The sequence below is a fragment of the Mastacembelus armatus genome, chromosome 10 (genome assembly GCF_900324485.2).
Source record: "Mastacembelus armatus chromosome 10, fMasArm1.2, whole genome shotgun sequence".
NCBI lineage: Eukaryota > Metazoa > Chordata > Actinopteri > Synbranchiformes > Mastacembelidae > Mastacembelus > Mastacembelus armatus.
The window spans coordinates 3,446,128-3,586,054 of NC_046642.1; the positions used below are offsets into that span (position 1 = coordinate 3,446,128).

A 139,927-nucleotide genomic window follows, 5' to 3' on the forward strand; every position below is an offset into this window, starting at 1 on the left:
CTCAGTTCAGCCACAAACCCCACGATGTTGGAGTAAAACCACAAAGTTTTACAGTTGCATGGGAAGAAAGGCACTTTTGCAGAATGGAACAGTCACCATCTTCCTCACACACACACACACACACACACACAGACATTTATCTTTCTCTTTCATTTCCCAAAAGCTGCAGCTCCTCGCTGAAGCTTTTCATGTACGTTGAAAGGCATCGGCTGGCTGCAGTACACACAGCATTAAAGAACATTTATGGAAGAGGACCCTCGCAGCTTTGATGCAGATGTGAGACTGAGAAACCGAGATCGGGCGATAATTTGTGGAACGTTAATGTTATAAGCTTTCAGAGGATGAGGTGGTGATTTGTCCATCAAAGCTGCAGAGCCTTAGGACGACTGCTTTTGAGGGGAGACATCCGGAGGAGCTGAGTACTGTCCAGGGGCAGGAGGTGTATAAAAGAAATTTGGTTCTTTATGTTTGATATGCTGGAAGGAATTAGCATCACTGGGATGTTGATTTAGACCTTGATTAAGGCTTTGTTGTAAACATAATTCCAATATAACATTAGTAATAACATTTGGAAGTGGGATGCTTACTTTTTAGATTATTTTAGAAGATCAGTTTACTCATCATGGATTTCTGGAGTGGATGAAAATACCCCTGATCATGTCATCAGGAGACCAGAACACCAGGCAAAGACGCTTGAGTAAAATTTGCTATTGAGTTTCATTGTGGGAAACACGAGAGCCAACAGTTTTTAGCTGGACTCATACATAGCCTCTGCTGCCCTCATTTTGATCCTTATTAACTTGGTCTCATAAGTCCTGCAACATCATGTAAGAGTAACACTAAAGCTGGGGCACCTGTCGAAGATGCAGTGCAAGAGATCAGACTGTAAAATATACGTGGGTGAGTTCCAGACGTGCTCAGGATCAGTCCTGTGACAACTAACAAACTCTAGCTGATGAAGAAGACTTTGTAATGTGGCAGTTGAGATGATCAATAATGAAATGAATCATTACTTATTACAAATGAACGGAGCCCTCTAATAAGCCTATGAACTGATCATCTTTGTTGGTTCACCAGAATTTCTGGTGCACGTATGTCTTGATGTTGACTGTAGAGAGAGAAAAACAGGGGGAGAATATTTAGGAATTATTAGAATGACTAAATTTAATCTTATGTTAGAAAGACAGGACACCCAGTAAGTCAGGACGTCCAACAACTTAACGACAGCCCCGTTATTGTATCAGATATTTTTCACATCAGGATCATATTCGCTCTTGTCTGTTTCTCACATGCACATTTACAGCCATAACAAATGTTCATTAGCACCAACCAGTTAGACTGAAAACAATGAAATGTGTCCTTTGTTCCAGCAAAATAGATGTGCTTTTAATTATGAGCCATTTAAGTCCAAATCAGAGAGGCACTGTAACTGTATGAGGACACTGAGGCTTCATAAACAAAATCTGGGGAGGATTTTTGTAGAGGAAGACTGTTTCAAAAAAATGTCAATGGCAGCTCAGTGCCACATGCTTTTCTGAACGCTGGGGAAATCTTAAGTCAACATGGAAATCGCCTTAATGGGGATAATGTTTTGATGACATTTGTGGATTCAGGGGAAAAACGAGAGTCAGCACTCCAGTGGAGAACTATGGGAAATCAAATGATGCCTCTTTTGCACCTTCACTCGAGATGAACCAGTTTAGCGTGCAGAGCTGCAAAACACATTAAGGCCGACTTGTTGGCATGACATTTTTGGAAACCACTTAGTTCCAGTCTGAACTTTCGATCTGCATGATTTTATTCATGTGCTTTCATGTGATTACTGTGCAGCATGGCTCTCCAAAATGAGAACCATAATCATGGCAGCGTGGTCCATGTTGTATTATCGTGTCATTAGCAGCACAAATACCTCATTGCTTACTGAAATAACAGGCATTTGAATCGACAGGAATAGCATGTGCTGTTTTTTTGCGAGGGGCCATGTCCTGTAATGTAACATGCAATGTTCGCACTTAGGATATACAGTATGTTGCAATTAATCCTTAAACACATCATAAACTCTTCTGCTGTTCTGCAAAGTCCAGCAGCCGTCTGGACATTATCCAAAAACAGCACTTGTGGAAAAATAGGGAACACTCCCCGACCAATACCCTGCCCCCAAGACAATCAGGAAGACAGATTCATGTCAGTCCTCATGAGTGTTTTACATCTTACTATAGCGTAGAACAACGTGCCCTTTGTGTATACAAGTGTCTCCTGCTCACCAACAGGGGGGAGGTGGGAGGTTTGCTCCTAAAGTTCTCATTTATTTTGAGACCCTACCATGTCCCCCCCAATGAGACGCTGTGAGCTTTATCTGAATTCATCTTCTATTTACTCACCCCTCCACCCACCCACGCTCTCATTATCAATGTGAGTGTTATCATTATTTCAGCATCAGCATGGTACGGCCTTCCCAAAGAGGCTTCGGTCAACAGAGCTCCCTGCAGGACCGAGCTGCTCCGCGAGCTCGTGGTAATTTACCCAGATTTGGGCTGTCACTCTTCGCCGGGTTCACGGCTCCCTGCGTTTTCTCTCGTGGCCTCTTTTGCCTTGATGACGGAGAAGATAAGCATGTTGCATACCGAATCACTGAGCTATGACAAAAAGGGGTTCTGCTCAATAAGCCAGATGTAAATAATTGTTGAAAGCAATATAGGGCCCTGCGTTGTGGAGTCCGCTTGATGTTTTGCTTGGCTGTGACTGAGGTGGCTCAGTTTCATTTGGGTCCTGAAATGCCTTTTTAAATGTTTTGTTCAGACTCCGTATTATTTAAAGACTGCTCAGCTTGGGACATGAATATAGAATATATTACCACCACATTGATCTGGGATGGGAGGTAATCTGAACTTGAAGTTGGCTATTTTTAAAAATTAGCTGCATATGAATGAGTTCTTACCACTACAGGAACGAAAACCTTTTCTAAAGCAACTTTTAAATAAATACTTTTTTTATTCTGTTATTGGCTTTTTACAGGTACAAAGCATACAGCATGTTATAGTTTTATCAAAAGTGGAAAATACTGATGTTACATATGTAACAAATGTAAAAAATAAGTCTTCAATCTTACTTTCCCCGAAAGTAAGAACATACATTTCAGCATATGAAAATATCCATAAAAACACAGCTTAAGTAATTTAAGTTAATAAACAGTACAAAAATGTAGAAACCATACATGCCAAAATAATGGACAAGGACACCAACAACAAATGAGTCCACGAGTTCTCATGAATTAAAAAAATGTACACAAGTTCATAGTGTTTAGTTGGGGTTGTGTTTACAGGATCCATAAATCATTATCATCATTGCCCAAAAAACACTTGGCTGGTCACAAATTTTCTGACAACACTATTTCCCCCAAAATCTTCTCTCCTACTCAACTTAGGCCAGAAAACTAGAAGAGGAAAAGTCCTCTCCCGCACTATAATCCTCAAATGTCTGTAAGGCAGGGGACTTGATTAATCCTCACTCTTGGAGCGTTTAGCCAGTCTTCTGTGAGAAAACACACCAGGGCAGAGACAGTCAGGCTGAAAGGGGATCAGATCATTGGTGGGGTCTACGATACCGTGCAAGCAAAGCCGTGCACTTACTTTCACACCGAGGGCTCAGTCCTCTCAGCTACAGGTGCAGGCAGATCAAACACACGTGCTTCCTTTTAAGTAAATAAAAAATTGACTCCTAAAAAGACAGACCGGGAGTTTTCTTTTGCTCTATGGCCCATTGGAATTCTCTTCCTGTGAGTGTTAATATTATCAACCCTCTTATCTCTCAGCTGTGAATGTGGCAGAACTTTTTGGACAGGAGAGGCAATACTGGTAATAAAAAACAGAACTGTTTTATCAAGATAATGTGAACGGAGCGTTGCAGTAACTAAATTCATTTCAGACATGGATTTCTTTTTTCTTTTCTGAGCCGTTCGCTGTCGCTGTAATGACGCCTCAGTGAGAGGAGCGCTCGGTTGTACAGTTGAGTAAGGGCCTAGAAAAGACTGGTAAACTATTCCAAGGTGGCTAATGACAAAATCTGTCATGTCACAGGAGCCACTTTTCTGCCTTACTCCATTGAAAGTCGTCTTATTGATTTGAATAATGTAAAAAATGCGGAGTCCAATATTGTCTCGAAATATACAAACTTCCTCTTTTTAAAAATGGAGAACATCACCATATTCTACAACAGCATAATAAATAGTCTCATACATATTGCTCAGCTTCTCCTTCATGTAGAATAGTCACTGAGCCATCCCCACTGTTCATTTCAATGTCTTTCGCTGCCGCATTCTCAGGAAGTGAGGCTAAATCCTTGAACACGTCTACATAATGTCCAAACCCGGGGCCCCAGTTCAACAGATTGTCCCAGTTGAAGCCCCCGGCTTGGTGGCCCAGTTTGTGAGGCAGGGTGTAGTGCTGCTCAGTTGGAGGCATCTGGGCAACACCAGGCCCTCCTTCTGCCCTCCGACTTGAGTACCGCCTCTGCTTGAGCCTCCCACCATAGTCCTCATCATCAGCATCTGACTCATTGACTTGAGAGAGCTTAGGTACTCGGGAGCTGTAAGACACTGGCTTGTCCCGGTCGTACTCCATCTCCGAGCAGGTGAAAGAGTCATGTGAGTCACTTTCTGAAGAGGACTCTGGTGCCGGGATGCCATCGGCGGGGTTGCGGACCCTTGAGAGTGGCCTGCGGCAGTCCTCCTCTGAGCTGGATCGCCCATGGTCAGCACTGCAGATGCTGGGGTTACGTGGACGTGGAGTGTTTAGCCGCTCCACTTCCTCAATGGACAGCCCTACAGGAGGACCAGTCTCTAGAGGGATCTGCTCAATTGGCTGCTTCAACCGACTGCCGGGCCTGGAGGTGTGGCCGTGGCTGGCCATAGTCTGCGGACTCTTGCTGCGCCTCCCCAGTCGTGTGGCATAGTTGAACATGGGTGGAGGCTGACACATTTCATTGTGCAGGTCCAGCGGGCTGCCCTCACGGCGAGCCAGGTTGAGTTCTCTGGTTGGAGTGTTTCGGTAAAAGGAGGAGGGCTTGGTGAAGGGGGCTGGGGAGTGTCTGGAGAGAGGGTTTGGTGTGGGGCAGGCTGAGTGGGAGTGGCTAAGTGGGGTGGACCTCAGTGCTTGGGTGTACTGAGGCTGGTAGGTGTAACTTGTTGCTCCGAGGGGTAAGGGAGACTGTCTGGCGAAGCCCAGTGGGCTGTGTCTCTGGATGGAGAACTTGGGCGTGTGGCTGCGGAACTGCTTGTAGTGCTGGATGATATCTGCATCTGAAGGAGCAATACTGCTGGCGTTGTCTATGTCATAGTGTTCAATGTCTGCCTCTGGGCCATTGCAGGGGGCACAGGGAGCACTGGGCACAGTCTCGTTGTTGTGGGGAATGTCTGTTTCATCATAAATCAGATAAGGGTTCTCCCTTTCAATGATGTCTGGTTTGGGGTTCCCTTCTGGTTGTTTCCGTACCGTCATGTCATCTCCATATGGCGGGATGTTATCTGGGTCATCAAATGCAACATTCTCACTACCCTTCTTCTTTTTCTTCTTCTTCTTTTCCTTGGGTTTCTTCTCCTTGGGTTCCTTTGGCACCTTGGTCTTGTTGCGGTCCTTGCAGTGGTTGCACAGGATCAGGCTGAGGACCACCAAGGCAAGGACAGTGGCACAACTGCCGACAATAGCAGGCACTGCCCAGATGGGGAGGACCATGGTTTCTGTTGTGGGGCTGGGGCTGCAGACAAACCCACCATTGTTGGCTGTTTTGCACACAGTACCCTGAGGGCATTGGACGCCCAGACAGGCCACCAAGGTCTCACAAGTCTTTCCTGTGTAGGACTCAGAGCAGACACAGGTAAAACCTGAGTGGGGGTCCGGCACACAGCTGCCGTGGTTCTGGCAGGGATTAGAAGCACAGTCGCCCGGCGGGACACATTGGTATGTGTACCACTGGTTGACGCACATGAGTCCATCCCAGCATGGGTTGCTCTCACACAGGTTGGGACCTCTGCAGCCAATCTGGACAGATGAACTGGTTTTGGTCAGGGTGACGAGGCTGTGTTCGCCAGTAAATGGCAAGTTCTCTCCGTTGTACTTCACATAGGCCAAGCAGCCATCGAAACCTGCAAATGCATGAGAGGGAAAATTGGTTCAGATAATAAGAAACAGTCATCAGCAGCTAACAAGGACATAACAGTGGCCTGGAGAGGAATCCTTTCCGATTGCCACCAGACTGATGGGTTTTCAAAATGTCTGCCGGATTGCTTCCCCAGAAATAACAGGAACTAGGAGCTATAATCAGAGCTAAAGGAATTTTCTTTCAATGGGTAATTGGTTCAAGCTTAGGACGAAAAAGTAAAATCTCTTTATGAAAGCACCTCTATAAAAACATCATATGTTAAAAATGGGTCCAGTCAATCACTGGCCAAACTGAAAGAAGAAATATGAAATATTTTCGAACAGAGAATCTATCGTCAGGACCATTATAGCTTCAAGACATACATCTGGGTTGGGTGAATGTCTCTGTGTCTAATTCAATCTCTTGCTTTGTGTGTTGCCTAACAGCACTGCCTCACCGATGTAAATAGATTTTTATTGAATTTATCCCAGTGCAGATTAAATCCATTTGTGTCTTTTTCATTAGCTTTTGAAAAGTGAGTACACAACACACTGTTCAGACACACACTGAACTAAGGGCTGGTTAACAGGCAGTCTGCCACAGATATGCGTGCTCAGAATATGTTTGTTTTGAAATATGCCCCGGTTCTTGTGTAAAGGAGTTCAACAAATCATTCAAATGGCTCATTTTTACCATATTAGTCCATAGTATTAGGTTAGCTTTTCCCCTCCCCTTAAAATTCTGAAATTTACTGTGTTACCTCCCCCTGGAAAGCCTCTCTTTCACCTTTTCCAAACTATTCTCAACTCATGCTCGAGGACATCTGATCTGTGATTTAAGCCTAAACTAAGAGGAGAGTCCATGGAAATAAGACAAAAACATTAAAAGTCCTCTAAGGCAGATGCTCCAAGATGAAGTCAAATTAAATTAATATTGGTTATTTCATCCATAAATGATACTCTGATAAAGAAACATTTATTTAACCACTATAAATTCATAGCAGGTAAATCTCATCAATGTCAAATAGAAACAGTCTTTTTGGACGGCCACCAAATATGGTCAGCACTTTGAGCAGCAGACTGTTAATTCATTTAGGAAAAAAAAAAAAAAAAAGTTTGCACAAGATTTATAAGGGCTCACGAGCTTGTGACTATTGTTGCACTCTATGTGCACGTGCACACGGTGCATGTAAAGGCGGTTTTTATAATGTTAAATTGGGACTTTACATTAGGTGAGGAGTGGGTGGGTGTTTTGGTTGAATGCCAGTTTTTGAGGGCTTCGACATGTGTTCGACACAGCACGTGAATACACATGCACATTCACACGTCCATGTAAACGCCATACGCGCGGCAGCATGACTGACTGTTCTTGCTTAGCTTAGGAATGAGCTAAATGTAATAAAGCTAATATCAAAGCTATCTAAATATTTTCGATTTAAATTTGACAAATTTTTGTTAAAACACTAGAGATATCCAGAGTAGAAGAGCCTGTGAGACAGCATTTAGATCATCGTGAGATACTAAAACTCATAATAATGCTGTTCTTCATGGCTGGCAGCTCCTTAAAAGGAACGTGACCTATTCCCAGCACATGCTTTAGGTACACTGGATTAAAAACACATTGAAAAATGACATTATGTGCACAAAATACATGGTTTTTTTGTACACTACAAAAATCTCTTGTTAACTCTTCGTGTCTGGAGTAGCTGGGGGTCGACAGCTTTCCTCAGTTGTGGCAATGAAGAAAGGGGAAACGCTGCTCTTTGACTTTCCCTGCCCACTGCCCTCTCTCTTCTTCAGATCATATTACCTGCTGCTGTTTTCTGCTGGGCAGGTCCAGGAGGGATCCCTCCCAGGGAAAAGGTTAAAACATTGAGGCCCCCGAAGTCCTGTGTAGGGTGCTGGATGACCCTGGTGTGGCTGCTGTCCACCTGGAGCACAGTGGCCGAGCCGTTCTTGACCAGCTGCAGCGTGTGCCACTGGCCATCTGACAGCACTGCATCACCCACAGTCCGCTCCACCTTCCCGCTGACGCCCGCATCTGAGATGTAGTGGATGTTGCCGTTCCTCAGCTGAGTGAGGGGACAGAGACGGAGACTGAGTGCACTCAAGAGCAAAACAGACTGATCAGGTGCTTCTGTATTTTCCTGGGTGACGGACACATTTGCAGCTTTATTGTGATATTATTATAGCTATTTAAAAAACACATGAAGTACAATTCATCCTCTGGGAACCATGAAATCTCTCCAAAGTGGTGAACCGAGAAGAGCTCTGTGCACACCAAATGTGCCTTCAGTATTGTCCACTAAGTTACGTAAGCACAGCACATGCACAACAGCACATCAGCGATTCGACAGACTGGATAAGACGCTGGATAAACTGGTGACTTTGAATCAGCATAATTTTGATAAATGATGTTCTCTGAGGAAGGTCTACATAAACCTAGAGCTAAAAATGCTATGTTTCATATTAATGCACTGACTTACCATGTCAGCATTAGTAACCAACAATGACAGGAAGTCTTCTCTCCACAAAACTACCACCACACCACTATCAGAGCCTGCTGTTGAGGTCGGAGACCGAAAACGAAAATGCTGCCTGATCCTCATAAATCTCTCTCCCAGTGGGGACACGCTGCAGTTAATCATGTTCTCACAACATGTGTGTGCAGCTCATGTTGTTCAGCCACATGAAGATCAGAAGCTCGCTAGCTCTCAAGAATTTCCACAACACAACAAATTCAGAGAGAACATGCTCATTCAAATGCCCACTGGAGGAGCCTGTTACCAGAGTGTGTTTAAAAGAAATTAATCAAGCTCACTTTGGCATGGACAGCAAATGGACAACAAATGGTAAAGTCATATGTGCACTCCCCACTTTTATGGAAAAGTAATCCCCTTCTCCCTTTTTAAAGTCTTCAAAAATCCGTAATGATAAGTAGCTTCCGGAAAAATTGATTTGAAAAGGGAAAAATGGAAAGTCCCTTAGGTCAAAGAATACTGACTGCTCTGAACCTGGAAAACCAATTTTAAAGTTTATCTTTTAAACATCTTGTTTTTTTTTTTAATATCGCAGTATATGTACTTCTCTCTCTCAACATATGTAAATATGCAGCATGCATTCTACTGCTGCACTACTATTTTAGGTTTCATAGCACTTGTTATACTTTTCTAGACTGTGATGGTGATTTGATGAGCACCAGAAGCTCCTCAGAGGCAGAAAACAGAATCACAGGTGATACTAAAAAAAAAAGTAGGAAGGAGATGTAGATGGTGGTGAAGGGAAGGGTCTCAAACAGGATCAATAAGTCCTCAGGTCTCCTTGGGCAACTGCCAGGACCAGCCGGAGGGCGGAGAATAAGAATAAAAGGAGAAAAAGAGGAATGGGACTAAAAAGAGGAGGCTCAGAAAGATCCTGGCAGTTTGTTCATGCAGCAGGTTGTCTAAGCAATAAGCTCCAAACGTTCAGAGGACCTTTGGGTGTCAGTGTGCTGTATAGAAGCACAAACACATACGAACACATGATCATAACTGCTATTGGTGACTATTGGTGGTGCAACATGTCATCTGGAAGCAATACTGCATGACCTCAGCTCCGTCATCTCAAACAAATGGATGCACCGGAGCTGATTTCTGTGCTGACACTGACTAGGAACTAAACTTCACCAGGAAATAATTGTGTTTGTTAATTTTCCATTGTTGTTTTGTGCCTATAATGTAAATAATGTAAACTCCAGACTTCCTCCTGTGAACACTTGTAGCAGTTCAGGGGCAGAGGCCAAGGCTTTTATTGTAAAGCCCCACCCTGAGGTGCTGAGCTTCGTTATTAAGCGGTAGTGTGAGATTAGTAACATTACTGGAGTGGAGCAGTGTTTTGGTTAACAAGACAAAGTCTATGACTGTGATTATGTCGCTGGTCTGATGGATGAAATATGTTGAAATGTGCATTATGATGACTTTACCATGTGAGCCATTATAGCACTACACAGTCTGTACATTGTACATTGCACAGAAACACATTAAATCTTAGTCCTGGCTGTTATTTGAAAATGTGTGTTATGTTTTATGTGGGCTGCCACATGTCAGGTTACACTTCCTGTCTCTTACCTTCACAGTAGTGTAGTTGCTGCTCTCTTGCACGTGCAGCAGAGTGCCGCTCTTGCTGCGTGTCCTGAACTTCACCTCTAGTGTGCTGGGACTGGCGGGGTCAGAGGTCACGCCCTGCAGTAACTGTCTCACTAGGATGTCACGTTTAGGGCCCTGCTTTAGGGAGTAATCCAGACGTCCAGTGCCATCCAGGGACAGAGCAGTGTCTGCTGTCATGTCTGTGGGAGAAAGAGTGAACACCTTCAATCCACTCTGACTTCACAGAAGTCTCAAACTTTCACACTGCAGCTGCTCACAGCTGGACGGACGGATCCAAATGAGTTTTGAATCCCACATACTGGGCCTTACATTCTCATCGGTGGGTCCAAATATCTTTGCATAAGTGAAAGATATGAGCCAATCCCTAAGACAACTCGCGAGCCTTTACCTATAATATCTTAGACAAAGTTGATTTATGATACAAACTATTGCTTCCTTTTTTAAAAAAGGTGTTTTCATCATATTTATTTTCTCTTTTTCTTTCCTGAAGATGATAAATATGATACTGAAGAAGTTATACATGATACTGAAGAAGTTATACATGATACTGAAGAAGTTATACATGATACTGAAGAAGTACACTGTATTTGTAGTAGAAGAAAACTGCTCTCATCCTGTTTTGCTGTTTTGCAAATGCTGCACCTTACACATCATCTTTGAGTCAGTCTCAAAGTTTTCTTCCGTCTCTTTTAGTTTACTGGTGTGTCCTGATTTATATATCATTATATAATATATTATTATATTATTATTTTCTTTATAAAATAAAGCACCAAATGCTGTATTAACTGTGGCCTATATTAAGATGCATGGTGCAATTTAATGACTCATGAGGGAAGAATCATAAATAATCATGACAGAATATTCCTAACTCAGTGCAACCTCAGCACAAAATGACACTTCAAAGGCACAGACTTACATTTCTCACAGAATCTACCAGTGAAGCCGTCCACACACTGGCACTGCTGCCAAGACCAGTGGTCCAAACAGGTGCCCCCATGTCTGCAGGGGCTGGCAGTGCAGGCTCCTTCCAGTCTCGGACATCTACAGATACAACACACAAACTGACAGTCAGACAGTCAGTTTGACAAGTCAGCTGCACAGTCGGCAGCCGGGGGGTCCTCTGAAAAAGAAACTCCAAAAAAAAAAAAAAAAAAAAAAAAAGGGGGCAGATGAGCTGTGGATTCCTTCCATGTGCAGCGATACAAAAAAAAACACATAAAGAACCTCTGAGAATTAGCATATTAAAAGATCCGTCCTCGCCTCACTATTCACCAGCAGGACAGAAAAGACATTTTTTTCTGGAATTCTGCAATTGGTTTCCCCCTTCAGAAATCCATTTGGATTTAAAAACAACATATTTTTCAAAAATCTCCAGAGGGTTTGAGAGAGTGAACAGATGTCCCACAGCGAGAGTTGAGCAGGTTAGACAAGACAGACAGACGGGAAGAAGAAGGAGAAAAAGGTTGAGTGAGGGAGAAACTGAGAGTAAGGGGACAGTGAAGTTGGGGTGCAGACCTGTCAAGGATGCCACGCGATGCCAGGGCCTGACTGGGCTCCAGTGGGCGCCCATTGACAGCGAATTCCATGATGCAGCCGACAAAGTCGTGGGTGGCGACCTGACCGCGCCGATGAAGGATGGGTTCTATTGACCTGACGCCTCCCACCGAGAGCCTGTTGGGCTGCACGTCCAGGATCCTGCACACACACGAACAGCAGCACACAAAGACTGAAATGCACGGAGACACAAAAGAACATATGCACAGAAACTCCAAACGCTCATTAATACGTTCAAATATTCAGAGGTACGTGCACACTCACGCAGAAAGACACTGTGGGTCAGTGAGATTCACAACAACATGGTTCTGAGGTCCTTACAAAATAAACCTTCTGTACACCTTTGTGACCGTTCTTGATCTGCCAAATTGATCTCTCTCTGTCTCAAACACACACACACACACACACACACACACACACACACACATACACACACACAAAAGCACTCAAGTCCAAAAACAACATGTTTAAAGGCTTTTCACCCCACACGGCCTGGCTCAGAGCTGTCAGTCTGTTCATTTAATGAAGGTTTACATCATATATTACTTTTTTACAACAGATGACTTAATTGTGACTTTGAGTAATTTTTGTAAATTCACTGTAAAAACATGTATGAGGACATTTTAGCTTCCATCCAGATATTCTGCAAGTAAGGCAGTAACAGAATACACACACACACAAAAAATGTTTGTCTGTAGATCTGCATCAGTTTCTGTGGTCCTTTATTCTTTGTTCCACTTCATACTGTAGCAAAAAATAAAATGTCTCATGTTTCTTCAAATTCCTAAATAAAAAAATTAGTTTAAAGAGAGTAAATATAGATCAACATTTCAGAGCTAATATTCCTCTCACTGGGGGGAGCTTTCGCTAACTGCTGTAGTGAAAAGCTGGTAAGTGGACCTTCGACCTTGCACTATTTAGTTACAAGTGTTTGACATGTCGATCGTTATCATCTGACTTAAGCAGCCTGATGTCAGACTAAAGCCCAGTGTGGCTCTAAGGTGGTTTCTAACCTGCAGGTCGGGACCTCCTCGGTGGATCACAGGATGAAACTTCGTAGGTCAGGAAAGAACAAAAACCTTTCTGCTTACTCTTTTAGGTTTTAATATCTCAGAAGGGCAGGAGAAAATAAAACACTGTTTGGTTTGATGTGTCCGAGTCGTTAGACATTAAATGCCTTTGTTTGACAAGATCACAAGCTAAAAGGGGTTGGACGTCTCTGGGTTATATCCACTGATGGAAACACTGTAGAGTTAATTACAAAACCTACAGTCTGCTGGTCAGGTCGAGTTGATTCACTGTGCAAAAGGCTTGTTCAGTGTGACAGCTGTAAAATACCCACCAAAATATCAAACATTTTATCAGGTGTGTTTCATCACAGGAACTGTTCCCTTTTCAGGAACCTGCACTTCCATCTGGGGAACCAGGGTCTAAGGTGCTGAATGTCTCTGACAGGTCAAGTGTACTAGTGTTTTCTGCAACACTGTTAGCACAACCAGCATTTTAAAAAGTCTATAACTGCCAACACGTTGTTTATAGTTTGTGGCCAACAATAATCAGGACGGAGCAGCCCGAACAGTTTTACGACTGATGCACTGACGACAACGTCCAGGTTTTTTTGTCCGTTTTTGTTCAGAGGCTCGTGAAGGGTGACTGCTCTTGGCCCTGTTGTGGAAATGCAAATCGCAGTGTGCTGCAGGAAGTTTTACCCCTGAGAAAGAGCCTGGACATTAGTTCTTGGAAAAGTAATGTTTCTGGAACTTTTGGTGGAAAAGCACCTCATCTATACAGCTGGATCACAGAGACAGAACAGCTGTGCACTGTACACGTATATGTGTGATTCTCTTACCAGTCAGTGTGTACTGCCACGTTGCTCACGGCACAGTAGCCTGGTTCCTGGTCGTCGCCACACAGGTCTACAGTCAGGGATGCAGCCTACATGATGACACAAACACAAACATGCATGTCACATGACATTTTCTTTAAGAGTAATAATTGTACATCTTTTTTTTTTAACCAATTTCAGATTTGCTTATCTGTGTTTATGCACCATGTTGCTGCTAAAGCTTATTTTTGAAGGGTTCAAGGGGCAAAAGAGGAAATCCTCAAACGCATCTTGCTTGCAACACGATCCCCTGCCTGAGTAGAATTTTACTGTGTTATCATGAGCGCCTGTCAGACTAAATAACTTCTCATGTGCTGTAGCATTAACTTACAGTCCAGGGTTCGGGTTCCACCCATTTATTTCTTACTGATTATTTGTGTAACTAAGGCCCGTTCAATAGTTAGTGTGAGGTTTGTCCACCACAAGGCATGTTGGCCAATTATTTTTTTATCATTCCATTACAGTAGTGGATGGCAGAGTGGCATAAAAATGCCATACATTACAACAAACATTTCCTATTTCCCGTTAATGGCACTGAAGCTTTTTCCCAGATGTGGGTAATTCTCTCCTCTCTCCGTGCTCTGAGCAGGAACGACCGTACTAGGAAGAAAAGAAATGGGCTGGCGAGGAAACTGTCCGGAAAAGTGTGTGAAAGCGTTGAAAATCCAGGGCAATCATGCTCCACCTCTCCTGGATCTTAAGTAAACACAGACCACACCAGCCCAGACCTCTAACACAAATCATCTAGGAGCCCGACACCTCTACACACACTCTCAGAGCACAAATACACACACTTTCTCTTTAGTACACCTGAATCAGACACATGGACATGTACACAGAACACAAACACACCGACATGATGGCAACAGCGAAGCAGTGAAGAGCAGGACAAATGAGTTTTTTTTGCCTTCCTCTGAAACACCATAAAGACTGTCAGAACCACATGAAGATTTTATTAATGTCGTTTTCTGTGATCAAAGCTAGTTTTCCTTACTTACACAGCACTCACTGTCAAATGTCTCACACTGAGGTGGAGAAAATGATTCCTCCCTGGAAATGAATACCGAATGTAACCCAAAAAGATGAGGAGTTTGTTATTGTGTTTGGCTAGCACTGCAGGGGAAATGTGAAGAAAACACCACTGGAGACTTTCGCCGTCCCCATGACTAATACAATGGAGGGACCACGGCACTGCTCTCTGTTGAGTAGCTGCTGTTACACATTTGTTGTGTTGTCTGTTTCTAGGACAAACACTAATCCATGGCGTGATCATTAGCTGCTGGTGCTAATCAGCTGCAGTGATGTCTAATCTGTCAAACTGCATTTACAAAACTGATTCACACAAGATTTAGTTCTTCTTCCTGACTTAGAACCATGATTTAAACCAAACCAAATGAGCTGTGGTGTGGATGTTACCGTCCCAAGGCCACACTAAACATTATGAATGTGTCATGTGACCCAAATTACATTTACAGTATTACTCTCCTGCTTGTCCCTGTGGTAGCTGGTCATGCAAACGCTTTTGTTTGCACACATTTGATGATGAGCTCAGCAAAAACAGTATTTATATGATGCTCCTCAATATACGACTTATATTCTAAACCTAATAGAAAATGTGCATCATTATGAAATGGACCTTGGCAAGACACTGGATCAGATGCTAAAGCTATAGCTAACGCCTGTTATTCTTGTAGAAGGTCACACTTAATGGTGTCAGAAACACGATGCATCTTCTAAAGAAAAAAAGCAGCTCCCCATTGAAACCTGTGGCAATACCAACATTTATCTTATGTGCAGTCACAGCAGTGGTGTTTATGTCAGTCCTTACATCCACCCCTTGATCTGTTTGCTATATACTGGCAAACAGAAGCATTGGTGTGGCCCAGACATGAAGTCATGTGAGGCTCACTGGATTAAAACAATTTCTGTTACATTGATTGTATTTGACAATTAAACGGATTCAGACAGTGATGATAATAATTGCAATTGTAAGAGTATCTGTGAACTTTCTGCTCCCTCTGATTATTTGGATTCATCATGATGAAGCAGTGCATGACCGCATCCGAGGTTTCCATCTGCTTTTGACATCGTCTCAGAATTCAGGCACATGGGCTGAGAACAGACCTCAAGCCTGACCACTGAAATGACCCACAGCACCTTTTGCAAACATAGTGATCAGGTTCACTTTACACAGCCTGAGGGAGTTGGCACTTCAGGCATGACATGCACACATTCTTCTCTCATTCGTCAAGAGCCCTAGCACGGCCACCTCCGTATATTAGCAGGGCACTATACACAGACCAAATCACAGTTCTCAATGGGTGCTGTATTCCTTTCCATCCTGTCACGTCACTCTGCACCATCTCAGAACTGACAATTTAATGATTTTACCAGCTTCCTATGAAACTCCCAGTGCACGGTGGGAAATGACAGATTTGAAGTCCAGCAGGAGAGCTACATTATAGAAGGGTTTGACAGGGCCTGGTTGGATTTTTCCCTCTTTCCTTGCCACTGCATTGCTGGCAGGGAGAAGCCTCTCATTCAGAGCTCAATATACAGAATTTCAATCTTCAGGGCCATTTTGGATCCTTGTATTATAAATCTCAATGAGCAATAAAATATAATTACAAACCATGAAAACCATAAGCTGAGCTACCAGTGGTTTGGTGGAGTTTAATTATCATTTGATGGTGCAAAAAAGAATGTAATGCCAAATTTGGATACAACTTTCTGCTATAAAAGCCTACAATGAAAATGCTGCTTAATGTGCAGCACACGTTCATACTGTGCAGTGTTTTTTCAGCTTTTCATCAGGGTTTTTGCTGCTAGACCCATAAGAACTTGAGTCACCCAATGAAAAATCTTTCAAGAATGCATGATGAAAGATGTTCTTACCATCCCAGCTCTCCTGGCAATGACAGTGTGGAACTGCCCATCTGAAACTTTTATCATGGTCATCAATTTATAAGTTCCACTTCCCAAGTTGAAGGAGAAACGCATCCGTCCCTCGAAGACCTCCAGAGCCAAGAACTCCGCCTTGTCTCCGGTCTGGTTATCGTGGTTGTACATAAGCAGTGCGTTGCTCTTCAGGGTAGCAAACTTGATATATATGTAGTTATTGTTGGGATCCAGAGATGGAAATTCCATGTAGGAGAGCTCCTCAAAGCCATAGCTGTTGAGTTCACAGTGCTTGCCGAAAACCCCTTAGGACAAAAACAGACCAAATGAGGAATCATAGAAGAAGCCAATAAATGATTCACAGTGCTGCTGTGATAAAAATATCTACAGATATACTGAGTTCTGTATTTAGTAGGAACAAAGTAGATATCACTGCTGCAAGATCATAATCTTTCATTTTCAAACACTTTCAAACATCTTTTTGCCTAAATTGGAGGCTTATCAATAACAGCAGCAACACGAAGCAAGAAAGATGGAGCCACAACATCAAATGACAGTGTCCACATTTGTTTAAGAAATCATGGATTAAGAATTAAAAAAAATCTTTTCTTTAGGGAGACTGTGCATCTGAAATTGTCCATCCTGCTTTTCAATTTACCAGCGCTCCCTAATGCCCTAAAACTTTCCTACGATTACTTACCAAATGGACAATGACAGTAATATCCATCCACCCGATTCTGACAGGACCCGCCATTAAAACAAGGGTTACAATCACAGTGATTGATGATGGAATCGCACATTTTGCCTGGGTTCACAGAACAACACAAATTAAAACGGATGGAGTGAGAGACAACAAAGGCAAACTCTGGGGGGAACATAGTTCACTCTCCCCACAGGCCAAGTCATGCAGGCCTTTCATCACTTCACAGCTGAGAAATGCACTGCAAAAACTCTGAGCTCAGACAAATAACTCAACATTGCAGTGAGCCTAAAAATCTTATTTATGTTCAGACAACCATAAAATATATAATTGGAATTATTTTCAGTTGTTTTACTGCAGTTTTGGTTATTTTAAAAATAAGCAATACTATTTTGGAACAGTTCGGATCACTTGTCAAGAGATGACATCATTTGATCCAAAAAAACATCTTGAAACTTTCATAGGAAAAACGAAATGATCTCACTCAACTGGCAGATTCTTCTTACTAAGAACAATCAGGTTTTCAAACTCAGGGGAAGATCCAAAAATTTTTTGATAAGGCTTTGTTTTTGCAGTGCATAAAGACAAACAGATGCAGGCAAATATATTAAGATAAAAAAAATGGACATCATGATAAGGATTGTGATAGTGAATAAAAAGAATAAAGTGGAAAAAGACAATAAATGATTCATGTATGTTACAATACAAAAAGACTGACAATGAACTTCTGTAAATACATTTCAGGCTGTAAATCCAGAGACAAGTTGCTTAATGGAGATAGATTCTGCTGCCAAAACCAGACAGAGAAAACAGGAAGTTGAGAGTTCACAATAAGGGCATGCAAACTACTGTAAGTCAATAGGTGCATTACTTCAGGAGGGCCATTTGTCTTGATGAAACCTAAAGATTTGTGGTCATTTTTTATCGTCATAATAAAAAGGGACAGTAATGACTTGACTTGAGGCAAATTGCCTGCTACAATGTGCTTTGAAAATGTCTTTCAGATGCTGGACAGCATACGGGATTCAAATGACTGTTCTAAGTAATTCCACTTAAAATCCACTCCCCTTTTATCAAGGGTAATAATGCAGTGTATTCATTACATTTCCAAACTAAAAGGCCTGATTGGATCTTTTATAAAGCTGCTCATTTGTCATACAACTCAAAACAAACCCAAATGAGAAACCCTTGATTAAGAAATCCCTTCTGTGTACAGCTGGATTAGAAATGTGTGTATCTGTGTGTGGTCATAGCTGTATACACATGCAGGCACACAATGAAACGTGATACTGGTGAACCGTGTGGAGTCCACACTCGAGCCTGAGTGGGGTCAGCTTCGCATCATCTTTTATATTAAAGCAAACATGGCGGTCTGATATGCATCGAAGCTGCACGACTACATGACTACTGATCCGTAAACTGTTTCTGGCAGCAGTGCTTACATGTTATGGCTACAACACCTTTTAAAAACACTGAGAAGCAAATATTTTTTGTTGAACCCAAAGCTGTATATGTGTGTGTACATTAACGTGAGGGTCCCTGCATGTAGTCAATCTACCATGAGTGACTGTGTGGTCAGATATAACACGTGACCCCTTCATGTGTAGTACCTGCAAAGCCAGATTTGCAGAGGCAGTTGAAGCCTCCAGGAAAGTTCTGGCACAGTGCCCCATTCTTGCAGGGATTGGAAAGGCATTCGTTGATATCCCTCTCACAGGCCATCCCGGTAAAACCTTCAGGACAGGTGCAGGAGAAACCCCCCACTAGATTGTGGCAGGAGCCACCATTGTGACAGGGTGATGGCTGGCACTCGTCAATGTCTGTCTCACACAGAGCTCCAGTGTATCCTTGCCTACAGCTGCAGGCATAGGGCTGCAGGGGGTGGTTGGAAACAAGGATCACTGGGACACTTTCTTCTGTCTTCATATCAGGCCCGACACTGAGACGCCTCTTGCAGCTGCCTCCATTCTGGCATGGGTTATGTGTGCATGGATCATGGTCCACTGCATCTATTTGCACTCCACTCTGTCTATATAAAATGTCTTTGATACTCTGGAAGAATGTGGCCACGCCACTGGGGTTGACATATTGTCCATGGCCCCGTTTTACAGCTGCCATCAGGAAAGTCTGATTGTTGAGCTCAAATGCTCCATAAAGCAAAACCCCTGTGCCCAGTCCTGCTAGCTGAGAGTTGGCAATGCGTAAGAAACTGAGGTAGTGGTTGGTAAGGAAGTTTTTGACTCCTCGAGAGTTGAGACGGATAAGTATGCTGTTGTCCACTGTGGCATTTGTGAAACCTATGAAGAGAACTCTAGCTGTATTGCTGACTGAACCATGGACACCATCACTGCTACGGATGGTTAATTCAAAAGTTCCATCTGCTGAGCGGGCTTTGGAGTTGAGGTTGCATGTTCCAGCTGGGATACTAAACAGACCGGAGGAAGGAGGAATAAGGGAACAGTGGAACCTATCCTGGATGTCAGGGTCTTGGGGCTTGACATCTCCCAAAGAACCCCCAGGAAACATGTTCCCAAAATAGTGGACAAAGATTTCCATGGACCTCGGCTCTGAAGGGTTGTCATTCTGATCATTTATTTTGATGTGGATTGTTCCTGTGGAGGACATTTGAGGGACACCAGAGTCTTTGATCACAACAGAGAGGTAGAAGTCACTAATCTGTTCTCTGTCAATCTCACGACTGGTGGCTAGCATTCCAGATGGACTAAGACTGAAGTAGCTATTGGCAGAGCCAGAGCTGAGGAGGCTGTACAAGAAAGGCCCTTGGTTAGGTGGTAGATCTGGGTCAGAAGCTGTGAGTGTTGTAACAGCAGTGCCAGCTCTCTGGTTCTCCGTTACCTCAGCGTATGTGGTTGTCAACTTTGGACCATTATCGTTGATATCGTCCAGATTCACAATCACAGTTGCGCTTCCGGTTGCAGGAGGCGAGCCAGTATCTACAGCCAGAACAGTGAGATTATACACAGGCGTTGTTTCTCTGTCTAGCTCTGCTGCCACAGACACTTGGCCAGTTTTAGGGTTGATTGTGAAAACATTTTTATCAAACCCAGGAGCAATAGAGTAAGAAAATCTGCTCCAGCTTGGAACAGAGTCTGAGTCCTCAGCGCTGACAAAGGTAACAAGACCACCTGCTGCGAGACCTTCACTAACCTGCACATCATACAGTTCTTGAGTAAAAACAGGAGGATCATTAGCGTCAAGAATCGTAATGTTCACAAACACTTCGTCAATATCTGCCCCGCGGATGCTTCCTGCGTTTTTGGCCAGCACTTTTAGTGAAATCTTTTCCTCTTTCTCACGGTCTAGAGCACCTGTGACATAAATCTGACCTGTTTTCTTGTTAATGCCAAAGCCTTTGTTTCTGCTCTTCCCAAAAATGAGGTAGTAAACCACTCCATCATCTCCTTGGTCTCGATCGCTGGCGAACACTTCCCCGACCACTGTGCCTTTTGAAGCAGCTTCAGAGATTTCAAAGTAGTATTGTTTGGAGACAAAGCGGGGTACGTATTCATTGGCTCCCTTTAGCTGAATGTTGACATTGGCGAAGCTGCAGCGCTCCTCGTCTGGGACGTTGAAGGCCTTTACTGTTAAATGGTAGACCTGCTTGGCCTCATAATCCAAGAATCCTTGCGTTGTGATGATGCCTGTGTTTGGGTCAATAACAAACAGGTCACTGTCTGATGACTGTATCACATAAGCCATGACTGCGTTAGCTCCTGAATCGCGGTCTGTAGCATTCATTTTGACCACAGTGGTGCCGCTGGGAACGTTCTCCTGCACAACGGGGAAGTACTCGTCAGGATCAAACACAGGAGGGTTGTCGTTCACATCAGTCACATGCACTGTGACTGAGACATAACTTGTTTTTGAAATCCAACCACCATCGGTGGCTGAAACTTTAAGCTCATGCTGTTGTTTTTCTTCAAAGTCCAGAGGGTGAGCTAGGGATAACACACCAGTTTTACTATTAAGTGCAAACAGACCCTTGTCATTTCCTGAAGTAATATTATATGTGATAAGGCCATTCATTTCTTTGTCTTTGTCTCTGGCAGACAGGGTCCTTATTGCTGTTCCCACAGCAAGGCTTTCAGGTACAGTGGCAGAGATTTGGCTTTGTGAGAACTCAGGGGTGTGGTGGTTTTCCTCTGTGACTGCAATTCGCACAGATGTTCGCGCTGACAATGGAGGATTTCCTCTGTCGCTTGCTGCGATGTCAATAAGGAAAATTTTATTCATGTCAGATGCGAGGGAAGAGGCTACAGTGATCCAGCCACTTGTTCTGTCTAGTTTGAATTTATTGGAGCTGTTTCCTCCTGTTATTAGGTACTCAACCTCCGAATTAAGGCCAAAGTCCTTCTTGTCATGAGCTACAACCCTAATCAGTCTGGTGCCAACCTTGACACTTTTAGTGACGGGAGTGAAGTAGCTCGGTGAATCAAACTCTGGAGGATTATCGTTACTGTCCACAATGTTTACAATTACTGTTGTCTCACTCATCAGAGGCTTGACTGCTCGGTCTGAGGCTGTGACAATGAAGCTGTGGCGATTTATATTTATACTCCCAGCACCTGTTAAGTTCTGATATTTTAGCTGCTGCTTCACAAATATTTCTCCAGAGCTGGCGTTGATTCGGAAATACTCTGACTGAGACCGAATGAAATAAAAAATTTTACCATTAAAACCTTCGTCGGGATCTGTGGCAGACACTTGTGTGACCAGCGAACCCACTTCTGTGAGCTCAGGGTAGTCCAGATAGTAAGAGGGACGACTAAATCTGGGGGCGTTATCGTTAATATCGGTTACAAATATGGTAACATCTGTACTTACTGTCCAACCAGAGTCATGGGCAGATACTTTGACAATGTAATGGTCTGTGTCTTCTCTATTGAGTGGCCGACTTACTGTTATGTCTCCTGTGCTTGGATTAATACTGAATGGAAGACTGTTATCTGTAATTGAATAGCGGCTAATGGCATTTGAACCAGCATCCTCGTCTGTGGTGGTGACCCTGGTGACAGTGTAGCCCACCGGGGCATTTTCAGCCACTGTGGCACTAAAGATCTTGGAAAACCTGGGAGCATTATCGTTCACATCCAGTACATTGATTATCACCCTGACTGCTGTGTTTTTGGGCGGCAATCCCCTGTCAGTGGCTTTGACTTTTAAAGTGTACTGAGACACCTTCTCCCGATCCAGCGGCCTGGTGGTTCGTATTTCACCGGTTGCTCGATTAACACTGAAACTATTCTCCTTATTTCCATCGATGATGGCGTATTCCAGCTGTCCATTCGGCCCGCTGTCTAGATCGACAGCAGAGACCATCAGCACCCGCTGAGGTGCAAGACTCTCCAGTAGCTCAGCATGGAAGGGATCCTTCTCAAACACCGGGTGATTGTCGTTCACATCCAGCACAGTTATTTCCACTTTGTCATAAGAAGAATAAGGTGGGAAGCCCTGATCTCTGGCTTCAACCCAGAGAACATATTTCTGAATGTATTCATAATCCAGTGGGTGCCTGATTGACAGTTCGCCTGATAACTGATCAATATGAAAGGCATTATCAAGGTTGCCACTCGCGATGTAATATGACAGTGGTCCACCTCTCATAGAAGATCCAGTCACTGTTGTCACAACGTGGTTTGTTGGCTGGCTCTCGGGGAATGTGAACGTATGCTCCTTCAGCTTGATGACGGGGAAGTTCCCTCCAGTAACAAAGCGAACGGTCACAGTTGTCATATCTGTTTTGGGGTTCGCTCCACCGTCCTTTACTCGAACTGTAAGGGTAACTTCTGAGCTCCCACTTAGTTTCTCATTTGCAGTGATGGCACCTCTGACTGGATCAATCTTGAATTTCTCAGAGTTGCGCCCCATTAGGGAATAGTGAAGTTGGGCGTTAGAACCTGAGTCCTCATCAGTGACAGTAACAGCAAAGACCAGGGACCCTGAGGACACAAACAGGGAAAAAAGACTTTAATGCTGCATGTAAACACGCATCTGTGGAAAAACTGTAAGAACCAAATTACCAGTTAAATTTAAAATAAGACTCTAACAATAATTTCTTATTAATTCACGTTGTACCAAAGAGCTTTTGCAATACTTTCTTTTGCAAGGATAATAAAACTTAAAGTAAAAGTAAACCTCATTTTTGAAATACTATATAAATAAAACCAAACATCCACAAAGTCAAATCAAGCCAAACTTTAATGCAACGCTGACATTTTGATTAAATCAGTCTAAGGGCACATTCAAACCATGACACATTTCAGGACATACACTAACCTGCTCCAGTAGAGGCGGGAATGTGGGTGACGTAGGGGTGATGGTGGAAGTGTGGTGGGTTGTCGTTGATGTCGGTGACAGTCACGGACACAGTGGCAGAGCTGGACAAGCCCTCAGGCTGACCTCCGTCTGTTGCCACAACCAGCAGCTGGTAATTGGCCCTGTCTTCTCGGTCCAGCAGGGAGCTGGTGATAATCTGTCCTGTAGCTGGGTTGACAGAGAACTGACCGTGTCCTCCGCTCAGGCTGTAGCTGTAGGAAAGATAAACATAAAGAAGGACATGTGTCAGTAAAACCTTTGATTAACATGAGACTGTGGTTGGGTCAGATAATTGACTCAATTTGTGTTGGATTGCTTGATACCACAAAAATCAAATCAATATAATCAGTAACTTTTAATTTGGATTGTTGTTAACCCTAACTTCCAGTGGTATTATCTGACAGAATGCAAAGGCACTCATTTCCAATACTTACATCTACTACAAGTCAGTATTCTCTGCTCTACTTGCATCTTGAACAAATCACAGTTTTGTCATCATGTTTCCTGCACTGCCACTGACTGAAGGGTCTTATTCTGTACTGTCACAGTGTGACCCATAGAGGGCACTGTTTCAAACCTCAGGTCTGATGAAATGTGCTCAGTACTGGTCAATATATTGTACTGGCATTAGATTAAATCAGTGGGTTAAATGACTGAGGCGTCCAACTTCATATTCTCTGTGGTTTAAGCTGTTCTGACCACTGAAGTCAGAGAACTTGATTTATCTGATTACATTTAATTCAACGTTATTTTGGACAAAGAGACATGATTAGAAATGCAATACCTATTAAAATTTAACACATACAATACTGCAAACACAAGTACATACAGTACATACACACACAACCACATCACACACTCATCAGGACTCAGTGGCCACACCCTCTGGCTTTCAAAGAAAGATCATGTTTCATTCTGTATCTCCTGAGTCTCCAGCAGGACCCGGACATAAATGTAAACTGACACAAACATGCAGACACCGGTGCCTGAAAAGGGCCCTTGAAAAAACATTCCTTTCCAGAGATGGTATGACAAATTTCAGAACGACGTGGGAAAGCAGGGAGGATGCAAAGCTTCCCTGGTCATCAGTAACATAAACTGTTAAAGCAGGGCCAAAAGCATCTGTGCATCAGATTTACTTTTTAATCAGCTGTGAGAATCTAATAACTGAAGGTAACAAGTTCTGGGCTCCATTAAAGTCCTCGAGCCCCCTGAACCCCTGATGGGTACAACTCGTACTGTCACAGACAATTAACATCCTCATTACCATGTTTTGGGAAACTAGAGCTTGCTGTAGTACCCCCCAACGTGTACCCAGTGGGGTGACCGAGAAGAGAGGAGGATGCCGGGCTTGAGTCAGTGTCCGACTTGAAAGAGACTGGCCAGAAGCTCTTACAAGCTCCTCTATGGAGGGGGCTGGGAGTGTGAAAAGGCTGTTGTCCAGCTTGAGTATAGCAGCACAAACAATGATTTCGGGTGTTGATTAAAACTTTGCACTCGCTGCATAAACTCCTGTCATCAACTGCAACATCGGCCTGGAATTAGACACGGCCAGTGTTGACATAAATTGTTTCAGTGGAGGCGTAAGACAGGCCAAACCCTGGTCCTGCAAGGGTATTTTCACACCGGGGAATCAACGCAAATTACAAACTGACCTGATTACTCACAGCAGTTACTGGAACTGTACAGTGACATAGATCTCCTCTGGATTGTAATAGCTTCATTAGTCTTATGAACACAACAGCTTTTATTCCACTGGTAAAAAGTAAAATCTAAAATAAACTGTCAGTGCTAATTGTCTACAGTTCCCAACAAAGCTCCCTGGAAAACAATGAGTGATGTAAACTGTGAGGTAATTTCTGTAATTTGTTACTGGTGTATAATTTTATTCTTATTTTTATATCTGCTTCTTTTCTTTTAGTGGTAGAAATCTAAATACAACTTTAATAAAGGTTTTAATTCCAGAAATTAATAAGCTATTTTACATTTTTGGTGGTTAAGACAATTATTTCTGTAGACATTTTTCATTTCAGGATGAGGCTCCCATATAAAAACAGTGTTTGTCAACTGAAAGGGCTGGAATAACTGTTTCAGAGTCAGGCTTTTTTTATGACAGTTGATATATAAGTTGTATTAAAAGTGATTTGCAGAGTAGAGCTAACGTAAACAGGCTGAGGGGCCTTGGAGCCTTAGGGGATACCAAGTTTGAGTGTGACATTTGTTGCATGTCATTTCCACGTGGACACGCTCCCCCATAGAAAACACTAAAAATAATACACAAGCAACCAAGACAAAAAAAAACACACCAAATGAAAGAAAATCCTTCATAGTGAGAACGTTTTGACCAACAGTTCTGTTCTCACAATATAAGAACAAAGAGTAAAGTACTCTTCAGGATCAAACACAGTCTCAGTACCTTATAACACCGTTGACCCCCATGTCTGCATCTGAGCTGTTGACCAATAGCACATCTGTCCCCGTCGGGGCGTCCTCCCTGACAGTGGTGTGGAAGGTAGAGGAGGTGAAAACAGGGACATTATCATTGACGTCTTCCACCAGAACCGTTACTGTTCCAGTTCCACTCAGAGACGGAGAACCTGAAGATGGAGGGAGTAAAGAAAAAGAAAAAGAACTGTGAGAAACAACACAAACAAGTTTACTGTTCCTTCAGTGAGCACAGTAAATTGAAGTGAAGAAGAAAAAGTCTCGCTGGCCTGGACAGAAGCTACTAATTGCTTTTCCTTCACATGACATACCTGAACATAGTTAAAACTCCTTTTCATGCCCCAGCAAGCTGGTAAGAGGGTCACAGAAACATGTGAGCGCCATTAAAGCCATTTTGACTTTAGGCAACTTATTGTACATGACTTGTCATTTGCTGCAAGATCCACACTGAACCTATTCATACTTCTGCAAGGAATCAGCCACAGTACTCCTGCTGCATTTAATTCAAGCAAATGTCTCTGGCCACCGGTTTGGGTTTCAATCAGCCGTACTGCCACATCAACACACATCAGCCCACAACACATCAAAAGGGCTTAATGTCTCTGAAACCAAATCTTTCAGGCGTCCTTCCTGGGGTCCTGGACATTGGCAGATTTAATCTCTACAGAGAGGTATCTATTTTAAGGTGCACGGCACTGAGCGAGTTAGTCTGTGGAATCTGAGCAAGGAGAAGTGCTATTTTCAGCAAAAATCTAACCGTTTTTCTCCCGGAGTGGGTGACGAAACGGGGCATGCAGGCCCTAGGGGGATGGATTTAAATCAATAGCAGATGAAAATGAGCTGCAATGCAGAAAAACCTGAAGTGAAAAAAGAGATTCAGACATCTGCCTTGTATGAGTTGCCCTTTAGAATATCTTGTTACTTAAAGTCACAATACAGGATTTAGGGGCATCTTTAGAAGACTGGAGCTGTTTTAATCTCATAATTATTTGCATATGTTTACACTGTTTGCATATTGACACAAGGACAGAGAACACCTGAGGATTGAGAAAAGCTGAGATCTGCAAGTTGAATTAGTCTCCACCATGCAGTTGCTCCCTCCTGCAGGTCTCTGCAGGAATAAATGTGAATGTGTCAACTATAATATGCCCAAATAAAAACATACACGATCCTGAGCTTGTGTCTCCTGTGCCTGTGTACTCAGCTGTTGAAAACATCAGATGCTTGAACTTGTGTACCATAGAGTCCTGGATTAATAAGAGAAATAGAAAACATTTGGCCGCTGGCCACCAAATCCCCTCTTTATGCAGAGCTGTGCAGAATCCAAACATAATGAATCTATGAAAAGAAAGTGTTGAGGGTCAAAAATGAAAGCTTCAGGGACACTGTGGCTCTATTGTTTAGCCAGCACACTGTATCTGATAAACATGAGAAAATCGGGGCAACATTATATGCTCTCATTTGGAAGTCAGATTAATTATTTTTCCCTCAGTCGTCTCCTGAGATGATGGAATGACTCCTTTCTGTCATATTGCAGGTCACAAAAAACAAAAAAAGGTGAAATGGAAACATGAGCACAGCACAGAAATCTGTTTTGCTTTTAGACACGCTGAGACTTATTGCACCGGCACGAAGTTTATGTATTATTAAAATTGTTTTAGCCAGGCTAGTGGTATGTCTCTGTGCTGGGTGATGTGCCTCAGACTGAAATATCTTAAACACTAACAGATGGATGACTGTAAAATTTGCTCTATACTCCCAAGGTCCCTAGAGGACAAACTTTTTTCATCTAATGGCCTCATCAAGCCAAATTTTTAGATTCCCCAAAACATGCAAAATGTATGACTTTCCCATCAGCCTCAGCCGTTCTTTTTGTTAACATGCTAATAGGTGAAATATTGTCTTAACAGTTGACCTTTCCCAAAAAAGTACTGTATAAAGTTTGCAGAATTATAAGTGAGGAACTATCTGATCAAAAACTGAGTAGACAAGACTATAAATCTAACCAATCAAAACTCGGTTATGGACTCGAGTTCGAGTCTCAGATCCGGCAGGAATTGTAGGTGGGGCGGAGTGAAAAGCCAGCGCTCTCTCCACCTTCAATACCATGACTGAGGTGAGCCCTTGAGCAAGGCACCAAACCCCCAACTGCTCCCTGGGCGCCGCAGCAATGGGTGTGTGTGCACTTTGGGTGGTAATGCAATTTCCCCATTGTGGGATTAATAAGGGTAATAACTTAACTTAACTTACAGCCCATGCCGAAATGGCACTGAGGTATCGATGTAACATCCACACTTTACAAACAGAATATAAACCCCCTCAAACAGTGATGCACCAACTAAAGTGTCCTTGAGCAAGAAGGAAAATCCCCTACAAGCTCTGCAGCTGCCGGTGAGTTGCTGACACTAAACTGTGACCGCCTCGTGGGCAAAGATGAGAAAAAAAAAAAAAAAAGATCATCAAATGTGAACATTACTGTGGACTTTGAGACCACCACAGGAGGTCAAGGGATTCCTCAGAAAATGAGATTTGAAATAGTTTACTATAACATCACTTCACTCCCTGGCTTTAAGATAATAAACAGACATTCGACCCTAAGCTGGTCATATATCCAGGTTTTCTGGTCAGAACAGAAGTGGCTAACATGCACATTCAGGATAAACACAGCTGAATACCAGAAGCCAAATAAAGGACACAAACAGAGGTAAGCTAAACATTTTTTATCCCAGAAGAGACCCAGAAACCATACAACACTAATCTTCAGTGACTCATTACCAGTGAGTCATGTCCTCTGCAGTGCAAGCTAAGATTTTGCGGACATTTTAAGAATCCCGTGTTTATAACCAAATATAGGCAATGTTGCATTTTAACGTGATTATGCATTTCCACCTTTACAAATATTTGTGGATAAAGTAATATTGCTTATAAACATAATACTCTGAAATCCTTTAAACAGGAACACCTGACAACAAATTTGGTATCAAATGCAAAGAATTAACAGCGGTAGAAACATAATCCAAGAGGAAAATGTAAATTGTGGTTTGAAGTTCAGGCAGCATCCAGTCCCTAGTGGATCATCACAGGCCCGTTATGTAATCAAAAGGACCACAACATGTGTCAGCAGGATTACATAATCAGCATCATACATGACTGCAGCTTTCTAGCACACCTGTTAGACTCAATTGACATGAGTCGTCATTTAGGACGTTGCCATAGCAACAGATTAGAGTTCAACTGATCCGCTTAATTGAGGAGCGGTCCAAGTCAGCAAGGTGTCTGTATCCCTTCAAGTTGCTGAGCTGCTGCTGCTGCTGCCAGGCTAAGTGTGTTTGACAGTCAGCAACTCACTAAGACTGTTGTTGATCAAAGATGTTCTCTAAAGGCCAGAGCCGCTGAGAGCTAAGTGGCTTTGTCTACAAAAGCCATTAGCTCCTACCAAAACATTGAGTATATGAAGAAAATATTTGTGTTTGAGTCTCAAGCCAGCTGAACTCAAGCTGCCTCCTGTCAAACAGTGTGTGTAGTCGCTGCATTTCAATGGCATTGTTTCCTCCTGCGACGAGCGGAAGGAGGCCAGGCTACAAGGCTAGCCGAGTGTGTGTCAGTGGGTGTGTGTGTGTGTGTGTGTGTGTGTGTGTGTGTGTGTGTGAGTAAGTGTGTGTTTGTGTGTATGCATTGCTCCCCTTCCAGGCATTTTAGTTTTGGACAGGATGTGATATCACAACCTGTTTACAGAGCTGGAAGAAGCAACCCCTCCGCCCCCACCCAACCCAACCCATGGTCACTGAACACACCAGGGACTCTGGAGCACAGGACACTGTTACCCCAGTTAATTCTTAGTAACCACAGAGCAAATACACCCCAACCCCTTTGGAGAACACCTTCTATACTGAAATACTCCCAAAGCCCCTGACTCTCCTCTGTGTGACCCTGTGCTAACCCTGCCCTGGGTGACAGCCGTGGGTTCAAACGGAGCATTATTCATATTTTTTTGGTGTATCACTTCTCACATCATCGTGGGGCTCTATGCAGCCTCAGGACGTGCCTCTGTAGCCTCCTGGGTCTCACTAATATCACATAACCCCTGGCAGCTGTTTCCACCCAAACCTGCTGTTCGATGTGTAAATAGTTTAGATCTATCTAGTTACATCACGTGGGCTGACAGATTTAGTCGTCAAGGAACACTGTATCTTGGCAGGTATGCAAACATATGTAAATGGAAGTTATGGTTAAGGTCAACATTGCAGATCAGTATGTCGCCTGCTTCCTATTCTTACATTTCCTCTGAACACCATACCTGTAATAGTAAGTAAAACAATCCCAGAGCATGTTCTTTTTTTTTTTTTTGTGCCAAATGACCTCCATCTCTTTCTTCTTTTTTTGGGGTGAGTGACTCAACAGGAGAGAAATGTTCTCCAGGAGTGTTGAAAATCCCAGCATCTTCTCCAAACAGACTTTGCTGGAATCTGGCAAAGCCCAGGGAAGAGTGTCAGGGTCAATGATTTAGAGACGACTGCAGCCGAGGTGGGTGTCACCTTGTGCGCTGCGGCTCAAGGCAGGGAACGTGTTGGTGGGAGGATATGGCAAAGAAATATGCCTGAATCTGGCAGCACTCAACCTGGCCCCACCACCATACGACAAAATGACATCATTTTGTCCTGGAAAGTGCTGCTGGAAATTTGCAGCAGGAAGTCAGCTGCCTACCAGTGGCTGCCATGCACTGTGGTTAGAAAAATATTTTTTCCATTGGCAAATCATTACTCAGACCCTTTCTTTGCAGGAGCACTGTAGATTTTCCTTTTTTTTTTTATATGCCTCAGCCTGTTTCAGTCTATTTTTAGTGTTTTCATCCTGTATGTGACATTTGAAGATGCAGTGCTTGTGTTGTCAGTCACAATGAAATACAATCACGATGAACTACTACTGAATAAGATCCCAAAACACTCCTTTGTGCATATTTCACAGCAGACAATTAGTGTGAGAAACTAAAATGTTTGCATTCTTATTACCATTAGGCTTAAAGACCTGTAATTTGTAGATGACATGTTGGCCAAAACAGATAAGGTAATCAAGGCGCTACCTCAGTTCTGCCTGAAGTATAATCTTATTTCAGGGGTTAATCTCAGGTCAGTTAGGAAGGCAAACCTCCATGATCTGACACTGCTCTCGTGGTGATTACAGCTTCACATCATCAGTATTAACCACACACTGAGAACTTATCAACACCATCACCCAAAATGCAAGATAAACTGTGTTCATTTACAGAGCAATTTTACTGTGGCTAGAAAAGTGTTTTGGAAATAAATGCCACTCATCGCTTACATTCCAGCCAATTGTGTGTGTGTGTGTGTGTGTGTATATATATTTGATCCAGATTCATTTTGGTTATTATTGCACACAAGGAAATGGGATTTGAATCCAGAAAAGCATGCTCTTCAAATCAGTAAAGAAAATAGTGGACCTTGTGGTACCATGTTTCCATGAGGCGGTTTAGCCCAGAGAGCTCTGAAGTGGTATGGATACCATAAAGGATATGTCTGAACTAAACCCTGGTGATAACCCTGTCTCCAAGTCGGAGCGTTTTCTCCTCAGACATCAGACTCTGGGTATTCAAATTACTGTTTCTGCCCTGTGAGCAGCCATTACACTATGGGATAAAGCAGAAAGACCCTGGCGTCGGTGCACCTCGTGTCACACAAAGCGAGTCTATCTGTCAGGGAGCTCAAAGTGCTCAAGCCACATGAGGATTCCTCCCCTTTAGCTGAATCTAGAAACCATTATAATTTAATCAAACACAGCACATTCCCTTTAGATCTGGGGATGACACAGTTGGGACAGTGACAACCAAAACAGACATTTTCCTCTACCAACTCTAATATTTCATTGTTGCTTCTGAGCTCAGATCTAAGGAGAATCTTTCAGTGTAGATTCCATTTGGAGAAAATGGAAAAACCCATAATAACCCCAAAGAATCTGTGTCCAAAATAACAAGCTTTCAGGACCCTGACAGTAAACTAGACCAGCTGACCATCTGTCGCATCCACAGACAGTTTTCTTTGTAAGCCTCTCAACCCAGAAGCATTGTCTAGCATAAACATATGGCAGGGTTTAAGCACCTTATTAGTGTACATTACCACTGGACAAATCACATTAACCTCCAAGAAGGTGCCGTGGCCATACTTTCTGAACCAGAGGGGGTATAGATACATGTGTTAATGACAATTAAGCTATCTGTATTCTGACAGCTGCAGCTGCTATGAGGGTGCACACTGCTGTGAAAGCCTTGCAGGGGGTTGATCTGAAGGAAACAGCAGCACCCACCTCCTGGGAAAGCCTGAGTGCCTCGAGTTGCTCAGTCTAAGCCGTGCTAAGAAGCATGTTTGAGTGTCTCTGCTGGCACAACAGATAATCTCTTCCTTAAATATATGACTGACCAATGTTTTATCGAAAAACAGAATTGAGCTGAGCTGTACACAGGATGAAGCTGGGATGTCCAAACAACCAGGTTCATTAAACTGAGAAGTCCAGGACAGGTCGACTGAAGGAAGATGGATGATTGTGTAAATTTATAAGACAGCCCATCTGTAGCCTGAAGCTTAAGGCTAAACGGTTAATTACGGTTTATGGACTGCAGCTAGACTATGTTCTTAAGAGACAGCGTAAATAAAACACATCATTACTCAGGGAGAGAGAATTGGCTTCCATCAAAGTAAAACTGACATTTTTCTGCCTCTGAGAACCTGTTGCTTTGCGACAAAGCTTCTTTTAATGCGACCCCATCCAACACCCATGAATGGCCTTGGTGGAGCTGAGTGCAGGGTGCGAGCTGTCCCACTGAACAGTTTGCCAAACATAACAGAGTAAACAGAGGTTTTCTCACAGTTAACAAGCAAAAGAGTGAAAGGGATATCTCAGCAGAACGCTCAAAGCTGCTACCCGGTGTACGGGGGAAGGAATATTTCTAATAATGCGGCAGCCTCAGAGGCATTCGTCAAATTAAACCTAAAATATTATACAGCTTGCAAGTTATTTATGGAGTGCTGCGTCTGAATGCGTTTGCATAATTTCTTTCCCATATGTTATGGATATGGTTTGGTGGTTTGCAGGCGAACAAGGGAAGCCTGTCAATGGACAAAAAAAAAGAGCTGCCTTTCCTCATATTTTAGAGTCTGTGGTGAAACTTAATGAAGTGATTTGCCTTTTGTGTTTTTATTACAATGGCGCTTTTATTTGCTGCGTTGTTGAATATTTAGAAATCTCTATTTAGCAGTGCGTCTGTGGACCATTCAGCGAGTGTGACACCACGATGCCAGTACATCATAAACCAGTGTGAGAGGTGGAAAACAGATACTGGCAGTATAACTTGCTGATAATACTACAACTCTATAATGTGCATACATGGATCATATAAATTTGAAATATGACTTAGGAAAGGTGTTTTGGTGAAAACATTCATACTTACACATAAAGTTATTTAAAGAGAAAAGCAAGTTGTGCAATGCTACAACTAGTTATGGTAAAATTAGGTTTGTGAGAACCAGGGTCCTAAGAGAAACAGAGAAAATAAACATCATTAAAAAGTGCAAGGCCAATGCACTAATAATTTTAAACCCCCCATTACTTACCAAAGCTATTTACAAAAACATTCAGATCCAGCAGTTGTTAAAGGGTTTACCAGGGAGTGGAAAAGAGAAAACAGGCGATAGGAAAAAACTCTGCAAGACCACATTGTTACTGCAAAGTTTTTTAAGAGCTGATCCAGAATGTTACTGCTCTGTTAAAGTTCATTTGAAGAACCTGATATTTTATCTGGCTGAGTCTTGTGTTGCCACTAGATTGCAGACTGGCTGAAACCCTTAGAAATGGACCCCATTAAAGATTTATTGTGGTATGCACTGGACAGTGATCTAGCAATACACTAGCCACGTTTCAACACCGTGATACCAGTACTGACAGTTATTTAAGTCAATTTGCATAATATGGCAGAGAAGTATATGCTAAGGTTCAATTTTTGATGGCAGACTGGAGATTGACAGACCCTTATCCAGCTAATGATAATAAAAAACTCAGAAAGACTGAAGGGTTGACACACCAGAGTCATGGGAGCCATTTAAGAGAATAAAAGATCCTGCTTTTAAAGGGGGGTGGTCATTAAAATTCTTTATCTGCTAAATGGCCGTTTAGCCCCCCAAAAACTTCCCATCACCCGCAAGCCAAAAGGCCATATACAAACAGTGTGGCACTATGGAGCGATGTGCTGGAGGGATGTGAAAGACATGGGATTTCTTTGCGAGCGTATCCGCTATAATAGGCATGGGCCGAGGGATTTACTGTGCCTTCGCTTTAATAAATGTGACCAAATGCAGTGCATGTCAATGCACCCCAAGGACGCTATCACCACCACACGCAGACTCACACAAACTCACATAATACACAAACACAAATGGATAAACACACACACCGCTGAATGCATGCACCCACATTAATACACACACATCCATAAGTGCAGACACAGGTTGCAGCAAACATACAGACACGATACATCAACGAGCTCACAAACCAGTTTATCTGCTTAATTTAATCTCAGTTTTATCTTAACTTTTCTTCTCAATGACCAGACAGCTGGAACTCAATGTTCCACAGTTGGACACCATTAGGAAAAACAAGCTTCTAGCTACATTACACATAATCCACAGAAAAGAATCTAGTTTCTTCACATTATACAAAGTTGTATGGAGATTATAAAGACTAACGTGAACTGTTCGGAGAATGGAATAAATGAAGTTTTTGGTGCTAATTGGTGCTGCAAGAACCTGCAGAAATCCAGCTGCTAAATGCATAAAAACATTTTTCTTCATCTAATGCAGCAACACTGGCAAAAAACTTTTGAACTGACGCTGCACAACTCATACATTATACAAAGCAAGTATAACTTGTATCTTGCTAAGCAGTGGTTTAAACGACTGAGTTGCCTAGAGCTGATCCAGATGTTGGCCGAGCAGTAAGATCAGCCAAGGACCCTGTAGCTTACAAATATCCCCAGATATCTGCACAACTTGTTAACTCAGAAATGCTGCAAAAAAAAAACTTTCCATAAACAAGAAAGAGAGAAAAAAGAAACAACAACATCCCAGGTCTGAGCTTCGAGTTCTCTCTACAAGATGCCTTGTAAAACACCTTTATGTATGGATGCCTTTGTATGGATGCCATGTTGTAGGGGGCTGTGCTTAGTTTTTAAATAATGGCAGAAGTTTGCCAAATTCTGCTGATCTCCCGAGCCAGAACACATTATGAGAACCAGCATCTAGAGAGTCTTTTGTTTCCATCAGTTTCTGGACAGCAAAGAGGCTCCTGACGCCTCGCTCAGACCAAGATAAAAGACTTCACTTCGCTGAAGCCGGACCACTATATACCACAGTTATGGTTTTTCACAGAACATGAGAAAAAAAAGAGGTGGAGAAAGATTTGTCTGATCTAAAATTGCTGCTGTTAAATTTGAAAATGATCACTTTTGGTCATGATGAAGTGTTTTGAGGGCACTGTGCCTAAGCTTTTACATAAACACCAATCATGACATGACAACAGACTGTATTTTTGGACGGCTTCAGTCCTTGGCCTGTAGAATAAGACCTTTACAGACTGAGGACCCTGGATGATGAGTCCTCTTCAGCATTTTCTCTCTGTTACAAATACAGCAGTAGAAGATAAAGGCAGACTTTAACATGTTAAGATGACTGTCTGACTGCGGTTGAAAATGGGTCACGGTAGACAGAAGACTTGGAGACACGTCTGCACCATCCACCTTCAACATTTCCTGCCAGATAGCGCCTGGGAGAACCATTTTCCTTCACTGTCTCAGCTGAGGCCTCAAAAATGTGAGAAAATGCTTCTGGGTAATTTGGCCTGTACCATGATTATGGGGTTTTTGATATTTTGATATTCTACCCCAAATCCTTCTTTCTGTCTCCTACCAACAATGTACTGAAACATCCTGTCAAAATATTTTGGAATTGTTGTCAGGGCTCTAAATATGGACTCCTTGTGAAACATACAAAAAGGGATCGAATCCTAATTAGTATGTTCGCTTTTTGGGCAACCTTGTCCATGTGGCACAGACCTCTAAAAACACAGAAAGCAAGACAATCTTAACAAAACATGCAGAAAGTATATAACGAATTGCTGTTATTTAGACAGCCATCTAAAAATGTTGGGTTGATATACACATATAATGGAAATACTACTCAAAATGCAAACATCTTTCTCACTAATGCAAAATAATCAACAGTTTCTTTTTTATGGAAAAGCATCTTCCATTTTACAAAAACAAGACACTCCTTGCAACATTGTCCCAGTTCTCACCAAAGCCTTGCACAGTCAAAAATACACAGCGTTATGAACAGTCACATGGTCAGTGCAGGAATGAAACAGAACCACCCTCAGACCATGACGGCTGTGCCAGAGCAGCTCAGGGAAACATATATTTAACTGGGATACCGTGTGATTTGGCTGCGACGGGGATATGCATGTACTCCTTTAACTGCACATTAACTGGCCTCTATGCAATAACAAGTTAAGCTTTTATCTGGTTATAACAAGCTTTACCACCATATCCAAATAAACAGAGGATGCAATTCAATTGAGCCCACTGAGAGGACTTCTGGGGAATAGGTCAAAAAGGAGCCGCTATTTTGAAAGTTAAAAACTGCCAAATGTCTTGGTCATTGTGCCACAGAAGAAGAAAACTACATATAAATAAAAACGCTGATAGTTTATGAAAATCTTGTTTTTGAGTCAATTTCGTGGCCTGAAGTTGAACATGATACTAATTCAGACACATACAAACACTCAGTGAATCATAAAACTGCGAAGTCAGCATACAGTCATCTTCTACTGAACAACTATCAAACATGCCAATACAGCCCCACAGATCCAAACCTCCACTGTGGTTGTACCTGAGTCAGTGGCGGTGATCAGCAGGACGTATTTCCCATGAGCCTCACGGTCCAGGGTCTGGGTCAGGCTGAGCAGACCACTGGAAGACAGGCTGAACACGCCCTCATCGTTTCCACCAGTGAGCATGTAGCTCAGCTGACTGTTAGCACCTTGGTCGTCGTCTCTGGCAACAACCTGAGAAAAAAAAAACAAAAAAAAAAAACAGAAATGAGACTTTATGGAGGTTTTTGGAACTTTTTCTTTGGAAGAAGAAACATGTTTGACATTATCAGCGGCAGCTATAATGAGATGAGCTATAATTGTGTTTAATTAATGACATTGCAAAACAAAGTTACTAAAACTATCTGAGAAGTCTTAGAAACGTTTCCAACATTTCCTTCTGTGTAAGTCCACACTTTTCTACCTTAATAAGCAAAAGTTATATAGTCACTTAAAGTAAAATACCTTTGAAACTATTGATCTTGATCTCTCAATCATGAGATGGGCTTGGGCTTTTTTGGGCTGCACAGATAGTGACCAAATGAAGTAGCTGATATTAGATGAATTGCAGTCGTTTTAAATTCTAGGATGACTTTTTTTTATTGTAAAGAGCATCTCGCTCACATCACACTGGCTGGGAGAAACCCAGCAGCACCACAATCCTCCCTGAAGCAGCTGAGGGATAATTACTATCACTCAGCTCAGTGTGAAGCCAATTGTTGGGGGAAAGCAGATTATTACCAATTCACTTTGAATAATCATTTTCCTGAAAATACCAAAAAAAAAAAAGTCACAAATGCATCCTCTGCTCTTTTTCATACCCATTCGCTGTGGGGATTAAGGACAGACATTCATTCAGCAGTTTCTAGGCATGAAACTATTAGCCCGTCTGACTTTCCCCTCATCCTGCAGCACTAATCTACTCGCTGCTGTGCTGAAATGCATTGTGGGCTTCCCTGGCGTCCTTGCCAGGCGTACTGCAGACAGGGAAAGACATGTGCTTGTGTGGCAAAGCTCTTTCCCACCACATGACTGATTTTGCTCAGAAGGTATAAGAAAATAGAAGAATTACTCCGTCACTGGAAGTCAGTTCTCTCCCTCCATTTTTTATATATGGCTCATTTAGTCATCAGAGTAGTTACAACTTTAATTGCTTCTTCATGCAATTTGGTCCAGTTTCATATTTCGGTGAAACCTTATAAAACCCTAATTGTGCAGAGCAAATTGCAGTCGTATATCATTTCTTTATCATTTCAGTCATGGCATTTAGTAAAATAAGACCACCGTGCTTAGGGGTTAGTGCACTATTACTGCTCACATACCTACCCTTATTAAGTTAGTATTACTAGAAATGTGGTTAAAGCATTAGCTTGTTTAAGTCTTAGGACTGTTATTTAAAACACTGCCTTCTTTTCACTCTGTCTGTGAATGTTAATGACGTCCTGACTGCTTAAATTTCAATTCATGTCTTCGCAGAATAAAGTAAACAAACATACTGACCTGCAGGATGGTTTTGGGTAGGTTCTCCAGGTTCTCCTGCACATTGACACTGTAAGGAGAGAGCTCGAACACTGGTGAGCAGTCGTTGACATCCAGCAGCACAATGTTGACTGTTGCACGGTCCACCCTGGGGCTGCTGCCACGGTCGGCCGCTTGGACCACCAGTGAATAGGACGAACGTGCTTCACGGTCCAGCTGCTTGGCCACTGAAATCACCCCTGTGACAGAATCGATCCTGAAATCGGAGTTAGTGTTGCCTCCTGAGATAGAAAATCGAATCTGTCCATTGGTGCCCTCGTCAGCATCAGTGGCAAACACCTGGATGACATCAGTCCCTGTCAAGGTGTTCTCCTCGATCTCTATGTCGTAGATATTCTGCGAGAAGCTCGGTGTGTTGTCGTTGACGTCCAGTATCATCATAGTCACATCCATGGTTGAAGAGAGAGGAGGTTCTCCTTTATCTGTAGCTACGACTGTGAGGGTATAGTTGGAAAGCTCCTCTCGGTCAAGTTCCCCAACCAACCTCACCTCTCCATCAATTGTACCAATGCTGAACTTATTACCATAAGGTCCTCTGAGGGAGTACTCGACATAGCTGTTGGGCCCACTGTCAGCATCTGTGGCCTGGGCGGTAAACACCACCGTGTCCACTGGCGTGTTCTCCTGGATGTAGGTCATTTTCTGGGAGGTGAAGGTCGGTGAGCAGTCGTTGACATCCAGGAGAATGATGGACACCTGAGCAGTGCTGGTGAAGCGGGTCATGGGGGGTGGAGGAAGATCATTGACTGTGATCACCAGGTTGTAGAAGGACTGAGTTTCTCTGTCTAAGGTCTTCTTGGTTTGGAGTTCTCCATCTTTGCTGATGACAAAATGGCCCTGGGGATCACCTGATGCAATTTTGTAGAGGAGCTGGGCATTTGGGCCTGGAAAACACGGGAAACAGAAGAGAAGAATAATGACAACAAAATTATTTCAAAGCTATGTTTCAATTACTGGGTAAAGTTTTTTACATTAGTTTTTAAATTACCACGAATATGTAACAAATCTGTTGACTAATCTACTGCTGTTTTTGTTTCTAGTAAAATGGACATGGCGACTTCATTAATGCAGTTGAGCTAAACTGGGATGATGCTGTTTTGTACAAATAGGCTAAAAGTTTTGTCTTAGATTAAAAAAAAAAAAAAAGGGGAACCATCTAATGCAACCTTGAACAAAAACCTTGTTCTGTGCAGTAGGGGCTGATTTTTATATTTGTGACTGGCGCCCATTGTTCCAGCTGTGACCGTTCAGCTGTATGTGTCTGGAATAGGTACTTATATTCGTTATCAACGTCCATTTCCATAAATTGTTCATATGCAACAGCTGGAACTCCGGCAGCTACTCCTGTCCTCCATGTGGACAATCTATTCATTCTGTTTGACAAATTGCTATCAAAAGAAAAACACCAGAGTTAAACCACTTCCTAAACTGATAGTGCAGTTGTGCCATTTTGGAAAATCCCTCACAAATGAAACATTTATTTTGATGACACAACTACAGTGTGAGCAAACTATCTAACCTTGAGATTTAGCCTAATATGCAGCACTTTGCTGCAGTTGGGGGTTAAAATGAGCTTAAATTGAGCGTCTGTAATTCAACTCAAAGGGGTATTCATGTGGAAAGTGCTGGAAGCTTCCCACACTCCAGCGTATATTTACAGTACACAAGTAATCCCTTATCAAAAGTTTGAGTGCTACTTCCACCTAAGTTTAGGCTACACGCGTAGCGTAGGGACAAAGTCTGGGCTGGGGGTCAGGGCTTAGGAAGTGCTAACAATGGCAGTGTTTTATTTTGACAGTGGAAAAATGACATCTATATATCTGAGAAGACAGTGTGGTCAGATTATGCGGACAGTGCAGGGGGAAGCCAAACTGTTTGAGAACTAGGCAACGTATTTCCCAGGAATGTAGGTCACTATAACCACATTAGGCCTGGGTGAAGCAGTAATTACAGCAGAGGAGAGTAGCGGCGACTGTTCAAATACCACACGGTACTTCACAAACTCGAAACCCACCACCTGAAACGCAGAAATAACTCAAGCCACTTAATCATATGGGGAATATGTTGTATTTCATCAAACCATTCATGTGTGACGCAAAATAAAAATGAAAAACGGAATTTAGGTTTGAGAGCTGCTGTGTAACCAACTCTCATAACAAAATCACAGGGTGAGATCAAATGGATCTCTATGGCTCTCACATGTCAAACTCCATGAAAGTACATTACTGCTTAAAACACTGTCAGAGAACTGTTTTCTTTAAATATACTACTAGACATGTCTGGGATGCTTTAGAAGGATTTAACCTTAGAATATGTCTCCTGACATATTTGTCTCGCCTCATTTGGAAATACTGCTAAATGCATTAAAATTTAATAAGTTACCGTCACCTATAATTTACATTTGCATTAAATTTGACAACTACATATTCTGTGTAGTTTCCCATGAGTATGTACCATCATCAGCATCACTGGCTCCAACAGTGATGATGCTGGATCCAGGTGGCAGACTCTCAGAGACAGACGTGCTGTACACGGTGTTGTTGAAGATGGGCGGGTTGTCATTCACGTCCAGGACGTTAAAGTACACCCTGACTGTGCTGGCCTGTCCCCCACCATCCTGGGCTCTCACTGTCAGAATGTAATACTGCTGTGTTTCGTAGTCCAGCTGATGCGTCACGTTGAAAACTCCCGTCACAGGGTTCAAAAGGAACGTCCCATCCTTGCTGTCTTCCTCCAGCGAGTAGGTGACCTCACCATTCACCCCCGAGTCAGAGTCGCTGGCCAGGATCGCTGCCACGATGGAGCCTGTGAGAGTCGGACAAGAAACTTGATTTTACTGCCAAAACAAAAGAGCAAAATTGATTTAATATATCTGCAGGGGATCACAGGGCTATTTATTCATACCGATGACTCCAGTAATTGCTCCACCAGTTGCTAAAATATAGTGTTTTTAAAGTTGGCCTCAGTTGCTTTTGAACCACAATTCCTCCATTCATTGTTATTTAAGTAGGTATTCTAGGCATGAAGACATCGCTATAGCTGAGCAAACAGCTACAGATAACAAGCTTTTATTATGACTTTGTATGATCAGTAAATCTTCACTGGACATTCTTCTGTGGCTTCTTATATGATTACTAAACTTTTGTGCCTTGTATTTGTTTTTTTCTGGTAATTGAAGCAGTGTGAGGAATGAAGAAGCTCTGCCAAACAGTCGTCAGTATTGTTGTAAATCCTACTGGTTGCTGATTTCCATATAAATCAAATATCAGTTACTGTCCCTTTGTGTGATTAAACTCTTAATTTTCCCCCTGAGGAAAGTAGAGGATTTGGGAGGGCAGTTAAAAATGCAAAAAAGTACTTTTAGAAGCTGCTAATAATTTGAGGTTCTTAATGACCTTAGCAGAGCTGTCCAATCTAAGGGCTTCTGCAGGAGACAAAACATTGCCTGTCTGAGTTTACGACCTTCTTCTCTGTCTACATTCTGTGGATTTTTTACATTGCACAGTCACGACTGAATCCTTTACTGAGTGACACGAAGGCCTCACCTGGCGCCGTGTCTTCAGGGATATCAAACGAGTATGTTGAACGGGAGAACTTGGGCGTGTGGTCATTGACGTCCTTGACCGTGATGTTCAGCCTCATGTCAGATGACTGTTTCCCATCGTCTGCCCGCACCAGAAGGGAATATTTTGAACGCCGCTCCCGGTCCAGTTTCTTGGTGGCGATCAGATCACCAGATTCAGGGTCGATGCGAAAACTGTCTTCTGCCCCACTGATGATGGTGTATGTCACAAGAGCATTGGGACCCTGAAGTATATACACAAAAAAATTAGGTTTTATTGGTTAGGTTATATGATCTATCTTTTTTTTTTTTTTCTAGACTTTTCAGGCTTAGTAAGCTGAACTCAAATGATTGTGCACAATTAAATCTAAATATTTACAGCAGAAAACCATAAACTTAGGATAGAGCAGAACTGTGGAGTCAACATTTGTGATGTTTACACATTCATTCTTTTAAATTGACTGAGCTCATGTCGGGCAACGCACCAAATTTAAAGTCAATATTTGCCAGCTACACTAGGTTTTGAAGAAGATTGTTCCAGCTCTCTAGTCTGAGAGCAGAAAGAGGCTGGTTAGGTTTAAAGTGCTTTGTTTTATGGGCTTTGTGCTGAACTGTAATTTCTCAGGCCATGAAGAGAAGCAGCATCAGAATAAGAAGCATCAAAGCGACTCTATCTGGTAGGAAATCAGATTATTTAGCACACATGTTAAAGCGTCATGTCTGTAGATTAAACTACAGTACCTACTTGTCCAGCCTGAATCAAACCCTTCACTGTGACTCCATAAAGGAAGAACATGTGGTTTTGAAAAGACAGATCTGGACTGAGAAAAGAAAAATACCCAGTTGACCTGCACAAACTCCAAAATCTTTGCTCCAACATGTTACCTACAGAATGTCACTGGAACACAGAGCCCAAAGTGAAAACTAAGACAGAAAAGAAAGAAAACTTTATTTATGTCCCTCATTGGAGACACACTGCAAAATACCTCCATCCTATCAAGTAATTTATGTCTGTTATTAAGCTCTAAAAGCCTTGTTTTCTTTAAACAAGTGGAAAATATGTGAGCGACAGGATTATTTCAACCTGTATCCAATTAAAAATCCTGTTCTTTCCAGAATCTAAAGAAACGAGTCAGAGAATCCTGAGCAAAGACAAACTGACAAACCTTTTCAAGTTTTTATTTATAACTATTTCACAACAACACATTTCCTCACCTGTTTTAAATCAAATAAAACAATAAGGTCTCAATTTATGACTAATATGACATTTTAACATCCTTCAGTCGTGGAATTAATGTATATCAAAAACACAGACTAGTTTTATATACCATGAATAATGTTTTAAGCCTTAACAAAAAGAGGACTGATGAGGACTGATGAGGACTGATGAGGACTGATGAGGACTGACCCAGTGGAGAGAAAGAAAGAAAGACTGAATGCTGACGTTCTAGTGAAACTCTTCATCTTTAATCTTTTGGGGGCTACAATGTTCTATATCTATAATAGAGACCCTGTTACCTTGGACTAGTACAAGCACAATGACACATGTGATAGCTATAGCAGCAGACTTTGGAAGAGGAGAGGAGGACTGAAGGAGATCTGACAACTGAATGAGTCCGATGACAGGACTTGACGTTTATATTTGTGCCGGGGACAATAGAAGATCAGACAACTGTCTCACTCTGTGTCTTCTGCCAAAAGGAAAAAGCAACATCAAAAAGCTGCTGCTATTCAGTGAGATGAAGTGAGGGCTCTGGTTACAGCTGGTAAAGAGCTGGGCTAAAAGAGACTCTTTGAGGTATGTCTGATGTTTGTGTGATGCTGGTTGGGCCCGTCAGGACAGTGGGAAGGCTTAAGCATCTAAGCTGCTGTTGTTTCTGCATATTTAGACATTTACTGCCTTGATGGACAATGTTTCTGTCACGACTTAAATGAACTGGATGCAGAGAAACAATAGTTGTTGGAGAATGATATATGATATGTTGATATCTCTAACCTCTTAGTCAGTAGTTTTCAGTATTGTGTAAATACACTTTTGCCTTCTATCTTTAACAGACTTGTGCAGAAATGCTAATGCACCAAACAGTCTGAACAAGACAGTCGTTTGCCAAAAGCTTTAGATGGAGTCAATATTGTAGGGCCAAGTTCATGACTTGCTCTTATCTCTTTCCCTGGCCTGTTTTTATGATGGATGAAACCTCCAGTTTCTTGACCTTGTCTCTCATTGCATTAGCAGAGGCCTGGTCCAAGACCCAGGCCCAGTAAAAAAAAATGAGGAAATTGAGGAAGACGGTGTGAGGCTCAGCTCATCTAAGGACCACGCTGTCATCAATCAGTGGCTCCTGATCTGGCCAACCCATCAGCCACCTGGGTCTCAGTCCGGAAACCAACACCCGCCGGTTTGCCAATTAATTTTCTGATAGGGTTCAAAGACAGAGCGGGGAAGGTGCGAGAGGCTGAGCAGGGGGTCTATCTAGGCCACAGTCCAACACACAAACACCTATACACGTCATAAAAGTGGATAAGCAGTTCCACACATAAAGCTGCCACTACTCTTATTTCAATGCACTAATTTCTTTGACTAGTCGCATCTCTCCCTTTACTGAACCACAGTAATTAAGATCTTACGCACACACTCACCGGTCGCCCTCTTGACCTTCACCCACCTACTTTACAGATCTCCAAAGACACTGTGGGTTGTTGGGGGAGAAAAAAAGGAGGACCGACCAATTAAACAGCAGCGTTCCAGGGAGCTGAGCATACCAGACTGGAGCAGAAGAAAACTCATTTAGCAGATGAGTGGTTTTTGGGAGCAGGCAGTTCCTATGAGAAGTGAGAGGTGCAAAGCAGACTGGTGGTGCTGCTGGGGGACAGAGAGCTTCCTGTATACAACTGTACTGAGCAAGCAGGCCAATTATAACATAGACTCCTGAAAACCACGCGTAGAGTTGTCACTGAGAGCGTAAAGATAAAGCCTGCCTGCACTGCCGGTGCGTAAAAAAGTGGCTAGAAACATATCGCAGAGGTTTGTAGGTCTCTGGAACACATTACCATTCATTTGGAGGCTAGGACCTCTCCTAAAACACCCGTTGTTGCACTTTCTTCATTAAGAGGTTTTTACCTGGGACATATTTTCCAAATAAGGTCAGAATTCTAGTAAAACATTCACAGTCTTTCCAAAAGCACAAAAGGCAGCATATGTATTTTAAATGAAGTGAGGCCCAGCCTGCATTAGACAAAACAGCAAGGTTTTATATTAACAGCCCTCCATCCTCACGCACTCCCTTTTCTCTTTTCAGGGTGGAAATGGGCACGGAGAAGAACGGATGCATAGAAACAGCATTTTAATGCCCTCACACATGAATCCCACATGTAGAACTGTTAAAGTGGATGGGATCATTATGATGTCTGAATTCAGCCCGTCAGCTGGCCAACAGCTTGCACTCTTGGCTGCTCTGCACCGACTCACACATGTGGCCTTCTCAACGCGGGCTTCAATACGTCCTGTACGCTCAGTGCAACTTGAGTTTTCCGTGTAAGGATGTGGGCAAAACCTTGGCTGGTCTCATATCTGGCTCCAAGTGGGAGCTGGAATAAAATACAGGCCTCCATTTAGCAGCCTATTCATGGCAGTGTTGAAGTTTGGAGTAAACATCTCTAGAATCTGTACTTCCTAGAAAGGCTCCTCTACATTCTCAGACTCTACACTATACAGGTGCATGTAAAAATCCATGCCTGATTTTCTACACATGAATAATAGTTTCAGCTTTGAGACTCAGATTCAACTTCAAGTATGAGGAAAAAATGAACAAGGACACAGTTTGATTTCATGATCAAAGCTGTGAAAAAATGAAATAATCAAATAATGTCCTTACGATCCCCCTGATGAAAAGACTGACCGGCCTCCAGGTCTGAGATTTACAGTCAATACAGTATTCAGATAAAAGAAAAATGTCCAGACGTGGGACTTCGTATCACTCACATTAAGAGAAAAGAGCAGAGGGTGAGGCAACAGCTGTGCAATAAAAACAGTGGGGCCTCATAAGTTAACATTAAATTTGAGTCCATACTTCTTTCTAATCTTATTCCCCTCCATGGCCTGACTTTTTCCATTCACTTCAACTGTGTCCTTTGGCTTGGCTGAGGGACTGCAGACCTCGCAAGTGCTCACATCTCGCTCATTCCAGGATTTAACATCCATATCTGCCTTAAGCAGCGAGAGATGGAGCCTTTAACTAACTGAGAGTGAAGCTTGATATGTAATGTGGGGACAGTGGAGGAGCAGCAGGCTGGAAAACCTGTTGTTGGCTGCTCTCCTTTAGGTTCTGTGACACCAGTGGCCTCAACATGTCTCAGATAACGTCCAGACACAAGACAGAAAAGGACAATTCCGTATGTGTCTAAGGGAGAAAAGGTTTGCGAAGGCTGGATTGGAATAAAGGAATAAAGGAAACCTGTGCAATCACTGTATTTGTCCCTAAACCTGTGGAAAAGTTTATCTCTCTACTTCAGCAGACATTAAAACATCTCCAGAATCTATTATACTGCTTTGTGTTCCTTATGTGTGCTTGTTTTTGTCTGATCAGTTTGATATGTTTCTTATTGACTTTATCTGAATTATAATGAATGTGGAACCTTGATAATAAAATAGGTTTCCTCGTGAGGTTCCCCGGGGGACAGGCTCAGTTTCCAAATTTTCTTTTCTGCATGAATATTTGCAATTTTTTAATGCATGAAAACAGTCCAGTGTAAAGGTACTAAAAGTTTATTTAGCTCCATTTAAATACTGACAGCTGTGCTGGCCTCAAAAACACATTTGAGTCAGTGGTTCCTACACTGCAAGACTAAAAATTTAGATCATATTTTTAATTCAAATCACTCCCAGGGTATCTATTCTGAAAGCAGTGCAGAGGGAAACAGGTTCAGAAAATTACAAAAACACTGTCAGACAGAATAGAAACTTGGGGAGCCATTACCTCGTCTGCATCCGTGGCTGTTAGCTGCATTATCTTGAAGCCGTCTCCAACATTCTCCTCAATGGTCACATCAAGAATATCATTAGGGAAAACAGGCGGGTTGTCATTGACATCCTGCAGCGTGATCTCCACCTGCAGAGGAAGAACAAACATCACAGTTTCCGTTAAAGCTCTGCCAAACTCGGCGGCTACAGCTGTTTCTGCAAAGAAAGAAAAGAAGTGCTTCCATCTCTTGGACTTTCAGAACAGGGAAAGTTATCGTTCTCCACAGACGAGTGGACTCTGTAAGGACAAGTGCAAACTGCTTCAGATACAACAGCAACATGTTGAACTGACATAAACTAATATGACTAGAGAACCCTGGGCCTCATACACCCCACTATCACTGGGGCTCATGGAAAATGTGCAATTTACAAATTGACTTGAGGCTCTTTTCCAAAGAGACTTACAGTGAGTGTAACAGTAGAGCAAACTAACTTTCATGTCTTAGGAACCAAAATAAACACACATTACTGTGGACCGCAGACCCCCCATGTGGATAAACTTTGTCCCATGCAGCGTTCTGATAAGTCAAATGTAAGACAGATGCAACAGTGGGAAGAGTGAAGCCTATGATTAGATCAATTGTTGTGTGAATTATCCGATTTCAAGTCAATCAAATTTAACATTTAACTTTTCTTCGTTTTACAAACAACCATGTGGAGCCCACCACTTCTGGAAATCCCCTTGACAAGCTTGTTAATACAACTAAATGGCCAGAAGTATTTGGACTGGACATCTTTACTTGTGCTTTTGTTTTTCATGGTTTTGGACAGATCATTTAGTTTCATTACAATATTTTACACACTAGAGTGCTTCCAACTTTGCAGTGACAATTTGGGAAAAGCCCTTTCTTATCCTCCACAGAGTCCTGACCTCAACCCCCTATACTTGAACTAGAACATCGACAATGAGTCAGGCCTTTTCGCCCCACATCTGGGCCCAAAACCACAGATGACTGGCATGACACAGAGATAAAAGCACTACAGCAAGAGTTTGTAGATGTAAATAGGTTTACTGCTGTTGTTCCAATGGGAAAAAAATACCCATAACAGGACAATAAGAAGCAGTTGCACAAGCTCGGTTATGAAAAGTTCTGAAGGAAAGTGGAAACTCTGGAGGCAGTGAGAGTGAGACATTTATGGTTTCAGATGTTCTGCGTCTAGTGAGGCAATATTACATTTCCACTCATATCCCACAACTTAAACTGCAATTCCCCCCCCTTCTCATCCACTAACCCAAATATGCATTTCAAAGACAGTAAACATGGCTCGCTTTTGAATCATAACAGACAGTTTGCTGCACATTCTCTGTTTATTGCTTCAATAAATATGGAAAAGCCATGTTTAAATTCTCCAGTGATAGGATCTCTATTAATGTTGACAGTCATTATGGTAATTCCTGTGCCAGGAACCATGCCCCCCCCCCAAATCTCTGAAATGGGATAGAAAATAGGAAAAGAACAGATTTTAAAAGTCTACAATAGGTTCAGCTTGTAGAGGCAAGAAGAGTTTCCGGGCTGGTATGTACAGTCCAGGCAATGGGCCTCAATACTCCAGGTGCAAGGTCAGACAGCACTTTATTTATACCTGGTTACTGAAAACTTCACAGGTCCTAGAAATATGTTGCATGATCAGCAGAAGCAGCAGGACACAAGCAGAAAACTTAATAATATCTGTCACAGACTCATTTTGAATAAGTGTAGTCCATTAAAAATGACCCAGAACAAAAGGCCTGAGGGAGACATGGCTGAAGTGGTGTCAGAGTCTGTTTACTATTATGACACTGAGTCTGCATAAGGTCATAATTACAACAAGTCTGATGACTGAAGACTTATTCATCCGATCTGCTCGTGCACAAACGAGGATGTTGTCCACTTATTAAACCCACTCTCAGACGCTGTCGGTCTGTGTGTGAATGAGCAGAGATAATTACAGAGAAACAAGACAGATTATGTCCTGGGCACCAACGATGCAGAAGCTGCATAAACAAGTCACTGACGGCAGCCCTCAACTCAACTTGCGCCTGAGCCGAGGGACCTAGGCAAAGTCAACAAACAATGAATATTTATCTCCAGTCCTGTGTGTCCCCTTGATGTGTAAATAATGCAAGGCCCACTTCTGAGGAGTGAACTAATTAGGGTAGAAGTGCAATTTTGAGAAATAATTACGCCTTATGCTTCCAGTTTGCGTTACCCAGGCTCCCATGGGACAGAAACATATCAAAGAGCTCTGGTGAAAAATTCATTGGAGGAAGAGGAAGCAAGGTCAGGTGGGAGGGGGGTGGGGGTGGGGGTGGTAGGGGAGCAGGAAGAGAGGTTTTGTTTCCTCTATGTGCTGCGGCTGACCCAGGACACCCCGGCCGAGGCAGGTGAAACACATTAGTTTACAAGGTGAAAGATTGTGTTTCAAGAACTAATGTTTCAAGTTGCAGGTGCTGCTAACTGGCTGCCAGAGTTTTATTATTTATGGGGATGTATGAATGATTTACTGAGCGCTGTCGATTATGAGACCTTAAGTTATGCAAGTTATTTGTCCAAGAGGTGGGGACTGGCGCTCACACACACGAGTGATAAATTAATGTCATCACATAATTCCCACACCTCTATGATACACAAACGAATGGCAGGTGGGATAATTCAGATGTATGTGCTCAGTATTATGCAATCGAGTTGCCTTTCTCAGAATTGAAATGCAAAGGTTCTGACGTGTCCAATATGACAAGAACATATTTCTATTTTTACAAACCTCATCTAGCCCTACAGTTTGAGTTTTATATGCAGAGGATCTCCTCTGAGAGTTTCAGACATAACCTTTTCATTCTACCAGGAGAATAATTTCTATTAACCTATATCGAAAATAATGTGTCATTTTGTGTTGTAGTGATGTTGCTACATCATTCATCATCACCTTCAAATACCAAGACTCACATTTTGCCATCTTTAAAAACACTTGCTAGTCGAAGCAAAAGCAGACAGCAGATATCAAAGTACAGACATTTACTTCGGGAGTAACAGAATATACTGAAATAAGTCTCCCATCCCACCACAGTACAACGTCTAAAGTGAGAAAAAAAACAGACATCTGGTTAGAGCCGAAGGTAAAAGCATCACCTGGGTCCCTGAGAGCAAACAATTTTTGCCATTTTCCCCACATCTAAAAAGTGGAAGTAGCACTGGTTTTCATATGTTTCCCACTTAAAACATCCCATACTCGCAGTTCTGCCAAGTCCTCTGCAGACAGACAGGGAGGCGAGTCGCTGCAGGAGCTACAGATCTATTATTTGAGAACAATCCCACGCAGGTTGTGCACATATTTTGTCTGTTACCGACTCAGTTGTTTCTAATAACCAGTAGAGGGTCTGATTAATTAAGTGTGTGATGGTTTGCATTACAGACAAGTAACACAGTTCATGCTCTCTCCGCTGAGCACCGAGAGTGTCTGAGCGAAAGGAGTGAAGTTCACATCATTAGTGCAAACATTTTTTTCCAAAGCAGACCTTTCTGGAAAAAAACGTGACCTCTGAGTGCAACTGATGCAACAGTTGGCTTCGAAACGTTGAGCTCATCTGATTGTAAAAGCTGGAGCAGGCTGCACCTCCTGCAGGAAATAATCACTGAGAAATGATTAAATGTCTCGTTAGATGCTGTCGACGAGTCAAGGTCAAGGGTTGGGGGAAGCGCCGACTTCCAGCTCTCGTTATACTTGGCCTCTGAGATTGAGCGATTCCACTTTGCATCATCCATTTTTCGCTGATGTGCACATGAAGTTGGACCTTGTGTGTCACAAACTGGGATCAAAAAGAAATTCCAAAAATAACACTTCATCACAGAGCTGGAGCCAGAATCATAAAAGGAATTACTCAGGCTTTTGGCACAGTGTGAACAATATGAATGGCACAGAGGAATTTCTGCAATTAGAGAATCATCACTGAAAGTCTTACAGTGTTAATTAAGCAAAACTAATTGAATTTGTTTAAAATTACATAATTGAGTTTCCACTGGGGTGACACCTCGGCCTCGTGTAATGTGACAGCGCATTAAGACTAGTTAAAATAGTTAGAATAGTTAAAGGCTGGTACAGTTTGGGCTCGTTAGCAGAGTATTTCAACAGAAGCAGGAAAATACAACGGATCCAATTGCTGCATTTCCCAAAAGGAGCAGGAGAGTCACCACTAAGCCTTCGAATATTTAGTTGGAGAGATTCCAGCTCTACCATGTGCTGATGAACTGCACCCATGCAGGTCAATGAGGATATTCGAATTAACTCCTTTAATTGCTTCACAGGATCAAACTTCCAGGGGTTTCTAAGTCCCTGCATACTAGAATACTATACTTTCCCCAGAGTTCCTGCACCATTTATGAGCCACTGTATTGTATGAAGGAATCTGTCATCCTCTTAACTTCGGAAATGGATTACCGACCATCTAGAAAAAGCCCAGACCTGTGTCTGTATTTGCCGTGGTTAATCTGAAAACCGTATGGTATGATCCACGCACAGCAGATGAATTCCCAGCTATGTAAGAGAAACTTTAAAGTGGGTCTAGGGCGATATCACGCCACATTCACCATAATTTATTTCCTGCAGCTCTGGAGACAAGCAGACAGAGACCATTATCATTTCACTTCACCTCTTTTCATTTCCCTTTCTACCTCTTCTTGTGGTTCTTTCAATAGTTTAGATGGACTGTCATCGTCGACTTCTGGCTCCAGATTTATGGAGCTTAAGAAGTCATGGGTTCTGTGGGTCAAGGAAACTGGTAAAAGTTCCATCTTGGCTTTGTATATAACAACAGGAGGAAATACAACTAACTAATAAGGACCAGGCCAAACTAGTGTTTTCCGTATGGCTTCTTTAACACGTGAACAATCACAACTGGCTCGATCTGTCAAACAAATGCCTGCAGAGTAATTCATCTTCCAACCGCAGTGATCAGGCTGAGAAAAGTGCTAGTGCTCTCAGGAGACAAGAATTTGAGTGTGCCAGAGATGGGAAGGTGCCCGGGAAAAAAGCAGACAAAGCTGGATGTCGGCCAAACCTCAACACGCTGTGGAAGAGAGAAGTCAGGACACGAGCAGCCCCCTCAAGTTTCCCCCAAATCATCTGCAGTTCCATGGAAAGGCAAAAATGTGTAAGAGAAAGAGCCAAAACAAAACAGGGGAGCCTGCAAACAATCATAAAGCACCTTGGCCTTATGTAACCAAGAAGGGGAGAGAGAGGAGAGACAACGCTGGACAAGTGGTTTTAATAAAGAGGATCCCTGTCCTCTCAGTGGACCATTTCACCAACTGTTAAAAGATTGTTTGTCTACAGCAGCCCCCTGCAAACGCCCCTGCAAACCCCCTGCAAACCCCCCTGAAAACCCCCTACAAACCCCCCTGAAAACCCCCTGAAAACCCCCAGCAAACCCTTGCCAAGCGAGGTTCCCTCTGAGCGTTTCTGGTGAGATATATAATCCAACAGAACGAATAACCCACTAGGTCATCAGAGTATTGTTTCACCGAGGCTCAGGGCTCATAGACATCCCTGCAAAAAGGAGAGTGGAAACAAATTGTGATGGATTGCCATTTTTAATGGTACCATATCTGGCTGTGAGGTTTCCTCTTCATTATAAACAGACATAACTCTTTCCCTATTATTCCTACTTGGGAGAGTAGAAAGTTTAATTAGACCTTGTGCAAGATCAGAGTAGCACTAATGGAGGCGAGGCAAGTTTTAGCTTTCCTTGAAGCTGGAGTACAATTCAAAGCCATCATCAAAATTACCATAGCCTATTAAATGCAATGTGTTCTGTATCTCTGGATTAAAAGGTTAGAAGAACATCAAAACAAGCATTTTCTCCGTCTTGTGAGATGAAAGGCAAAAAACAAAATAATTAGCCTATTTGTGAAAAGTATGCTTTGAAGATGTAAAGAAAGAAATTTATCTTCTTTTTATCAGTTGTCTGTCTTTTTAAGGACTTTTTTAAAAAATGGAAGGAGACCAGAACTGGAGTCAGTCGCCTACTGGTCTCCACGTCGGTGCCACTGACTGCGTGAGTCTACGGCCTTATCACTCCGCTCTCTCGACAATTACCCCCAATTACAGCATTCAAACCACACAGACCATGGAAAACACAGAAACTGAGAAACACAGCACTTTCTAATTGCACGAAACACAAAGATTTTCTGATTATTAACCACTTCTGATACCTCAAACCTACATTTGATTAGAGCTGAAACAAAAATCCCCTCAACAATGCAAGTACAACATGGGCAGCACCACCTTCACACTGCTTCAGTATATTACACTGTTGTCCCTCTGATGACTGGAATATGTCTTACTTTGCTAAAAAAAAATAAAATGTTGCTTTCAACAAGATAAGCTCATTTGCACTTTTCAGATAACAATGTCAATTTTTCAGGTCCTGCCGTGTTTTTATCTTGATGGAAATATACAGTCTAGACAGCAAGTATTATTTCGATTTTTCAGGCTCTGTGCTTCAGGCCATTCACTATGAAATAATGGACACCACATTAAAGTGCCAGTGTAGCTTTAATTTGAGCAGGTTCACATGGTAAGAAATGAGACTGTGTGGGAGACACAGTCTGGACTGCACTTTTGACAGACTTTTACAAATGATAAGAGGATGGAGAATGTTTTCCAGCCTGTAGACAAGTGTGTAATCCTTCAGCTGATATGAAAGGAAAGAAAATCCCCAAAATTGGATATACAAGCTTCAACCTTCATCTGACAGCTGCAAAGTAACACGCTGCTGGAGCTTAAACTCTCCCAGAGTACTGGAGCCAGAGTCAGCATCAACGTGGACCACTTTAAATATTAAAAACACAGCTTACTGTTCAATGCATGAATAAATGAACACACTACTACACACAGTACTTTTGATACATAAGTGTATTGAACTGCTACTTGCATTGGTATTGCAGTATAGATGTGTTCAAGTAATATCACAGTCGTTGTTCTACTGATGCCAATGGGACTGAATTTGTCTGTATAAATAAATGTATCTGTGTGAATATGTGTATATATTTAGATATAGATATACCTAGACCCAGCACTGAGATCTGAATAGATCGATTCTAACGTTTTCGTTTCTAAGTAAGTGATATATATATATCAGATATCAGGCATCTGTTTTAAAGACAAGGCTTCATCAGTGTCAACCAGCGATAAACGCATGAGATTTACAGGAGCAATGAAAAATCCACTAGTGAGAAACCTCTGTCTGGTGTTGGCCTAATTATTAATCAGTCACATCTGTGACGACATCCTCCCCCACGCAGTAATTCTGTAAGCTAGAACTCTAGATTTAACAATTACCCTGCTGATCTGATTATCAATACAACCGATCTAATTATCACCATGGTTCCCATTACAGTGAGGAGACTAGTTAGCATTAAAGGGCATTTTTGGTGATGGCAGAGGTATAGTTTTGAAATTTGTCTCCTTTCAGTTCAGGGATCAGGAAAAAAACAAACAACTGGCTTCCACTGTCCATATAAATAAAACATTAGTAGACAAATAAACAACAACATCATCAAAAACGACACCATAAAGTCAGGTTCACGTTGAGCTATGGGTGACATGAACAAATCTCTGGCTAGCAGAGAAACGAGGCCACAGACACGATGCCTAACTCCTCTTTACTTCATTTAGACATGTACGAGTGGAGGAGTGGAGGACAGTGAGTCAGGAATGGAAAAGCATGTGTATCTGTGTGTGCCCGATTGTGTTTGTGTCTGCATGTGTGTATACCAGGGGTAGTGCTGAAACCAGCTTTAATCTGAAACAGACTCAGATTGTTGTGTGAAAAGCTTCCAGCACCCCCTGCAGCCACAGTTTATGTGAAAAAGCCCTGAAAATGTTAATGTTAGGGCGAGAAAAAGTGTGGGGGTGGGTTATCCGTGTGTGCGTGTGTGTGTGTGTGTGTGTGTGTGAGTGTGTGTGTGAGTGAGTGCAAGGGTGTAAATGTGTGTGAGTAGGGAGAGATGCAGCTGTAGTCACCCAAATCTTCTGCTGACCAAACTAAAAATAAGAGTAGCTTTTGAGATAACTTAGCATAAGCACATGTTAAGATTGGACAGCTGCAGTATGTTTGATATTTCAAATCAGTTCTTATGAAATGCTACAACTCTGTACAACTTTACTTCCCATAGCTGAGTCTGAACTCAATGCACCTAAAGCAATGATTAGACATCTTAGGAAATTTGCGAGTATGCCCCCCTGTGAAGCTTTTAGCTCCTTTTGTTTTTGACACATTAATCGTGTGGTTCAGTCTCACTGCACAGATGAACTGTAGGGCACCTGCAGCACTAAATCACCGACCTACAACTCAAATAAGTCAAGCAGCCAAAATGCTGGAGAGCTAAAGATCCAGATACTTTTCTCAGGAGTTGGAATATACTAACACAGACCAAAAAGAAGAATCATGTAGTGCACAGGAAAACAGAACTGCAGTGAATCCAAATGTTGATCTACGTATACAGGCTCGTTTGCCTAAATGTTCACCATAGCAATTTATTTAGGCAAAACTTCAAATCAGGACAAAGGGTGTTGTACGGATCATAAAGCCTCTCGAGGCCCTTGGGCTAAATAAATCAAATTTGACAACTTGATAACACAATGGCCGTCCCAATCAAACTCTTAAAAACAGCAGTTCAAACCACAGATTTTATCTCCGTTATTCCTCATCCAAGAAATAAATAAAAGAAATAATGTCTTTTTTTTTTTTTTTTTTGCTTCATCGTCATGAAAGCTATTGCTCTTTTTGGCACACCGTACATCTGCCGTGGCGATTTAGGGCTCAGCAGGAAACGGTTTGGCAAGAAAACCTGATCTGAAGACATTCTAAGGGGCAAAAAAAAAAAAAAAAAAAAAAAAAAAAATGATGAAGAAATGTTGATGAATTTAACATGAGGTGGCGTAAAAAAGGCTTCTGCCAAATAACTTGACAAAGAGGGACAGTTTCCCCCTGCTGAGGCCATTCATGGAAACAGGCTGGAGAGCCTTGAGATAGCTCTGCCTCTCTTTTCTCTTTCTCTCACACACTCGCACAAATGAAAATGCAGACTGTGCACCAATCACACGGTAGGCTATGACATGCTCATTCATACATGTGTCACCAGAAAGTCACCCCCCCCCCTTCCCCTTTATACCGCACACATACCTCCACAGGCACTTCTACACTACAAGGAGGTCTTACAAGGCTTCACATGTTTAACTCTCTCTTATTATCATGAAGATGGGCCTTTTAGAAGTACCATCCATCTTAATTAACAAGCCATTTGTATGCACTTCAGCCCCCAACACAAAATAGCATGGGAAGAAATCCTGTAGCCAACGACAGATTCTACGGCTCTAAGACATCATTAGCGGATTAAAAAACTTTAGTCGTCTTCCCATGTTTCCTGCAAAAATTCATTATCTCCCACTGTTCATGCCGATTCTCAGCTTCATCCGTTGCATTTAACAGATGTGATCCAAAACCTTCCTCATGCAGCAAAAGCCTCGCTTCCCCCTCGTTTTAGAGTTCCACATAATTTGAGGCGCACTCTTCATGATTTACGGCCCGGCTGTAACATCAATACCTCACTGTCTGTAAAGCAAAAGTGGCTGACGTATAAGCATGTCATTCTGCGGCTACTGAAACGGCTGAATATAATTTCTGCCTTCAGATGTCAAGCATGAACAAACAAACGTCAGCCTCAATATGATCTGTTTTCTCTCACCAGTCCCATGGCTAAATGGCTTGCAAAAAGAAGAGCTGTTGAAAGATCACTATTTTAAAGTGGCTCTGTTTTGGCAGATGTCTGGTTTTCAAAATGGTCACTGGTAGGCGCTGGGAGGCGAGTAAGTGTATGGGGGTCTTCCCATAGGACCTATGTCTGCAAAACCAAAAGGAAATCTTTCAAAAACAGCCTCATGGGCAATTCACCCTCACAGCCATTGCTTTTTCTTTTCTTTTTTCTTTTTTTGTCTGGTGGCACGCTTGAACGCAGCTGAATAGCCAAGAGACAATTCGTCTCAATTCCCCGTTCAGGAAACCTACAGAGACTATTAATTGTCAACTCATAAAGGCCTGTGACGCCCCGTGAGAGAGAGGAAGCAGCTCATACTAAGACTTCTTTTCTCACTCTCCTCCTTCCTCTCTGACTCTGCCATCATCAATAACACCTCCAGGTTTTCACCCAAAGTTTACAGGGTCAGAGCATGAGGTCAGTAGGTGATGATCAATTCCTCGCAACAGTTGCATTGTGGGAGCCTTTGGTTACTCTTTTAGTACAAAGGTGTCATTTGTTAGTTGACCTTTCCTGCAGCTCTGACATGTTTTTTCTGGCTCGGGACAAAAAAAGAGAAGAAAACAGTTGACGTGTGTTCTTCATTTCTAAAGTTTCTTGCTTTAAATAAATCCTCCAGACTTTTATCCCAAAAATGAGACCGACCGCACAGACAACAAGACTTTTGGGTATTTGGGAACTTGACAGACAGACATACTCAGACAACAAAAGAGCAATGCTGTCCTACTCCTCTTCTGACTTGGGAAGTGAAACAAAGGGCTTCTTTTAAACGGTGAACACCAAAGTCCAACAAAGATGGTGTTTACTAGTGAGCGAATTGTTTAGTCTAGCAGCAGCAGCAACAACAAATATCAGAAGTCATTATCAATATCTGGGGCAAACAATGTGGGCATGAAACTTAAGATATACAGTCCATCCCAAACTCACTCCACAACTAGACAAACACACAAACACAGCCCTGACAAGTGACATATTAATTCAACATTTACACAACACGTTAAACAATGGATCCAGGCAAAGGCGGATTGTGTTCACAAAATCTCTTGGAGGGGAAACATACAGAGGGTCAAGATCTTATCCTGAACATGCAGAGTACCGTAAAATCAGATCTGCCTGCCGTGATGCTCGGTTTTCACAGGATGTCGGAGATGTAGTCTCATAACAAAAACAGTATTTACCTACAAAGTGTCGGTGCCATTTTCATGACTCTACGTAGAGTCATGAAAAATATCCGTGTGACCACAAACCACACCAGTATCTCTACCATATGCCTTTTTGTGGACACTGGTTGAAAAACACTCAAAACCTTGGTTTGATGAATGTACGTCATCCAGGGCAGCAGAGGAAAGAAAAGATACTAACGTCTAAGCCGGAGGACATCTGGCCAATGTCAGTCAGTGCAGAGAAGAGGATTTAAGAAGGGCTGCGCCAGGGTAGAAGGGCTTACAGTGTCACATATGATCTAGTCAGCGACAGGAGCAGTCACCACCACCACCACCACCACCACCACCTCCTCCCGTTCACCACCACCACCACCACCACTAACACAGCCCAGCATGCAGGACCAAACCCACCATTTGTTGCCAGGATAGAGAGAGAAAGTGGAAAAGAGGAACGTGACCAGAAAAGGAAAAGTGAGGGCCTAAAGTGACTCAGGGCATCTTGTCTGTCCTTTTTAGCCCTTTAGTGTTATATCAGTGACCTAAAGCTGATACAATGCATGACAGATGGTATTTACTATGTTTTAAGATTTCCACTCAATCTCAGGTACAGTTTATCCAAGCTCTTTTTTGAACAGTCCCTTCTGCCTTCAATCAAACTGACTGGTTTATACTTAGGACTGTTCCCTTATTGTACAATGTCCTGTCTGCACATCCTGTTTCAACAGGAAGTAGATCACATGTAGGAAGTAATACTTCTTCTGGTGACATTTAAACAGACAGTCCATGAAACCAAAAAAACTTTACACGAGGTTATTCATTCTTTTACTACTCAACATGTGAAAATAGTGGTCTCAAATCTGAGAATATATTTCTGGTGATTTCAGCATATCTTTATTTAGGTTTGAGATCTATAGGAGGACCTATACTGACTTGTCAGGATTAGCCCTTTAACAGCCCCGTACTTGTCCAGACGCTGTTTAAATGCTTAAGACTTTAGGTCTAGAAAAATATCAAGCTTCAATATTCGCTGAGTGGATATCGTCTAAAGCGTTCACTACCCTCACATCCCTCACATGCTCGTCCTTTTAGGCCTCCCCTCTGCGAGTCTTAATTCTTGGTTCTATTTTTCCACTGCACACGAGAGCTCCTCTTTCATTTGTGATTCCTCTGACATCTAGCCCAGCTCAGGTTTCAAGTAATGTTCCTTCCTACCCGTTCAAATAATAGCAAAGGAGGAAGAAAAGATTATTTAAAAAATAAATCTAACTAAATCGCTGTACATCTCCACTCTGTGAAATTAAGCACACCAGACTGTCACACAGTGAGAAGTTTATTTTCCATTACAGTGATTTAATTTCCATCTGACATGAGGTTCGCTTCGTCAGTGGACCACTGAATTCTCATCTTTCTACCAGAGACAGGTTTTGCTGAGCAGACAGCCGAGTACGTCTGTCTCACATTCGTCCACTTACTGTAGATTCACACCTGGGAGCTGCTCGGTGCAGGCCCAGCCTTCTACTGCTGCCGACTAATAAGCTTCATCTGAGCAGTTAGAGCCTGAACAACTAGGTAAGTGTCTTTCTCAAGGGCACCAAAAAGTTATTTGCTGACAAGCTGAAATTCTTCTCCTCTACGTTTCCAGCTCGTCCCCACATTCAGAATTTGAACTTTGATAAACTTGGAGTTTATCTGTACAATCACTTCTTGCACACTGAGCTTTTTGGCTAATCAATAATATCCTATATGGATTGTTAACTTAGAAGTAATGAGTAAGCCCTGTTATCTCAGGAGCTGGAAATCTCACATATATGTTAAAGCAATTATATTATATTGCAATTAAATCAACCCTTAACTTCCCCTTAAGAGCTGAAGGCTAAAATGTCTTGATTTGAGTCTTAAGTGTTCAGCAAGATGGCTAAACAAGCTACGAGCTCTTATCAATTTTCCTTTTCACAGAGCCTTAGTCTGCTATCACGTTTCCATCATGACATGGTTCTTTGTTGTTATTAATAAGCCTTTAAAAAATTCGGAGAAATGTTTCCATAATTAAGCCTTTCAGAAAGAGTCTGTCTAACTTTTTAGCTACCGCCTCTCTGTATGTCTCCACAATGTCTAAGAATGCCTTTACATAGCACAGTAGCCCCAGGACTTGGTAGGCCAAAAAATTCTCTCCAGGCCAGATGGTTTGGCTGGACAGCTGAGGCCTGGATTCCCACGGAGGAAACATTGAAGTTGGAGCTTTTTCAGTTACGCTTGAAGCCTCCCACAGCACTGTAATACTACGATTCAAACCCATTGGGCTGCATGATGTTTAATTGAACCACAAGCTGTTAATCCAAGGAAAGAAAATCAACTAATCCAGATTAAGGTCAGCCAGACGGGGAATGGAATTGTCAAAAGCGCTCCCTGGCCTGCTGGGTACCTTTAAAGATCGGGCTCATTGCTCGAAAGCCAAACACGCTCACGTGAAACAAACACCAAAAAGACTGGAGAGATTTTGGTCGTGCCGTGAGAAGATTTTGACATAATCTCACACAATGACTGCTTGTTTGTTTGTTTTCTACCACTCAAAGGAAAGATCGCTCTGAGAAATGCTGGACTGGACTGAGTCTGTAGGTGTGAGAGGCGAGCAGACGGACGGTTATTTGATAGTGTTAGCAGATGCTGTTGGCAGACCTCAGTTTAATTAATAAAACTTCATCTACTTCACTCTTTATCTTCTGCGTATAAGCAAACACACTTTCTCACTCAATACTTTCTCTTAGAAACACACACATCTAAATTTTTATCTCTTTCTCTTTCACCATCCGTCTTATCTTCTCTCTCTGAGGGAATAACCAGGCCAACATCGCATCTTTAAGAACGCAGCGCTGACAGGCAAAATTTGCAAATAGTTCTCCGTTGCTCTGGTGACAATCCCCTTCTCAGAGAAAACTGCAAGATTATTTCATTTCTGTTCATCACATCAATGCAACAGCGGGACATATGGTCAGTCTCACAGAATATTCACTGAACATTAACAGAGATGGACCATTCTTACACACTTTAAGAAGAGGAATCAGCTTAAAATCCACAAAATGGGATGAGGGAGTAGACACACACTCATTAGATTGAGAAAGATAGAGAAAACCGTTGCAAAAATGCAAAGTGATCCCAAGAAAAATGTTTCCAAGCCCAGATTTCCATTTTCTTTTCAGTGATGGTAGACAGTCCAGCTGAGTGACTGGCTATGGAATAGTTTTCACTTACAATGGATAAAACAGCTTCATCCCCCAAAATGCAATAGCAAATCACAGATATGTGTTTTATGATGCATTATGCATTAGCAATGAGTCTGTTTGGCTTTTTTCGACCTTTTTTTTTTTTAAAGACACGAAAACCTAATTAATGTAACATTTGCATGTAAAAATAAATTTGACATGAGCATGGATGATCATTCTTAACATGTTCTTCATCACTGGATATAATTTTCAACATGCTGACCTTGTCTAGATTTTTCTACTGATTCTTTGCTGCAGTCAGTCAATTTGTAATTCTGGCGTCTTGGCAGTATATTTCTGAAGAGCTATGTGTAAAGTTCATGTGATGATGAATGAGCTTGGTTTACTGCCTGTTCATGTCACTCTGAATAACCCTGGCCCATTTTAGTTTGGTGATCAGAGTTTATCATGCACATGCACAAGTTTCTAAAAGTCGTGCCTTGGATTAATTTCTCAAACGATGACAAATGACATTAAGTGCTGTACTTTACGCTCTTTGGCTATTCCTGAACACCACAAGGTACCAACCAGTAAATAAATTAAAGTATGTGCAGGCCAATCCTCAGTAATTCACTATACAAGGAGCCTCAAATGTCACTTTATAGTCATTTGCCTAGGTAAATGATTTGTTTTATACACAGTACTGTAAGAGTACATTCCAAAGAATTTAAGTATTAAACATTAAAATTAAATTAGTAAAAACATCTCTGCATGCTTTTACATCTCTCAGAGAATGATTTTAAAGCTCGAAGGCCTGTCAACAGACGGGACTACAGCTTTATAATTTACAGTTAAGGTCACACAGTTTTCCAGGGGCGGCCACATAATGCATCCCACACCGTATCCCATATGGCACTTCTCCATGCACCGCTGAGTGATTTCAGGTGGAACTGGACACTGGCGGGTCACTGCGACTAGGCAGCTGTGTTTTGAGAAAGAAAATTGTTTATCAAAAATGGTGAGTGATATATGCTAAACTCTCTCCGCCAACCAGAATGCTGGGGTGCGTGGTCTCGTCTATGAGTCGTCTCATCTGCAATTGTTCTCAGAGATCCATCATGGCTTTCAAGACAGATACGCGGGGCGCTGAGGTCTCTGTAATTAGTGCATCGGCAGCTGGGGAGACCATTAGACACTCCTGGGTGTTTGCTTCATCTCCTTTGTTTAGAAAAGACCGAACAGCGTGGACAAATACAGGACACTAATGAATGTGCCTGTCAGTGTGAGGGGTAAAGCCTGGCTGCGAGCCCAAAGGCACGGTGTGAATTTTGGGGCATAAATGGCAGCAGCAGTGAGTCTGAGGTGACGTCAAACTAAACTGTGGAGAGCCATTTGGAAAATGTTATTAACATGCGTAATTTTTGCAGATGTTCATTATACTTTGGCCGGGGTTAAGAAAATAAGTGGTATTACAGTTTTGCCATTTGTCTTTGGAGAATAGATCATTGGCTGAAGTCTTGACCATGAGCCATTTGAGGTCATAGTACTGTAGTTTATGCAAGGCAATCAAACCCAAATGTGAACGTAATTCTGGCCTAATGAATACCTTATCCTCTGTGGCTATTCAGGCTCACTTTGGAGAATTGAAATCACTGAATGGGTCACGTCGCTCCGTGTGTGGCCTCTTACAACACTTCTCGGCCCAATTATCTGCATCAATAGCAAATTCCCATGGCTGACATTAATGTGCATTAATGCAGACTCCAGTCGGGACTGACAGTGAGAAAGATGGTGAAACGATGAGAGAGTGGGAGTTTGGGAACCATCCACCTTATCTTAAAGAATTAAGATAGCCTAGAAGTGAATCAGTCAACGTGGGCTAAATCTAGTCTAAGCTCTGGCTGATGTATTCTGCATTATCTCACCTACACTCACATATAAAAACAAATACAGTACAGACTTCAGATGCCATTTATCCTTTATCAGTCAAACCAAGGCTGGGTGCAGTGTATGCAAAGCCGATAAAACCTTTACCTTTACTCTGCTCTCTAGGACAGACTGTGTGCATCACGCTGCCATGGCTTCCAACACAGTGACAGAAACAGTGATCGTTTTGTTCTTTTCCTTGGGTAGAGTTCAACAAAGGTTGTAAATGTAATCCATCCATAAAGGAGTGCACTCCTTTTTGCAACAGACTCCCCTCAGTGTTGTTGCTGGCAATCATCCTAGACCTGGCAATCGAAAAGAGTGATGCTATTTTTTGTTAAACACTCACTTGCTTTCTTTTTTTGTTTGCGCTGTCTTCTCATCTATTCCTGAAATGTTATACAGTAAATATGTTGATTCTTTGGTCAACTGTGGGCTAGAAATCGAAGGCCTGTAATCAGTTTTCCAAACCTCTACGCCTTTGCTTGGCCAGGCTGTTTATTTCTATCTTGATGACATTGTCTAAAGTTGGTTCGTGCTTAAGGATGAAACATCAGGATTCTTAAATCCACGCTGCTAGAATATGATTTAAAACTCTGTCAGAGTATAAAGCAGCGCAGAGACTATAAAGATGAACCGTCTCAGCACGATCAAGATCTTTTTTGCTGAGCATGGGAACGTCAAATGTTAGGGTATTACCTCTTGGTCATTTTCCAGGCATTCCACAAGTGTGCAAAACAAGTGTATTTATGCAGTGCAGCACGCTGCCCATAACCTATGACATATGAACGAATGGGATAATTAAACCACTATTGACACTAATTAAACGTTCTCCGGTGTCCAGATTTAGAAGATAAACAGAGCTGAGCCAAATTTAGTTCACACTGTAACCGACTGTGGCCATCGTGTCTGTAAATCAGCGTTGGGAGCAGACTGTGGAATTTACAATCTAACCAATATTACTCACCACTAGAAGCCTATATGCGCTGAATGTGTATAGATTAACCGCAGAGAATAAAAAGGTTTAATGCTGCAATTCTACTCTTATGAACGTTATTTAAAATTCACAGTGAGTTTGACTTTTGGCTCAATTTTCCCAGCACAAAATCGTTTATAATAGACCTAATAATAATCTATCAAGTCATCCATTTACAGTGATCTCAAGAATAATTCAGAGGAAATCTTTTCAAATGGTGTTTTTCTCCATTCCAGAACAAGAGGCTTCAAAGGAAGAAAAGCTTTTAGCTGACCACTTCTACAAATTACTTGGAAGAGTGCTGATGGAAAAAAACATGCCTCTGTCTCAAGTAAGGAAGATCTGAGATGTCACCAAGAGTTTCCAAGTCAAACTCTACAACTCTGCTGTTACAGAAATACAAAGCACATAGCAGGGGTAGCCTGACAAAGAGCAGCTGAGGCTGAAATGCCACAAAATAAACCACTAAGACTCCAACGACCCAGAGCACAGATATGCTTTCTTTCTATTTTATTGCCGTTTGTATCAGGAACATTGAATATACATCAAATCCCTTCAGTGTTTTCCCTTTTTTGGTCATTGCTTCTAAATTAGGAGAAACACACTGCACAAAACAAAGAATCCTTGATTCACAGTGTGACTGAAACAATACTCAGTGCCACCGCTTAGTGTCAAACCGCTTTGGCCAGATCTGACCGAGGCGACACAAGGCTGAGGGAGGTCGTAAAGTTAAGTCAGCAGAAGAAGGAAAGGAACGAAACACAACAGTGGCAATTGTTGGAGTTCTCGCAGCACAGCCAGCACAGCTTCCTGTTATTTGTTTTGTAGTAAATGCTGACTCTCAGGGGGATATGACTGACCGTACGGCTGGACACAAGTTGTCGTCTGTCCTCTGATCACCTCTGTTCTCTGCACAACTTAGTGTGTGTGTTCGTGTGTGTGTGTCTGCCCGGATTTAATATTTCTGATGTAGCTTTTCTGTGCTCGTCAGTGTTGTTTTCCACTATTAAAGTCCAGATAGGTACAGCTAACAAAACTAAAATTATGACTGAACTCACTGACACTGAATGTGTGCCACCCTTCAGCCTGACTAAGTCTAAGTCCTTAGCTGAGGACAGATTTTTACTGCTAAAAGGTTCTTATGGGGACGTATGCTGCACAGATTAAAGCCTCTTGAGGCAAAGTTAGGATTTGTGACATTTGGGCTACATAAAAAAATAAAATTTCACTGCTACAATATTGAAAAGTTGGGATCTCACTTGTGTTGAGCTGAGGAAACCAGACCAAAGCTGGAAAATAGAAGTTCAGAGCTGACCAACATAATGTTGTGAAATTAACATTAAGCTTTGGTCCAATATGGCATAAATTCTTCTGAAGCTGCCAATCACCTAACCTCCCATTTCCTTCCTTTTCTTTCTTGCTGCTGCTGCTGTTACATAAACAGAACAGTTGGACATAGAAAAGCACTTTTCTGTCCCATTTACTGGTAATTATAAAAGACAAAAATAATTTCCATAGAACTAAATATCCAACGAAAGTAAACATGGCTTCAAGACACTCGACTACACGTATGTATTTATACTTCTGTATTTGAGTGTTTTCTGAAAACATCTAAAGCAAACCCTGCTGGTAATATGAGCACTGGGCATAAAGAGAAGTAAACAGATGATTAACATTGAATTCAACACTGCTGTATGTGGCTGCGTGAGTCAGAATATCAATATGTTTACCAGTGAGTGATTCCACTCAACTGACTCGACACCATAAAAATATGAGAGCTGCTCTCCTCCATTGAAAACTAATGGGCCAGGACCTTTTCCCTGCCTCATTATCTGGTTCTGCTCCTTCTCAGCAAAATAAAAGAGAAAGAGGGAAAAAGAGTTAAAAATAGTGACAGAAAAAGAAGGTGCAAGAGAGACAGAAAAGGTAAAGAACAGACTGTAAAAGGAGAAAAGTAAAAGTTGGAGAAGAAAGGGAGAGATGTGGAGAAACTACAATAGGTCAAGGTAAAAAAAATAAATAAAATAAAGACTGGGATAACTGGGATCATGAAAAGTGGGAAAGAAAACAAAAAGACATAAAGATGAAGAGAACAAGGGCAAAGCAGCGTAGTGAGAGTGAGCCTCAGAGGACTGAGCAGACTCCATGGCGTGAGTTTTATCGTCTAACTGCTTAATTGTAAATAACAGGCCTCAGCGATGTGAACAACCATTCATTCGCCCAGACAGAGTGATTAATCCATGCTGGGCTTTGGGAGAGTGGGCAGTGTGAGTGTGTGTTTGTGCGTGTGAAAGTGAGAGAGAAGAAGAGAAGGGTCTTTCTTTTCCTTTCTAGTCTCTATCTCACTGCCCTGCAGGTCCTAATTGGTTAATTTCATAAACTTCTCACGGGGGAGCTCCCTGAGGCCCTCCCTGTCCTCTACTGGAGAATAGGAGCCAGTTTAGCCCTGCTACCTGCAGCTCCTCTGGTTTTTGTTGCAGAGGGGGATCAGAGTCAGACAGTGACCACGGGGGTTCCTTCTCAGGGAAATGCAGCAGGGGGATAATGGGCATGTTGCTGTGGCCAGACAGGGAGGGAGCTCTGCGTCTGGCTGGAAGCTGGTCACTTCCCAGTGTTTTGTCCATGGGGGGAGTCTATGACCTGCTCATTATTTCTTTCTGAGGTGCTGCCGTGATATCATTGCTAACAAGATGGTCAGGGAATGGAGTAAATCAGATGGTGCTGCTTTTGGACAATACCCTGCCTGTTTTAAAATACTGTTTGTGTTTGACATGAACACGGACTGTGCAGATGAGCTAATGTTTCAGAGCTTGTGCTCGTCCTTAGGTCAAACTAAGCCTACGTAAAAAAGACGTAATTATTACTAAATAATACTGCAGTTACAGTACTGAACACCTCATAGTGATAAGACCAAATGACCACATAGTTCTGGTTTATAAGCAGTTTTTAAGTTGCACTGGTGTAGCCTGAGTTTAAAAGTAGCTACTAAACCTTAGGGAAGACTTTATGCATAGAGTGAGGGAGTTACAGAGAGCTGGTGCAACCTAATCCATGCTATTGTATGTTTCTGCACCAGTGTCACTACAATACATTTATATTAGGTCTGTTTCATTTGGTAAATGAAGTGAGTCATATTCTAATTTTGGCCCAGCTGCATATTTTCATGCCAGGGAGTCATTTGGCTTCATGCAAGTGTTAATGCTGCCAGCCGACCAGAAAAGTTGTTTCTTCTATATGAGGCTGAAAATAGATTTGATATGCTTGAAATAACATTCAATGAATGAACAATAATTGTGCATTACCAAAACAGCCAACTCTAATCACTCAATAATAACTGCATTAAATAGCCGCCTTCCAAATCGGTGCAGCCAGACACTGAAATGTCTACATCAGTTATTCTGTCCACAGGAGTCGCCATGCAAATGCTGCTCTCTTGGAAGAAAGGCATTATGGAAACCTCCCTATCAAAGCTCAGGATCAGAGTCTTTTAAGTGTTTTACCCCTAAAACGAGCGAGTGAGTCAAAGCTCTGAGGCCGTGTTTACACTCCCCGTCAACGGCAAAGTGGACCCTGCATGTACGTCTGGTCCAGGGGATGAGATACCATCGAAGCCTCCTTTTTGTTGCATGCAACAGGCGTACTGCTGCCGTTCCACCCACCTTGACAGATTACTCCTTTCATTTATTTATTTACATGATTTTGCAATGCAAGCTTTTACGAGAGAAATTCCAGCCTTTGTATAGTGGAGGGCCCTTTACAGCAGATAAAAAGTCAAAGTATAAACATGTTCGTATTAGGGACCTGGCAGCCAACCAGCCATTACCTCAAAGGGAACTGTGTTATCTGCAAAGCAGCCTCAGTCTCAGTCTGAGTGATTCACCACAGAGACTGATGCAAACGACCCTGAGCCAGTTCTATGTGTAGCCACTGTATAAGGGCCAATCTGTCTCCATAAATGTGACCTGTTCACCCCAAAATAAAAGAACAAATGATGTCAGCACATTTGGATCAATGCACACTTCCCTCAAGGCAATCCTACACTTTGCTATATGTGAGAACTTTGTCCTTTAAATGTGCATTAAATCAACAAGTATGTGCCCTGAAGAGCTTTTAAGATCTTACTGTTCCCATTAAACAGCAAGACTCAAACCTAAAAGATGAATTTCCATCAGATGGTATTTGTCTTTGGGTTGTTTTACTAAAATATTCTCAGGGGTTCCTCCACATGGTTATGTGCAACATTAGAGGTACTGTACTGCTGCTGTCATACATCAGCATCACCACAGCAGTTTACAGTTCCATAAAATTCTTACTATATCACTGCCTTTCTGTAAATCAGGTGCGTAGAACACTGACATCATAAGTAACATAAAACTAACAGACCAGCAACATCGTCAGCAACATACTGTAAATTAAGAAGGTCGGATGGTAATAAAAACAGAGACTGGTGCACCATGGGAATGCTGGAGGGATGTTTTATCCCTGTAGTGTTATGAAAAGGATATTTAAAGATTTTACTGAGCATAGGTTGAGAAGAGAAGACACAAAGTTTGGGACAAAGTTGGAAAATCTGCTTGTAAAATGATCTACCAGAAAAAATAGTTGCAGGATGTGTTTTAAAGAAAAAAAAGGAGAAACACAAACATTCACATCTGCAACTTTCTTTCATCTCAACTTTCCGTGCCGTTAGCCATGACCACTGCTCACATTTGCATTTACATATACAACTCTGCAAAGCCATCTTATTTTTCGGGCTGCTTATCAGTTGCCGTTCCCAACCCGGCATAATTCCAAAGTATTAATGGACTTCAAAAAACAGAAGTTTTTGAGGGTGGGACGAGCAGAAAAAAGTGGGGGTTTTGAGAGGGGAGCCGACAGGATGAAAAGAAGTTGGGGGCCCATAGAAATGCTAAGGAAGTGGCCCTCTTTTCTTCCCCCCAAGTCGCTCAGGGGTAGGAAGTTCCCAGCTCCGCCACTTCATTAATTCATGCTATTTAACAAGCTGGATTGTGGTGGGGCTTCTTCGGCCCCCTTCGCACTGGAACCAACAACAGTGCCATCAGTAACTGACAACCCCCCGGGCGGAGGGGCTATGGCCTCCGGGGTCCGCGCTGCAAACAGAGCCACGGGAAGCAGAACCTTGCCATTCAAGAGTTCAGCCTTTATTTGTCATCCCTGGTTTCTCTCCACCATACACATCCCCAATCATGGGCCTCCGGGGGTGGATGGCCGATTCGAGGATGAATCTCTGGTTTCCTTTTAGGATAGAATAAGGGGTGTGTGGGGTTTGCTCATGACAAGAATCAGTATGCTCATCCATAACATCTTAACGTTCGCTGACCACGGGTTTGTGAGGCACTAGGCTAAAAGCAAAGTGCTTATAGACCAATTCTAAATTGTGGTGGTACATTTTACTGTGTTTTGTGGGTAAGTGATTTACAGGGTGTTTTTTTTTTTTTCTTCCAGGGGCAATAAAACAACCAGAGCTCTGTCCAAATGAAATTTAGAGTCTGTGAAAAATGTAACAGCATGAGCCCATTTAGACAATTCTTCACACATAGAGCTGATTATGTTCCACATGCATTCATTAGAAAAACACCAATATTGACTACTGAGATGTTTTTCTACTTGTTGTTATTTACCCTGTGGTGTGTATTACTAAAGACAGTGTATTGATTAAAAAATAAGAGAAACTGAAAATTCAATACTTGAGACTTTTCTATTATTGCTGCTTTTTACTTGTGAAAAACTCGATACGTTTTGCTTAATTATACTGAAATTTAAATAACAGGCTGATCTGTTTTCAAATTTGCAATTCAATTGAATACAATTCTGCATGCTGTACTTTATAATGTGAAGGGTTTTTCTTGAGATGACATTCTTGTAATTGAAGGTCCAAATAAATCCCTCACAACGTGACGGCAAGGATTTATTGCAGAGAGTAGTTATTAAGTAAATAACGTGGACTGGACAGAATTATAAAAAGTATGGCAGTGACAGAACTGGACTTCAAATTAAAAAAAAAAAATCATACTACATAAATAATAGTAAACATTGAACAAAAGTCATACCAAAATATTAATTTAATTCGTTTGGTACATTTTTCAAAAAGTTACAGGTACCAAAAAGTCAGATTCTGGGAGCTACACCACAACAAATTCAGGAGAATATCACTCAAACAACTCACATGTGCACAAGTATCTGAATGAGTGTTTGGAGATAGACATTTCCTAATTTCAATGCCTACTTCAAATGTGCACTGAAGACCAAGATGTGCCCGAGATGTGGTTGTTTTACGTGGACATATGGGTCTTGTCAAACAACAGCACTATGCAAACAAGTTAAGAACTCTCAGAGGACGAAAACTGAGAAGGTAAATTGACAAGATTATCGTGTCTGTGTGAGTCAAGGCTTGAAATTTAGCCTAAAGAAACTTCATGTGAGATTTACTATGATTCTGAAATAGAAGCAGAGTTATCCTCTTGGTGAATAAGTCAAATTTAAACTGCAGTAATTCCTGTCTGAAAGAATGTTACCCATAATCCCTCAGGGGGTCCTGCCTAGGCCCCACATCACTCACCATGCCTGAAGGTGTTGAAATTGGGGGTGAAATTCCCGTATCTGTAACCTCAACCTCTAAATTTCAGTCGCCATCAGCTGTTCCACAATCTGCTCATTTATTGTCTTGCACAACCATCGAGGGACCGAGAATAAACACAACGCACGGTGTTATATTGTCATGTGACATTATCTTGAGTCTGTTATCTATTATGGTGAGACCATAATGAATGAGGGTTAAAGAGTACATGGATGATGTCTATTCACAGCCCATTAAGCCTGGCCACAGTGGGCTGAGATGAGGGAAGAAAAGATGGGCCACAATCACAGTGATGCCCAGAGCCTACAGCTGCCCTCGTCTCTTAATTGTTAATATAGTTATTAAGAGATGCCAATGGGGAGACCACCAGCGTAGGACTGCCCCTGAATTAGCACAGTTGCCTTTCAGGGCCGTGGAAATCCGCTAAAGGCCAGTGATTCAGTGTCACACAAGGCTTTTATCTTCTTCCCACTGGGACCCGGGAGGATTCCCACTAAGACCTACAAAGCACCACACCGGCCTTATGCACACACACGATGGCTCACAAATACACTGCACACTATCAAGTACAAGAATCTACTCATAAAGTGTAGTTATGATGATCAGTAGTTGCTAAGAGCCATAAAAGTGACCTACTGTGACACAACATGCTAATTCTAAGGTTTTTCTAAGATCTGATCCTGCAATGGGATGTTTAGTTACAAACACAATTGCCAATGACATCAAGAACTTTCTACCAAGCCAAACTCTCAAAGCTTCATACAAACAAACCTCTGACACGTCTCTGGAGAAGACGGCTGAAATTAATCCAGAATTTATTTTACGAGTTCATGTTTTAGCTAAAGTAGATCTGAGCAGAATCCAAAGTTGTGTTTCATTTTCAGATGTACACAGAAGTGAATGGAAACCCTTTTAATTAATACATACACGTCTCCTCCTGAAGTAAACTTTATTCCTATCACTAGGAGCTAAAAAAAGTGTCCCATTCAGATGACAAACCTCTCCCTTTTTCTTCATTACTCAGTTTTTAAACATTTTTTCTCAATGAAGTAATGAACATTAAAGATGCCATTGCGACTTTCTGTTTTTTTTGGGTTTTTTTTTTTGATGACTTTAACATACATGGATGGGTAGAATTGGGAGACTTTTTTCCTTTAGCCAAACAAAGGGAAATATCTAGGAATTACCTGTTGGACCCAAGAGATTTTGGGAAGCCATAGAGCGAGGCCAAAGGGCTGCAGTGAAAACTCTCAATTTAACAAACAAAAGACAGAGGCAGCTCCAGGGCCTCCAGGGCAAAATGTGCTCATTTATTCCACTTAGCTCTTTTTTTTTTTTCATGGTTTTCACTGAGCACTGACTGGCAGAAAAAACAGCACAGAGACATCTTCACTTTGTTGGTGAGAAGTGTTTAGGTTTGATAAGGCTACTGTGAGGCTGCAGGAGCAGAGAAATTGTGACTCTGACCATCCTTTTGGCCTGGAGAAAGTTTCCGATCTGCCCCCCCCTTACAACAACGTCTGCTCAAAAAGAGAAGCCCATGCCACACTTTTTCCAAATTAAATGCAATATGCTGTTACATCTGATTGCTGGAATAGGCTTTGCTCAGCTGGGTTACGTTAGCCATCAAAAAGGGTCAGTGCTTTTTAATGTAATTTTGTTGCCAGGAAGGACAGCGGCCCTGAATTAATTGTCAAAGGGAAAGGCGGAAATCCTGCAGTAAGAGTTCCTAGGCTGGGCCTGTCAATAGGCTGTGAAATGGGATGGAAAAAAGAGAAAAGGTTTGGCTGAGCAGATGCATCACAATTCATGACTCTTTTCCCCAGTTCCTGCCCTTTATTCTTCCATCTGAGTCAGTGTGATAACTAATGGTGGAAAAGACTGACCATGCGTCCCTCTGAAGGCAACAAAAGCCCCCTGGGCTTGTGACATCTCGGCCTGGTAATCTCAGCGGTCCCAGGCTGTGCCACTGTTAGCATGGCAGCAGCGGTGTGCTGAGAGCCGGCTGGCCTCTGTGCTTGCTCAAACCTCAGCTAAATCTGTCTGATTCTCATCAAACACAGACGGGGGGAGAGACTGAAGGAAAAAAAACTCAAGCCTAGACTCAATACAGACACTGCACCACACAACTCGCCTGGCAGGGAAAGCTGTCACCATTCAGTTTACTCCAGTCCTCCAAAGAGACAAGCCAGCTACAAAAACAGTCTGCTGGTGCCTTGAATCATGAGGAGAGAGGATACAGCAAGGGGAGAGACAAGAGTGAGGTAATCTCAAGTTAATGGAATATGATAAGGAAAGTGTCTCTACCAAAACAAGGCAGGATAGCAATTGAAAGGTTAGTTTTAATGGGGTTATCTAAACTTCTTTCAGGGTGGAGGCCTTGGCATTAGTGGCCGTGATAAATCCTTGACCTCAGTTTCTGCAAAACTTCACTTCTTCTCAGATGGGAAAAGACATTTTTTTCCACCTTTTGTGTGACCCATTTTATCACCTCTATCCCTCCACTGTGTTCGCTCCGAATGCTTTTGTATTTTTTACCCCCACTCCTCACCAAGGGTTTAACCCTGGGTCACCACCAACTTCTTAATCACTTCAGCACATGACCATTCCTTTCAATCCCCACATACCAGGAGAGAAGCACTCCCTGATACAGTAAATTACGATAAAGAGCTCGTGGACCAAAATCGAAGGACCATATCCCCTTATGAAAGCCAGTACTCTGATACATCAATAGACAGATTTGGGTGTGGGGTGGTTGGGAGGGGCTGAGAAGCACTTCTTCAGAAAATCCACACTTCAAAAGAAGACAGTATTAAATTGAGAGGGGAGAAAAGAGAAAGGAGCAGGGTGTGTGGGATGTGAGGACAAAGTCTGCCATGCCAATCCAGTGTGGTCACCAATAGAAACAAAATGTAAAGGGAACTGAGATGTTAATGTGTGTTCACAAATTTCTTTGAAGGATACAGGCCCGGGTTTCAAATCACCTAATGGTTACCAGTTGGCTTATTACAACTTTAGAGTAAAACTAAATTTCATGGCCCATGATTTTCTACTGTCAACACTGCATGATGTCCGAGTGTTAGAGTCTCCTTTGTGTTCTCATTATAGACTTTTCATTATATGTCAGAAAAATCTGTACTGATGGCAGCGTTGACTTGATGTTATGGGGGCTGGGCCAATTTCCGAGGTTAACCAAAGAGCCCAAAGGTTAGAGGTCAAAGAGTACTCTGAAATGTTGGAAGCTGAATCAGGAGGAGTTAGAGTTCAGCCTCTCAGCTGTATTGTTTTTTCCAGCTCATAAAGCCCACAGGATCAACCTGCCACCCCCACTAAAAACACTAACTAGCAGGATCATCTTTCATCCAATATCATTTCTAATCCTTCAGTTCCTTCTTTTTAGTATCGTCTCTTAATCTGCATGCAAGATTACAGATTTAGCTTCGTAAGGGTACGACATAAATAAGCCTAACATAACAGTCTGCAGGATTTGGTCAGACTGATGACAAATATCTGTTAATACTAGTTTTACTGTACTGTAGTGTTCTCAGTTTCCACCTAACAATTCACTGCTGCATTCTTCAGCATCAAATCATGTTCAAAATTATTTTTGGCAATCCGTTGCAATATATTAGTTGATGTTTTGGAACACACTTTAACACGCACAACAAGAAATTATTCCATCCTTCACACAACCTGGACGTCCGCCCAGACTAAGCCCACATACAGTATTTATCAGGAGTGAAACAGAGCCAGGGCTTACTTCAAAGAGAGGCTTCGATAAGAGCGACCCGATAACCCTAAACCTAGACCAGTGTTCTACACACTCTGATGAGTGTCCAGGGCTCTTTGGCAAGTGTTTGAGAGCAGGACTTGACTCATACTGAACTTTGTTTTATAAAAATCTTTCTGCACAAAAACTTCCAATATGCATTTTTATTTACCCAGAAGAGAAGAAGTCTGTGTATTAACCTGAGGGAACAATTTTGAGGTTTGATACCTAATGCAAGGTAGGTTCACAGGTTCTTAAAGCAAAAGTGCATCTCCAGGAGATGTTCAAGGAAGGGTTCATACGATATCCACATCTTCACCTTTAGTGAAGTGATGCAAGATCTTTCTGAACTGTATCAGCAGCATTATTGACCTTATCTAATGAATTAGGCCTCTGCCAGATGTGGCCGAGCTGGATTAAGATTACTGTTTGTTAGTCACTATAGCAACACTGTGTTATAAACTGGTATATCCCTGATAGCACATTACAGTAAAAGGCAGATCTCTTTGAGAAGTAAGACTCTAACTCCATTTGAAAACACAGCCGAGACTCCCTGTATGGTCCACGGTACAAGTGAAGAGTGCTCTCCTGCAAATGAAGATGACGAACAACCTCTGCACTCGGAGGCGCTGGGACATGGAAGAAGAGTGTCAGGGGTCAGAGAATGAAACGGCAACACCTCTGCAGCCACTTGACAGAATGAAAAAAAAAGAGCGATAGGGGTGGCGGAGTGTTTGAGAGAGGGTGGGAGTAGCACTTGAGGCCAGAATGGAAGACACAAGCCTCCCAGCAGCAGCAGTAAGAGGAAAGGGGACACAGGGGCTACTGTTCCCATTGAGGTCTTTGTCTCCCAAGCGCTCTCTTGTTTTTCCTCAGCAAACCATGGGTACAATGAAGGCGGCATGCTCCCCTCCCCTTGTGCAAAGGGCTGTCAATACTGGACCTATCAGACCCTGAATGGCCGAATCAGCCTTCCCATGAAAATCAAGTCAATGACCTGCTTCCCCTGGCTCTTCTCCTTGTGAAGTGGGTGACAGCTATAATTTCAATAAGTAAAACAGGGGGAGACAGAGAGAGAGAGAGCAAGGGGAGTAATAGATAGGGTGAGCGGGAGAGAGAGAGTTTTCTCACATGTTGCTGAGGGTATTTTGCCTCAGAATCGGCATCCTCATATAAAATGCACTAATTCCTTCGCTGTGAGCTCACCATAAATGATTTGATTGTGTCCGATTCGACATAGCTTTCTGAGCTTCCCTGAGCACTATAAAAAAAAAAGAAAGAACATGATGCTGGGAATGCTAAGACAATTTTGAAGCAAACATTTAACTCCAGCCTTCTGACCCAATCAAGTGGAAGAGAAGACAGGCTTTGTCCACCTTGGCCCATCCAAGAAGAGTTAAGAAAAGAGTGGGGGAGGGTGAGGAAGAAATGTAAGGATTTTGCCAAGCTTTTGTCACGCCTTAAGGACTGGCTTAGTCAATTGCTGTCAGATCAAGAAGACAGAAAGAAAAACAGCCGTGGTTGCCTTATATAAAAAAACACTTTCTCTCTGCGCCAAGTCGGGAGAGTCCCCATAGACAGAATTACACAGTTGCTTTTAAAGAATTTGCATTTAAAAGATTGCGTACAGGCCTGAATGCAGGTCGTTTCCCCGTGACCATAGAAACACTAGAAAAGGTGGAAAATTCAGTCCGCTGAACTTTAAACGACTTTATTAAAGTGTCACTAATCAGACGTGAAAGACACAAGGTTTTAGTGTTTGGGCAAACCTACAGAAAAACTAAAAAAAAAAGTTTAATGACCTGTTAAGAGCATGACTTTGAAAAGCCGTGTTGATGTCCCATTTCATAATAAATAAGAGACCATTGCTCACATTGGGGAAAAGTTAATACATAAAATATTTTGAGAATTTGAGCTTCATGTGGAGGAACTCTGATATCAAACCAGCAGATTTATACCAACGGTCCTTTAATAGCTGAGTCTTTTCTCATTTTTTTCCATCTTGGTAATAATTAAAGCTCAGTGTGGGATTTTTCTCCACGCCTCTAAAGAAATGCTTTTCCATTTCAATAGATGATCTCAACACCTCTATGAAAATAAATATTTTAACTTCGGATCCAAAGGACAATTGAGAGAGTCTTTTAAAATCTCACCAGCTGTGGAGATGTAATTAACAATTTTTACAAATTACTGATGATAAATGCTTGATTCAAAAACATTCTGGCAACTATCCCCTGCAAGAAAAAGCCAAATTCCAAAGCAGAAAATTGCTACCATTACAGCATAATGGGATAACAACCCAAAGAATAATCCCTCACTAACAATGCTGAGATTTGAAAAGACTCCTGTGAGTCCTCTTTGGTAACTGCCAGTGGAGCACTGCATTTTACAGCCACCAACCGGCAAAGTAATCTCCCTTCAATAGAGACCAGGAAAGAGAGGCTCCACACGGGGGTCTCTATCCCCTGCATCCATCCACCCATTGATCTAACTACCCTATCCCGAAAGAAGTGATAGACCTCATTTACATCTGACACAAACTACACTAAGAGGTTGAGGAGTCTTATGATCAGAAAGAATAAAATCTCAGCAAGACAAAAAAAGAATCGAGAGGGAGGGAATTTGTGGGGGCTGGTAGGTGAATTAGCATTGGCGCTACAGATTAAAACGGTCTCTGATCTTCCAGGCTGGTCCTAATCATATACACCCTAAATGAATCATCCAGGGATTTCTCCCAAGTTAAGCTCAGTGCAAAAATTAATTAAAGTGAAAGCGAATTAATGTATGCAGGAAAAACAATGTAAACAAGACCACAATGGGGTAATGATTGCAGGGGGCTAATTTGTGTCATGACAATATGAATTTGATTTTATGAGACATGGAGCATTAATGAGGAAAACAAAAGAACTTTTTGAAGTTGAAGATCATGACACAATTGACCTTCATTCAGTTCTAGAAAATATGAAAATCAATTAGCAAACTCCATCACTGTGAACATAACGTCTGCACCCACTGTGCCCACCTCACCCTGTGGAAATAGATTTCATTGGGTGACATGGGCAACATTAGTCTTTGTTTAGAGTCATGATCCCAGCAATCTCATAAATTCAAGGCCTATAGTCACTCTCTCTTTTTAGCTCTGTTTTGGTCTCCACCAACTGCTGAGGAAATTCTCTGGCTCTTTAGTTGCCAAATATTTGACTATATTCAACAACTGATGCTGGTTTTGTCATTCTGTGATTTGATTCTGGACAGCTGTGTTGGGTTTATCTGGAAAATAAGATTATTTAATCAACAAAATAAATTAGTATCTTATACGACAACTGAGCCCAAAATACGAGTTAGCCATGAATAAAAAAGCAGTTCTTTTTGTAGTTTGAGAAGCCTAACAAAAAAAATTAATTACCATCATTCAAATACTAACAAAATATAATATATATATTATAATCCTATTAGACCTCAGAGAAGAAGAGAGTAGACAAAATTTTCATCTTTGACAAAAAAAAAGCATTATGTGTGTCAACAGTGTGAAAATGCTTCATAAATGAGCAGCAAAGTGCTGGTCTCCATAGACAGCCACTGTTACACAAAGAGAACATACCGCACTGTTTTACGGCCCGGCCTGCAGCGAGGCATGATGGGAAGCAATAACCACATCATTAGCAACAGCGCCTCAGCCTTGTCAGACGTCAGAGGAATAAAGAAAGCATGCAGAGTTCATGCACGGGCTGCCAGTCCACCACTTCATGGGACGCTGTCACACACGTGAACATGCTCACACAGACATATACACAAACATTTAGGTGCCTGATGAAACACAATCAGACATAACTGTTTAGCTACCAAGACAAGAGCTTCCGCTCAGGTTCTGCCAAGTCAGGTCAAAGGTCACTGGGAAGAGTCCTGCGAGTGTTGCTGTCCACTGGACCAATGAGTCAAAAAACTGAATCAAATGGCAGGAAACCCCTGCAGGATCATGTGTAAATACACAAAAGGAGGGATCAGGCCTGAACCAGCTGGGGTGCTTGAAGACTGCAGCAGTTTTAGGGTAGGATGGAAACACACAAACAGTATGCACAGACATGACTGCTTTTTCACACACACACATTTAAAAACGCTTTCTCTTCTACCGCTGCCTCTCTTGTTCACCCTCTATTCAAGTTCACTTCATCCAGCTGCTATAAGAAAGTAATGCCAACACTAGTTGAAGAAGGTTTATAATGTAATTCAGATTTGATTTAGACCAAAAACATAATAAGAACTAGAACATTATTAATGATAAGATCTACCATGATATGACAATTGAATATAATGGGACACTGCTGAACACGACTTAATACAATTTAATACTGTACTTGCATGAATCTGTCAGACTTTTCTGAGAGATTTATTTTAAAAAATGACTAAAATCTAAGCAGCAATTCTGTAATATCCTGACTTTTAGTACACTTCCCAAATGCAATTCAACAGCATCTTCCAGTATGCAGCACTCACATGGGAAGGAGACTTTAACGATGTAATGGTTGAAAATACTGTGCACTAACAATATCACATTATATCCATTATATTTTGGTTTAAATTACCTTGAACTCTGGCTGACATGCAGCATCAATATTTGTTTGCCTTTTCTGATAGTTTTCTGATAGTGTATTTATTAAGTGATCAGTCAGGTATCAGAGGAAAACTTGGAAACATCCAAGTCTTTATTATGACTTGGATTATGCAGTGAACAGTCTTTAAAGGTCTTTAATTCCCATATGACCGCCCATTAAACAACTCCAGTTTCTAAAGCAAACTTTCCGTTAAAAGGCCAAGATCCCTGATGACAGTACTAGTGATTTTTACTGATCTGGCAAAACTGCTCCAGAGTCACATGTAATGTTATTAAGCTTTATTGATGAGTAGACTAATGAGCTGTTCTAGATGTGTGTGGCTTTCCAGTGCACCTCCCGTTGTTCTAAGTGTTTTCTAATATCAAGTTAAATTCAGGGGAAAGAGGCACTGTAGTAAGGTGAAAAAAAAAAAAAAACAAAGGTCTGCAAACTGATAGAGTGACTTTTTTAGAAAGTTCTTAAAACAACTCATTTCTTTATTGGCGTAAAAATGTTTTCAGCAATGAGAAAGTTTTTGTTTATTTTAAAAACCTAATGAAGGATATTTGCTGCTGGTGTTTCTATTTTGAGGACGATTTTGAGTTTAAGTTAAAGTATAAGTTTTATGTGTTGTGCTGATGTACCCCCCCCCCCCCCCCCCCCAATCTCTTTCTCTTGCTCTCTCTAATATAAATAAGTGAGGTCCCAATAGCAGCAGCCCCCTGAAGCACATACAGATATACTGTAATATCTGATCACCCTCCATGTAATACCATAAGAACACAATGTCCTGGGAGGGAGACTTCATTTTGATCTGCCTGTCAAGCACAAGCCAGCCAAGTTTAGACAAAGTTGTGGATGATTCATTTTCAGTGGGCTATTTTTTTTTTCTTCTCTGCGAGCTGTGTGTCAGTGCCAGAGACGCCAAGCAGGATAAGTGCAGAAAAATGAGTAGCGGGTGCCAAGATTTGGTAGATTGTGCAAAAAATTTGCAAGAACAGTGGTGTTTAAGGCTGAACGCAGGTACAGTTATGCATGTGACAAACAATGCATGCAAAAATCAAAATTGCAGTGTGTTTTGAAAAGAAAGACCATAAAGTCAACTTTGAGAACAGCAATTACAACAATTACATCCCCACACAACAGAGTCTGGTTAAATTACGCCACTTCATCTATCTGCACAGGAAAATCACAGAGTGGGCAAAGGAGAAGAAACAATAGTAAAAATAGGATATTGTCAAAATGATAATAAAAAAAAACAGTCCCACAGATTCTTTTAACAGGTCAGAGCAGCTTGAGATGTCACCAACCTTAATAAAAGCACAACTTTTGTCTTACAACAGAGCCATAGAGTAGCTCAGGTAAGACCCCATAAGAGCCTGAGTCACATTGACTAGACTCTCAGTTTTCTGCCCAGAACCCTCATCACCTGGTTTCAATTAAGCAGGCCCAAATGGAGAGAGGACAGGAAGCCTGCATTCACCAAAATGGTTAACAATTTCCAACCAGGAGTTCTCTTTGCTCTCTGTTTCTGACAGAGATTGACAGATTGTTTTGTTTGCTATCGAGGGCCAGCTTACGGCAGAGCATACCGTGCAAAATGGAAATATTTGATGCCGAAACTTACATCCAGTGTTCCTTATGATACAGACACTTCAGGATTATTACCATGAAAATACAGAGTTGCAGCACCACTACAGAGCCCGTCTCTGATCCAAGAATCTCCCTGAATTAGACAATAATCCTCCAAAGTGTGGCTCATGCTCAGCAGTTATTGTTTTGGTGACCACAAGCTATTTTCTCGAGACGTTCCACTTGGCTACGTGCTCAAACAACCACAGCCTTTCTGCAACATGGCCCACGGGAGGATGATGTGTATGGGCAATTTAATTTTAAGTGAGGACTTGTGTGTTCTGGAGGTTTGCAAGGTGCTTCAGAGTCAACAACACATAAGAAACACCCTTCAGTTCAGTGACAGCTTAAAGGGAAAGCTCATCCAAATTACAAAAACACATGAAATGAATTGAGTATGAATATGAGATGACAGTCTCATGACTTGGATCCGTTGGGTTTTAGAGATAACACAACACAATTAGTGTAAATGCTGCTTTGCAAAAGGAAGGACACAAAGGAACAAAACATTAAAAACAGCTAGTGTGGGGGAAAACCCATTAGATCACACTGGAATGGTCACTGGATTTTCATGGTACAACCTAAGGCCAACAAGCTGTCAAATGAAGAGCACTAACAGAATTACAAGTAACACTTTCTTGCACCATTTTAAAAACTTAACTTGCATAGAAATTGAGTGCTGGAAAAGTTATGCAGGGGCATTCGGAGAGCTGAGATATTTCAATTCCAAAATTGAAAACATCTGCAAATCGACTGTGGCTTGGCTTCTTTTTCGAGTTAAGACCTGCACAGCAGAGCAAGCAAGAAAAGACACGAGATATTGTAAGCTTGAAAAGCAACAATCACAACAACACAGTTAGAAAACATAAAAACTAAGTTCTGTACAAATGTTAAATCCCAATATGGTTAACCTCTTAATAAAGTTAGTGCTGCACACAGAGCAGACGCTATACTGGATCTCCTGATGGAAAACTCATAAAATAAGAGGGGAGATAACAATAACACAGGCTCTCGCTCTCTGGTGCCAGTCTATCTTTGCTTGTCTTTTGCTTCTGACACTAAAGCCCTAGTCCAGCCTACCTCCCCTTCTCCCAGCTCAAGCTTCACTGCTGCCCCCCCACCTTACCTCCCTTTTTTCCTCCCTCCATCTCCCATGTAGCTCCTAAATTATCTGTCCGGGCTGTGGGAGATACCCCTTCCTGCCTGGGGTCGCTCGTCTTACCACAAGCTGGAGAGATGAGGTGTGTGTGTGTGTGTGTTTCTGTATGTGTATGTGTGTGTGTGTGTATGTGTGCATATGAGAAGACAGCTTACAAAGCAGAAACACACATCCCCTCTCCTTCTCGTTTGATGTCCCTGGAGATGGGAGTATCTGTGAAGGAGGCGACCGCACTAAATGTCACTTTAGAGGTGCCAGTGATTGATAGTCAGACAGAAATGTGCAGGAAAAACAGGAGTGTGCTCTTTTTTTCTTATTTTTTTAAAGACAAAAACCAGAGACACAGGTCAATGAGGAACAGTGCAGTCTGAGCTCTGAAAACAATGAAAGTGTGCAGTGTGTATTCCTGCATGTGAACGTGTTCGAGTGTTTGTTGATGCTAGAGAGCTCAGTAAGTCACGTGTAAGGAGAAATCAAGAAATTCTGTAGCTACGTTCCACTATTACCGCAGAGACTACATGCCAAAATCAACCCTCTCTCTTTCTAACTCCCTTCATTTTACAAGTGAAAGTAGTGGAACATTTTTTTTTTCAAAGCTGGACAGACTTTGGGCATATTTTATGGTCCCTCCATAGTCGGAGCAGTGCAGAGAAAAGTGATGTAGTCATACTCAGGCAGAGATTTATTTGCCTGTGTAGGACTTGCTCAAGGAACATGTACAGTTCAGATCATAGCTATACCTGATCATTCCCACGTCAGCTAGTCCCAATCAACCATGCTGCGGCTGAGTGACTATAAAGCTTGGAAACTTTAGATCACAGCCTCTGATTGACTATTCTGATTGCAGTAGAAGAACCTCTCTTAGTACAAAACAGTAAACGGCTCCCTTTTGATCACTCCTGATTCTGCAGACCAAAGGAGAAAGGCATTCCCAGTGGAGATTAATACTATTTCAGTCGCACATTTGGTCTGAGCATGTGTGCTTAAGACAGAGCAAAGACCCCTCCCAAATGAGCCATGACAATCAAAGTCACACAACGAGAGAAATGTATCGCTGATGTGAAAATAAACCTGATGATGCAAAACTCTGCAGAGCATGCACAGCTCTGGCCACATTCATTTATTATTCTAACCCAAGGTCTTGCATTGACTATACATGAGACAGAGAAAAGGGGCAAAACTGAAAAGAAGGCTTGTGTACAGTCAACCACAGAGTTGAAAGGGTTTTCTTTTAATACACATGTACATTCCCTTTATAAACATAATTTAGCGGCAAACCAAATAATTTTTGTTTTAACCTGTTTAGAGTAGCAGCAGGGTGGGGTTACCACACTGGGACAATTCAGTTTGCCACAAAAGAAAATACAATGACTGATATAAAGTGTAAAAAAATGGCCTTGAAATACCAAAGTAATTTAGCTTATTTTACTAAATCTAACAATATCCATTTAACTGATGCAGTAAAAACGGATCTAGATCTAGAGCTGGGCATTGAACTGTAAGACTTCTTTGGTATAAACCAAAATGTGTCTGCTGCAGCATCTAAGACTGCCAAAGACCAAAACCTTTGGATTCAGTGTCTGCATCTTGGTTAACTTTCTCGTTGAAGCCGATAGCTCCTGACATCCCCCCAATATCTGACCATTTTAAACTATCTGAACAAGAACATGTGTTATAGATGTTTGTTTTTAGGCAAAATCGAACCTTTGAGATCTCCTGTTAAGTAAATGTTTATAGAAAAACGTGTCTACAAAGTATTTCTCAAACTAGACTACTAGTCAAACGCATGGAAACACTTTCCCATTGAAATGACTGAGAAAATGTGCTTAAGCTTTTGACTGGCAGCTTAGACAACAGTTCTCAACCTGGAGGTCTGGATTCCCACAAGGGGTCACGTCACAAATGTGTGGGGTCACTACATGATGACAGGATACAAGAGTTGGGAAATATAATTTTGCTACACCCAATTATGTTCATCCCACCTGTTCAGACCAGCTGTCTCTAACGGGCTTCCATTGTCAGTCATGGGGGAGTAAAGTACATTTGAAAGTTAATCTTAAACTGAGGTTTCAGCAGATGGAGACAAATCAATGTGATGCCTCCCAAAGTTACAGCCTTTTAATAGGAAATTCCCTCTTTGTGTTACTACTGCAAATTATATTTTCCAATTATTGAGATTTCAATAGGTTGTCATTTATACAAACATTTTGGAAGGTGGTTAAACAGATACCAAACATAATGAACAAGTCTCTACCTGCCTTGGTGTAACTTTATAAAACATGGCACAACAGAACAATATGACCCTGCTCCTGACCTTTCTGCCCGACTTTGACAAATACATATTATGCAGCGTGCCAGTTGCTGCTTACTGATGAAAGAAAGAGTCAAAACATGTTGGACAGTGTGTTTAAGAAATGTAAAACTTTACAGACTTAGATCTATTCAAGCTCTAAACAGAGGTCACTAAACATTCCAGTTAATATCAAGCTCGACAGCAGCAGAGTCACAATTAAACAATTATTTTCACTTTGACTACCATTAAAAGTTTTCCTGCACTTAAAAAGTTGAGTGTTTGAACTCTGAAGTAAGTGTGTGTGTGTGTGTGTGTGTGTGTGTGTGTGTGTGTGTGTGTGTCTGGCAGCATTTGCCTGCAGTCATCTATGCATGGGAGAATGTTTATCCAATTTTTATGGCCATTGTCTCATAAAACAGACAAACGCTCTGAGGTAACTGGCACTCGGCAGCACCGGCTCACCCACAGGTTCACCCAAAGCGACCACCCACCAGGAGACCTGAGCAGATGCATCACCTCTGCGATGACCATTTAAAACAAGCATGTCTGGCCAGTTTACTGTGTGAATTACAACTTTGGTCATGGCCTGGATTAGAGAGTCGCCACCCTTTCTCAAGCACACATGCACAAGCAAACACATAGTCAAAAAAACTGCAATTAGACCATGAATTACAATACACAAGGATGTAGTTTGTTCTGCGCCATTCCTCTTCCAGTTCTTGTAAAATCTGTCTTTTGAGGAACATAAAACTTTAATACTAAACGTGTGTATGATTTTAATGCAATCAAAGCCCTTTTCCAGGTTAGTTTGGTTTAGGATCCCGTCTGTAGCACCACACTCATCAGTTATTCTCTTTTTATTCATGCTCACACAGGCAGACACAAATGCACAAACAAAAAACCAACATTCGTATCATATTGTCCAACTATACATGACCTTCTCCTCCCTGCCTCGTTGACCTTGCTGGCTTTAAAGGTTTTATATTTCAGAGAGGCTTTTTTTGCCCTCTGTCTTCCCTACAACCTCAACGCCGCCTCCGATGCCCGAATCACATTTCCCTCTGAATTCATCTGAAAGGATTTTCAGTCTCACCAAAAAAGAGAAAAGCAGAGACTTTGAAGTTAGTTGCCAACAAGATTTATAAATCAGACTGATCCACAACACAGAGAGAGACACAAACAGCTTCACAGAGACACAAAACAGGCAGGGGGACACAAAGGAGATGCAAAGACATGGATATATACAGCTTAACAAAGAGGAGGATGAAAATAATGGATCACACGCTACAAACAGCAAGCAGAGACTGACACTAATTTCTGTATCTGATTTAGCAATCTGCATTATCTGACTGTGATGTCTAGAAGCAGGCAGAAACAGAACGTGTGCCTCCACCTGCTTAGGACACAGTCCACAGCTCTACCCTTGCCTCTTTCTTCCCATGATTCCTTGCAATGCTGCCGGTCTTGGGCACTTCCAGAAAAAACATTTCCCTCCACCCCTCCTCTTCCTTCATTCCCACAACTCCCAATAACAATGTCCTGAACCCTCCCAGAAACACTTCTCTTTCTTCAATCACACAAGTCCAAACAGCTCTACCGTATGTCCCTCGCTGGTGAGGAGAGGGGAGGAAAGCTGGCTGACAGGGGCATCCATACACACTCCTAAATCTGCCAAGGCAAGATGCTGGCTTAGACAAAAAAATAACAAAAGCCTCCAGAATCTCGGCTGGGGCTGCACAACACTCTATCTGCAAAGGCAAAACAAAGGAAGGCCTGTTGAACACTCTGACTGTGTTTACTTTCAAGGGGGAACAATGCCTTTAAGAGGAGGGGGCAAAGACTTATGTGGCACTTCAGGGCCTCTCTGAAACAGCACTTCATTTTGATTCACAGTGAGTTTAAGAAAACATTTGTAGCAGTCTGGTGTCTAGGGGCTGGAGGGTGTGAGGGTGCGGAGACAGATGAAGGGATAGAGGACACAGGGGCGTTGAGGTGACAGAGATTCTGTTACTGTTCTGTGATTGTATTAATTCTTTTTCAAAGGAATGTAACACGAAACCTCTGCAGCAATTACATTTACTTACACTGACAAGTGTAAAGAGCTGTCAACAAGTGGAAGCTGTGTAACATAACTGTGCTGCTATTTGTCCGGGCCTCAGTAGAATGCAGACGGACAGAGAAGTGGATTGTGCTGCAGGAGTGACTCGACAAAGATCAAACTGGATTTGTGTTTTCTGTTTCCTGTGAAACTGGTTCACTAATTATATCCAGCTTTTCCAGCTGCCTGTTGAAATCGGCATATAAAACCTTTCTTAACATCTAAAATGTAATAACCTCAATGGTAAAGTGATGCACAATCACCCAGGGCTGAAAATCAATGTTGGGTGTTAAAACTACTTCAACAATTATTATGAAAAACATTGATGAGCAATTTTGAATAAATATATCTGTTGTGCGTTTCAGTGAACCCTCGAGTGCACCTTATTAGGTTTGATGACGGAGCCTGAGAAGAGCCAGACAGAAGTCACACAACATCCAACCAGCCCAGTATGTAGAAAGCCAAAACCTGTGGTCCTACACCTCAGAAGAAGCACTAGCAGCTAAGGCCACGAACAAGCCTCTTGTGGTAACGTTAGTCCAAACCCAACAGCAACAAATGGTATTAAATGTATATAATAATAATTATTAGTACCCATCTAAATGACGAAAAATCAAATTATATACTTGGGAATTTTGTCTAGATCCACTTTCAAGCATATTACACTTGTGCTTACATCACTGATGTGCAGGTGTTTTGTCTTTAACAGCTCATAAGAAACACCTGCTGTCACGTCACTGTTTGGGCTGTAGCCACAAGTGGAACCAGTAATTAAAGCTGCAGATCATGCAGAGAAGGCTGCTGCAGGTGATTCAGTGCGAATGTCGTACAGGGGGAAGGGCTTGTTTTCACCACTAAATGAAGACATTGCAGGATGTGATGATTCAAAACTTTTGCATGAAATAAAAAACATCCTCCCAAAAACTATGAATGGAATCTGGATTCACTAACAATGGATGACGCTGCTGCCAAGAAACCAGCTACTATGAGGAAGAAACAAAGATTTCTGGATAATGAAATCATTTGCAGGACATTTCAAACTTCCACTTTCTGTAAGTCATTACACAAGCACTGGTTGGGTTAACTAAAGACCCAGTGGGCATCATACATGAGAAAAAAAAGCTTCATACAGTCCTACTAACTAAAACAAAACTGTCATCTAATATATTATCACTGAGTCAAACCAACTAAGATGCCATGAAGTTAAAAAAAATGCAAGAGTGCCCTCTTTGCATAGCAAGCCCAGCAGTGTCCTGAATTGTTTAAGATCACAAGAGTAGATAAGCATATCCAGCCAAACTCTCTTTGTTCGAGTGTTTCCAAAACATCACACATGGTGCATAGCAGAGGAGAAAATGCCAGCTTTCCCTCATGTGTCCAATCAATGGGGAGGGAAAGGGAGAATGTGAAAGGCCCACAACCGTGGGGATGGAAACAATCCTCTTGTTGCTACTGGGTATCTGATGTATAAACACTGCAGTGGAAAAACATTAGTCTAAGTCTGAAGATTTACGCTGCTTTATCAGGCCGTACTTGCAAATTGATAGAGATAAAAACACTATGAATACGGCCTGAAGACTGTCCAGTCCAAACTTGAAAAGTTATTGGAAAGCTTCTGAATTATTAAACCTCACACTTCTCAAACTCAGCCAGGTGGTATGGTAAAGTCATCTCTTCAAGGGGTGACAAAGTTCAAGCTTAGCATGACACTAATCTAGAGCTTATAGTTTGGGAACGTAGCACCGAAGCATTATATACATTCATTAACCTGACACTAGACTCTGCAGTAAAGCAGATTGCCTTCTATCCCGCAGGCAAAGAAAGAGAACATCTGATATTCCCATTTGGCCTGAGTAAACCTTAAAGTTAACTTAGCTAACATCAGTTTGTTGAGTAAACCTTGAATCCGATGTGAGTTAGTCTCTATATAACCGATATCTGCACTGGGATTCAGCTTTAATATTTGCTGTGGTTCAAAAGCATCAACAAATATCAGTCTCTCTGTGTGCGTCCTGTGAATCTTAAATGATTTTGCATCCGTCATTTTTGAAATGCAGTAAAATAAAACTTAAAGCTTAAACTTCCATCTTTCTGGTTTTGTTCTAAAAACTCTAATTCATGTGGAGTTTTGTGGGTCATCAAGTCTGTAACAACATGGCGTTTTAAGTCCTGTTTAAAATTTCCAAAGCATATACAGAATGACATTTGGTTTTCATTTGACTGGCAGCTAGGCCTCAGCTACCCAAAACTGGGCTTTAAGTTCCTGTATTACACTTCAGAGAATTTAACTCCATCGTCAGGAAAAGCCTGAAAAAGGTGCATCCTGTAATGCAAACTCAATGAACAGATTTAGTTTCACTCGCTCGCTCTCTTCAGCATCTTTTCACAGAGTCTTAAGAGGTCACGCAATTTTAATGGTCACTTATTGCCTATGGAGCAGTTTCCCCGAGACCACCCCTGTGCCAAAACAGCCTCGGGCTCAAAGTAATACAGGCACAGATGATGCATACCTGCACTATAAGACCATATGAATCAGTCTCTTTCAGTTCTACTTGAGACAATAAGGAAACCATCATGGGCTTTGAACCTGAAACAACAGCCTTAAATGATTTATGTATATAGTGGGGAAAATAAGTGGTCTTTTTTTGATTTGTGCAGTTCGCATTCACTGATAAGAATATTGCTGTTCATAAGAGCACAAGAAGAGTTTGTGCAGAAGACATGCAGCACTAATTTACCTTTCCCAGACTGCCCAAATATTAGAGGAGTACATTCAAGATAAATTGTTGGGGCTAATGTTTTTGGAAACAGGAACAATAAAGTTATCATGCCAAAGAACAAAGCCTTCTTACTCATGTCCAAAAAACATTATGATTTAATATAACACAGAGCCGAGAGTAAAAAAGAAATTTTATTAATGAATAGACAAATGCAATAGGTGGCTCTGTTTTATGTGTGACTTGAACAGTCTCACTCCCTGTTTTTTCCAGTTCAAACCTTGATCTCATTATTCTTATTCCATCCAAATGCCTCTACCAAATGCCAGTGAGTGAGTTCATGCCCTCACTCTGCCAAACAGATCAAATAGATGAATGGAGCAAATTATAAGGTGGCTTTCTGGTACCTGTATGCACTAGAAAAGCAGTGTACTAACCTCAGCACGCTGTGTTCTGGGCTGGCTGGCGTCTGTCTCGATGGCGTACACATCCACCAGGTAGAGGTCGGAGCCTTGTTCTCTGTCCAACTCAGCAGCTGTCTGAATCACTCCAGTGTGACGGCCAATGGTGAAAAGACGTCCCACTGCTTTTCCACCAGAGCGAACCGCCACAATGAAATACTCCACTTTGGTTGCAGATCCCCGTGGGCTTGAGGCATCCAGTGATATGACATTGGTGCCTGGAGGCAGGCCCTCTTTGAGGATGGTGATGTATTTGGGCTGCGAGAAAACAGGACCATCAGTCCCTTGGAGGATGATGGTCAGCTCAGTTCTGGAGGTCTTGCGGTCTGTGCCGTGGTCAGTGGCTGATACTGTGAGGGTGTACATTAGTCGGGAGGGTATCAGCTGGGAGGCCAGACGAATATCCCCACTATACCTGTCCATGATGAAAGTACTTGAGTCCCCTTCCACAAGCTCATACTCCACCTCCCCGTTTGCCCCCTCATCGGGGTCAAAGGCGACCACTGTTGTCAGGATGGAGCCAATGACTATGTTAGGCTCAGCCACAAGTGCGTTCTGGGACACAAAAGTAGGAACATTATCATTCTGGTCTGTGACCCATATTGTGACATTTTTCAGGGCAAAGCGGCGAAATTCAACTGGAACTGCCTGGTCTGTTGCTTTGATTGTCAGCTCAAACAGGTTGGAGAACTCCCTGTCGATTTCCTTGTTGGTGTATATGAGCCCAGAGCTCGAGTCAATGCTGAAGTGGTTCCCTCTGGGAGTCTGCCGAACAATGGAGTACTCCAGCTGCCCGTTGATGTCTGCATCTGTATCATGAGCTGTAATTGTCATGACTGAGGCTGCGATAGGAAGATTTTCAGGGATGGATTTAAAAATGTCACCAGGGACAAATATGGGGGGGTTGTCATTAAAATCCCTGACATGAATAACCACAGGAATGGATGAGGAGCGGGGCGGTCTGCCATTGTCCTTTGCAGTGATGTTGAGTCTGTAAAATGACTGAGTCTCAAAGTCCAGCTTTTTAACCAAAAAGATGCTACCAGTGTTGGGGCTGATGCTGAAAGTGCCATGATTGTTGGTAGCTGTGATGCTGTATGTTATGTCTGCATTTTGACCTGAATCTGCATCAGTGGCTGTCACAGAAGCCACCAGCTCCCCTATCCTCATGTTTTCCAGGACATCCACAGACAGTGAAGATTTGGGGAAGGAAGGGGAGTTGTCATTCTCATCCAGGATGCTAATACTGAGCATACAAGAAGATGACAAGGGCACAGCTCCAGCATCAACAGCTATAATTTTCAGTGAGTATGAAGATGTGGTTTCATAATCCAGCTTTCCAACTAAAGTAACCTGTCCAGAGCTGCTGTCAACGATAAACTGTCCCTCTTCGTTGCCCTCAGTGATGTGATAATGAACCAGTCCATTTTTGTTTTCATCAACATCTGAGGCAGAGACCCGCAGCAGTTGTGTCATGTTTTGAGCCAACTCAGAGATGGAGGCCTGGTAAATGTCTTTGGTGAATTTAGGTGGGTTGTCGTTGATGTCTTGAATGTAAACTTGCACTTTGGCCTGGTCTCTAAGGGGTTTGGGGAGACCCTGGTCTGACGAGATGACCACAAAGCTGAAGACGGCGGCGCCTCTTTTTCTCATGAGTGACTCACGGTCCAACTGCAGCGTGCTGGTCAATTCCCCTGTGATTGTGTTTAGCTCAAAGTTGGGCTGTGGAATCTCAAATGTATATCTGACCTCACTGTTTGGGCCAAAGTCTTTATCCTCGGCAAACACTCGACCAACCACTGACCCCCTCTTCTGCTCCTCCTCAAAATGAAACACATAATTGGTACTGTTAAAGAGCGGACGGTTATCATTGACATCGTCTACAATCACAGTGACATTAACAGTGGCACTTAGCGACTCCACAGCCCTGTCTCTGGCTACAACCACTAAGTTATATCTGTCTTGTATTTCTCTGTCCAGCTCTGCTTTAATATACAGCTGCCCGTCTGGAAAAATGCCAAAAACATCTCCTGTGTTGCCGCCAACAATGTCATACATAATCTCCCCATTAAGACCAGAGTCTTTGTCAGTGGCCTCCACTTTAAAAAAGCGGCTGTTGACAGGCTCGGACTCCGGGATGATGACCTCATACGAGAGCTGGTCAAACACTGGTGAGTTGTCATTGACGTCATAAACGCTGACAATGAGGATGAGGTTGGAGGTGTGCTGGGGGACCCCCATGTCTGATGCGATGACCTCGACCTCAAAAGAACTCGTTGTGACCTCCAGCGGCCCAGTCAGTGTAATGAGTCCATGCTTCTCATGAATATGAAACAGCCCTTTTGGGTTTTGTTTGAGGCTGTAGACCACCATGCCATTCATGCCTTCATCAGGATCTGAAGCTTTAGCCTGGAATATGACATGGCCTGTGCCCCAGTTTTCCACTGCACTCACATGCTCCACTGCATGAATAAAATGAGGTGCATTATCATTTAAGTCCTTCACTGTGATATTAACAGTGGCCTCTCCTGTGATCTCACCAGCTCTGGCTACAACCTTCAGCTGATAAAAACCCTGCTCCTCTCTGTCTATCTGGCTCGATGCTGTGATCTGACCTGCGCTGTTTAGAGCAAAAAGCCCCCTCTGGTCCCCCGAGGTTATTAGGTATGAAATATTAGTGTTCAGATCTACAGTGGTGGCTGACACAGTGCCTATAACTGTCCCGGTGCCAACGTTTTCAAACATGACAAAACTATAGACTTGCTGGCCGAAGACCGGTGGGTTATCCTGTGTGTCTATGACGGTCACAGTGACGATGGCGTGGGTGTGGGAACGCAGACCACTACCATCTGCTGCTGTCACCTGCAGCTGGTAAGCAGTTTTCTCCTCTCTATCTAGGGGCACCAGGGTGGTAATTTTCCCAGTGTTGCTATTAATGCGGAATTTGGACACGTCTCCAGCTGTAATTATATATTTGACTGTGCCATTTCGACCCAAATCTGGGTCTGAGGCTGAAACGGTGGTTACATAAGAACCAGGGGGCTCGTTCTCTTTCACATTGGCAAAATACTGCACAGGGTAAAATATCGGCCTATTGTCATTGATATCCTTCAGAGTGATGTTGACTTTTCCTACAGAGTGCAAAGGGGGACTGCCTGAGTCTGCTGCCTGGATGTAGAGTAAGTAGGAGGCCTGATCCTCCCTGTCTAGCTCCACGGCCGTGCTTACTCGCCCTGACACAGCATCCAGGCGAAACAGCTCCTGAACACTGGCTGGAGTCTCTGCATCAAATGAGAACCGGATAGTTCCATTGGCCCCGAGGTCGTCATCTGAGGCAGAAAGCACCAGCAGCTCAGTGCCGGCAGGAGCGTGCTCTACCAGGGAAACATGATATGTACTCTGTGTAAACGTGGGCACCTGGTCATTCACGTCAGTGATGTTGACTATCAGTTTAGTGTAAGAAATCTTGGGCTGCAGCCCCTGGTCTTTGGCACTAATGTTAAGCACAATTTCAGATGCTACTTCTCTATCCAGCAGAGCAGCGCTGGTAACCAGACCACTGTTTTCACTGATGGAGAACCAACCCAAAGCATTTCCAGACACCAGGGAGTAGCGCAGGTTGGCATTCTGCCCAGAGTCACCATCTGTTGCAGAAACTCCTTTAATGTAGCTGCCTTTTGGTATGTCTTCACTGATATCTACTTTGTACAGTGTTTCTTGAAATATGGGTGGGTGATCATTAATATCATTCACAAAAATGACCAGACTGGCAAAGGAGGACCGGGCCATAGGCTTTCCATTGTCTGACACAGACACAGTCAGGTTGTATGAGGAAATTCTCTCTCTGTCTAACACACTGGCCACTTTGATCAGACTTAAATTGGGCACAGGAGACGTGTGCACTTCAAAGTGTCTCTGCTCGTTGCCTCCTAAGATGGAGACAGATATGTTACCATTAGCTGTGGGGGAGTCGGAGTCTGAAACCGTGAGTAAAGCCACGACTGTGCCAATCTGTGCGTTTTCATCAACAGAGGCAAATTTAGAAGTTGTTGGAAAATACCTGAACTTCACTACAGGGTCATTATCATTTACATCTAAAAGTTTGATTGTTGCTTCTGTTCTGCCTGAGAGAGAGGGCACCCCGTTGTCCACTGCATGGATAGTCAGGGAGTACTCTTTCTTACTTTCATAATCCAAACCTTCTTTTATGATGATAGTCCCTGCTTTAGGGTCAATTTGAAAGGGAGTCCCTTCATCTAAAAAGTACCTGATTTCAGCATTGGCTCCCTCATCCTGATCTGATGCTGTGATCTGCAGAATACTAGAACCTACTGCTGCATCCTCAAAGACACTAGTTTGATAGTGATCCTGCTCAAACATAGGGGGGTTGTCGTTTATGTCCTGAATGGTGACGTTTACTTGCAGGTAACCAAACTTTTTCGGGTCTCCTTTGTCCTCCACCTCAATCAGGAGCTGGTAGAAAGGAGTAACTTCTCTGTCCAAGCCTCCAGTTGAAACAAGGTGCAAGAATGCCCCCTCTCCACTCGGATTGACTGTAATATCCAGGCGGAATTTCCTCTGCTCGTTGCCTTTCACTATTCTGTACGTGGTGTGATCGACTCCGTTACTTCCAATGTCTGAGTCAGTGGCAGTGTCTAGGATCACTTGTCTGCCGCTGCTGGCGTCCTCCTTAAAAGACACGACAATTGACGCGTCTGGAAACACTGGGGAGTTATCATTAATATCCAAAACCACTATTCTGACCTCTGTGGGGTACGTGGGTTGGCTGGACAGCACCACGACATTGATGACATCACTTTGCAAGATCTCTCTGTCAATCACCGTTGAGGTGGAAATGACTCCCGTGGTGCCGTTAATTGCAAAAAGTTTGTGACTCTCGCTGAAACGGTACGTGAAACTGGGTTTGGTCTCTATTGTGCCCACGTATGTGCCGACGGGCTGCTCCTCCAGGACCTGGAACTCTTGACGGACCTGGCTGGATGCTGAGTACTGCGATAGAGTCCATAACATCAATAAAATCAAATGAAACCGGCTCAAGCCTCTACCTGTGAGCGCCATGGTCAGTTAGCCAGTCCACCTTTCTTAGACAGAGTCCATGCCTATGATGCATCAACTTTACTGAGGTCGTGCGGATCACTAAAGCATTGTATTCCAGCAAATGCGCGGAGACGGCTCTTTGCACACTTCTCCAGAGTCCCAAAGTGCTCCAGGAGCGTTACTTTATCCTGCGCAGCGCGCTGCTTCAATGCAGCAATATCCTCTGAATGGAGACAGATTCCTGCAGGTCAGGGAAGTTTCATTCCAACTCCTCAACCAGCATTATTATCAGGACCGAATCCCTGGAAAGTCAAACAACACAAAAGTTCCGGGCTCCTCGTTGATGCGTAAAAAAAGTTTTATCCAAAGTCAGGAGCGCAAGTGTGCGGTGTGGAGCGTGTGCAGGCGGCTGAGCAGACGCTGTCCCGTGGAATAACGGCACAGGCGCTTCAGTCATATTGTGCTCAGGAGTCCCAGTAAGTTAGGACAAAGCTGGAGTTCTGCAAACTCCCTCCCATCACTGATCCCATTGGTTAGCGGTGCTCCTGCCCGCCTCCCCACCTCTTTCACCCCTTTATTGTGCAGCGCAGCCTGTTGTCCCCGCTCGTGGAAGAGGATGTCAATCAAATACGACAGGTAACGACGCCCTGAGCGCTCCTGATTACCTCAGCAACAGACGCGTGTGTGTTAACACCGTGTTCATGAGCTCAGGAGATGAAAGTCAATCTTTCCTACACAAACACAGTGGAAACGTGATAGAAGCAAAACATGCGACAATAGAGAAACATTAGAGAGAATAAGAGTCAGAACTAAATAAAATGTGGAAAAGATACTATAAAATTATTATTATTAAAACTATTTGAAACGATAGAGCACTATATTCATTGCAGGAAAAAATTGAAATATAAGAACTGAAATGAAAAAGGTATTAATTCCTAGGTAAATAACTAATAATTGCATATTAAAATGAAAAAAATAAGAACAACTCCTTATTTTCTAGTGCAGATGAGAAACAAACAGTTTACACTTCCACCAAAACATATTTCTTGTGTGCATAGGATTGTACTTTATTGCTGTCAAAATATTTTTTCCATGATATTTTTTCACAGCTTCTCTTGTTTTTTTTTTCCAGAACTCACACTATTAAGTGAGAAATAATGATTATCTACAGTAAAACACAGATAATAGGAGCTGAAGAGTAGGTAAATATCTCCATCTAGTGGCCAAATCATGGTAGGAATTCCAATCAGACAAGAACAGGAGGAAATTTCTTCTAAAAGGATGTAAACACACAAGAACATAAAAGTTAGAAACACACACGCATGATTATACGAGAAATTAAGGGTTACAGTTAATTACAGACTCATTTATTTGACAGTTATTTGTGTAGAAGCAATATTTTTTTACATTCTGACATTTTTTTGACTTGAATTAAATCTTTACAGACGTTTTTAAGTTGTTTTAATATGTTTCATTTAACTATATTATGTAAAATATTAGCATACTTCAAAATAAATGTAAATATTTTATTGAAGAATATAAAAAAACATGTATACCCAGTTTTTAGTCATCGATCACCAGTGTTTACACTGCAGCTTCACATGTACAAAATAATATTCTTGAGAAATTGTATAGAAATAAGGAAGATTACAGTATCTATGTTTGAAACAGAGTACTTGCAAATACAAATACAACTAAGAAAAACTTCTTTTCACAAAATCCTCAGCACACGCCAAAATTAAGAGCTTGTGTGAGCATTAGCTGCATTACAGAGGGCAAATACGTGATCATCTAGAAACATTTCCAGAAACACCCATGTAATAGATGTCTGTTGGCTCTGGGAAGAGGCTGAGTTTATTGAAAAGTATCAGTGCTGCACTTCATCTGTCCTGTGAAATAACATTTCGAAGGATAATTACAACCCTCTTGGTTCTGAGAGACGTAAATGTTTATTCAGGTTGGGTATTTGACAATTTGTGGCTGCCTGGACGTTAAGTAGGACATGAGTCAACTAATGTAATTGAATTACAGAAGGGGCTGGACTGCTGGTAGCTGCTCGGCCTGCGTTGCCTGACACAGATTCAGTGTTTTGGTAGCAGACAGAGCATCAAAGTAGATTATTTCCTCACAGGAGACGTTTAGCGAACGTAATTACGTGGGCTAAGCCGGGAGCTGTCAGGCTGCTTTTAATATAAATATCAAGTTGTGATGTTTGAACGAATTCCCTTGTGCTGATTGGTGATATGTGCCGTCACTGATCCCAGCACTGATTTGGACAAAGAAGAGATGTTGATCCGATAGCCTTCACCAACATGGTCATCATGGCCTTTTTTGTGGAAAAGCACACGTGCAGAATCTTCAGGGTGTTCAGAGATTTTGTATCGTGCTCGTGTAATAAACACTGCAGCTGATACTGACCACTGGTCTCTATTCTGGGATGCAAAATCATTTGGATAATGATGAAAACTAAAGCAGACACCTGGTTCTTATGAACAGTTCTCTCTTGTATTACCCTCATGTTGGCAGGTAACTGACTGGTCAAATAAATGGCCAGCTCACGTCAAACATACAGCACCGTCACAAATTGGCCTAAAGGGAGCTCAGACTCTGAGCAGCACATTTAGACCCTGAAACTGAACAAGGAAACAGCTGATCAAACAACAAAAGAGGGATTATTCAGGCTAAAAGGACGACTACGTTTTGGCATTTCCACAAAAAAATAAAAAATAAAAAATGGAGTATCACAGCCTTTTTTCCTGGAACCTGCTGACTGGTTGTATTTTCACATGAATAGATATAAATAAATAGTGATTCTTCAGTTTAGAGTCAACGCTGTGCCCAGTACCAAGAATCTGTATTGTCATGAATCAACTGAGTGAGCTTTGTTAGTAATTATGGAAAAAAAAAAGTTAAGCCTTACAGAAAGGTGTTTTATCTTAATTATTTTTCACACCCTCTTAGCTGCTCCTGTTAGGGGTCGCCACAGCAAACCAGTTGATCTGCATGATTGATTTGGGACAGGTTTTACACCACAGGCCCTCTCATTTACTCTTGGGATCGACACTAAGACCACGCTGGCTTGTGCACCCTCAGTGTCTGGTCCTTGATCTCCCATCCATGTACTAACCAGGCCCGGCCCTGCTTAGCTGCCGAGATCTGATGGGATCAGAAACTTGCAGGACTGTGTTTTTTTTGTTAATTATAAAAAATTACCTTTTTTTTGAAGCCATACAGAAAGCTGCATGTAAAACGAGTTTATCAGGATGATAAAAATGAAAGTGAGCTGAAATTATCTTTGACTCTGCTAATAGTCAAAACGTGGAGCAGGGAGACAGATCAGACAGAAGAGAAAAATGTTCTCAGTAACGTTACTTCAGACCATTAAAGGCTGTTTCTCCACTTTATAAAAAGCTCAGTACGTGTATAGCGCCTACTCTCATAAAATCTATCAACATGTTGTAAAGTCAAGGCTGGGTCATAAAGATCAAACGCAAGAATCAATAGGAAGAAGAAGGGATGCTGTGAAGCAGCCATTCATTCGCTGGGTTCTGTCTCCTGTGAAGTGCATGGAAATGGGATCTGACCTCACAGAACTGAAGAAAAAAGGACAATTGGGGTTGGACTTGAACTTGAGTTCAATTAAATATGAGGAGAGATAATGGGATGCTAATCATTGCCTTTTCATTCAGTAGCACTCGAGTACAGTTTTCAGGGTCAACCTATCTCATCCTTCAAGGGTTCTGGAGAAACAACACTGAGGAGCAGGGCAAATTGGGACTTTTTTTTTTTTTTTTTTTTTTTTTACAAGCGAATCGCTGGTTTCAGTCTCAGGCAACAGCACTTGAGTTGAATAGGCTTTTAAAATGTAGGCTACAAAAAGGTTATTGTATGCCTGAGGGAAGTGAGAGCCAGCAAAACAACAGTGCCCTCTTTTCTAATAACAAGTGTGTGAACGGCCAAGAATTAAAGCTGACAGTGGATCTATTGCACGTCTGTATTTGTTTAACATGCTTCTGGGTTTTAAATTGTCGTCCTGGTTTTCTGCAGCAGTTTTCCCAGCGACCCCTTGTCACCGAGCCTAATGTGAGGTCTTGCTGTTTCCCAGTGTACTTGGCTTCTCCCAGTTTCCATCCCCCTCATCTGCTCACGTTGAAGAAATCTCAGCGAGAGGAAATAAATATCAATCAATAAGTTCCACTGTAGGGTATATTACATGGGCGTTGCATAAGATATCGTTTTCTCCAGCACTGGCCAAACAAACCAAACAGTCATTCATCTCAGGGTGGAGGCCCAAATATTACAGCCATGTTGTAATGTAGAAATATAGTATATGAATCTTTTCATCAAATCTACAGGAGATATTTCAGTGTTTTTTACACCAGAGTGATTCAAAACTGGGTCGAGGGGTTTCCATCATGGAACTTACAATAGTTAACGCACTAATGATGCTGTTTGAACTGATGGTGCTGAGCGGAGAAATACATTATAATTTAAAAGGCGTAGGCATCAATGTCTGTTGCACATATAGTTCTAGCACATTAGTGTGGAATAACTGGACCTCACCTTTGGGATAAACTGAAACTAAAAGCTCTTCCTCCTTCTCCTTTAATTAAGTAATTCAGAATCAATGAATATTCAAATAATCTTTGTTTTAAAGGTTTAACTACTAGACAGATGACATTCTCCCTGAATATGCAAATGTGTAATACATCAGCCCACCTAGAGGTGTCACTGTTGTCATTAAAACAAACTCCTCCTCGCTCAGCACTGCACAGTAGCAGTGAAGGCATTACAAAGCATTAGATTTTTTTTTTTTTTAAATGCTTTATCCCCCGAAATTGTTCATGCAGGCCTGTTTATATCGGAGTCCTGCTGATAGAAATCTGGAAAATGACATTTTTTTGGTGAGAGTCTAGAGGGGAATGACCACTTCTGCCTTTTCATCTCACAAACCGCTTTAAAATTATGATGCCAAAATGTTACACCACGGGCGCAGAGTCTATAAATATTCTTGATTAATATATTTTGTAATTAGTGAGTCAACAATGAAACAGCATGTGTCACAGAACTAATTAGCCTAGTTAATTAGCAAGTCGTGACAGCTTTTTAGCATTTTTTATGCTGAAGTGGTCACTGCTGTTGCAGCTTATAGCCACACATTTTCATGAAAATGCTGCAATGCGATAAAAAGGGAATATGATATGCAAACCTACACAGCAAATATCTAGACACTGAAGGGATGGAAGACTGGAGGTTTGCACTAACTCAGACTCAGGTGACTTCTGTAGTCGTCCATAACTAAAAATCTTTCTTCAGTCAACAGATGCCTGAACTTATTCAGTTTCAGTGTGATGTTTATGAAATGCTTCCCTGGACCGACTCTCCTCTGGTGCAGGTCACGTAATGGAGAATTGCTCTGCTCATCTATTTGCTCCTGATTTAAGATAAGAAAATGAAGAAGATGATGCTTTTGGATTCCTTTGAAACTCACACTGAGACTGTGGAGGAGTAAGGAGGACAGTGACAAACTGCAGCGACTGGAGTGTGGTGCTGTTCATTAGACCCCTTATCCCATTTCACACTCGCAGTGGACCCCGTTTTTTTTTTTTTTGGATGCCCTTTCAAAGTTACAGTCCTGAAGTTTGAGAGTTTATCATAGTTTCTTCAAACTGGGCTGCAGAAGGCAAATGTATAGAAGACAAATCCATAGCACATTTTTGGTGGAGACTTCCTTATCGTGCAAAATTAGGCTTAAAGAATTGTAGGCGTGCTTCAGGGTGGCACCGTTGTCTCGCAGCAAGAAGAGTCTGGGATTGAATCCCAATTAACTGTGGGGCCTTTTGTGTGGAGATCTCCCTGTTACTGTGGGTCCAGACACATGCAGGTTACGTTGACTGGTGACTAAATTGTCCACAGGTGTGAATGTGAGTGTAAGTTAGGTTTGACTCTGTGTGTCAGCCCTGTGATAGACCGCTGATCCGTCCAGGGTCGACCGCGCCTCTCACCTAGTGTCAGCTGGGAGCGGCTGCAACCCCCCGTGACCCTGGACGGATAAGTGGTAGGTAATGCATGGACGGAAGTGTGCGTCACCATGTGTTAACTAGAAACATCAATAATGAGCCTGATTTGCCTAGAACAGAAAGTCACCTCAAGTTAGGATCATTACAGAATATGAATATAACAGCTGCATTACCAGCTTCCTCAGAAATTAAACTACTTTTGGTAGTTTGGTAATAGAAATAAAAAAATCACCCTACGTCGTATCAACACCAGGACTAAACCTTTGCAACAACTAGTTTTCTAGCTTTAGCACCAGTGTTTTGTAACTTACCCACAGTTTTCTTAGCATTTAAACACAATGTAGACACAATTTAGTGTGCACTGAATTTTGGCCTGTAGATATCCAGTTCAACAAATCTATACACACACACACACACACACACACACACACACACACACACACACACACACAGGCTCATTTACTTACTCTGTCTCTGTAAAGAGACGCAAATATGAAATTACGTGGTAAAGCCTTTGTAGCTGTGGGAGTCTTCTCCTACTGTGTATGGGGTTTTATAATGTTCCTTATATTATGTGCTACTAGCTCCCTTGTCACAAATAAAGGTAATGACTTGGCAAAATCTGAAATGAAGATATCTTGTACCTCATCAGTACCATTTTCCAAAACCCTGAAAATATTCCAGGAAACTGTACTTAGGAGGGTTTATGATGTTGATTTAACGACGGAGGAGATCTGAACACCCACTGAGTTTGTTGTTAGACTGATGGCATCTCGGGTTAAGCACTAGCTGGAATCGTTTCAAACGCTCAGGTAATTCACTTGAGCCGGGCCCGATTGCCATTTCAGATGAGTTCACATTTGAATTATCCTCAGAACTATTACAGTGTTTTATGTGGAGCGAAGGATCACTGCACATTGTTCTGATTTCAGATGACACTGTTTCCTCCAGGACGGAGTTTGCTTAAAAGTGTTTTACTAACGAAGTAATCTTCACTAAAAGGCAAAAAAAGCCATTTCTGCAATTAAGAGTTTAACACTGGACTTGATGAGGATGCCATCACTGTAATGGCTTATGGGAAGGATTATGGTTATGGCTGAGTAACCAACTGTTACAACAAACGCTAATTGTTAACACTGTACATGCTCTCAGTGGTACTTACTTGTAGTACTCTCTTTATTCTTTTTAAATAGGAATATTGCTCACTACACTTTGTGTTACCGGCAACTTTGTAGAGTAAAATTTCAAGCAATAAAAAAATATACAAAGTGTATTGAAAAGTAAAATGAAGTTAACCTAGATTCTATAACATATTTGACTTTTAAACCTCTGTCTTTACACAGATCTGTGAGAAGAAACCAAAACAGACTGAGTGCTGTAAAACCAAAACACTGAGCTGAAAGATGCAAAACTCCTCAGTTTAGATTTGAGGAGAACGTAGTTGTAATACCAGTGAGCCCTTTGAGATTAGACAGACTAATGAGATCTACAGCTGATGTAAAATGATAAAATAGTGCCACTTTAAGTGAAGAATCGGAACACTTTCCCCCCACTGCATGCTCTGCATGCTAAGACAGATGCGTCACGCAATGGAGATCATACAGCACTTATCTCTACGCTCAGATGAGAAACATGCAGCTCTATACAGTCAAGTATTTGATTCTCTGTGGCCATGTGAGAGCTATGTATCACACACAGATAAAAAGCCTGAAGCTGTCTGAGGAGAGTGCGTAAATCTTTTACTGTACATTGAGCCACCTCTTTAAAACGCCTCCTACAGTTCTATTATTACCAGAGGATAGATTTCATGTTTGTCAAGGCAGAAAAAATAGCTTTGAAAGTGTTATGTTCATCCATGGAAAATTAAAAAAAAAAAAAGAAAATCTTTGTCAGAATCTGCTGACAGTGGGAGAGTGTACCCGGTGGCTCCCACAAGGGTGAGGAGATCTGGAGATCTGTTGATTTGTGTCCCTCAATTTAGTGATCGTATATCATAAATGGTGTTTTGGTGGGGAGAAAAAAAGAGCAGGGGTGCAGATGGATCCCTGAGGCACACCACTGAACAAAGTTTAACATTGTAAGCATTCCTTGGGTTACACCAATATCAAAAGCACTGCAGCCTGTGAAGTGCCTCGGGATACACCTTTCAAGTATGAATACTGTACTTTCAGGCTCAGGCCTTTAGCTATTGCTAGAAAAATAGTTGAATAAGGATCAAATCTATTTATAACATCACATTTACCATTCATCGTATGAAGCAAAAAAAAAAGAATAATAATCTTTTTTATGCTGAACTAGAAACAACCTTAAGACAGAAACTTCTATTTAACCATCTTGACAGGGAGGTGGGAGATTCATTAGGATGCGGGAAACTGGTCCCGAAAGCTGGCAAGCTTCTGCTGCAGAGGGTTCCACTGAGGTTGGGCGATATTCTATAATTTCCAACCCCGAGCTAATCTACATGCTTTGTGGTGAGAGTACAATTTCCACTCAGGACAGGGGTGGTGACGGATTTGTTGCATTTGAACTCCCTCATGTCTTTCTTGTCATGTCTGTAATTAAATATGTGCTCCCTGGGAGTCAGTGGGGTTCTGGGTAATAAAAGGCCTGTTGTGAGCTCTCCCTCCCTGCGTTACTTCTGCTGTTTTAGTTTGTATTTGCAGGCACACTGACAAACCCCCAGACACCTTTTACATGGAATTTTAATGGCTGCAAAGTTAATCTCTATATCTGTATCTGACAGACTATATATGCTCAAGCTGGGCCACAGGGGTCTAACTTTCAAGTCTCAAGTTTCACATCTGTCTGACGTGATTAGTTTGTGACACCTTATTCAGCTTCATCACATTAAACAGCTTTAAATCTTAAATGGACTTAAGTAACTTTGCTAAACAAAAAAAAAAAAAAAAACATGTAAAGACTAGAATATGTTCCTTCTTTTTATTTACTTTATTTTATGACCAAATTGTTTAATTCACAAATGTGGAACAATATGTGAAACAGTGTTCTCATGTTAACAGTGAAAGTAAATTAAAGTTTCAACAATGTGTGCCTTACAGTGCCCCCAGCATGCATAAATGGCCATAAATCCCGTTTTATCGCTCCTGCATTCCTAAAGATAAATGCCCTCTCTGCAAAGCAGTATTAGGTATCACCGTGCAAACACAAAACTGATGATATCTCCTCACTCGCATGCATTGCTCACAGTATCTCTGTGATCAGGGCTGAGGGATCGTTTTGAGCATTTATCTCATATTTCTTTTTTTTTTTTCCTAACACCAGAAGCAGTTGGCATCTGACTTGTCCTCTTGCTTCACTGCCACAGGTTTATGATTATTCCTTAGTCAGCAGTTTGATGCAGTACCATTAACTGTATTAAAGCTATTTGTACATTTTGTTCTGAAATTGCCATTTTGACCATATTTCCACCATCATATTTCAGTTCATACATGAGGTTCAGTTGAGCATAAATGACCGTAGAGTATGTGTGATACATTCCCCAAACAAACTGGCCATGCTCGTGCCATGTCTCAGCTTTTGTCAGACTGGATAATCCCCTGTGGTTCCAGTCTGTTGCTCTCGAGATGGCAGTTTCAACAACAAAAAGAACAAAATAAAGAAAATCTGAGGGAAATGCAGTGTGTATCAAATCTACCCTGATGCCTGCTGTGTCACAGTGTGTCACAGTGTGTGTCACAGTGTGTGTCACAGTGTGTGTCACAGTGTGTGTCCTGTGTTTCTCAGTACACAGGGTTATCAATTATCAGACTGGTTTTGCTGGGGTTGGGTTTGTCTCGTCAGAGAAGCAAATGTTCTGCGACTGGTTGTCTCCGACCCCTGAACATACGTCATCACTTTGTGTTTGTTATTTTTTCAGAAATATTTAATAAATAGAAATAACATTCTAGTTCTAAGAAACAGGACTTTTGCTGAATGGATATCTGACACTGCTGCAGCTCAGGACAAAGGGCAATTTAAAAATAACAAAATGACAAAAGCAGCACTGTAGCACTACATGCCGACCCTACATTCAAACATTAACTCATTTCTTCTAAACATTTTGACTCCAGTGTTGAAGCTAGAAAGAAAGATAACGCTAACTAACTGTCACCTGGAGAAGCCAAACGCTGATTGCTGACTAGGAGGGATGGTGATGAGAAAATCGTAATTCAATAGCTCAATAGAGCACAGGCACACAAAAGTGAGCAATTGGCAGACCAAACTAGGACACTAACACAAGCTGGCTGACTACAGGTGAACACAATGGAAATCTGGCACAAAATGGCAGACAGCAGGTAAGTGGCTTACAAATAATGGGTTCTGACAACAGGCGAGTATCAGGCTGACAACAACAGCTAAAACGGGACTGGGCTGCAGGTAACAGGAGAGCTACACACAAAAGAAAACAGGGAAGTGTCTCTCAGATGAGTTACAGCGAGCTTTACCTTGCAAGGAGACATGAAATATTGCAAAGAAACACAATATAGGGTGTGTATATATCTCTCTCTCTCTATATATATATATATAGATATATACATATCTATATATATATATAGAGAGAGAGAGATATACATTGCAAGTAAACTGGGACATACAGAGTGAACAGGAAACTGGAAGATTAGCAAAATAAAAGCCTCCAACAGGAAGTGCTGGGGAATCATGACAACCGATGCTTAAGTTTGTTTCACCAGTAAGACTGAACTGATGTTTAACCAGTTTAATCAGCCTCACATTGATTTAACAAGGATTAAACTCATATACATCTTTGTTAGATGCCTGCCATACAATCAAAACTTTATATTTGTTGTGACCGTGCATTAAAGGACTTTTTTTAATTGATTTTTACAGATGTGTTTATGCTTCCAGATGTGGGTATTAATATTATGGTAAACAGTGCTGTAGGAGCTAAAGGGAAGAGGAGGAGGGTTTTCAAAATCACTATCAGTGGTTCAACATTTGCTATGCCAGAATCATGTTTTATCCGTGATCGTGCCATCTCTACACCGCAGTACTTACAAGCCCCAGCTGCCAAATCAGACAGCTGTGCAACTCAGACCAGGAGTGTATTCAAACCTCTCCATTGTTTAGGTTGTTAACAATGTTAACACAATGTGGTGCCTTGGTGTCTGATTTCCAAAATTAAAAGTGAACTGATTTAAGCTGCAGTTTGCATTTTCAGTTTTCCTAACATCATCATCTTTGGCTTCCACCGGAGGCTTTGGTGGAGGAGGCTGTGAAAACTGACGCCGAAATTATCTCAAAGTAAGTTTCAAAAACTTTTTCCCAAGCACTACAATAAGTGAAATTCACAGGACTTAAAGATTAACACATTTCTAATCTAATCAAGAGTTACCATTCCCACTTGGACAAACAGTTTGAGTTTCACGATGAATTAAAACACTCTCCTGACTTGGTGTTTGAAAGGTGCGGTTTTTGCATTTCTTGGACATTACGTAACTAAATGTGGACCATTGTTTGATCCACTTTATTTGCTATCAGTGCCAGGGTATTCAGAGCTGTCTTTAATGGACACATGTGGGCCAGAAGCCAAGACAGTCATTTTCAACTCTGCTGCTTTCTAAAATGACTCACAATTAGCTCCATTGAGGTAACTGTCAGCGTCCTAGCTCTGGCTTTTTTATATAATTAAAGGAGAGGCTTTCAGGGTGTTTACACAAAACCAGGATCAGATCCGACGGAACAGTGGCCTTGCTGATGAGTGGGAGCTTTGTGTTTGATCCCCCTGAGGCTTCACAGCGTGTCAGAGACTTGATGGACCGTGTGGGAAGACAAGTCACCTGCAACCAACCAACCAACCAACCAACCAACCCCCTCTTGTCCACCTCCACCTGCCCTGAGGATGATGAGGGTGGTGGACAGATGAGTGCTGACTAAGTGCTGCTGACTCGCCGTTCTTTGCCTCTGCCTCGGTTTTGCATATTAGCACTTTAATACTAACAGATTATTTTAACATTGTGGTATAGTTACTTTAACATACACAAAGAATATCGATACCTCTTTTACCAATGAGCCCACTGAAATGAGCGTGTATAAAATATTTATAATGTGGGACTTAGTTAATCTACAGTATGTGCTTTCATCATGTTCTTAGAGAAGAAAAGCAGAGTCATAGCGGAGAGTAAAGAAGGAAGGACTATAAAGGAGGAAAGAAGAAGAAAGCCGAAGTAAAGACGGTGAAGAGGAGAGGATGAGGGAAAGACAGGATGAGAGAGAAGGGATGAAAAGAGAGGAGAGGTGAAGGAAAGTGATGAGAGGAGTGGAGAAGAGGAGATAAGAAAGCTGGAGAGGATGAACGAAAGCAAAGGGAGAGAGGAGGTAAACAGGATGTAAGGGAGAAAGGGGGAGGCTGATGCTGAAAGGCTGGAGAGCTAGCTGTCAGATTAGTTTACCGCCCTCAGAGGCTCTTTGTGAGGACGGCCGGTTGCTGGTGGGCGACTTGGGGTGGAGAGACCAGGCCTGTAGCTGTGACTCACTGGCCACAGGTGTCAATCAAACCCAACCTGGCTGCCAGAGGAATGTGGTAAACAAGCCCGTGTGGTCCCAGAGACCCGGAGCAGAGAGCATCTAACGTCAACCGGGGCAACCAACGTGACGCTGAATCAGACTTTCAGCTGCTCGCTGCAGTGCAGGCAACACCTGGAGGTGAGGCAGCCAGAAAATACACCCCTATCTCTGCCCCTGCTTTGTGTTTCTTTTAGGAGCCGTAATCGTACGCCAGGTCCTCCTGCCCTGAGGCAAAGAGAGCAGGGGTTATTGTTCAGTCATCTAACAGTGCACCTCTCCTCCTTCTCAGGTTCCATTCCAGCACTTTCATTTGTCAAGTCTGAGAACCGCTTTTTCTATAGGCATAAAACACTGACGCAAGCTATAGCTGCAGTTAGCTGTAGCACCACGGCTGTGGCTGCAATCCACGACGCCGGGCTCCTGTGCTAGATGATGATAATTAATAAAACAATTACACATTTAGATTTAAAGACAAAGAGAGAGAGCAGGCTGCAGTGGGTGGAGGACGGAGAGGAGAGGGAATGGATGATGGGAGTTTCTCTTGGGAAACCTCGCTTCTTCCAGCTGAGTACAGATGTTGCACCACCCGTTCAATCCCACAATGGATGGATTTTTGGTATTTACTTTAATATAAATACATCTAAATGTTGCAATTTATCTAGAAATAAATTTTAAAAAATGAACATAAAAGCAATGTCTGACACTGTATAATGTTATTGCTAAATAAAAACATATAATACAATTAACATAAAATATCACTGAACAGTTAAACGAATAATAAAAAGTTTGATTAGGAAAAATAGGCCTCATGCTCTAAGTATCTCTAAAATATCAGCTGTGGGCCCAAGCAGCCACTAACATGCTGCATAGTTTCCTCTTTTAAGTCTCATGTCCTTGTGGCTGCAGAATGTTTTAGATTGTTTAAATAACATCATTTTTTTTGCTAATATTATTGTCCATACACAAACAAACACACTGGAGTTAAAGCAGAGGGTGTTTATGGTTAATTTAATCTGGCTAACAATCAAACAATCAGGCTACTGAAGAACAGAGTGGTCAATGACCTGAGACAGACGTGACACAGCTGTGGTGCTATGTGAGGCTTACACTCATTCACATGCACACGCCTCTAGGACGTACCCAGTACATTCTGGTACTGCACGTATTTAAGCTACTGCAGAGTGTTTTTCCCCTTTTACTCCTTGTTTTGCATGTTTTATTTTTTTTTGTTAAGCTGATTGCTTTGTTATGTAAAAGTTCTAACTTTGTTATGTGAAAAAGAAATCCAGCACTGTCCTCGCTGTCTTGCAGTGAACCAGCAGCTCTGTGTTCATTTGACCTCAGACTGCAGAATAACTGCTGATGTTCACAGCGTGAAACATCTCGCTAATGTTACTTTACTTTCTGTTCGCACCACTTTCCTTTTACTTTATTGTGCTTGGGCAGCACAGATTTAATATAGACTGATTTTGACATGTAAATGCGCCATGCTGAAATGTGACACATGAGGCTCTGAAGACTTTAAATTGCCAGTTTATTTATTTTAAAGACCACAACATTGCAGTGTTTTTGCAGACTTGCATGTTTAAAACCTGGCTGCAGTTTGTATGGAGCTTCTTATGTGAATATTCAGCTAAGTGCAGCTTTTGTCAGACAGATATTTCTCTTTCAGTGACCTGAACATTCAATTTGAACAGTGTCTGTATATGCGTGTGTGTGTGTGTGTGTGTATTTTTATAGAAGGACTTGAATGACTTCCCATCTGTCCTCGGTTTGAATTTTAGGCCATGAAGGATGACTGGCAGATTTTCTACTTGTCTGTTCATCCACGATGACATTTTGGTGCTCTGTGTGTTTTTACCTGCACTGCAAACATGTTTTAACAGCTTAATGGCTGCATGTGATAAGACCCAGACTGGATTTATTTGGCCTTCAATCAAGCTATGCAAATATTGCTTCTTATAGCATGAGGTATGATTGTGAATTGTGATTATGACGGACATTTTAGGTAATGTCAATAAGGAGCACTCTATTTGTCATTTGTCATAGTATTGGCCCCTGATTCCTCTACTCTGCTGGTCTGCTGCAGTTTGAAAATAGGCCTTGGTTTGACTTTGCACTTGGCTTTTATTTGTTTTTTAGATTATAGTGGCTTAGCACTGTTAGTGCATTTATTTATATGAAATCTGTTGTCTTTGTCTGTTGCTCGAAAAACCTCAATAAATTTATTTGCCATACAATGTATTAGTCATGTTCCTCTCTGAGACTCTCGCGATGAGGGACTTTTCATTCTCAGACTGTTGCATGTTGCATCCACCTTACAACTATGCAGTGAATTATAGTGTGTGTAACTGCCATCATGAACAGCAAAGCTTTAATTCAGCATTCATCACAATCTAATCTCTGCGAAACAATTCGAACAGTTCAGTCAGCAGCTGTCCTGACAGCCTGATCCCCCCCCTCCCTGCTGCTGTCTCATGCAACAGTGAGGAAAATCCAAACATCAACTACGAGGAGGTTTGGCACATGTCAACATGACAAGCATTTCTGTCAGTTTGGAAATTTTGACAAATTACACATTTTTGTGGTCATGTTTCTCTGCATCTTTTCCCTGCATTTTGTTCCAGCTGCCACTAAGGCTCATGTCTGTGCTGCAGCTGTATCAAAACAGTCCTCGTGCAGACAGCTTCTAAATGCTTTAAGTGCAGCATTACGTGTGTTGCCATGTCTGTGACTTGTGAATTGTTCAGGTAAATAAAAAGACAAGAATTGAAACATTTTTGGTTGCATGTTTCAAAGACATTAAGATTAAGATTAATGACCATTTCACCCAAACCACAGTCTTTTTCCTAAACATACCCATGTAGTTGTAATGCAGGAAGCCAACCTGTTTACTAATGCTTTCTCAATTACCGTTTGCTGAAAGGTTAAAAGCTACAAACGAAGGGGGTTTTTGAAGTTGTTTGACCGACAGTCACTTCACATGGAGGATGCTGGCAACTTAAAGTCTTAACTCAAAGTCAGCGTGAAGGAGGATGGATATCTGATCAAACTGAACAAACTCTGCATCCTTCTGTTTTAATCTGTCAGTAATTCAAAAACACAAACAATTTTTATCCTAAAAACAACAGATTTTACTAAAGAAGGTGACAGTACCCTTAAATGTGCCTGGGTGGTGTCCGTCCGTCCTCTGCTGCGTTGGCATTCTTGAAATTTGCAGTTCTCATTTGACTTCAGTGGGAAGTTGATCTGTGGGAAAAGGGAACAGAAAAAGAGAGAGAGAGGTGAGAACAAACTATCCAAGGTTAAATCCCACATTTGATGACATGGGTAAAAACAGCATCCTGTTTTTTGCACAATAAATAAATTTGCATTAACATACAGTACATGCATTTTTGCTTTGAACTCACCATCAGCTGTGAACACAGGCTTACTGATACTGACTTTTTACCGTCTCGCACTGCAGGTAAGTGCATGTTTTACACTCAGATGACTGTACTTCATTATAACATACTGACTTAAAAAAATAAAAGACTTCTTTAGGGCAGTTTATGACTATAACCTATTTGTGCATTCGTGGCTTTATACATATCTCCAAACAGGGAAGACGGTGAAACCATCGCCAGAATGGATTCAATGGAAATCGATGACAACATAGAGCCATACAAGAGCCTCACAATGGATGGCCTCATTACCCGAGGTACAGTATCACAAACAGAATATTAAATATAACAAATAAATGCAGTTTGCTTTGGGAACCTGTCCTGACTTAGCTGAATTATCTAAAAGTTGTTTCCACACTTAATCTAAATTCAATATTGTGAGGCAATGCAGCCGTACAGTAACACAAGTGTATTAAGTATAATTACACATTAAAAGAAGCTGTAGCTCCATATGTGACTTATTTAGTTTAAATGAAAAGAAAGTGCCTACTACAGTAACTACTTTCTTTCTTTTGATTCAGTGGATTTCCAGCAACAAAAGCGTCCGTCCAGACGTGCGACTGTGTGTCTCTTCTTACTGTGTGCTGTCCTGCTCGCTGGCAATATTGCACAGATCATCTACTGTATGTAAAATATAAATTACTTATTTTAGCCATCGTCGCTTGCTCTTTAATTTTTGAGAAACCAATTGTAGCTCATGTCGTATGTAAGAATGGTCCTGATCCTCATGATATTTTTGAGCACTAGTAATTTAAATACAAATACTTTAGGGAATAATTTTTCTTTTTTTTGCCATTTCACAGACAGAATAATCCCCAATTCTGCATCAGCAGACCCAACCAAGGCCAACACCCTAACCCAAGGGAATGAACATCTCCAAAATGAGAGCGACATCCAGTCGACAGAAAGAGACCAACTGCAGATGAATTACGACTCTTTAAATGAAGAAAGACAACAATTAGAGGCAAGACTGAGTAACCTGACCGAGAGTTACAGTTCTCTGACGACTGAAAGAGATGCACTCAAGGCCAGTTTCAACAATGTGAAAAACGAAAGAGACCAGCTACAAGTAAGTTTCAGCACTTTAAAACAGCAGAGCAATCAGTTAGAGTCAAACTATAATGACACACAGAGAGCTCTTCAGGTGTTACAGCTCGACCACAACAATCTGACAGCAAGTAAACATCAGCTACAGACCGAACACAATAACCTGCAAAGAGAAAAGGAAGAGTTACAGACTCGTTTTCATGCAATGGTAACAAACAGAGATGAGTTACAGAGAAATCTCTCTTCACTGAGGAGGGACAAGGACCAGTTACAGAGTAACTACAACACCCTAAATACAAATACACGTCTGCTTCAGATCAGCTACAATTCAATGCGAAAAGACAAAGAGCAGCTGCAGACGAGATATAATACTCTGAAAAAGGAAAAGGAGCAGTTACAGACCAAACACAATAACCTGCAAAGAGAAAAAGAAGAGTTACAGACTCGTTTTCATGCAATGGTAACAAACAGAGATGAGTTACAGAACAATTTGACTTCACTGAGGATGGACAAGGACCAGTTGCAGAGTAACTACAGCACCCTAAATACAAATACACGTCTGCTTCAGATCAGCTACGATTCACTGTGGAAAGACAAAGAGCAGCTGCAGACAAGATATAATACTTTGACAAAGGAAAAGGAGCAGTTACAGACCAAACACAGCAGCTTGGCAGCAGATAGACAGAATTTACAGGAGAAGGTCGACAAGATGACGATTAAAATCAGAGGTAAGACTTTTCCCTTAAAGGTTTAATGTATTTAGTTTACAATTATGAGCTGCGTCTTGGCATTTGTTATATTTCGTTCCTTTCCATGTTCTTGGAAGGCATGCACTGTCAGACAGACTGGAGGAAGTTAGATACCAGCTGTTATTTCCTTTCGACCACAAAGAAAAACTGGACAGAAAGCCGAAAAGACTGCATCGCCCGGGGAGGAGATCTGGTCGTCATAGACAGCTGGGATGAACAGGTGAGAGAGAAGCTGAGGAGGATCAAACCAGATGTGGAGTCTACTGGGATAATCAGGATGTTTAGCTGTTATAGCCTTTACCATGTGACCCAATCATAAACATCATAACTAAAGGAAAACTTAAGAAATGACTCTGTGAAATGTAAATATTTGTCTTCTAATCTTCTTCTGTGCTACGCTAACAGGTGTTCCTCAATGGGCTACTGCAAACCCACCAAAATGCCTGGATTGGTCTGAGTGACGCTCTTAATGAGGGGACTTGGACGTGGGTGGACAAGACCCCAGTCACCACAACGTAAGTGTTAACTAACGGACTGTAAAACCATTTCTTAATAACACAGTATCTACTGTACAAAGATCACCAGTGATTTCTATCAGGTGTTTTATTAAAGATGGAGATCTGCAGAGGCTCATGTAAACCGAAGCCAAAACACAGTTTAGTTTCTATCCTTGAATCAAGGCAATGCTAGAAAAAGTGGAGGACAGTTTTGAATGAATATTTCCACCAGGCACTGCACAGTCACCTTCAAGATCAGGAGGTGCTGTCAGACAGAGAACTCATGCAAAGAGGCACTGATTTCAGCAACATTCATTATCTTTGTAGCATTTTAAAGCATACAGGTGTGGGGGTTGGAGATGAGATTAATGAGAATACATTAAAAAAAAAAAAATCATAGGAGACGTCTGGATTCAATCCTTTCAGTTCCAGTTTGTAACATAAGCTTCAGGGCTGAGCAGCTGAGTGTAAAACGTATATGTTGTACTGGCAGGTACTGGCAGGTTGGGCAGCCCAACAACTTCAGTGGGGGCCAAGATTGTGGAGAAATTGTAAGGAAATCATCCGCAACGCAGACTTGGAACGATGACGGCTGCTTTGCTCAACAGACGTGGATCTGTGAGAATTAAGATCTCAGTGATTTGTTACTGTTACTGAAGGAAAAATGGATAAGTCTGATGAGATTCCTTCAGTTTTGCCTTCGACAAATCTCATAAAAAGACCAAAACCAATGAGTCAATACTACAAACAAGTCGAAAACAAGATCTGTGTTGTTAAAGTCTTACAGCTCAATCATAGTGTAAAATCAACTAAAACACAGCACTGCAGCACCGTTTTTGAGGCAGTCCCCCACACACAAGCCCTGCTGTCTCAGCCATGTATTCATCCACAGCCGGAGTCCCAAAAAATGCATTTTCCTCTTGTGTTTAAATGATATTTGGTATTAAATACAAAGCCCAGCTGTTTAAAAGACTCACATCTTCACTAGGAACCAGTGACTTTGGGGTTGAGGGCCACTAACAGAATCAGAAAGTACTGAAAGATGCACATGTGGTTGATTTTGGCCTGTTTGTAAGATTTGATGTCAGCAATTAAAACCTATATGACTGTCAACCTAACACATCAATGACTGTAGATAAAAAATCCTGTTTTGGTCTGTTTTTCACTCCAACACAAAGAATGTAAGTAGAATTTGCATGTAAAATGGAAAGTGCAACCATCTCTTATCAGGAACAATTCAGAGAACAACATTTCAAATGAGTTTTAAAACATTCATGTACTGTTTTTAATCTTTTTTCTATTTCTGGCAGCTTTAAGGGGAAACATGCACAAGTTTGTTGAGCATCTCTTCGTCACATATACAGTACAATCTGCCTAAAGCTTTGATGCATGTCACTGATAATATTCATCCTTTCATTTAGCTGATGATTTTTGTTTTAACTAATGAAATGTTCATTTCTTGATTGCATAAGACATATTTCACTCTTTGTTTGGATATTGCTGCCTGTGTGATTATTTAATACGTATGAAAACTTGTGTATATTGATAATAATGCATGTTTCAAAAGACAAGCATGCATCACCTGAACATATGGATGTAATTATTCACTCTTCCACTTTGTATTGATTACACAAGTGATGATTACACATTAGATGCCAGTAAAAATCCAACTTCCTGGCACAGACGCCTGCTCTCCTTTGTGAAATAAGCTTCTGTTGCCTAGAAACATTTCCTTTCTCCTTCGCCATGGGCAGACTCGCTCGGCAATCAGGGTACATTTTGATACCAAGTCTGCTCACCGAGGAAGGCATTAACTGGAACGACTGTGGTTGTTTGTTCTATTTGTACATGTCGATCAAAAAGGTGATTATTGACGGTGGTGCACATGCAGCTGAGGGACAAAGCGAAGGAGAACGTGTTGCAGAAAAACAAAGTCGTCAGTGTTGACGTGTCAACCTGTACACACTGGGTGGATCACTGGAGCGATGAAGCTGAGGACAAAAATCCCACAGGCCTGGTACTGGTATGTCCATAAGAAGAAACAGGTGTGCCTCTCTGTCACCATATAGAACTATTCTAACAATGAAGTGTGAAGGGTTGCATTTACCTTGGATTGCTTCACATCATACAGGTGTCCACCCCCACGTGTCACCCTGCTGCACCTTCACCTGATGGCACTGACACCTACAGCATCAAGTGCTGACCATGCTCTCTACCCCAGCAGCAGACTGCATCTTACATAACATAGCGTCGGAAGAAAACACAGCACAGTATTTTAAAATCACCAACATGTGAGATGTGTACAGCGCAGATGTACTCAGTGGCTCGTTTTGGGTGTGGGCTGCTCTTGAAAAAGGCATCTCGACCATTAATTGGACTAAGCCTTTTCATCCCCACAGGGATGACTTCGATCCAAACCGTCTGTGGTTGGGTGGCGAGATGGGGCTCCCCCCACGACGCGGGGGAACGATGAAGTCACACTTTTTGCTGCCTGACTAAAAATAAAAGATCAAGGAGCCACAGCCAGACATGTTGGTCTGGTTAAACTCACGGAGCAGAAAAAGAGTCGAGTTGAAAGGGTTCTGCATTTGCATTAGCCTGATGACCTAATGGGTTGAAATAAGTGAGGTTACTTTCCCAATTAAAGAGCAGCACAGTCTAAATGGCCACACATGAGACATTAGAAGTGGGATTGGAATTTGAATGTATAAACCATAATGACAAAGCTACAGCTAACAATGCATATCCACATGGTTATGAACAGCACTTCAAACACTGGTCAATTAATAAAATAGCAAACTAGTTAAATTTAACGGGCAATTATTTTGAAAAAAAAATAACTAACTGTCTATGACATCTGACTCCAGGTTCCTAAAAAAAAAAAAAATCTGAATTTGCAAGTTTTAGCAGTAAACTGCACATAATGTGCTAATGTTTACCAAATGCATGTACGTGCTTCACTCTGTTACATCCTTTTAATTACATAGACCAAATGGGACATTTGCCATCAGCACATAAACTTTCCCATAGTAGTTAAACCCAAATCAACCTAAAAAAAAAACTGTCAACCACACACATCACAGTCAAGCCTGCAGAACTACATACAAAGTTAAATTTTCCATTTCTACTGAACTAAACAAAGGCCAGACTATTATCTGTTACTGATGCCATTCCTGTTTTTGTTGAATGGTGTGAAAGGGATTCTAGTTAAAGTACGAGACAAATGGTTTAGCCTGGCCCGGATACAAGATTTAAAGCAGATTACTGGGCTTCTGATTGAGACACATAAAAATATGCAGTCTGATGTGTTCAAGCATGCAATAATTACAGTACATGAGCTCCCTGACTGATACAACCTGAAACAATTAATAATGAATCCTTGATAACACTTTATTATGAGACTGTATAATAAGACGTTCTAATACAGTAAAGTAAAAAGCTGGTTTTCATGGCTTTTAGTTCAAACCTTGAATAAAGTGGCATTTAGAAGACACATTCCTGCTGCCGCTGGCATGAACTGTAATCACTTTAATAATTACCACTCAGTTTCAGTTCAGTGTTCACTAGTCTGGTTTAAGACCAAAAACTATTAGCATGCTAATATGCTAAAATAGGATGGTGAACATAAACATACGACAGGGACATTATGTGTTTAGTCTTACATTTACTGCCTCATAATCAGTTACACAGTATTATAGTGCTATGTACAATAATCATGTTCACTCTATGGATTTAGCTTCTATTTTATCTGTAGATATCACTCACTTCCATTCCTTATCTTCACTGACAGCGTGAAGAAGCTCAGGCTGAACTGTAAATGAGCTCAACCACTCAGAAAAAGCAGATAAAAATTCAGCTGACAGAAAACATGAGTCTATTTTTAGTGGCTGGGCTGAATTTCCTAATCACCTCCAGGTCTCCTGAATGAATAATGAATGGTATCTTGTCAGTATAATACCACAAAAACAAACCAGACTGAGCATCCAAAACATGTCAGTGGTAGAAAACAGCTCCAGACCAGATCACACCGGTGTTTTTTTTTGTGACCTCAGAGACAATTATCATGCAGTCGTACACACCTCCCATCTAAAAGTACAGGGAGGCTGTGAAGGAGGAGGATGAAGGTGCTGTCTGATGGAGATAATAGGAAATGACTGTGGCTGAACGACACTATCCTTCAGCCTGTCACACCCTGCACTGCCCATATTAATTAACCCCAATAAGTCATGAGCTACCTCAGAAAAGCAAAAGAAAAGGGGTTATCGACCTCTCAGGACTGTGTTACCTGCACACAATAACAACACAGAGGTTTACTTATGTGATATCATACATGGATGTTGCTATGGACAAAATTCACATAATAATAACCCCGATAAATCTCTTTTATTAAAGTTATTACTTAATTTATAAGTAAGCTGAGCTTTATTGAGTTACATTTAGTACAGTATTGAATATCTCATATACACCACAAATCTAATTTCCTTAAATTCTAACTGGTGTTTGATTTTTCCTCATTATTTTTTATTACTTTCTTACAACAGAATTATGCATTCCCATATGTAATTTCCCATATTTTATTACATTTAATTCTAATGTGATCTAAAACTGAAGCCACCTTAATTTGAAACTACTGAAGATGCTCTAGGGAAAAATAAATAAGACTATTACATGTTCCCTGTATTTATTTCTTTTAGGAGAAATCCACTTTTACGACTGTTCGTAGGTTTCTGTAGAGTTTGTTGTAGAGTCAAACTAAAATTTTGTCTAGTGATTGATGGAACATTGTTTAATTCCAAACTGAGACATGCACCATCTTGAATAAATACTCTGACTAAATGGTTTTTGGCATTTGTACAAAACTCATGAATCATGATGAGAATGAACGGCCTCTGCATGCCTTGATGCATCAAAGTGTAATTTAGGGATCAAGTTTTTTGCCATTATCATAATTATTTGGTTAATTGGAGTAAAATAGTCATGACTTCCAGTGTCCAGCAACAAGAGTATGACATGAGGACAGAGCTGCACACAAGGTACTTACAATAAAATGTTATTAAAAAATATAATAAGGAAAAACATCCTTTGGTCAGCTGATGGGATGAGGGAGCTGAGTCTACTGGGAGCAGTTCTGGTTGTACAGTCTGGCAGCAGCAGGAAGGAAGGACCTGAGGAAGTGCTCCGTCATGCACTCGGGGTGAAACGGGCTAATACACAATGTGTTTAGCATTGTGCAACGTTATTAGCATGGTTAGCTGTTCACTTCCACTCTGACAACTGTCTCGACATAAGAAGCCACAGCTCAAGCCTACAGGTAGTGAGTGTCTGATCCTCAAAACATTAAGAGTGGCTTATGTCTGTGGCTTAAATACTTAGCATCACCATTAAAATTAGACTATAACGACAGAGTAATGGCATTAATTACTATTAGCATTTTAAGGCTGTTAAATGTCACATGTATGAATTGTTTTGTCGAATGATAACTCATATTTTCTTCATCATAAAGTCTTAAAAGTCACACAAACTGAAGTTTAAGCTTTATCTCGCAGTAAACGTTACACAGATCACATTTTACAACATACCCAAGGCTTTTTTTGTGTGTATATCACATGAGCTCATGACTTAAAAAGCTCCAGCACTGCCCTCCCCCATAAGGTACTGCCTCTGTTTTAGTTACAACCTTGAGATGAGAGTGTATCCGGGTCCCTGAGGAGGTACTGGAGGAGGGGTGGTTATCATTTTTGGCAGTCCTCCCATGTAAACCCAGCAGCACTCCTCCATATTCATCAGTGGTGATTATGTGCTGACCTCCGTCTGCCACTAATCCTGAGCTGATGTATGCCCACCAGGCAGTCGTCATGGAGGAGGGTGAGCAAACCTAACACCCCGACCAATTAAGTGATGCTGAGGTGAACGAGAGAGAGAATTCATGTAGGGCTGTGCAAAGGGTCAGGATTAAAAACACTGCATTCATACTACAGGCCTAAGTTTTTTCCTGATCATTTCTGACAGTGACGATTATTGACAGCGATGTATGTAAAAATAAATAAATCTGGCCAGTCTCTCTTGATATATTGATCATATATGTTTAGATGCATTCATAATTTTGTGTAAGTTTCAGGATCTGCTAAATGGTTCAGTAACACAACACAATATTTGCTTTTGCAATGCAATACGTGCAACTACGGCATTATTTAACTTGTTAATGATTATGTTTAGGACCCACAGCATTTAGTTGGACTTACAGGAAAAAAATCTGGTCTTGGTTAAAAACTGAACAAGCCACAGTGTTTTTAATGCATAAGCATTTAAAATAAAACCAACATGTATCAGTGACTATGATGAATCTACAGTGAAATGTCACCGCAATATGCATCAGCTTGACAGAGTTAATAGGATGTTTTACCACATGTTTTTGTTTTTTTTTTTGGCTCACTGCTCTTATTGAGTTGTTTCCTTCCAGAGCTCAAGCTCTGCTTCTCAGGAGTTGGTAGAGACCAAACACTGAGCTAAGAGATACTTAAAAACTGCACTCACAGTTACCAGGGGGCAGAAACTCAAACCTCAAATAAATGCAAATTTTGCACTGCAACTACTGGATGCATAATTAATCAGCTGCAACACTATATCGGCTTAAAAGGTTATGATAAATCAGTGTTGTGCTTACAACTTGCCCTCAAGTGGATAAAAAATGTAATTAATTGCAGGTTTAAGGCAAAACGTCCTTAAACCAAACCAGTTTTGACATCAACCCTCAGTAAATAGTGTCTTAAGTGTCAGGTTTGCAAGAGAAAAGAAAATATATTAAAGCAACCAAACAAAGAGCAAAGAGCAGAACAACTACTTTGAGTTCAATTAAAAACCTAAAATCAGGAATAAAGCCCAAGAAAAAAATTCGGAGCCATTAGATGACTTTAAGAGATCAAAATTAAAACGCAAATTTTCAATTACCTCTCAAAAATAGCTACCTCCCAATGTGGAAATAAATTAATGAGCTGCATGAATGAGTCACTACTCTGTTGTGAGCCTGTCTGTTTTTGTCCTCCATGCTGATTCTGATTCAGACATGCTGGCAACACTTTGGTGCTAAGACAGTGACAAGTGTCGCAGGTGTCATCACAACACTGACAAATTCCAGTTGGAGGTGTTCAGACATATGTCACATATGTCATATGTCTTTCCTCAACATGTTGTGCCGCGACTTCGTTTTTTGTGTTTAAAATAGGAAACGCAGCACTGAGACTCGTGTGTCAGTGGAAAACCATCATAAATATGACGTTTTTAGATGAAGTGTGAATGTAAGACAATTATAATCAACTCTCTGCTGTTTGAACTGGCCACATTAATAAGAACACTAACACCCTGTGGGCCCCAGACATCCAATTTGGGAGCTGGAGCGCAGGGAAGGATCCCTCTGTATCAAATTAACTACACCGTATTTCATGTGCAATCCTGCTGCATTATTAAAGCCTCAGTGCTGTTTTTTCATGACAAGATCAATTATGGGTATGTTTTCTCTTCTAGGCGTGTAATTAGTGGTGGATGGAAAGTACAGTTTAAACGTATTATCTGTACATTGTAAATGTTCATCAGACTGTCACTCAAAATAGAAATACAGGTTGGTTTACCACCGGGAACAGAAAAAACACCAACGTAAACTTCTTTCTGAAGCAGATATAAAGCTGTCACATACATGTGTAGCTGCCAGTATAAATAAGCTCCAGCACAGTGATTACACATAAGTGCCCAGAGCAGAATATGCTAAAGAAAAACACCCCCCACATCTCCCACTGACCGTGGCACAGCCAGTATTGGCAACAGATCACACACATACTGACCAGAGCTGCAGGATTTTGCAGAATCTGATGGTGGTGGCCCGTTTGAAAAGATCTGACTGACAGTGAGCAAACGACTCTGGACGAATCTGGATGAAGCAAATTATCTGAGCGTTAATCTCATAATTTAAAATTACCCTAATACTTCCTCCCAAACTGACTGTTGCTGTTTTTAGTCATTAATATTTCATCTTAACCCCGTTAATGTTCATGTTAGCCTGGTTTTCAGCGGTTTGTGCTGGTTATAACTGTTGGACTATTGTCAAAATCAGTGGCTACGATTTCTCGTTGCATGAAAATGCAACACTCATTACTGGAACGCTTCATTTACACACAAGTTTTGGATGTGAATTCAGCAGAACCATGGGTTAAACGGTACCTAGTAAGTAGCTTTTCCTATGTGTTGTCATGCTTTCGTTGTTACATGTTGTTACAAAATGTGATGACTACACGAGTGACCTTAGAGAAAAGGTGCCTGTGATGTGCACGTGCATGAATTAACATACGAGTCCTGTAAATTCAGTCTCTATTTCGAGTTCATTGACAGGTTATGTGTTATTATTTTCATTTGAAACTTGATTTAAAATTCACCTCCCTTTGAAAGGCAGTTTCAGTGACAGTAGCCTGCAGGGACTGACCAGCCTATGAATGATAACCACTCATAATTAACACTCAGATGAGTTTCTCTGTTTACCAAGATGCTGTTAAAATCAGCCTCTCCACCATCCAGTCCTGCCTTTGACACCAACACCAGGATTAAATTGCCAGTCTGAAGACACTAAACAACTCAATTAAATCTGCCGGACTCCATCAGTGAAAGGAGGGTAGAATTCAATTGGCTGATTTGCAGGTGGCAGATCCCGTCTGGCATAATGTGCCGTGGTAGATGTGTATTCTCGGCTTCATGTCCGATGCTTAAGTACCTGCCCAGTTAAATCAGTGAGTGAGGAATGAAATACAAGAGTGGAACAGGCCTATGCTCTGGTGCACAGAACTTTTAGATTGCTGAAAATGACAGCTGGCTTTCAAGAGTTTTAGATGAGAATTGCATATTTGCATGAATACACACTAATGAGCTCACAATATCCATCCATCCATCCATTATCTATACCCCCTTATTCCTTAACCAGGGTCCCAGGGACCTGCTGGAGCCTATCCCAGCTCTCTTTGGGTGAAAGGCAGGGGTCCACCCTGGACAGGTCCCCAGTCCATCACAGGGCCACATAGAGACAAACAACCTCACACACTCACACTCACTCCTATGGGCAATTTAGAGTCACCAATCAACCTGACATACATGTTTTTGGACTGTGGGAGGAAACCAGAGTACCTGGAGAAAACCCACACAAGCACAGGGAGAACATGCAGATTCCAGGTCCCTGATGGGTTGCGAGTTGCCCCCATGCTGCCCCGCTCACAATGAATATTTCATAATTATTGTCAAACAACTGTTTTACTGCTTCTTATTTTTAAGTTTAGACCTAAGACAGACTGTCCCTTATACACTTTGTTCCCTCCAACATATGGTACCTTCAGACACTTCAGCTTGTTAGAGGTGAATGTGCCTGGAGCTGAACTTTGCAGGTTCTTAGTCTTTGTTGTCGCTGGTTTACATGTTTAGAGTTGACTTTAATTTTGTCAGTAGTTTAATTTGGATCAGAAAAGTAAAAAACCTCATCACAGCAGCTGGTGTTTTTAATGTGAAGGAGAGGAATTTTAGAAATCACTTGTTCACTTTTCTTTTCCAAAAAAAAACTCTCTAAAAACACATTTCACAGTATAGTTATTCATTTAAAAGTTACAATAAGTTCATTAATGTTTTTTTTAAAGTCACATAATTTAAAACAAACCTGAATTAATTGAATGTATTACAAAACCTAAACATATACATGGTCAAGGTGAAATCATTTAAATTTTGACTACAAAAAGTAGTCATTTCAGTTAAGCTGGACCATATACAGATTTTATTAAAGGTATGTGATGTTGTTAAAGCTCAATATGCTTCGATCACGTCGGATCTTGAAAGCCACAGGTGTAATTAACATTAATAATGGCTTCATTAAATCTAGGTGTGCCACTTGCAGAGCAGAGCTTTTGTTCATGTTGACTTACTGGGACACGTAAACTAATGCTATTAGTTCCCCCTGTGCTTTTCTTGCAATGACAAATCAGTATGTGTGCCGTGAAAAAGGCCCATTGTGTTCGGTTTCATGCTTTGTCAAAGGCTTTTCCTCTGTTTGGACAGAGGATTTAGAGCACAGGAGACAGTCCTGTACAGTATATCTGTGTAAACATTAACCCCTTCTAAGTAAATACTTAGTAGATACTTACTGGAGATTTGATGTGATGCTACTTTTAGGATTTTGACCACTGCTGCTATTTCCTTCTAAATGTTTTGCTTTATTCCTGAAACATTTGTGCCTTTATATAGACACAGGCTCTGATAAAGGGTTGCTGACTCTACACCAGTACTCCAGTCCTTCGATTACTGTGGTGTCTATGTGTAATTGAGGTGCTGGAGGTGTGTGACAGTACACTGATGGGTTTTTTGTTGACACTCTCCAGGAGGCAATTATTCAGCAGTATGATCATTCTGGATGCCTCACAGCCAGTACTGGGGCTGATTTATTATTTATATTTTATTGTTCCTATGAATGAATCTATGCATGTATGAACACATTCATAAGCATGCATCAGGACCATCTTCAGTAATAATGATGTCCAATTCAATATCACCTCTGACTGTTAAATAAGACCTAAAGCTAGAATTCTCCTGCATCATGATGGTTTCTGATATCATGTTGTTTTTATAACAGATTTTTTACAGCAGCCGTTCTGACTTCCTGCAGTGAACAATATGCACTTGTAAAAACTGCTCTAATTATAAAAGTAAGAGTCCCTGAATCACAATGTGTTTCCAAATTATTCTGTTTGTTTTAAGCTTCATTACGGAGGGGAGGGGTGGACCACAACGCATAACACAAAACAAACCAGAGACAATAACAGGAAAATTGTTTGAATGTCAGTTTAGCTGATCTGATTAAAGTGGAAACTCCCACATGTCTGGGCAGTTAAAACACAGCCACACTTATTTGCATGTTACTGACCACAGCCAGCTCGGTTCAGGTGATAATCATTTCCATCCACTGGTTCTGCCAAGCACCAAATATCAGTAACTCCACACACACACACACACACACACGCACACACACACGCACACACACACGCACACACACACGCACACACACACACACACACACACACACACACACACACACACACACACACACACACACACTCTGGCATCAAATTTAGAAATGCATCAATTAATTGTGATAAAATAATTAAAGGCCTAAGATGATTCAAGCTGCAGATTTTTAGCTGTTAAATTATTTGTTATATTAAAACAATCTTGACTTATTTACTATTTTCTCCCAGAGCTTTCAAAATGCATAGTCTTAATGAATTAATTCCATGTCAACAGACCACATGCACAAATATTAAAGAAATATGCTACAAAGCCAAAAACAAATGGAGGCACAAGGTTAAGTAAGGCAGACATGAAGGTGAGATTAGAATTTGGAAGTTATTGTTGTTCCTGAATTCAAGGCAGAACTTGTATTTCTTCCTGCCCAAGTGGATTTTTTACACACACACATGCGCGCGCGCACGCATGTGCGCACACGCGCGCACACACACACACACACACACACACACACACACACTTTTAGTCATCTCTGCTTATTTTATTGCTTCAGTTGTTTTGTTCTAAAAGAAATTCCAGCAGCAAAATAAAAACATCTTTGTTTTTTTTTTTGTATGGGTGAGACGTACCAGGCAAGCTGTTTTGAAATCCTTGATGTTCATGACCGACAGCAACTGTGGTGTTTCGTTTTATCACTTAGTGTTGACTGTAGTTATATGTACATTGTTATTTCTGAAGTGGCACCAGACTTTCTCTTGAGGTTAGTAAATGTGGAAGGAATCGTGTCTCCTTACAGATAGGATCTGCGCCGCTGTAGTCTAAACAAATGCTCAACAAGGGCAAAACTCAAGGCTGAGGGGAGAAGAGATGTTAATCATCACAACAGAATATTATTTCGCCACATGTAGCGGGCACATCTGTTCTTGGCATGTCATGTCATTGCCTTAACTTGGAGCATGAAAAGATGTTGCTGTAGATCACAGTAGCTCCAGTTATGTAGTGGGTGTTTATTAACTTTAAAGTTCTTTGTCTGTGCAATTTAATCTGTAAACATCTATAAGATATTCAGTGTGGCTCTGTTTTCTTGCACAGTCTAACTAATAATAGATTTTTCCAGCTAAACGCTATAGCTACAATAATTTATACAATAATATACATTGATGCTACAACAGTATTCAATTGAGTATTAATAATGAACATTATATGCACTGGCTTCTGTATTAGCGTCGGCTATAGCTCTAGCTGAAAAACTGTGTTTGTAGTAAAGGTAGCCACACACCAGATACAGAAATAGAGAAAAACATGAAAAGGTCACAACCAAAAGTAAAGGATGGGTCTAATGCATGAAAGAAAAAACAATGAAGATGTAAAAGAGAACTGAATATCTGTGTGACTGTGGCCTTCACCTGACTGTCGAGCTGAGCCAGCTAAGGCAGCTAACACGCCCAGCACCACCATAGTGGGCTCCGGCACGTCCCCGGGCTGTGCTGATGTATGACTGCACTGCATTATCCAACTGCAGCCGCATCATTAAGTTTCCTGATGACACAACAGTGCTGGGTCTCATCAGCAACAACGATGAAACAGCTTACAGAGAAGAGGCGGGGCCTACTAGCAGACCAACAGTCGTTCACTACACCCAGAGGAATAAAGGAGGTTATCATTGACTTCACCGCTTCCCTCCACAGCCTGAAGAAGGTGAGTCTACCTCCACTCATCATCATCATCATCATCATCATCATCATCATGTTCTACCAAGGCACAACTGAAAGCATTCTGACCACTGTCTGGGAACTCTAAGTCTCTAAGGCCTATAAGAGCTTACAACAAATGGTAATAAAGGTCATCTGTACTTTGCACATGCAAAGCTCTCAGCATCACCAAGGAGCTCAGCCACAGCATCTTTACCCACTTTACCACCCTACCATCTGAAAGGAGGTGCTGCAGCACCAGGACATCCTCTAGCAGGATCTGCACCGGATTCTTCCCTTAAGCTGACGGTTCTCAACAAGCTTGCAATACATTACCTTAACTTCTGTTCACTGACTTTATCAATGTCAGGCCACTCTTAAGTTGCTTTTAATGACTTACAAAACCTTAAATAAGAAATCTCCCTCATACCTGTCTGATATCTGTAAACCTTGTATTTCATCCTATCTTCTCTGCTGCTAAAGCACAAAGCTAATGTCTGTTCTGTCTGGAGTTAGTCTCTAGGCTGCAAGGCCTTTTCATACTACACCCCCTTCCTCTTCCCCGTGCTGACATCAGAGGCCTTTAAATCCAAAGCTAAAACTCATCTTCACACCTACTGCAACTTTTCATAAGTGGCTTAGTGTCCTAAAGAACAACTTCTGTGCTCCAGGGCAGATTGTGCAGTTTCATTGGAGATATAATTTCCATCAGTTTGTATGAAGAGAGAGCTGTGTTCACTCCACTGTGTGGGAGTCCATTTCACCACATGTGCTCATATTTCACTTAAAGCTGCAGAAAATTATTCCAAGGTGGTAAATCTTGACATAATTGCGTTGCTGTATGCTGAGGAATTAAATGTCAGACTCACTTTGGTGTACAGATTATCTCCATGTTGATTAGCCCAGCCAAGGAATTTGTTGTATAGAACAACTGTGCAATGTTTGACAGTAAAAGCAATCGATGCATTTTATAATTTTGCTTTGAAATGTATTCTGTGCTCCAGCATTTCAAACAGGGTTCATATTCTCTTTGAGCCTTCACAGTCCGATGAGGCCTCAAAAATAGAAACAGCATAGCCTGCAATTATGTTATCTAAGGCATTGAAATAAGGATCACAGGGATGGGAGAGACTGATTGCACTCTGCATAAACAGACATGAAAAAAATCATGACTCATATTGCATTGCTCATTTGCCTACCAAGGTTTCGTACTAATGCAACTCAGTTTCACCAAATCGCTTCGGTGGTTTGTGTGGAATGAAAAGAACAGATTGTGGGACTGGGAGATCAAGAAAGGATGAACATAGAAGTCAACAGAACAGAAATACCTGAGTGAGTTTTATCTGCATTTCACAATTTTAAATAAAAAGTACCAGAAAATTTAAAAAAATAAAAATGATTTCTTCACAAAGGACGAGTAAATCAATAAAATAAACAAATAAATGAAACAGAAAAGATCAGAGCACTGGGGTTAAGACAAAGACATGCACAGAAGAAATGACTGAAGATAATCATGGAAGCCTTTTTCCACAAACTGACTTATCCATGATGATGGAAAAAAAAAATGTAAAAAGTGATTTTGACTGAGGAAATAAAACTAAGTCAAAATTATGAAACACTGCACCTCAAAAATATACAGAAAATGTATTTATTGATTACGTCACTTTTCACAGATAGTTTATTTCCTTGAATCTGCTTAAAACCATAACTGCATGAGTACCTAAGTTTTTCCTGACACCTTCAGTTGAGTTTTGCTAAATGGCTGCTTCCCTCTTTAGTCGTGTGCATATGGAGTCTCATATTCTAACAATAAAGGTCCTGGTTAAGTGGAGCGGCACTGAGCAGACACTGGATGAGAAAGCAGCTGCTGGTTTGCCATATCAGCTTGATCTGCACCAGTTAACCTCAGTCTTCTGTCTCTGTCTAATGGAGGCTGTCAGATGGTAGCTCTGGCCTTTTCTCAGCACCTCCCCTGCAGCCTTCTCCACACCTTCTACTGTCTGTGGCTACTGCTCTAAAAGATTTACATCTCCACAAACTGCATTATTTAGGGATTTAAGAAAAAAAAAGCTCATCTTTTAGCACATCTGTCATTTTTTAAGGGCATCAGATCACCTTTTCTTAAATTCACTAACGACCTTAGCAACATACATTTCGTAGTACAAGTGTCAGCACAGCTTCAGTCATGTATACATGTAGTGGAGCTGCTGTCATAGCCTCACTAGGCCATTTCATTGGGGTACTGTCCTTGTCCCAAACCAGACAAGTCAGCTAGTGGCAAAGTAGTAGGCACGTTAAATCTGTACATTTCATACATGCTGTATTGCTTTGCTTTCTCTACAAATGAGATTCACTCTGTCCTTTGTGGCTATAGTGTTAGAGCTCATCTCCCACCTGCATTATCTGGGTTGGTTCGTCCGACTTTGAGAAATGCACTTTAGTACAGTTTCAGTTAGACTAACATGTTTATAAGTATTTTCAAATCCCAGTGTTGGACTAACTCAATTAGTCCGACTAACGTACTGAGTGAGTCCTGTGGTAAAAATCTCTATCTGAATAGATAAACACCATTTATTTAATCTTTCCTCCCTCAGGTAATATCTGGGAGATGTTGGTAGAGACTGTTCGCTCATTATGTTCACCTGACAACTAAATTATCACCTGATCAACACCTTGAGCCTTCATGAATTGAACAGAATCGTCTGCGTTTGGTTTATCCCTCCTGTAGCTAAAGGTTTGAAAACAGTTTTTCAAATTGATGTAATTTTTTCACAGTCTATGTTTGTTTACCAGCAATAGATCAGACTGATTGATCGAAGAACTTTAATGCACCATACCGTCAAACCTGCTGCTGCAGGAAGCCATTAACTTGTGAGGCTAAGGTATATTAGCATGTCTGGGCTACATACTAAAATAGCTAATAGATTGAAAATGACTTACCAAATGTCTGTATGGACGCCCCTCCATCTTACCATCAGGTGCCAGGTCCAAGACTCTCAAACAGGAAGTGGCAGATTCTAAAGCCCTTTATAGTCAGGAGGAGTTTGGCCTGGTCCATGTTGGGAGGAAACAGAGGGGAGAATTTATGAAGTAGCCTTTTAAGTACTCTGGAAATAGTAATGGGATGGCCTAATGAATTGTTTACTGGTGGTGGTTTGTCTTTGTAGGGGGGGCTTCTGGTATATAAAGCCAGGAGTGGAAGCTCCTTACTGAGTGGCTGATTGTGGCAGAGATAGGCCTCGAATGCTACGTTCCTGCTTGTTTTCCAGATATCCCTGCCCTCCCTACTGCTGATTACCTGGACCAGGTGTGTTCAGCCAATCAGAAAGTGGAAGGGCAGGGATAGTAGGAAAATCTGCAGGACAGTAGTGCTGGACGACTAGGATTGGAGACCCCTGTTCAATGGGGTCTGCTAGTGCCCAATAGCAATAGGCCTAGCTTAGGTTTTTCTTTATTGTCTGTAAAATTGAGTTTTGTGTTCTCTAAAGCTAATTACTGTTTAGATACAGTGACAGTTGATTTACCTGAGAAATATTTATTAAATAAGTTATTTATTAATTTATTAGCAAAACAAAGCCTAATGTTTTCGCTGGACACTGACATTTTATGTATTTGCCAAGTTGCAATGTCAGGCTACACAAAATGCGAGTGAATGGAGACTTTTTAAGACATTTTTACAGTTTTGTGGGACGATAATATCAACCACCCAACAGTTATCTTTTTCTTTACTTTCACATATTCCCACCAACACACACACACACACACACACAAGCAAAACACAAAACAGAAACTTCATGCTAGATAAAATCACTTTTTGCTGTAGTGCAGAGACTACTTGACAGCTAGAAGATGCAGTGAAGACTTGTTTTGCTTTAGCCAGGCAGTGAGTGCCAAGATAAATTTGTTCCCACTTCATGGCGGGACTTGCTGTGAATCTGGCGCACAGTTCTGGCCTAGAAAATACACACCGCGAGATGCAACATTTCACATTTTTCAGCGACAGAATGGAAAACATTATTCTTCCAAACATACTTTAGAAAAATGTCGCGTCTCTTCCTGTTGCCCTACATACTGTGTATCCAATTGCCTTAAAAAGCAAATTGTCAGAACAAACAAATTGCTTGTTTTCTATAGTCACTGTTTAATAAAGGATGTCAGACTATAAGCATCTATTCCAGGATCCATATTAACTATCCCATGACATTTTTCCACTTAAGTAAGCAAACTGCTCTAACTCCTGCTAGAATCTGTATGTAGGGAAAGTTAAAATCTCCAGGAATTTGCAATACAAAAATAATTGTTAATATACACAAAGCCTGCTTAGAATAATATCATATTGTGTAGTTTATGCAACATACACAACTATCACCAATGGGTTGCTTGTGTGGAGACACAGCCAATACAATAGATTGTAACGATGACCCAAAGACACAGCAAAAACAAATCAAAACATATCAAAATGTCCCTAAAAACTCTCCTGATGTATAATTCTTCTTCATTTCCTATGTTCAGCATGAGAACTTTACCAGTCTACAGGAGAGAAATGTTTGAGACCCAGAAGGATTTTAGAATCATCCTGCAAACAACAGTCGGGTTTGTTGAAGTTGAGTTTCCATTTATCTGTGAGGAAAACCGAGATCTGCTTCCTGTGACTTGGACTGTAAATGCTAGAATAATCAGATGGGGGAACAAATGGAGCTTATTTAATACTATTCATCTAAATCCTTCTTTCTATCTGCTGGTGATCCACTTTATCCGAGTATGGAATATTTTATGGTTATTTCATGGTTACATTTAGGCACTCAAAACACAAGATCAGTACAAAATGTGGAGATAGGGTCAAGGTTAGTGTTAGGGTTAGTCATGTGTTTTCAGTATTTGCTCAACACAATTATTCCTAATCTTAATTAAAGTGTTTTTGTTGCACAAACTAAGCTAAATGCAGGATTCAGGATGCAACTGTAATTTCTGATCTGACTTTTATAGAAACTCCAGACTGATTGTTCAATCAAGTGCTCTTAGCCTTTAGCACTGTGATTAGCACTGGCCTTGTAGTGCTGTATTAGGCTTTTTCTTCATTATATAAGTGTATTATGTAGATAAATAGCTGCTGTTGTGATGATGTGTTTGCTCAGTAGGCCTGGCTGAGTGACAAGGGCTCCACTCCCACACTCATTTGCTGCATGAAATGTTTTGGCAGTTATTGTAACGAATCATTATTAGCTGTGAGGGTTCTCAGCATCAGTCATCATTCATTCTCTCAGGCTTTTTGTTTCTTTTTTTTTTCCTATTTCCCTTGTGTCGCACAAACTCACAGACACACACAAACCTCTTTAGTGTAGAAACTGGAGGTAGTTTGATTGGAGGAGAAAGAAAGGTGGAGCGGGAGCGAATGAGAGCGAAGCGACAGCAGAGAATTCTCCCAGTTTCCCGTTTAAGGCTTGGGTGAAAACCTAATTACTTGTGTCTGTGGGAGATGGACGCGTTTGGCTGGTCAGCAGAGAGCACCCGAAGATTTAGGGGCTTCGAGGACCTTTCGCAGCAGAGCTGAAAGGCATTGTGGGAAGAGAGCACCTGTCAGAGGACCACTGACAGCTTGTCCTGCTCTTGTTATACAGCCATGCGTGATCCCTCCCATTAGCGGGCCAATGACACAGTTGACTTTCTGTCTACAGGAGGGCGAGGGGCCGGGGGGGAGACTCTTTACCAGCCATGATGTTCCTGCTTGGTGCGTTAAAGCTGTCACTACAACCTGGTGTGCACTGCCAGCTGGAAACCGAGGCTTTCCAATACATGCTTCTCAATATTGTTATGTAAAGAGCTGGTTTTTATGGCCCCCTTTGACCCATACCTGTAAATGCTGAATGCATTTTAAACATATCTGTGATATTTTATTATCCCAATCCATCAACAATCTTTTCATATTCAACCTGAGTCAGTTAGAATAAGACCTAATGAAGATCATCCACTAGTGGTTAGTAAATGGCTGGTTGTTTCCGAACGGTACGGCTGTTTACGTTTCCAAGCAAATGTAGTTGGAGGCAGTTAGCTTAGCTTTAGCACAGCTGCACCCTAATCCATCTCAAAGTGCATTGTTTGTTTTTTGTCGTACTGCACCTTTAAAGCAATTCTACCTCATTTCTGGAGTGTAGAGTAAAACCCAACATAAACCCAGACCCTAACCCTCCTTACTGATCTTTTCCTCCCTCATCCCATCCTGGTTCCTGAAGCTATGACATGAAAAAATTAGCGTTAGCTGGCTAACGAGCAAATCCAGATGAATGTTCTGGTCACTGGTTTACTGCACCTTTATAGACTTATTTTATAGGAATCTTAGTGTATATTGTGCACATGAGCAAGTTATTTATCTTATGCAAAAAGATCATTTCAGCTCCAGGACCCAGTACCTTCATATTAACAAAAATACTGTGCGATATGAAAATTGAATAAACCCTCTGTACACCATCTGTCTAAACAGCAGACAGACAAAGTTAGCAACTAGCTGCTGAACATACTGGAGCATTTAGCAGCTGAACATTCTCCTCAGCAGCTGGTGGAGGCCAAATACCAGACACCAGAGCAGATCTCAAAGACGAGACCAGTGGCAGATCTCAAGGTGTCATCGTACATATCAATGTCAGGAATTTTACAACTAGTAAAATCTAAGGATGTATTTTTTCATTGGAAATTGCAATAATTTATATGAATCATTTACATCAATCACTTTGGCAGCAGAAGCCCGTCCTTCAGTCTGCTCTATTTTGTATATTTGTATGAGTCCTTCATCTCCCTGCAGCTAATTTGAAAGCTCATTTCTGTAAACAACATTTTGTTCTTTAAGTGCCAGGTTCAATGTTTAAAAAAATATCAATTTTTGTCTCTGGACAGCTGCTCTCCCTTCTCAGGATAACACTACTGGCCATCTGCACTGTGTGTGTAAAAAAGTTCCTCATGAATCACAAGTGTAGTTTGTGTCAGTGTCAGACTGTCCTGTTATTTGTTAGGACTTGAAAAGAGTCCACCCAGGCAGTCCTGGTGGGGAAAGACCCGACTACACAAACAGCAGGAGACTGTTTTAACACAAAGACAGCTGATTTCAGAGACGCCACAGGTCACTCACTGCTCTGGTTGTTGTGACAGCAGTGATCACTGTTAGTCTATGAGTGTGTGTTTCATCATTTGTATGTGTGTGTGCTCACATAGGTGGGACTGACTGTTTTTTTTTTTATATATATATATATTGTTTTATCCCTTTTTCCACCTAATAAGTCTCTTACCAGTCAGGACCTTGCTCAGCATTTCTTATCTGCCAATCACTCTGTTCTCCCACCAGAATGCTTCACATTCTCAGACAAGCCTCCCTCCTTCAGAAGGTCTGATTAACAGCAACTCATAGCGAACAGACCAACACATGCACACTGTCATGTGAAATATTGTCATATGAACCACTGACGTTCTTGCTTTTTTAAGTTTCTCTCTGGAATGAAATCAATCACAATTAGGAATCAGATATTTTGATGTTTTGTTAGAGCCAATTAAAATGCCACGCGGGGCTTTTACTGCATATACAGCAGGAAGTATTCAGACCCTTGTTGTTATGATACTCAGTAATGACAAAGTGAAAACTTTATACTGTACAGTGCTTTATGTAGTCTGTAAAAAATAAAGGGTTTAAGTACTTCCATAAGTTACTGTGTTTTTGTTTTACACATGAAATGTATTTGTTTTTTCTACAGGGTGCAATCAATTTCTAAAATCTATAGTGAGTTTCATATGATTGTAAATCAGAAATGTATATATTTTAAACCTAGCTTGAAATCCTTCTGCAAAGATGACAGACTTCATAAACGTATAGTTATTTAAATAAATATAATTATAAATGCACTAAGGTAGAGTTACAATAACATTATATTCCCACCATAGCTACTAACATCTGTGTGATAGAAAAAGACACCCATGCAGCCTAAAATCTGCCAGTCTCAACGTATTTATATTAAGGTCTAAAAACTAAATGCTGTTTCATTATGTTTTTGTTACCAAGCAATTTCTTGTGGTCATGCTCATAATAACTGCTGTCTCTCACACACAAGTGCCAAAGTATTCGGACATTATTATTATACTGCAGACCCTTTAATGGGAGGAGGCTGCGGTGGATGGCAGGGACACAAAGTGCCTGACTGAAGACTGGGGTAAGCAAGATGCTTTACAAAGTGTCGTCCTACCACAACTTTTAATTAAAAAAGCAAGTCTACTTTCCCCAGACGCGTTGTCAGTTCCTGCATCAAGTGGGATTGCTCATCAAATGAACAGTTAAAAAGTGTGTTGCATGCAGGGCCCCCATTTCAAACGTGAACAGTGAGGTACTACAGTTTCAGATACTCTTCAACAACCCAGCATGCATTTTGCTTAGAGCTGACGAGCTCTGTAGACACCAGAGACCACAGTCTAAATTCCAGCTCGTCTTAACCGTCAACACTGGTATCAGGTTAGAAAATGTTCACATGAATCTGTTTATGATGATCATTTGTAAAGGACTTAGAAAGCTGTGACAAAAATGCCCAGACTCTTAGTTTTAATTTGTACATGTTCTGCAGTGTGGCTGTTGTCTCACTGTCTGTGTGGTTGGAATAATTGCTCTACTCTTTGTTTGTTATAGCAGCTTGGAGAATCACAGATTGTGACCGCTGATCACTCATACTGTAACACTGACGTCTTTTCCCTTCTTCAGCTGCAGTCACACAATAGGCGCCTTATGAGCCATCACACATACTTCAGATGCCACTGAGACGTGGTGGAAAGCAGGGAAAGCTTCGTTTGTTTTGTGTCAGCATTGAGGATCGCCTACATTCAGATGACCTCTCACTCTTTTCTGATGTCACTTTTTGCTGCTGGACAGCAAAACCAAAAATTCTTGCTCCTTAGAAAAAACACTCTAAAAGGAAATCTGATTTATTTTTTGCTGCAGTAGAAACATTTTGGCATTTTGTGTTTCCCATTGTCTTGTTCTACTTCAGCCAGGCCCATTAATCATAAAACCAGTGAGACTACTGGGAATGACAAGACTGTGTTTGGAGATGCTTTTACATATTTATCACCTGAACAACAATATCTGGAGGCCAAAAAAAAAAAAAAAAAAAACCACATAGCACTGTATAAGTGCTTCTTAAAGGCTAATTTGGAATAAATTAATAATAATTAAAAAAAACCCCAGTTTAAACTCTTTGTTGTGTCTGAGCTGCAGCCTCAGGCATGTTTATAATATGTAAAGGCAGAAAAAAGCAATTCTTGAATTTGGATTTGAAGAGAACCTGTAAATGTTTTGCATTTTTGATTCACAAAACACTTGATAAATGATTTAAATTCTTCCAGTTTCTCCCATTTAACTGATCACTTAAATGCATTTCAGTGCACATTTTATCGTCCTCCTTTATGGCCCCGTACGGACCTGAACTGACCTCTTCGTTTTTTTAGACTTTGATGTTTAAACTTTCTGGTTTTGCAGTTTTTTCAGCTCTGATTACTCACCTGTAGCACTGAACCTGCATCATGGAGGCACTCAGTACGTAGGAGGAATATGGAGTTCATCATTCATTGTTAAACGCCGAAGCTCTAGATTTGTCTATAAAGGAAAGAAATACTTTAAAACGCTTATTACGACTGAGTTATTTTGCTTGAGGTTATTGAGGTGCACAAAGTGTATAAATGTATATTTCTAATTTATCAGCACTAAATAAGAAGATGAGGGTGTAACGATGTGGCAGAGAGCTAAAACCTCTCGTCAGTCTCATTTGGACATTTTAATGAGCTTTCTGAGCAGTTTAACAGCTTCACCCTCATCGCTCGCAGGCTCTCCCCCCTCCTCCTCCATCTTTGCTGATATAAGGTTCACAGGCCATATGCTCCACATGGCCTGGTTTCTCTTCCTGCACAAACGCATGGACTCACACTCGACATCCTCAACACACACAGAATCCACATTCACGCTCACACTCATACACATCTCTCATGCATCACCCACAGGTCACCAGAATACATCAGCAGATGGTGTGAGGAACATGGTGGTGTTTGACTCGTGAGCCAGCTCGCTGAATCTGACTCCTGTGTTTTCTATCAGTAATCCAAGCATTTCCATCATAGCAGATCTCAGACCAGAGTTCATGCCCTCTGCAGTCTTTACTCTTTTTACTCTTCACTCAGCGTCTAATGAAAATATTTACAGGCATTTAAGGGGGAAAAACACTGGAGCTGTACTTACACATACTAATATAATGTCATAAAGCCTCAGCCCGTGAAATTTAATCAACTAATTTATCCATTGTATCAAAAGCCTCATTCAACTTATGCTTCTGCTCAACATACTGTCAGGCTCATTCAATTATAACTGGATGAAAGTTGTGATGGTGAATATTAACGGTACACAGGCCTCATGGGGTTAGTAGCACAATAACAGTGAATATAATGACATTTCAGATGCTCTCTCACGTGACAGCCACATGCTGCTTCACATAAAATATAATTATGGCTCAAAATAAGCTGCTAAAAACATCACAAACGCTGCATTACCTTAGTAATTTAATATGATTAAAAAATGAAATCAGAAATTAACCATCAATATACAAATGGTTAATAATCTACAGCTGCTGGCCTGTAAATTCAAGCAACAAATCGTTATATTTGAATGCAAAGGAATCACAGTGTAACTCCCTCTGCTGTTTTTATTGTCATACTCTACATTATATATATTATATATATTGTGGCACCACATACATGCACTGCTGATCACAGGATATGAACAAAATATTTTTCATGAGTGTATAGGAGCTGATTGAATGTATTTTTGGACACTAAGTCCAGCATCAAAATATAGAATTTAGTCTAGCGGGTTCTGTAATAGATGTCAAAGGGACCGTACAAAAACCGCCTCCTTAAAATTGACTCTAATCTTTCCCAGCTACTTAGAAGATACTGAGACATTTTTCTGGCTGAATTCATAATGATCATTCACTTGAATTCATAGCTTCGCTTGGCATTTCTGTAGCATTTCCACTGCTCGACATTCGCACCGACCCAGCCATCTGGGCATTCTGTGAGCTCCCTTCAGTTCGGCTTGGGGGAAGCTTTTCTCTCCTCTAACAAGAAGCAGCTTTTCACAATTTAACAAGATGCAATCTTTTCATAAGAAGTGTCTCAGCGTAGTCACTATCCAGCACGCCAGTGCTGATGGCTGTGACACCGGCCAAGAGAAAATAAAGCAATGGAAAAGCCCCTGCAGACTGTGCAAACAATGGAAAAGCAGTGAATAAAACCCAAATGGGTAAAGCATAAACGTCTGTGCTGTGTTGGACCCCGGTGGTGTCCCGCAGTCAACACGATTCTTAGGAATACACTTCAGACGGTACTGAACATACACTCCACTTCTTCTTTTAGCTTGACATCAACCGTGTTCATGAGTCTGAACTTCAAATATACATAAAGCTAATCAATGTTTTAGTAAGTCAGCTCTTATGTTTTCTCAGCATGTCTCTTCCACATGAGAGAATTCTGGGTCATTGTAATATTCAGTGTATTTTAGTTATTGTAGTATAGCAGCAAAACTGTAGTTTAAGCTGATAGTACTGTAGTCATGAACTCACTCAGTGTAAATAAACTGTGGTATTAACTAAATGTTTAAACTGCAAATGCAAAAACACTAAAATGAGGATGAAAAGAGGAAATCAAATAGTTTTTCCCTTTGCACAATGAGGAGAGCAATATAATGCAATATGTTGCATTTAGTGACGAATTTGCAGCTAATTAGATAATTATACATTAAGTGCTTCGAAACCTGTAATAAACTATGAGTCCTGGTACTGAAAAATCTAGACTACACCAGAATTGAAGTGTCTCACCCTGATTTCCAAAATGTCCACTGCTGAAACAGAAACTTGTTGAGGTAAAAGAAATAAATGAATATTAAGTCACACTTCAATAGAAGCTACAGTGGAGAAAGGCAGGAGAAGAACATTTCCCCAGTGTCAGTTCAGATGCTTGTTCAACTGAAGGGAGTTTTTAGACCTGCTTAGGAATAACAATGCATTCCCACGAAAGACCCATAATAGCATAGGGGGAGAAAAGTTCATGTTGATATACTGGATAGATAGCATTCCTACAAAACACACAATTTCTAGCACCTGGTACACCGTAGAGCCCACTTTAGGCAATAATTGCATATTGGCTGTGTAGGGGAAGGAAGTGGCACATTGTGCAGAGGGTGACAGAGCAATCTTCTCTTAAATGCATTGGAGGAGCACTGAAGCACGCTCAGAGAGTGAGAGGGAGAGGAGTAACGCAGAGAGATGGAAAGAAGAAAGAACAGCTTGCAAATGTTGCAGATCAGTTGTATATTTCTCAAGGCATTAAGTCCCTGCTGTCCTCCTATTATGCTACCAGATTAAATTCTGTGAAACAGTTCCTAACATGTTCTTATTACAGGAATAGCAAGACTATGCTGCATGCTTGATCTGTAGGAATGAAATGAATCTTGGGACGTAAAACGGTAAGAGTTGATGAAAAACTACACCTAAAAAAGCAGGTTGTGCGGCAGAGAAAGCGGTGAGACATCTTTCGAACAAACAAATGACTGAACCTTGAATCCAGAGCAAAGATTATTTCTCTCCTTCTCTTTTAGTTTTAAATATCACTTGCTTTTAGCGTGCAATCAAGAGTCTGATTGTAAGTTAAGGTGCAGGTCTTTTATTACTTTATATTTTAATACCAAATATTTTTGGATACTCAAGGTCTGCCTGGCATCACTACTTGGATTTCACCAGGTCCAAACGTGAGACTATCTTACTTTCAAACCTCAGTTTCAGTTTCAAAAAGTCCAAGTTGAGTCCAAGTCTCACACTCACTGCCATGTGAAAGGTTATGTTTCACAGCCCCATTTAACGTAACCTGGAACAACTGAAGAATATTTAAAGCAGAAGTTAATTTTTTGCAGCGGGGGGGTTGTGGTGAAGCTTTTTTTAATGAGAGACAGTTTGCAGATCACAGCATTTGGTTAATAATTAAATTTTTTCTTGGTAACCTCGCAGCCCCTTTAAATATTTCCACAGCTTTTGGGTTAGGGTTGTGACAGAAACTTTGAGGTTAGCGTTAAGTTCAGTTCTGTGGGGAACAAGATTAATTTTAATTTTCTGTTCCAAAGTTTGCAGATATTGCATAGATTTTATACTGCTCTCCTCATTATCGAAGGGAAAAAATGTTTGATTTCCTCTTTTCATCCCTCATTTCAGTGTTTTTTGCATTTGCAGGTTAAACATTTAGTTAATACCACAGTTTATTTACTCTGAGTGAGTTCATGACTACAGTACTATCAGCTTAAACTACAGTTTGCTGCTATATTACAATAACTAAAAGGCACCAAATGACCCAGAACGAGAAAAATAAGAGCTGAGGAGTGTGTGTAAAAGCATTTGTGAATGATTTTCATTTCAGCTTCCATCTCAGACTGCTCATCTTGCAGTATGAGAAACTTTCAAATGTAGCTGAGGTTTTATGTAAAGACTTTAAGGCTAATGAAAGAGTTTTCGATTTTTCATACACTGAGACGATGGTTTTCACTGTCCCAGACTGTCATAGAACCAAAGGTATAGAGAGGTTTTCATTTCAAAGAGTCTTAATGATGCATTTTATGGCTTCTGTACACTTTACCTGGCATTTATGAGAAGTTTTACTGCATATGACTCCGACTGCCCTTCCTATAACTTTGTGCTAGTCAACTCCTCCTGCAAGACACTGGTCATTAAGTCAACAAATTAGTTCAAGTGGAAAAGAAAAAAGAAAAGCTAAGAGCCTCTACTAAGAGTGTGGTGACCTCTGAACTCTGGCCAGTGCACACTTCAATGACTGTGACTGTATGTGACAGCGAGGGGTTAACCAAAGAATGCATGACGTCCGCTGGTACCCCGGATAATTGAGCCATTTGTTGCGAGGTCACTGCAGAGCAAACCCCCTAAAACACTGTGTTAGCGACATCTTTGAGCCGAGCAACAGAGCCGGGCTTTTGTAACTTTAGCAAACGTGCAATAAAACAGTAGCCGTTTAGCCGTTTGTCCATCTGTGCATTTGAGACAGAGCTGAGTTTCTTAAAATGAACATAAAATGGATGGTTTGGTTTGCACTGGAGGATTTCTGATCCCACAGACAGAGGACATCACGGTGCAGGATGGATTTGTGCTGCTGATTGCTGAATACTCGCAAAGATCTCATGATAATTCATAATAAGAGTCTGTGCATCAGATGAGAGAAGGAGCAGCTTAAAGACTAGTGGTGAAACTCATCTATATATGGCCCC

The 139,927-nt window shown here is 41.5% G+C and overlaps 2 protein-coding genes across 3 annotated transcripts; one reads left to right on the forward strand and one right to left on the reverse strand.

Annotated features, from left to right (window-relative positions):
• Positions 1 to 2,971: 2,971 nt before the first annotated feature.
• Positions 2,972 to 95,017, reverse strand: fat4 (FAT atypical cadherin 4). The gene is made up of 17 exons (XM_026330098.1): positions 89,502 to 95,017; positions 47,107 to 47,238; positions 42,114 to 42,375; positions 41,023 to 41,373; positions 38,530 to 39,452; positions 37,050 to 37,224; positions 26,069 to 26,249; positions 23,614 to 23,864; positions 18,927 to 23,276; positions 17,317 to 17,421; positions 16,614 to 16,921; positions 13,683 to 13,768; positions 11,795 to 11,974; positions 11,196 to 11,320; positions 10,241 to 10,458; positions 7,945 to 8,206; positions 2,972 to 6,139 (listed from the first exon to the last, which is right to left on the reverse strand). Exons 1-17 carry the CDS (start codon positions 94,602 to 94,604, stop codon positions 4,230 to 4,232), a joined length of 14,922 nt encoding a protein of 4,973 aa, XP_026185883.1. The 5' UTR covers positions 94,605 to 95,017; the 3' UTR covers positions 2,972 to 4,229.
• A 15,421-nt stretch (positions 95,018 to 110,438) lies between these two features.
• On the forward strand, positions 110,439 to 115,672 carry LOC113144227 (C-type lectin domain family 4 member M-like). Of its 2 annotated transcripts, XM_026330103.1 has the most exons (8): positions 110,439 to 110,594; positions 110,731 to 110,828; positions 111,093 to 111,194; positions 111,375 to 111,640; positions 112,187 to 112,346; positions 112,445 to 112,587; positions 112,773 to 112,882; positions 113,358 to 115,672. In XM_026330103.1, exons 2-8 carry the CDS (start codon positions 110,756 to 110,758, stop codon positions 113,491 to 113,493), a joined length of 990 nt encoding a protein of 329 aa, XP_026185888.1. In that variant the 5' UTR covers positions 110,439 to 110,594; positions 110,731 to 110,755; the 3' UTR covers positions 113,494 to 115,672. The 2 variants fall into 2 exon arrangements, with proteins under 2 accessions (XP_026185888.1, XP_026185886.1); XM_026330101.1 differs by having other exon boundaries at positions 111,375 to 112,346.
• The last annotated feature ends 24,255 nt before the right edge of the window (positions 115,673 to 139,927 follow it).

Bases quoted from the DNA above. Each gene is read 5' to 3' on its own strand.
- LOC113144227 (XM_026330101.1), top strand. From the start codon at position 110,756: ATGGATTCAATGGAAATCGATGACAACATAGAGCCATACAAGAGCCTC. The intron at 112,347-112,444 runs GTAAGACTTTTC...TGTTCTTGGAAG, and splicing joins GATGACGATTAAAATCAGAG to GCATGCACTGTCAGACAGAC. The intron at 112,883-113,357 runs GTAAGTGTTAAC...TTGTACTGGCAG, and splicing joins AAGACCCCAGTCACCACAAC to GTACTGGCAGGTTGGGCAGC.
- fat4 (XM_026330098.1), bottom strand. From the start codon at position 94,604: ATGGCGCTCACAGGTAGAGGCTTGAGCCGGTTTCATTTGATTTTATTG. The intron at 10,459-11,195 runs GTAAGTCTGTGC...TTTCTCCCACAG, and splicing joins TGGTAGATTCTGTGAGAAAT to ACATGACAGCAGACACTGCT. The intron at 8,207-10,240 runs GTAAGAGACAGG...CCCCTCACTCAG, and splicing joins GCAACTACACTACTGTGAAG to CTGAGGAACGGCAACATCCA.